Source organism: Amphiura filiformis, chromosome 13 (genome assembly GCF_039555335.1).
Source record: "Amphiura filiformis chromosome 13, Afil_fr2py, whole genome shotgun sequence".
Classification (NCBI taxonomy): domain Eukaryota; kingdom Metazoa; phylum Echinodermata; class Ophiuroidea; order Amphilepidida; family Amphiuridae; genus Amphiura; species Amphiura filiformis.
The window spans coordinates 38,871,465-39,015,643 of NC_092640.1; the positions used below are offsets into that span (position 1 = coordinate 38,871,465).

At 38.2% G+C, this 144,179-nt stretch overlaps 6 protein-coding genes across 8 annotated transcripts in view; 1 reads left to right on the forward strand and 5 right to left on the reverse strand.

Annotated features, from left to right (window-relative positions):
* Positions 1-913: 913 nt before the first annotated feature.
* Positions 914-19,490, reverse strand: LOC140168317 (prostaglandin reductase-3-like). The gene is made up of 13 exons (XM_072191679.1): positions 19,454-19,490; positions 15,073-15,210; positions 14,012-14,099; positions 12,528-12,626; positions 11,829-11,927; positions 11,365-11,404; positions 10,087-10,115; positions 9,685-9,759; positions 8,004-8,075; positions 7,074-7,135; positions 6,366-6,468; positions 4,357-4,542; positions 914-2,282 (listed from the first exon to the last, which is right to left on the reverse strand). Exons 2-13 carry the CDS (start codon positions 15,207-15,209, stop codon positions 2,196-2,198), a joined length of 1,077 nt encoding a protein of 358 aa, XP_072047780.1. The 5' UTR covers position 15,210; positions 19,454-19,490; the 3' UTR covers positions 914-2,195.
* Positions 19,491-19,819: 329 nt separating this feature from the next.
* Positions 19,820-43,760, forward strand: LOC140168318 (transmembrane protein 53-like). 2 transcript variants are annotated; one of them, XM_072191681.1, is made up of 2 exons: positions 19,820-20,039; positions 30,919-33,411. In XM_072191681.1, the coding sequence occupies exons 1-2, from the start codon at positions 19,965-19,967 to the stop codon at positions 31,816-31,818; spliced, it is 975 nt and encodes a 324-aa protein (XP_072047782.1). In that variant the 5' UTR covers positions 19,820-19,964; the 3' UTR covers positions 31,819-33,411. The 2 variants fall into 2 exon arrangements, with proteins under 2 accessions (XP_072047782.1, XP_072047781.1); XM_072191680.1 differs by lacking the exon at positions 30,919-33,411 and adding an exon at positions 40,131-43,760 and having other exon boundaries at positions 19,837-20,039.
* A 13,371-nt stretch (positions 43,761-57,131) lies between these two features.
* On the reverse strand, positions 57,132-79,909 carry LOC140168319 (sorting and assembly machinery component 50 homolog A-like). The gene is made up of 13 exons (XM_072191682.1): positions 79,796-79,909; positions 78,237-78,308; positions 74,542-74,731; positions 73,030-73,136; positions 70,882-71,015; positions 69,797-69,864; positions 68,884-68,919; positions 67,845-67,957; positions 65,237-65,395; positions 62,892-63,030; positions 61,642-61,788; positions 59,280-59,424; positions 57,132-58,237 (listed from the first exon to the last, which is right to left on the reverse strand). Exons 1-13 carry the CDS (start codon positions 79,814-79,816, stop codon positions 58,192-58,194), a joined length of 1,377 nt encoding a protein of 458 aa, XP_072047783.1. The 5' UTR covers positions 79,817-79,909; the 3' UTR covers positions 57,132-58,191.
* Positions 79,910-93,228: 13,319 nt separating this feature from the next.
* LOC140168323 (RNA-binding protein 1-like) lies at positions 93,229-108,682 on the reverse strand. Of its 2 annotated transcripts, XM_072191685.1 has the most exons (5): positions 108,640-108,682; positions 104,350-104,602; positions 99,997-100,263; positions 96,723-96,794; positions 93,229-95,680 (listed from the first exon to the last, which is right to left on the reverse strand). In XM_072191685.1, exons 2-5 carry the CDS (start codon positions 104,559-104,561, stop codon positions 95,662-95,664), a joined length of 570 nt encoding a protein of 189 aa, XP_072047786.1. In that variant the 5' UTR covers positions 104,562-104,602; positions 108,640-108,682; the 3' UTR covers positions 93,229-95,661. The 2 variants fall into 2 exon arrangements, with proteins under 2 accessions (XP_072047786.1, XP_072047787.1); XM_072191686.1 differs by lacking the exons at positions 93,229-95,680; positions 96,723-96,794 and adding an exon at positions 96,804-97,799.
* Positions 108,683-124,305: 15,623 nt separating this feature from the next.
* Positions 124,306-133,023, reverse strand: LOC140168320 (uncharacterized). The gene is made up of 5 exons (XM_072191683.1): positions 132,874-133,023; positions 130,295-130,566; positions 129,627-129,940; positions 127,108-127,173; positions 124,306-125,930 (listed from the first exon to the last, which is right to left on the reverse strand). The coding sequence occupies exons 2-5, from the start codon at positions 130,522-130,524 to the stop codon at positions 125,845-125,847; spliced, it is 696 nt and encodes a 231-aa protein (XP_072047784.1). The 5' UTR covers positions 130,525-130,566; positions 132,874-133,023; the 3' UTR covers positions 124,306-125,844.
* A 9,354-nt stretch (positions 133,024-142,377) lies between these two features.
* The window catches only part of LOC140168322 (uncharacterized), a 13,783-nt gene continuing 11,981 nt past the window's right edge, over positions 142,378-144,179 (reverse strand). Inside the window, exon 5 of the mRNA XM_072191684.1 lies at positions 142,378-144,179. This exon is cut by the window's right edge and continues 1,160 nt beyond it. The gene's annotated coding sequence lies outside the window, so the exon portion shown is untranslated.

Here is a 144,179-nt window from a genome sequence, read left to right on the forward strand (position 1 = left end):
TATTTCGCATTCAGCGCATTTCTGACTCGTTATTTCCCGCCAATTTACTAAGCTGTCTTGAGCCATGTGACTTTTTAGAGTTGAAAAGAGTGAAATAAATCAAGCAAAAATATGTGTAAATATTAACAAGTTGTATTTGATCAGTTTCAAGTGAAAGAATACATCTTAGTGTTGATAAATATCAAGAAATCTCAAATTCGGGCGTGGACGAATGTGTCTTCCATTACTCTGGCCTTAAGCTTGTTTGCATTGTTGAAAGGGACTCGATGATGTTTCACCATTTTTTCATCACCGTTTAACAACTCGCGTCCGGCGCGTCTGCATGGTTTACTTCACTTGGGAAGTAAATCACGCAGATGACGTGGACATATCTTTATTAAACGGTGATGAGCAACGGTGAAACATGATTGAATCCTTAAGGGTAGATGCGGTATTGTTGGTCGAAGCAGCCACAAAATCAATTTTTATTGTCTGAATCAATATATTATTGAAAAATAACACTTTGTTGTTTTGCAAAAGTTCATTCTTCAAATCATATACTTTGAAAACTTGCTTAATTTATTGTTGTTAATGAGTTATGTACATTTTACAAAAGTGTTGTTGTTTCAGCCCTCTTTACAACATAACTCAAGAACCACAGGACCTATAAAAGCATTTCTGTGATATTTGAATTCTTCTACACGTTCGCAAGGAAATGAGCAATGCAATTTTTGCCGAAGCTCACTACCATTCGCAAGATGTTGTGAACTACCAAATCGCAACACTTTAAAATAGTGTATTCCCTTAATTCAAATATGTCCGCAAATAGTGTAGAAACATCTCATGCAGCTGTCACATCACTCCCTCTAAGGCGAATACCCCAAGAACAAAATTCACAACAATTCAAAATTAATTGCTAAGTACTAAGGTCATACTTTCTTATCAATATATACATTTATTGTCCGATTATGACTTTCTTTATTACACTATAAAAATTTCAACAATTTCAGATACACTTTGTGTATCATATAATATCACATAATAATTCTTCCATGATTTGGGAGACACTGAAAATTGTGACACAAATTTGGACCCCTATGTTTCAACTTCTTACTTGCGAATGAGGCCAAAAAAATGATTTGTTTGCTTGTCCATTGATGACTTTTTTTTTCAAGTAACAAAAGTATAATGTGAAGTACTTGTTTGTATGTAAAACACTCACTGACCACAGAATTTCCACTTAAGACAAATTCAAGGTTAACCCTACCTTATGTCTGGCAGAATTAAAATTACTTTATTTCAATGATGTTTTACTTGTGTGGACGCTGAGGATGATATACGATAAATCGGAACCCTCAGCCAGGTATGAATGGACAGGAGAAACATGAAAGAAATAATATTGTACAACATTTCTATTATATTTTCTGTTTTCAGACAAAAAGTTCATGACTTTTTTTGGAAATTGTACAAAAAACAACTTCAAAAAGAAAAAGTTCTACGGTCGAGACTGTTGGTCGGACGAGGACAAGCAAACAACTTTTTTTTGGTCTAAGTTGTATACAAACTCTCCAAATGACCAGTCTTTCTAACTAATATCCCCAAAATCTCATCATGATTTTAATGTTCTGAAAAACAAAATTAGGGTTGGAAAATATACTTCTCATACAACTCGTATAATAATTAAAAATAGTATAATCGATTTTGATTTGATTCATTACAAAAACCTGTCAGCTTTTATCGAAGTACCCAAATTAACTTTAATTGAAATCTATGGGCTATTTATGTAGTGGCTATTGGTTAATCTGTAATTGTAAGTAAAATAGGCTTGGTACTCAGTACAAATGACCATACGTGGATGTGCTGTAAACATGGGTAGCATTTTTGGCCTTTTGTTATATCACTGACCCCTTTTTCTACGCCAATGTTGGTATATGGATGGGTCCCTTTTTTCCAAAATGTTCTCATTTTTTTTTTGGAAAACAGTCCAATTTTGCCTCACTAACTAAATTTCTTAAAATTTCCTTAAAAGTTTTGGGAAAAGTTGTAAAAATTAAAACAAATCATATTAAATTTGGCTGAAAATTTTGAATTTTGGTATATAGATGGGTCCAAGATTAGCATTTGATGGGTCCACTTTCAAATTCTCAGTGGCCCACCCCTACCCAAACCAAACTTGAGTACCCCCAGGTTTGGGAACAACTTCATAGCCATTCGATTTACAACTTAGCAGCTGTAGCAGCAGGGTGAGGACTGGGTGAAAGGTCAATGTAGATCTTGCCTTCACTCTTCCTGGAATAGAGGTACTGTGAACAGAAAAAGGAATCATGGTTAATGGTCAAATACATTTGTGATGTGATCAAGGAAAATGAGTTGGATGTCAGGAATATTGATTTTGAGATATAGCCAATGATAGTATTCAACTTCCTTTGTATTTTATTGTTCAGAGCAACCCTAACGTGACCATATATGTGACACGATCAAGGGAAATGAGTCGGATGTCGCTAATATTGATTGTGAGATATTGGCAAAGAAAGTGTTAAAATTCTTTTGTTTTATATATTGTTTTCAGGAATTGATAAATTGATGTAACTTCACAAAGAAATGGGGTTTTCAGTTTCTGAAAGCTCTAAAAATCCTCTTTAGAAACATGTGTAAAACTCATTTTCGACCAGGGCCGACATGTGACTCATTCCCCTTGATCATGTCACATATATGGAACTGTAGGTCTAATTTGAAGATCTGAGAATGGCTCATGTAATGAAATTGAAAGCTAAATTTTGATCTTCATCAACAGTGGACTCATTTAGCTTGATCGCACCACATTTTTTAAATAGCAGTGGCTCTGGAAGATTTTCAACAAGGGGAGGGACAGACAAAATGAAAGTTTGTTGACGACTTGTTCTGGGGGGTGCCTGGGAGGGGTTCTAAAAACTAAACTAAATTTTGGATTTATAAAGCGCCTTTCTCCAGATCTTAGAGGACTCGAAGTGCTGTAATTTTGCTGCAATGGTGAATCATCACAATAAGATCGCATCAACTAGGTTGCTGCCGAACGGCGCACACCTACCCGCATTTAGATTGTAACATCCACCAATTATCTGTGCAGCTCCCCAAATTCCATTGGGTGAAGGAAGTTCTTGATAACCAAACAACTAATCACCGATTTTTGCGATACAGGAGGAAACCGGAGATCCCGGAGAAAACCTGCGAGAAGCGAGCATGGAATCGGGATAAACCAAGTGCACATGAGTCCTTGGGCGCGCCGGGCTTGAACCCGGGACCTCAGTGGTGCAAAGCGAGGAATTACCGCTGCGCTAACTCACCCTCCTTTGGAATCGGAAAATTTAACAAAAATAGGTCAAAATGGCCTATAAATAAAGTCAGAAATAAAAAATAAAACAAAACTATGTCTGATAATTCTGTCAGTCAAACTCCAGCACTACCTCTGATTGGTTAATACTATATCACGTAACTAGGGTGGTGCCTTTGTTAGTTATGTGATACTAACCAATCACAGGCAGTGCAGAATTTAACTGACAGGATCATCTGATGCAAACTAGTTTCTGGCTTTTATAATAACATTTGTGTTATGCTTGTTAGTGATGAATGAAAAGTATTCCACACGTGATGGAAACATGAAAAATTATTTGATGTGCCTGTGTCAGGTGTGACAGGATCATGTGCCATTTGTTTTAAAATACATATCCAATTTCAGATGCAGGTTAAAATGTTAACATGGACACAACTGAGCAGAATCAGGTACCCACATTCTAGTGGTAAAGTCCAACATGAATATTATATAAAGTTAAAACCTGAGGTAGGGGGACACTTAACACAAATGACCATATGGGTATGATCCCCTGGAGAGACCCCTGTTTTTAGATAGCACAGCTCCCACAGATATCTGAATTTTTACCAAAACAGAGTGCTGAAAGACCCTTGATTTTGATCATTTCAGTTCTAAAAGACCCCTAAATTGCTCATTCCTCACAATTCTGTTTTTCAATCAGCCTTGATTTTGATCATTCGCTGCTCCAAATACCCCCCTTTTCCAGTACGGTGTTATCTGATCTCCCAAAGATAGACCACCTCAAAATTCCAAGGGGAGTACATCCACCAAATATTTACAATATTTACTCATCAAATTTTGTTCCAGACACTGCGGAGTAACATACTCCATTCTCAATAGTTGGAAATTTAATGAAGTGTCTGAATCAAACTTGGGTGAGTGCTGCAGACTTAATCCATGGGCTCATAAAAGCCTACACTACTAAGTTTTTCAGTTGTTAACCTAAACATTGATGAGGGCATCAGTCTACTAACTCAACCAATTTCCCAACTGAAGAACTCTATACTTCCCAAATTATTTGTACTTACATCAACTCCATCAAAGATTTCCTCTAAGCCTTTTAGTTGTCTCTTGGTGTGATTTTTTCCATTGTCTACTTGAACCTTGAGGGCGCCAGATGCCATGAGCGTGCCCAGTCTTGTTAGGGATTCTCCATATTTGTCAGCATAATGGAACATGAGAAAACCACATACCGAGGCAGACTTTTGTAAAAGCTTTAAAAAATAAAATTCAATATGAAATTTTATTTAAGTGAATATTCATGCTATGATAGGGATGATGACAACGGGCTGTTCCAGTTAAAATGCATACACCCCCTATGGAAGACATGACCTTAATCTTCCATATCGGGAATGTGAATTTTAAATGGGGTTGCCTGGATGGGTGATTCCATTTTGAAATCTACACCTCCTCTACGGGAGATTTAGGTCATATCTTCCATAGAGGGTATATGGATTTCAACTGGAATTTTGTTAATTTTGTTTCATTTTGAAGTAATAAAGATACAATTTCAATACATTTCTCAAAGTTAATTTACACAATAACTAAGTTTAACAGAAAACAACATCAAAAGCTGTAACTCTCTCAAAATGTAGTGATGTATAAATTCTAGTTCACTACAGCAAGGCCAAAAGACAGATAAACAGTCATAGCATCTCTTTCACAAGTGCTTGTTTTGGCTCTATTTCAAATTTGATTTTCGTATCAAATATGTCACTCATTTTGCTTATCAGGGCCGGATTTACCATTGGGCCATATGGGCCCGGGCCCGGGCCCAGGATAAATGGCATCTTCCTTTTTAGCGCGAAACACTAGAAATGCTTTGGTAAAATTGTGTGTGCTTCACATGCACTGGCTTTTATATAGCAAAATTCACTTTCATTTTGAGCTAAATTATAATGCTTCTGCCGTCACTGTCGATCTTATACGTAAACCAAAATTTGGTCACTTGAGTCCACATGCCTTACTCATGGTTGAGTTTGGGGGCCTCAAAATTTTAGCCTGGCCCAGGGCCCCCCAAAAGGTGAATCCAAACCTGTGCTAGATTGTATCAAATACACACAACACAAAAAGAGAGTCCTCACTTACATAACCCAATATGAATCTAAACCTACTCATATTATGACAATATGATTGACTACGGTCCAATTTTTACCACATAGCAACTAAAAGCCTAAATTGGCAAAGATTGATACCAGTTGGGTCATTTTCAGAAGTTGCAAATGTTGCTAGTGACGAACCCCTGTCGACTATCCCAGGTGCCTGGTTTATTCAATTGTTATTTGAAACATATGAATTCTCGCTATTCACAATAAAGAGCGCCGCCAGCGGTTTGCGATGTAATCGTGATGTATCATGGGAAAAGGTCGACATCCAAGTCCGGCATAATACGAATATTACCATGCTATTACATAGGAACATGTGACAATATTTTTTAGTTTGTCAAAATAAAGGTGTTACACGCGAATCGATACTCAATAATACTTAATAATGTGATTTGAAATGTGCACAATTAATTTTTCTCTATCGATTTGCGTGTAATACCGTTATATTGACAAACTAAAAAATTGTCATGTGTTCCTATGTAATAGCATGGTAATATTCAGATTATGTAGACTTGATGTCGACCTTTTCCCATGATACATCATGATTACATCGCAAACCGCTGGCGGCGCCCTTATTGTGAATAGCGAGAATTGTTACAATGCTTTACTACTGCATACAATGTACATGGGCATGATGCGATTAATATTACCTAGCAGTCATTTCAGGCTATGTTGTGGTCACGCTCTGCTATTCACCTCTACAGCTCTATCTGCTACTTTTTTAATTTACAATTTTTACAAATGAACCAAATTTCATATACTGGTATCAATCTTTGTCAATTTGGAGCTTTTGGTAGCAAATTTGGTATCAAACTGGAGTAAACAAGATTCTGCACACGACCATACCAATCAAATCGTCACAACATGTACAGGTTTTCATGACGTGTTACATAAGTGAGGAGTTTTTTGTGTGTTGTGGTTATTACACTAACCCTAGGAGCTAGAGTACTCCCAAAACCAGATGGATTGAAGCCTACATCACTTTGGTAACCAGAAATGTACCCAATGACTATCAAGCGACCCCTATTAGCTAATCTGAAAAACAAAGGGAAAAAATAATCAATTGAGTGAGAGCAACTGTCATACATATGGCATATATTGAAGGCACAGCGTAACACGTAAGACTTACAATTGACTTTAAAACAGGGACGCTGTTTAGGACTATGCAAACAGTAATAAATTCCAACTTTCACCATTTTACCACAGACGTACACAAATTATACACAATTTTTAAGACATTCAAACCATTACCGGACAGGGACTGATTTTGATGAGGTACAGGTGTGTTCTCGATATTTTTTAAAGAAAACAGTAAAATATCCTCAACAAATATCCTAAAGCAATGTACTTGCCAAGTATGTTGGTTGGTCAGGATAAATTTTCATTATACTATGCTTTTGTAAAATATTTATCAAATTAATTATTTAATTGTAATGGCTGTCACAAATAGTGAACCAAAATAACATTATTTAATTGATTGATGGGGGGAGGAGCAAAGGTTAAAATCAGGGATTCCATCCCTATCCCCACATACACAACCATTGGTCACACCATTGCCAAATGGTTAGTTTTGGGGCATCTCTAAGGCAGCAAAAATCCACATACCCCTGATGTATATACAATTATAAACAGTGACTTACGCTTTAACACAGGTTTCAAACATTTCACCTCCAACAGTCTCATACACAACATCAATCCCTTTCTGTGAAACAAATCATACACACATAATTCATAGTTGATATGAAGTGGTTAAATATGGTTCACAAGAAAAGAATTGTCAATAAATTGATAAGTGAATAATTCAAGTCCTCCAAATAGGATGCCTCCAAATTTGGGGCCTCCAAATAGAGGCCCCAAAACAAATCCACATTGCAGTTCATTTACACCCTAACAAATTTCTAAGGATAATTTGTTTGTAGAATATGGACCCATACCTTTGGTTAAGATATACCCATATTTTACATTCGCACAGTACCAAAAAAAAAGGAATTTGAGCTTTAAAATAGTTTAAGGACAGTGTTTTTAAGCATGTTTACAGTACACACAAGGCAAAGTAAAAATAAAAACATGTTTAATAGCATCCTGGTGTTTTGAAAAAGGCGCGGACGAAGCATCTGACCCTTGAATAATCATGTTCCATAATCATATTATAGATTGGTGAATAAACAAGTTCACTGGACCAGTGTCTGATCTGTGTTTCCTATTTTTTAAATGATATCTCTGAAACTTGTATTTTAATAAATAAAAAGTTTTAAAAAAGCACAGTGATTTATAGTGCGCTACGCACAGGCCCAATGCCTTATGTTGATTCACAAGCCTCAGCACACTTTACAGGTTTTTGCTGAAAACTATGGCCCACATCATTCCATAAACCATTAAGCAACAACACATCGACTTGCAGCTAAGAAGCACACACTCTAGACATTCCATAATAGGCCTTCGCAGCCAGGATCAGTTCCCCGAGTTTTGTACGGCTTACAACGAGACAATTAGCAGTAAGTTCCTTGTCCACAGAAATTTTAAGCTAACTCAATTTTTACATGATGATAGTGTTACTCACTATTACTCACAGGATATTCTTTGCGTAGTACATCAGCTAATTTCTCTTGGGTGTAATTGACAGGCCGATCACAACCTATACTCTACAGAAATATAAGAATGAAAATCAATCGTCAAAAATATTATATCTGAGTAGAAAAATACAACCACCTCCCTTTTAAGTATGTCGTTTGAAAAGGAGCACTTAATAATCTGGGTGCTCGGGTAGAGAAATGGATCCCTTTTTTGGGTAAAAATTTGTATAAATACCCAGCAAACACAAAACGTTTTCGACATCATTCGCAAAAGGTTATAAAAGGTTGTCAGTAAACGTTTAAATGTCGGGTTATATAAAGGGTATATTAAGAGTATAAAACGTTTTTATAACCTTAAAAAACATTTTCTGATAATCTACTGCTCAGCAAACAAAAATGTTTTACAGAAAACGTTTAAGGGGGTACTACACCCCTGGCAAATTTTGTGCCTATTTTTGCATTTTTCTAAAAAATTATAACACATTGATGACAAGTTAGATATGTATATTATAGGGGCAAGGAGTACAACTACTGTACTGAAAATTCAGCAACTCACAGCAAGTAGTTATTGATTTATTGATCAAATATTGGTTTTCCCTCATTTATGACTGTAACTCCACAACTGTTGTCTGTGCTGAAATAAAATTTCCAGTGCAGTAGTTGTAGTCCTTGCCCCTATAATATACATATCTTACTTGTCCCCAATGCGCTATAATTTTGGAGAAAACTGCAAAAATAGGCACAAAATTGGGTAGGGGTGTAGTACCCCCTTAAATGTCGGGTTATATAAAGGGTATAAAAACGTTTTAATAACATTCCAAAAACATTCTTGAAAACTTGATACAAAATATTCTGAACAGAATGTTATTTGGGGGTTGAAAAAATATTTTGCGAAAAATGTTTGCCCAAAATATTTTCATTAACATTTTAAAAACGTTTTCATGACCTTTATATAACCCGACATTTAAATGTTATTAAAAGGTTTTGAAAAAAACATTTTAAGAACATTTCTGTGTTTGCTGGGTTCAAATATTTTAACATAATGTTATTTAAGTATTGACACAATATTTGGCAAAAATGTTTGCAAAAATAGTTTACAATAACATTTTTTGAAAACATTTAAAATATTGTTGTAGTGTGTTTTCATACAAAAGCGTTTTAAAAGCGTTATCATGACCTTTATATAACCCGACATTTTAATGTTATTAAAACGTTTTACCTAAATCAAAAGCCAAAATATAACTTATTTAAAATGTTTTAAAAACGTTTTTGTGTTTGCTGGGTATGGGTTCATTTCTGAGGCACATCTCCTGACAACAAACTTGAGTACGCCAGGATTGAATGCATGGTGATGCTGAGAGCCTGACACCTAACTTAGATTTGTGTCGTTTTTTTTTCAAATTTCGGCAAAGATCAGCCATCTCCAATCCATACCAAGTTCTGTAAATAATGATCATGAGTGCCAGGGCAGCTCTCCGGATGCACTAAAAAAGTCTTCTGGTCCCTGTACACCTCCCATATGACCTTCCAACATTATAAATACCAGCAATTCCCCAGCCCTCCATTTAGTGACAGCCCTGGTCCAACAAAGAATTTGGGAGTAAAATTGCTCAGAGTACTCATGCATATACTTGTTTATTCTCATAAAGGAAAAGTTACAAATGAAAACATTCCTCACCTTAAGAAATTCCACTTTGGATTGAGTTGAACAGGTTCCTATCACATGACATCCAGCTAACTTGGCAAGTTGAACCTATACAAAGATAAATGGAATCATTAAAACAGCAGGAGGGGGGAGAAGAAAACACATGGCATGCTCTCATGTCCATGTAATGTGCATCATTTTCAATAATTCTAAAGACAAATGGCACAAACTCAAATGTGAATTATGCTTATGTGTTCATATAAAGAGATTTCAAAAATCTACAGACCACAACAATATTTAATACTTTTTGACTCAAAATTAACATGTGTTCATGTACCAACTATTAAATTTATGTGTAATGAAAATACATAGAATGATACTGGGGGAGGGGGCTTAAGTTAAACAGTGTACACTTTTGTATGATATTATACTTACTGCAAACTGGCCAGTGCCTCCTGCGGCAGCTGTTTGGAAAAAAAAAGATAATTGTGTTTTAATTGGTATAAAAGTAATCATTAAAGTAATATTATCTTGATTGACTATGAGTTTGTTACATCAGAGGATTCAGAAAAACCTGCAGTTCCTGACATATTATACATGGGTGGTCATCAATACCAATATGCTAAAAATCAAGGAAAGGGCTTCATGGTGCAGCCGAATCCTGCCTACATGTATGCCAGAGCTGACAACCAGCCGTTTTATATGGTGTATTTTTATCATTGAACTCAACCGTGCATTGTAAACTCTTAAAGCCATATTATAACATTTGCTGAGGAAGACGCTCTCACTGAATTTTTAAAATTCCTTTTTTTATACGATTAAATTGTACTTTATTAAACCAATATACCCTGCAAAAATCAAGACTCTAGGCGCTTCATTATTAGTCGAACGCATACACGATGTTCATAACACACAGTACGTACACGGCGTGCGGGACGGTGATATATACAACAAAGGGTCGTACCACAACATGACCGAAGGAGTAGTGCGTATTGGCGACATGTCGCTGGTAGTAAATTCAATTTTCTTTGCTTTGCCGTGTTGTTCGGCTCAAAAATAAAAGGGATATATCTGACAGTAAAAGCTAACATTTTATGGTAAAGAAATGCTAATCTATATTTTGTTTGAAAATGCTATAATATGGCTTTAAGTTTCACCTGGTTTTTAAGATGTAGTCTGTAATTGGTTATCTTTTTCATACTTTTAAGCTTGTATATCATTCTTATATTAATCATGCTTGTTTATTTGTTTTTGCTATGATGTATTTTTATGTACAGTGCTTAGGGGCCTCTGGGTATCAAACGCTATATTAAGGGCTATATCAAACGCTATATTATTAAGGGCACTGTGACTCAGTGGTATATGGCCTTGGACTCATAATCCGAGAGCTGCTCGACGTGCGTGGGCAAGGCGCTTTGCCTCGCTTGTGGCTTGCCTCACCTCACCCAGGTGCAATGGGAAGCTGTTAGGGTAGTCACAGTCGTTGTACTGATGAACCCTGCACCACTTGTAGGCTGCAAATGTGGTTCCGACATATTCTAATGACGGCGGAATAAATGTAAAGCGCTTTGAGGCTGTTTACGGCATAAAGCGCTATATAAATATCTACTCTTTTTATTTATTAAATGCTGCTTTATTACTCTGATCATAGTGGCCACAATCTAGGTACAAGTATTTGACGGATTATGTACAGAATTTGACTATCGTTTTTACCTGTAATTAAGACAGTTTCACCTTCCTTCATTCTCCCTACCTGTATCATGAAATAAAAAATGTCATACATTATAATGCAAAGTAGCAACAAGGTATGACGTCAGATTAGAAACGTTGTCAAGCTTTTGTCAGGTACGGCTCTGACCTCATCTGACACCGATGTGCCATAAAAATTTTCCCCATTTTCGACATGCCAAAATTTCTTTGCAAATTTTTGGGAACTTAAAGTCAGTAATGCATGGAACTGCATTCCTAAAAAATAGAAACAAAATGTGACTTTTTAATAGAAATCTGGTCCCACTACTAGGGGGTATAAAAACTATTCCCACTAGCTAGGGGTTATCTCCAGAAAACCCGGATCTAGCATGGGTACCCAGATACCACCACCCCCTTGAAAATGTCCTTATCCCTACATGTTGATTAAAAAATAAACAATTTGACAATCATTAGCAACATTTCCTTACCTCTCTCAAACTCAAATCTGCTGTCATTCCACTCACGAGGAGACTAAGGAATTCTGGGCGAATATCTGGTACTGGCATTGCATGGGTAGCTGGAAGGACCTACAATGTAGAATGAAAAATACAGTAATTTGGAAGATCATCAGCTAATTAATATACCAGCTTTGGTGTTTTTTGTTTTAAGTTATTCTTCACTGGATGATAAATAAAGACAACTATTTTTGTAGAAAAGTCTAAGATTCGAGCAAAGAGATTAGACGCAAAGAGAAGCAACTCTGTCATGTTTGCATGTCACTCATGGAGGACAAAATAGCGTACATGTACCTCCTGATTGTTTCATTGTGTGCCTGTGCAATTCAAAAGCTTTCAAAGAAGTTTCAGGGGCATATCCAGGGGAGTGCATGCAGAAGGTTTCAGGGAACGCTTGTGACCTCAGAGATCAATCCAAGATGCAAATAATAATTTGATATCAGGTTTTTCTCGACAAATGCAGGTGGTACACTATTTTGGTCTTCAATGTCTGACAAACAAAATTCTGCAGGGTGTATACACACCAGCGTTTACTCTACAAATTGGTGCACCAAATAAAGCATTTTTCCATCAACTCTTGGCTATTTATATTTACCTGTCGTATTTCTGCTGTGGCTCTAAAACTGAAGCTAAATGCCCTTCTTACTTGCTATAAACCATGGTACTACTTACTGAATACTCAGAGAAGGCACCAAATTTCATATACATCACCCCCTGGCCAACTCGTAAACTTTTCACATCTTTTCCAATGCCAACAATTTCTCCAATACCCTAGATGTAAGAAAATTAAAAACAACATTATTATGTGAGGTGATGCAAGACAGACACACACACCCCCACCCAGACACCCCGACAGTCAGGCACACCCCTATATACGTAGGGAACACAGATGACATATGATGGCAAATATACATATAAAATAAGATAGCCTTTATCTTGATACCAGTCCACGTCCCAAGTGGATGTTGTTTCCATTGTGAACATTAAGCATCTTCTTCATGCATCTTAAGGGTGGTGCAATAATTATGTGTACCCTGAAGTGAATTCTCAAAATGGTCTGCCAAATATCGCTTCCTCCCCCCCTTTGGCCGTGCCAAAAAATCTTTGCCCCCCCCCCTTTTGACGTGCCAAAAAATCTTTGCCCCCCCCCCCTTACACATGCAAGATTTTTGGGAACCCGAATTTAAAACCTTAAATTGTCTTATCATATAATGCGAGCGCAGCGAACAGGAAATTTTGCATATTTGAACGTGTTCCTAACGTTTTCCTACGCCTTTTTAGGGCGTAATATAGAAACGGTGCCCAAAATATCTGTGCCAAAAATTGCTTGCCCCCACCTTTCGACCTGCCAAAAATCGCTTGACCCCCCCTTTTGACCTGCCAAAAATGCTTGCCCCCCCTTTTGGCCTGCCAAAAATCTTTGCCCCCCTATAATTCACCCCGAGGTACACATAATTATTGCACCACCCCTTAAAGTCATTTGATAACCAGACACATACAGAGAGACAGACTGTAACACGGACACACACAATGACAGTGCCTAACAGATATAATCAGCCCTGTAGCCAGGATCTTTTGTGCAGAATCTTCCACACTACGCGTATACATTGCCCTTAAACATATTAAAGCAGACCTCAAAATACTTTTAAATTTTGGGGCTTATACTTTTGAAAAATATTGCCCCTGTAATTTAACTTGGGGGGCTACTTTCAGGATTGGGGGGGGATACCCTATCACCATGTACTTGGAGCCACAAGCTTTAAAATCGTTACCTTACACTTACAGGGGCTACTTTCTATTAATCACCCTCGTAATAATGAATTTTTGAGGGCTGTTTTGGCAGGCATTTTCAGGGGCAAATCGCCCTATCTTCTGTCTATTTTGAGTGCTTCCTTAAAGTTCCAAAGTCGGGGTTGGTAGGTCAATTTGCTATTGTTTTTTTGTTTTTTTCATATTCTGCCATGCAGACGATAAATTACAAAACTCTCACAAATAAAGTTTATATGGTTTTTCAAGCTCGTTTATATGTATATCAGACTTAAATACATTATAAATTATGAATTTTTGCATTGGGCAATAAAATTTATATTCTGCCTTCTAACATGCAATGATTTGATGTAGTTGCAATATACATGTTAGTTTTGTGTGTTTCTTACCTCAAGGCCAGCTCCAAACGGAGGTTTCTGTGTTGGGTTGTATCTCCCTGTTGAATGATTAATATCAGATGCATTGATGCCAACATATCTAAGCATGAAACAATATGGTACAGTACACAAATCAGCAATCACAGCATGAAATACTGTTTAAATGGAAGCCCGTCAGAGCAGTTCTTCTGGGGTGAAACCTGCCTGGTTATCAAATTAATCAATGACAAGGGTATCTGAATTTGTTTTTGTTGCCTTAGTAGGTATGGTCCCTTCAGTGCTAAAATAGTGTTACTCAACCCTCCCCCGGCCCATATATCCTGCATTCACAAATCAGTATCTCTTTAAAAAAAAACAAAGACTCTTTGAACTTCATTGTTTATCTTGGTCTCTAAATGTAACAATTATATGATATAGTAAAAAAAGCTAAATCATAAGAAAGTTCAAACAATGTATTAGATAATATATGGAAATAAATGCCTGGATGTATTATCATTTAAATATGATTTACGATTAAATAGCTGGTAGGAGGGAATTTGTATAATTTCCTGATGTACATTATACATTATACAACCAAACAAACAAATAAACAAATATAAGGGCATATTCCAAGACTATTTGGGTTGAAATTATATCTTAAACTTGAAATGTGTCATTTGGGGGATCAGATCATGACTCAATATAAAGTGGATTTAGATCTGGTTTCTTTTTCACATGGGGGGTAGGATGGAAAAAAAATTCTTCAAGTACATGTGTATAGTGAATCCACTCAATCCAGTACCTTTTGGCAACAGAGCAAGTTTATATGGTACAAAGAGCACACAATTATATTGTGAAATATGGTGCAAAAGTGGAACAAATTTGTATGTAGAGCGCAAAATTTGGCACATTCAACTGAAATGGCCAAATATAAAGATTAATTTGGTCAGAAACCCATATACAGGCATCGACATTGGGGAATGATTGTATGGACCATTCCCCCCGCCATTCCCCCTTCTCAAAATATTGGGGGCTTCATGTCCCCGTCACCTGTCCCAGGATCTATGCTTGTGATCTGGTTGCAGATGACTAACCTTGTTTTCACCAATACTTCACTAGGTCCAGGCTCTTCCATGGGAGCTGTCTGCATTTCAACAGCCTCCCTGAAGTTGGGTGACAATCTTGTTACCATCAGCCTCCGGAAGGTCTTGGGTAGAAGTCTGGCAGCCATCCTACAGAAAGTCAAAGGATTACTTATTATTTACAATGTAGGTCAAAGTTTGGTGTATCCCCCAGGGTGTATCCCTGTCCCGGAAGTCCCGGTGGCGAGTTACAGTAACACTATATGGCGAGTTAGAGTAACACTATGAAGTCCCGGTGGCGAGTTACAGCAACACTATGAAGTCCAGGTGGCGAGTTACAGTAACACTATGAAGTCCTGGTGGCGAGTTACAGTAACACTATGATGAAGTCCCAACAGTGAGTTAAAAATGTCACAGTGTATTTTTAAGTACTGTTTTTTTTTAAAGGAAGTCTCCGACAATCACAACATTGTGCCTTACATGTAAGAAAAATAATTATCATGCACACGAATCACGTGGTTGATAATTATTTTTCTAACATATAAGGCATAATGTTATGCTTGCCGGAGACTCCCTTAAAAGCTGCTAGTCCAAAATCAGCAAAATCAGTTTCCAATTTGCTTGAGTCCTCATTTATCATATATTTCTCTCGGGCTTGCAATGATCTTGGGAATTAATATATAGAGGCAGTGCTACTGTCGCCTGTGCATAGGCTACCCTCTTCTTCTAGTATAAATAAAATCAAAAAAAGTTATACTTAATAAAAGTCATAAAACTTTTTTAAACACTTTTTTTTAAAACTTTTTAAATTTTTAAACACAACACAAATGGGCACAACACATAATCAATCAATTGATTGATTACTCAACTATTTTATGTTCCATGAAAAATATAAACAAAATGTGATAAACAAGCAACCACTAATATAAAAGAAACCTAATCATATCTCACTGCTCTTGAAATAAAAAATCATACAAATACATTTTCATCAAGATCAGTGGCGGCCACTGTGTATTCTACTGACACTGAAATCCTTTTGTTTTTACCATCATAAACTACATGTAGTTAGGACATATTATATACCTCATATATAGATTCCTGTCATCTGATTGGTTAAAAGTGCAGTCATTGAATTAGCTATGCCCTCCTTTTTAACTATTCCCCGGGCAATAGTCTTTTTAAAAGACTATTCCCCGGGCATAGTCATTTTCACATCGCGTGGTGTGCATCCTGATCAAACTCTACGCGCGCGATAGCGTGTTCGCATGACGCACGCGGCGCCAACGCGCTACATGCCAGTTGCGGTGTCGCGATCAGTTCATAACGAAAAACTTTCTTTGTAAATTTTACCATGGCCTAAAATGAACAATAAAATAGGCCTTTTACCCAATCAGATGACAAAAATCTATATTAATACGGTATATAAAACAAATATTGACTGCATTATTCGGGTCATGGTTAAAATTATAGGCCCGCGGTGATCTCAAAACCATGCTATGGTATAGCATGGTTTTGAGATCACCTTGGGCCTATAATTTTAACCATGCCCCTCATAGCAGTCAATATTTGTATACTATACACACACAGAAAAAAAAAATCAAATTGTACATGTTTGTATGTGCCAAAGTCAAAACACATAATGCCTATATAATGCACATAATGTAAATTTGTACAGTATTAATGGTATTTGTAATAACTATTGATTGCAATATTTAAAAGCAAGGCTGATATCTAGTTATATGGTAAAGTATAATTATGGAACGGACATGAGTCAAAGAATACATTAATGGTATCAATTTTTTTAAATAATCAGTTTTTGAATTTTGACCAAAACTGCATTTTTGGTTTCGGGAAATTCACAACTCGCCACATGGACTTCACGGAAATTCACAACTCGCTGCGTGGACTTTCCAGAAATTCACAACTCGCTGTATGGACTTTCTGGAAATTCACAACTCGCCGCGTGGACTTTCGGAAATTCACAACTTCGCCGCCGACGTACTTCCCGGAAATTCACAACTTCGCCGCATGGACTTTCCGGAAAAACACTGCAGGGGATAACTCGCCATTTTAACTCGCCTTTTTCTAACTCGCCTATTTTTTAACTCGCCAATAACCTGTTATCCTGCCCACTGTAGTGTAAAGTGAGTCAACACAGACAGGACAATAATTGTTTTTAAAAGTTAATTTTTCATTACTTCCATGTCCAGGTATGCGCAGGTGATCGGCGACTGCGTAGAAGTGGCGAGGTTTCCTCCCCTTTTATGTGCTGACAACAAATGGGTCAACTGTCTAAGGCCTGTCTTGTTGTCAAGACCGCATTGATCAGCCAATCGGCGTAATTGTTTATTGACAGTACCTTTTATCATTTCCAGGGTTGTAGCTAGCCTTAGTGGTGATTTTTGCTCTTTTTATGATGAAGAAATCATTAAAAAAATAAATAACCAGTTCTTTTTGATTGGCTAATAAACTCCTCAACAAAAGTTTGGAAAGTTTTTTCAAGCATCTGTATCTCAAATTATTTGTGACATATTCATATCGTGTTGCATATCAATGGATAGCTACAATACTCCCCTTTACAACGATACCCCATTTGAAACAATGACATTTTTCACGGCTGAGTACACGCCTTGTGAATGTAGTGGGGTCTCAAAAAGAATTTGCCAAATTACCATTATTCTGTGCAGCAAGCTGCAATCCCATAACTTCACAATCTGGGACCTAAATGCAATCCTCCAAGATGACACCGCTCGCCCCACATAGCCACGGTAGTCAACGACTACCTTCAGAATATGGGAGTAGAGTCAAAATGGCCTGCCATCAGGCCAGACCCGGGGGCCAGACCTCAACCCGATTGAACACTTGTGGGACCAGCTTGATCGTGTTGTGCATCCCAGAGGAGCCCTAGTTCCAGTAACTGTAACTCGTCGTACCGTTGATTTCATGAAGTTTATGATAAAGACTGAAGTTTTGCTGGCAGGACTAAGAGAAGCCCATATGCAACCACATTGAATGACCTGCGACGAATCCTCGTTGAAGAATGGAATTCCATCCAACAGTAACGTGTAACCAGGTCGGTGAGCAGCATGAGGAGAAGGTGCATGACTATTGTGGCTGCCTGTGGTTTTTCCACCCGCTATTGAGGTTAGTGGCTAGCGTTGTTTGAGCACAGAATAATGGTCAATTTGGCAAATTCTGTTTGAGACCCCACTACATTCACATGGCGCGTACTCAGCCGCGAAAAATGTTATTGTTTCAAATGTGGTGTCATTGTAAAGGGGAGTATTGTAGCTATCCAGTGATATGCAACACGATATGAATATGTCACAAATAATTGGAGACACAGATGCTTGAAAAAACTTTCCAAACTTTTGTTGAGGAGTTTACTTTTCCCTAGTCCCAGTAACTGAGAACGTGACGACATTTACTTTTACATTGGGTATTATCTGATATGTCACCCGCTCATTTAACGTCCAAACTGATAGTCTCAGGTCCAAATGATTATGTCTGTGTTCGATTTTCCTAGTTACTAGGACTAACTTTTCCCATGACGTTATCCAGCATGTGCTGTTCGCATATCTGATTATTCAGCTCACTGGTAGGTATGTCCACATTGCTTATTATAGAGGGCGACGTTCAACTCAAAAAACTCAAAAGTTGCGACCACAGTCAATGGCTTAACTGTGTAATCCCCATAGGAAAATACAAAATTTTGAAATTTGGACACTAGAAACTTGGAGATGTAGTCTAAAAAGTGCTGGTGGTACTTTTTATTTTGAGTCACCAACCCTTAATAATTCTATAACCCCCACTAAATATTTTGAATGTTAAAAATTTTTTGGTCTCAAAATTCTATGACCCCCAGTACATATATATGCATATATTCATGACGCGCCACCCCCTTCCGAAGAAAATGACAGCCATCAATCAATAGCTATTTGGAACGGCGTGTACGTGGTCATTGGCCAATTGGCAGACTGTTTGTGTGGAGGGAGCGTAACCAAACTGGCTACATAGGAGACTACCGTCAGTGGTGGGCGGGCCGCCCGGCACCGCCCAATCGTAGTACAACCCTGATCATTTCTGTGTTTACATATCTGCCTTGCTTGGCGCAGCATTAACACAACCTCACATACACAGGACACAGGCGTAATTAAGAAAAAATTAACTTTATATATATTTATATTTCATGCTTATCTTTTCTATCTATAAAGTATATATGGACATGGTAATGGATGATTTATATACCGTACTGCAAATTTATTTTTTCATAGTGCATTGACTTGAGTGCAATGCAAACTGCAAACTGCAATCAGCCTGCACACTGCACTGCACTACTGCACTGCAGCTGCATCACTCATCTCATTTCTCTTTATTTATTTTATATATCTACCTTTTTTGTGTAGACACTGTAGTGTAATATAAGCTTATCTCAGACTCTCAGTAACCCTGTGCTCAGAATGACACTCAATGCACTGCACATTCACTCATTCAGCATGTTCAGCACACTGCACTATTTATTTTATGCTGCAATCTTGTCAGCTGATTCTGGTCACATGTTTTATGTTTATGAACCGGCAGGTCATTTGAGGTCAATCAATTACAAGTCCGTTGACCTTGAGAAAAAATAGTAAATTCCACCCAATTGGGTGTATTGATATACAAGGAAATTTACGTAATGTAAAAGTTTCATTCAATAGCTGGTTTGGGCGGAACAATGCCAGCGATTGGGTGCTTTTGTATCGGATGATTGGCAACGTTACGTAGCATGTGCACGACAGCGACGCGTGTTATCATTCGCCAGTATTTTTCAGTGCAAGAAGGACTGTTTCAGTTTTAGACCACTATATTTTAGAGAGATTTTTCATCCATTTTAGCTCCTGTAAAATAAAAGAAACATCATCATGATCCGTGCAGCAGCAGGAATGCACATGCGGCGACCAAGTCTTGCCAGCTTAGCGTCAAATGCATCGGCAGAGGTAATTTGATTGATCAAATTTTGATTTTTTTTAAATCAATATTTCTTCTTCTTTTTATATAAAAATGTATTGTTTTAAGAGAACTTATCTGAGAAATACAGATGCCATGGGAAAAAGGCGGAAGATGGGGGTCAGCAAATTTCAACCATATTTTGGCAATTTAATAAGTTTGGATAAGTGTTCATAATAATCAGTATGAAAAAATCTGATATGCCCCCTCCTGGGAAATATGGGACCCCTAAAATATGCCCCAAACACGTATTTCCCTGACTTGTAAAATGCCGTTTTATACCATTTTTGAAGAAATGTTTGGGACCTAAGACAAGTATCTATGAAAGTAAATTTTTCTACACACCATCTTTCATCCTTTATCTTTAATGAAAAAATATAAAACAATAAATGTTTATATTGGGATGTTCCATTTATGAACAGGGGTGAGGGCCTATATTTCACATTTTACAACTTTTGAAGAAAAGTGAAATATCACTCTACTTTGGCATTTTGGGTCAAGCTGGGAGAAAAAAATCCCAGGTCGACCAAAAATAGCGTATCACACACGATAGACCACCTAAGTTATCGTAAATCGGTTTCTCCCAGGTCGACCGTAAATTTTGGGTTGCCACATTCGGCCCGCAAACGCCAGGATTTTTAGCCAGGTCGACCCATGACAAGCATGCAAATAGCCCTACAAACGTGCCCCGACCCCCGGTGGGGTCACTCCCTGGCAGGGGGGACGCATAGGACCGTTACCACAAGTACAAATTACCCCCTTTTCCAGTCGATTTCAAGGACAAATCATGACATTTACCCCCTTTTTTACTCCAAAACAAGGACAAAATGGTACTCTGAAACACCCCTATTTTTTAGATTCCGAGGACACATTTGCAATTTTGACTCTATTTCAACATTTCAAGGAAGGGATTTTTAGGCCTATGAATGGTTTTTTTTCCAGTAATTAACAAGGGCATCACAGAATGCAAGTAGTACCCCTTGCATATAAATCAGAACCGAGAACAATATTGATCACGGGATGAGTACAAAGTAGGAAACCAAATGTATTCCTGTGAATTTTTTATCTGGCCATGGGATCAGGAGAAAAAATAAGAACCCCTTTTTCAATTTACGCAGACATTTGTGCAATAAAACACCCCTATTTTTCCAATTTCACAGACAATTTTTGTCCATGGACATGCCCTAAAAATGACCCCTTTTTCCTTGATTTTGGTAACGATCGTGCGGTCAGTATTGCAAGTTGAGTGACCCCACCGGGCCCCGACCATGTGATGAGTATAAACCATTGTACGGCATGATACATTCATAACTTTGTGCAAGTGCCGGTGTGACTTTTACGATATCAGTTTCAGTGTCTTGGCATCTAAATTAATTCAGTCATATGCCTACTTTCATTTTCGTATTTATTTAATAGAGTAGGCCCTATTCTTGTTTTAGTTTGCAAAATACAGAGGCAGATATAGTCCCGGGATATAGTCATACTTCCAAGTGTTCTACTTTCTTTAATTTGCGTCAACAGGCCTAAGCGGCTAGCGCTTAAGCTTACATCCAAGCCGGGCATCCAAGTTCGCATGGACGGTACTACGAGTCGACTCTCGATGTTTCAGACTTTACTTGTGAGAAAAGGAAAGTAATAAATTATGAGAAGAGCCTCAGAGGTCGCAAATAGGATCAAATAAAATAATCCAACAAAGAATCACCCTGCCGGACATAGCTAGGCCTACATGTTTTAAACTTATTATCCACCACGAATGGAGTGCCAATTTCTATTAGCCTAGGCTGTCTTTCTATCAACAAAGGTGGAATCTCCCAGCTTGACCAATTTGGCTCTACTTTGTGACGTCACTGTAGGAGTTCCTCAATCTTTCTCAAATTGCTCATTACAGGAGAGAACTTCTGTACATAGGTCATTTATATAATGCAATAAAAATCATGGAGACTTGTTTACTTTTCATAAAACACAAACGTGGATTTTCCCAATATGTGACATTGGAATTTATAATGATGATGTATACAACACCAACATCAAATGTAAGATCTTTTCACTGTAGCAGTCCATTTTCTTGAGCCAATAGTCAGTTATTGCATTGAGGAGTTAAGAAACACATTTAAGAATGCAAAAGTGCAGGGGTAGGTGTTTCTCTTTTACAGCATATTGGTAAAATCGCCAGTAGATAATGCCCGGGGGCACTCCAACTTTGGAGGTGACACGCATGTAGGGCTGTTAAGACCCCCTTTTCAGCAGCATCGCTGTCACCCAAAGACCCCATATTTTTTACTGAACACATGCTCTGTCACCCAAAGACCCCCTATTTTTCCATTTGATCTGTCACCCAAAGACCCTTACAAGTTGGATCAATTTGAACAGCAATTTTCATTTATCACTGATTTTGTTACTTATTTTGAAAAAACAATGAAATTTGAAGCCATTTAGAACTAGAAATTCGATTTTCGAGGTTTTTGTGGCGCTGTTTCAGCTCTCACCCAAAGATTCCATTTAAAAAAAGGTCATGTTCTCACCCAATGACCCCATATTTTTTACATTTTGCTCTCACCGAATGCTAAAAATCATGCTCTCACCCAATGACCCCATATTTTTTACATTTTGCTCTCACCGAATGCCCCTTAGTGCGAAAGTGCCAGCCCTACACCTATATCCATTTTTTTTAAGGTCAACCATGAATGATCCTAGCATTTAGGTCTAGGTCCGGGGACACTACAAAACTACAAAAATTTTTTTTTTTTTTTTTTTTTGCAATTTCAGTGGCCGTCCTAGGCAGTCCATTTTCGTGACAGGGCGTCCAAATGACGGCCGGACGGGTCTCTAGCTAAAGCCTTGTCACCGCCTACAGGTGTTGCCCTGTTGACAGTCAAAATGGTATAGTTTCTGTAATTTTCCATAATTTTTCGCCCTTTTTCATTGATAATTATTCTTGGCGCCCTTAAGTCACACCCTTTTTTTTCTTTAGTCTTTTGCCGCCTTTATCTTCCGCCGCCCTTCTTTTTTGCTGCCCCTGATTTAACCCGGGGCTCATGCCCCAAAGTCCCCCCAAAAAAATACGCACATGATGTGAACATGACCTTAAACATTTTACCCCCCGAATAGCCAGTATCAGGGGTAATAAATCAAGTCTCTTCCTGAACTTTTTGTTTTTTACACTGTCAGCAGCGGTAAGCTCCAACCAAGCCATGTGTATTAACCCTTGCACATCTACGGTGACAGTGGTGTGTTAAAATAAGATCAGGGAAAGAAAATTTATTATCCCAGATGCTGGCTATTTGGGAGTAAAATATTTAACGACTTCTCCACAATATGAGGTAAAATTTACAAAAAAAGTAATATAAATGGCTAGCGTGTCACAGGCACAATCTCAATCTGCTGCATAATAGGTCACATTTTTTAAGTTGGGACCCTATTGTGTCACATACACACATTTGACAAAAATTACATGTATTAGTGCTCTATGCCTAATAACTCGAAAAATAATTATCCAAAGTGTGCAAAAGTATACATTGTCGGAAACCTGAGATATTGAGGATTGCAAATATCTAATGATTTTTCCAGTATACAGGGTGACCTAGGAAATATACAGGGTGTAACAAAAGAAATATTACAATGTAATGCAATTTGTTGTATGCTTTCTAGTTCATACACAGTGTATTCAAATAAAAATTGAAGTCCATATTTGAGAAGCCAAAAGTAATGCCCATCCAGACATATATAATTTATAGAGGTTAATTAGTTGTATAACGGAATTACAGGGTGATCAAAATTTGTCTGATTTTTACATTAAAAAACTATAAATTCTGTTTAGTACAGGCATATGTGACAAAAATGTATGTTCTATTTGTTCAAATGAAATTCATGAACATATCTTCATGTCAGAAAGGAACAATTCATTTCAAAATGCCAGATTTGATTATACAGGGTGTTCAAAAAATGAAGAAAACAAATTTCGATGATTATGTAATTACCCACATTCACAATATTATTTATTGATCACAACATGTTATGCCTGGCAATAATTGCACTGACATCTTGTTAATAGTTTTACTGCTGATCTGTGAAAATCAACATAACAATTTGACAATCATATAGGGTGATAATTTGTAAGTCTTTATGCAGTTGCATGGCAAATGGCTCCTAAAACAATGTATGGTGTGGATATACTGTATAGTGGATAACACTAATAATTAATATAAAAGCTTTCAATTGTTTTTAAAAAAATCAAAGAACATGAATTAATAATAGCCTGGCTGCATTAAACCACTGCAGAGCTATTTCCCCCAATTATAATTCAAAATGGGTAATAATCGGCATTTTCGGGTGGTATTTGTAATCAGTGTCCGAAATAAGGAAAATATGGAGGTTGTCCCGAGGACAACTAAAGCATAATTTCTGCTTGTCCTCAAAACATTTTGGTTGTCCCCAAAATGTGTCATATTTAAGAGGTAAAATATAGTGGTTGTCCAGAGGATAAGTACATATCTCAATATGGTTATCCCCAGTGATTTTTGGACAAGAGGACAAGAGGATAAGTGCTTATTTCGAACACTGTTTGTAATATAGTGAGGCTCTAATTAATTAGTGATATTAATTAATTGGGAATTAAATTAACATTTATTTAGGTTGGGTTATTACAATAATGCTACTATCCAAATAAAATAATAAGTTAATGAACTAATATACACGCCGTTATTCATTTATATTGCCTATCCCATTGAAATACACAGTGCGCATCCTCACCCTCGCGCATCCTCACCCTCCTCCACCCCTGACCAATTATAATTAACAAGTTATAGTAATTAATGTAAACTTTCTTTATAATTTTATCTTACAGATATTATTAAAGCAATAAATTATCTTCCAAATGAGACTAAATATACTCAATTGTGATGTCTTGTTTGAGAAATATGAGCATTTGAATGGCAAATAAACGAAAAAATGTGACAAATCCACCCTTTTTAGGGTCCCAACTTAAAAAATGTGACCAATAGTGTCCTAGATATCATCAGTGCCATGTGGTCGCTGCTAAATTTCATCTCCGGTATCGGTACCAACGCGCATCAGATGATCTACTCGAAAGTTTTGTCCCCCCGCGTTTCGTCCCCATTATCATCAAGGTAAAACTTTTTGTTGCATCCCTAATCCCAGATGACAGCAACAACATTTTTCTGTGACCTATGACCTTTGGATTTTGGGCAGTTTGACCCCAAATCGACCAATTTTCTTCATTTTGAGCAATTTGTTGATGCAGTTGCCATTCCTTGGAAGAAAAAAGTAATATTCTTTTGAGGGTGCATTAAGCATGATGCAACAGGGTTATTTTTAAATCAGCACAGACGGAATTTTAGTACTGACCCCGGGTACTGACCCCCAACTAATTATGGAATAGTCCTGTTCTAAGCATTTATCCAAGACAATTTAGGTCCAATTTATTATGTAATAGTGTTGTTGATGTTTTTTTTACTTCTGATCCCGGGCTTCTGATAGGCTCCCTTTTCATCAAATTTCATTTTCAAGCTTGGAAAATCACCGAACTTGAGTTTAGCATGAAAATACCGCAATTTTGCACTTTTCTGAAAAAGAGCATAAAGTAAGATGTGCTCATTTTAAAATGGAAAGAGTCTCCACGATTTTTATTTGCTCAATTGTTTAACCTATATTTACTTTATCCAACAAGTAAATAACTTTGACAAAAATATTGAGGAACTCTCATAATCATCTTGCAAAATTGGCTTCAAAATTAGGATTTTTTACATTTACCGGTATATACAATTGCTGAAAAAGCCATTACTCCCCTCTCTGAAAATGGAACAACCCAAACGTTGTCCAAAGAATTTGTAATTGTTATGTCGAGACAAAATGTGTATATTACTTTGAAGTATAAATAAAATGTCTGCAGATCCGTGTTATTATGTGGTTCTAATCAAAAGGTTATTTTTAAATCAGCACAGACGGAATTTTAGTACTGACCCGGGGTATTGACCCCCAACTAATTATGGAATAGTCCTGTTCTAAAAGTTTATCGAAGACACTTATGGCCCCAATTTATTATGTAATAGCGTTGTTGATGCTGTTTACTTCTGATAGGCTTCCTTTTCATCAAATTCATTTTCAAGCTTGGAAAATCACTGAACCTGAGTTAAGCATGAAAATACCGCAATTTTGCACTTTTCTGAAAAAGAGCATAAAGTAAGATGTGCTCATTTTAAAATGGGAAAAGTCTCCACGATTTTTATTTGCTCAATTGTTTAACCTATATTTACTTTATCCAACAAGTAAATAACTTTGACAAAAATATTGAGGAACTCTCATAATCATCTTGCAAACTTGGCTTCAAAATTAGGATTTTTCACATCTATACAATTACTGAAAAGACCATTGCACCCCTCTCTGAAAATGGAGCAACCCAAACGTTGTCCAAAGAATTTTTAATTGTTATGTAGAGACAAAATGTGTATAATTACTGTGAAGTATAAATAAAATGTCTGCAGATGCGCGTTACTACGTGGTTCCAATCAAAAGTTAGTGCACATTTCAAAGTTTTTGTGTCTGAGAAGACCTTTCATGGGTGTCAATTTGAGGGGGGTCCAGTATCTCCAAGTGGGGGTCCTCAAAAATTTTTTATACAGCCACTGTAAATACTCATGGACACATGTTTGATTGACAAAATATGAACAAAATTTGCTGACCCCCATCTTCCACCTACCATCTGAGTCTATCGGATAAACTCTCTTAAGGGATCTAGAATGAGCGTTTATTGCGTTTTGACAGTATTTTTTGTGGGACATGAGACTGAGAGCACCTCAGACCTATCGAATTGCATTCTGAATATGAAGCATGTCTTTCTGATATCAAATAATTTTCATTTTTTAAAAATCATAATATAACACAAATTTTATGACAAATTATAAAAATTTGATATTTTTCAAATTTTTGATATGTAACAGTCCTCGAAGTAAATTATATAAATCTAATGATATATTCTTAAAGTGTATGTAGCTGGGAGGAAAAGCCGACGGTCAATTGAAAATTTTGACCTTTCATATTGAAGATATGGATTTTTTTCCCAAAAAGGCCTAATTTTTTTGGGTGTTTTTGGAAAAAAAATCCATATATTCAATACTGAAAGGTCAAAATTTTCAATTGATCGTCGGCTTTTCATCCCACCTACATACACTTTAAGTATAAATCATCAGATTTATAAAGTTTACTTTAGTACTGTTAAATATCAAAAATATCAATTTTAATGATTTGCCATAAAATGTGTATTAAATTGCAATTTCAAAAATCAAAATTATTTGATATCAGAAGGACATTCTTCGATTCAGAATGCAATTCGATATGTCTGATGTGCTCTAATGTCCCAAAATAAATACTGTCCAAACGTTCATACCCCAGCCCTTAAAAACCTATCGTAAATGGCAGCAAAGGCATTGAATGGCCAAAGGCAAGGCCCAGTGCAATGGAATTAACTAATAGTATAAATGGTACTATTAACATTCTATGAATAAGCTATGTGGTTTTTCATACCTTGCTCTCGAGAAGTCTAACTGCACTGCAAATTCAAATTCGCTTTCCGACAGCTTCCCCAGGCCGGGCCGGGATGGGAGCACCCTGGACCACATAAGTCCACATTCATGACATTCAAGGCCAGACTTGCTCGAGAAGTCTAGCCAAGAATTTGCTCACCGATAGCTTCACATTCTAGGCTAGAGACCATCCATTGTGCATTCAAAATCTAGTCGGATTTGCTGAAGCATGATCATGCAGGGTCAGAATTTCGTTTCACAGTGCGAGAATCAATCTTGATTCTTGCAGAATAAATTTGCGGGAATCATTTGGATTCTTGCAAATCAACTTCTGTGTAAACTGCAAAAGTTTGCGAGAATCAACTTTGATTCCCTGTTCATACATATGCGCTATATAACGGCGCGCGTGATTGGTCGAGAGCCGGGCATAAACAGCGTTTATGCCCGGTGGCCCGGATGTGCGATTGCAGTGGTAGGGAGAACGAACGAAATTCATGGTTTTTAATGACAGTGAATGATGTTTCTTGTTATTTTTTGTTAATATTTTGATGAAATATGAATCACAAAATGTTCTGGTATGTATGAACGGGCAAGCGCCCCTCGGGCATAAACAACCGCTTAGTCATGAAAATATATGAATGAACCCCTAAATTATCTGTTTACGATAATCTTTGCGAGAATCCATTCATGGATTCTCCCCGAAATTCTGACCCTGATGATGTCGTGTAACGCAATCATCCATGCAATGGAAGTTCAGAAGTACATGTAAACACAGCCGATCACGACAGGCATGACAGGCTATATCGCATCAAAAATGTTGCTAAAATTACAATCAGCAAAATTTTAGACTGTCCAAAATAGGCAAATCTTGCTCAAAAGATACAGTTGACTCATAGTCATACTCATGGAAATGACTTTCATCCAAATTTCAACATAAACATCTGGAATAAATAATCTCCGGTACAAAAAATTGCATCGCTGTATGACCGAAAAACAATAGCAACACACTCTAGCATTGAAATTTGAATGCAAAGCTATCATGTGAAATTTTGAAGCTAGAGTTCTCAAGTAAGCCAGATTGGCCGGCCTAGCCCTAGAACTGGCCTCAAAGTAGGCCTACTGTTTTTTACGTACATTATATTGTGTAAGACCAGAGCCGGGGACCAGAGCAGAGGCACTTTGAGTCTTTGAAAACTTTCTGTAACTTAAACATCTGTAGAATTATTCTGTGTACCGGTAATAAATGTATAAGAGAATAAAATTTGGCACTTTACAAATACACTGTTTCTCCTGAATTGTGATCTTATTTGAATGTGTCTCTTTGTAATTATGTGTACCCGTATACTGAAATAACTTTGGTCTTCGTGCATTGCTTTAAATTTTAAATGCAAACTTCTACATCTTAAAGGTGGGTAACCTGATTGAAAATCTCATGCCCAACTTTACCTCATCAAAATGCTGATTTTGGTATCAAAAAGCTCATATTTTTCTCATAAACATATTGAAATTTGGCGTTTGAATCGGTGTATTTCGAAGAAATCATCAAAAAACTGCGAATTAGTCAAAACTATGGTATACCATGTAGTTTTGACTAATTCGTCCATTTTTTGATGATATCTTGGGAAATACACTGAGTTGGAACTTCTAATTTCAATATGTGAGAAAAATAGGGCCTAGGCTTTCACTTGAAATCAATATATTACATGATCGTGATAATTATCATTAATAAAGATACTGTAGACTACCAATATCACACTGTTGAAATGTCGGTAATTCCATTAGGAATTAGTCACATTTACAATAAAAATTAACATTTTCTTTTTGCATGAGTGCTTGAGAGGGATGACATTTTATGTTATATACGTAAGTTTTAAGGGGTACTACACCTAGCCAATTTTTGCTTATTTTTAGTTTTTCTCAAAAATTATAGCGCATTAGTGACAAGTAAGATATGTATATTATAGGGGCAAGAACTACAACTACTGCACTGAAAATTCAGCAACTCAAGGCAAGTAGTTATTGATTTATCGATCAAATATTGGTTTTCCCTCATTTTTGACTGTAACTCCACAACTGTTGTCTGTGCTGAAATAAAATTTCCAGTGTAGCAGTTGTAGTCATTGCCCCTATACATATCTTACTTGTCACCAATGCTCTATAATTTTTGAGAAAAATGCAAAAATAGGCACCAAATTGGGCAGGGGTGTAGTACCCCTTAAAGAATTTGATTTTCCAAATATATCAGGTAACCTTCCTTTAAATTGTAATGATTGGTACTCATGGCCCCCTTGGAGATCAGTACCTGATACTGAAGGGGCTACCCTGGTTTTAAAAGAATAAAATAAATAGATAAATTTCTATAATAACTTATAACCAGTGTAAGCACTAAGCAAACAGCACTAACAGGTCTGTGACTGACTGGTCAACACGGCAACTAACTTGAAACAGTTACATGTAACACTTATCAATCATCATGTCAGTCGCAGCGACCAAGATTCAAATCGCTATCGCTGATGATCAAATGCTGGTAGCACTTGTGGAAACACTAATTAGTAATTACATACATGATGTAGTCTGGAAATTGTGTCACTCACAATTGACTCAAGGTCAACTGGTAGTGACACTTGATGATACAAATGTACTCGGCTTTGCAAAATACCTCTGATCCATGCTTCAATTTTCTAATAGAGTGAAATATAGATGCTAAGAAAGTCAGCACTATACTGGCAACAAATCCTGCTTTTTATCAATTTTTATGATAAATCAGCACTGTCATCTGGGCTCAATTTGTAACTAATTTTATACATCTTTAAAACTCGAAATAACGAACCAAGAACACAACTTTCTCTGTGCTCGCATTTCTTTGCAACAACTTCTTCCGGAGAGTAGGATTTAATCTTTTGCTTAAAGAAGTTCTTATAAGATTTACAGTTTACTTCTGTAAGGAAAATTTAAATCCTAGACCACTTGACGTCATTGTTTATCAACAAAGGCAAGGGACTGGTCTATCGATGTGCTTGAACGAACCGCTACACTGTTTGATGGCTTTCTTGTACTGAATGTAGTGAGCGATTTAAAATACATGTGCCCTGAGCAAACTGCGATGCCTACGCGCACTGGCAAAGAACAATGGAAATTGCCATAATTAGCGCGCATGCTGCCGTGCAATGACGTCACATGTCAAGTGGTCTATAGCTCATCTTGTTTACTGATAGAGTAGCAAGTAGTTTCATTTCAACTTCTTCCAGGGTGTTGGCATAGCATTAAAAGAATACTGGGACCTATGGACAGATTTGTAATTTTCAATTTTTTCTGTGTTTTTTGTGAACAGTTACCTTGGCAACCGGGCATTGTTCGCTTTTATGCAGCGGCTACCTCTGACGGACCAACAATTCCCGAAATCCGTATTGACGACAACCTTTCACTTCAGAAGTCGCCAAAGAATGTAGAGAGCAGCGGTGAAAAGCGCCCTCTTGTGTTGCTCCTCAGTTGGTTGGCTGCTAAGCAACGCCACCTCAGCAACTTCAGTCGTTTCTATTTAGACCAAGGTTGCGATGTGTTAACAATTAAGATAAAACCCATGCAAATTTTGCTGCCAAAATCAGGCTCCCAAGTTCTTGCCAAGAATGTCGTGCAATTTCTTCAACACACTGAGCAGCAGGATAAGCCCCTCCTTGTACACACATTCTCCGTCGGAGGGTATGTCTACAGCGAGATCTTACAAAGTATGCTTGATGCAGAAAAGGAGAAAGAAATCACAAGTCGCATCATAGGCCAGATTTTTGACAGCCCAGTGGATTTGGACAACATTCCAATCGGAATGTCAAAAGTACTGCTGAAAAATCAAACCATGCAAACAGGGTTACGAAAAAGTCTCGAAATGTACCAAAATCTGACTTTCAACATCGCAGGACAGCACCATCTACGCTGTTCACGGTTGTTCCACCACAATCCGGTCAAAGCGCCCTCGATTTTCTTCTATTCTGACGCAGATCCAATAACCTCGCCGCGTGCTGTCGAAAGAGCAATCGGTATGCTGAAAGAAGTCGGTCACGAATCCGTACAGGGTAAAGAGTTCAAGGGATCGCCACATGTGAGTCACATGTATAAGCACAGAGAAGAATATGTGAGCACTTTGAGGTTGTTTTTGGACCAGATTGATTACTTCAAGAAAGTGTCATCAGAGGAGAGCAGTGGTACTTCATCAGAGAAAACTGAAAGTGCAGTTTGACATTAAATCGATCATAATTGTACGCAATACAGTACATGTCAAATCAAATTTCTAAACTATAGTCTCAGTCTCTTGTATCAAGTTGAGAGTAACGCCATGTTGGATTTCGCAGTGACAGATTTGAATCGCATGCTAACTTAATCGCATGCTAACCCAGCAGGAGCTGGATGTATACACACACATGTTGAATGGTGATTGGTGATGCAACCATCCTGTGAACAGCACTGATTCGAATCTGCCACTTCGGAATCCAACATTGCATTATTCTCAACTTGACAAGAGATACCCTTTCTGTGAGACTGGGTAAAATCATACCAAAAAACGGGGTCTTTTTGTGAGACTGGGAAAAATCTGGGTCAAACTGTAACAGTTGATACAAAATTTTCAAAAAGTCATCAAAATTTTTTAAATGTGAAGAAAAATAATGACAACGGGGTCATTCGGTGAGAGATTATCAGAATGTTTCCCTGATTTTTTGAAAAAAGTGGGTTGTTTTGGTGACAGGAAAAACAAAAAAGGGGGTCATTGGGTGAGAGGGAGTTCAGTAAAACAAGAAAGGGGGTCATTGGGTGAGAGGTCGTTGAAAAATGGAGGTCAATGTTGCCACAGATCCCCATCACAAATTTTTAATGAGTGCTCACCCTGGGCAGGTGGCTTGCACACAGCTAAAAAAAAATCCTCAAAACTAATTCTGGTGTTGCCTACACATGTGTAAACTACATGTATAAACATTATTTTCCTTGCCAGTCCTGAAGGTTCCTAGCCACTGCCCCCAAATGGCAACCTATGAACTTGACTGATCACTAATACAAATTTGCTCCCACGAAATGAGCCTAAAGTCGCAAGTTGGGGGTTTCGAGACCTTCCAATTGTTGAGCTGCTGTCCTTTGTTTGATGACACCTGTAAAGTCAGTGATATGCCCTTTGTGAATGGGGACAAATTAGGCTCTGTATTCAATTATGTCCCCATTCATAAAGGACATTCCACTGACAAATCCTGGTGTCTTCAAGCAAAAAACATCAACTAAACAGTTGGAACACCTCAAAACTCACAACTTGTGACTTTAAGTCATTTCATGGGAGCAGGTCTCAAATTTGCCTGTTTGTGCAGAAACCAACTCCTGTATAAGTTTTAATATTGTACATGTGTATGTAATAATTGCTTTTTTTAGGAGGTTCAAATAATTTTAATTGATTATGATTTTTAACAAGTTATTGATTGTTCAGGATTAATGCGAACTCTTGAACATTTCCAAATAGGCACAACTGAACTTCCAATTCAAAACCTACCAGATAAGTAACTGCCGACTTTATAGGGGTGCTTTTGCAATTTTTGCCACCATGTGGCTTAGTGTATGTGTGTGCATGAGCGACTTATTTTTAGGATATCTTTATTTATATACTATAATTACTTTTTAATGTTGAGTTGCCCTTCTCAGGAAAATATCGAATTTTAATAGTCCAAGTAATAGTTTTAGTGTCAGAATTTTGCATAACAAAATTGTGACAAAGTTTTTAGCAATAATTATGTATAGCAATGACATATGAAGAGCTTTGTTTCAAAAGCCCTTACATCCACTTGCCCAATTTTGAGAACACATCAAAATATCATCAAAAAAATCACTGATATAAGGGGGTTTCAACAAAAGCAGTTTTTGGTGGGATGCCTGGGTAGGATGAGCATCCCACCAAAAACTGCTTTAGCTGCAAACCCCCATATATCAGTGATTTTTTTTTGATGATTTTTTGATGTGTTCTCAAAATTGGGCAGGTGGATGTAAGGGGTTTTGAAATAAAGCTCTTCATATGTGTTTGTGTGATTGCATAGCAATTTGGCTAGATTGTGTAGTAAGCAAATGCGATGCAATACCGTTATATTATGCCCTGTTTATAGTACTCTATATGGAGATCACTCATCAGTATAGTCTTAAAATTAGTATTTACATATTTATTTGCTAAAAGTATGTACGGTACAGTCTACTCTGTATGACCATAGATCCAGGATCTGTGGTATGACCAACAATCCGACTATTGCCGGTATATAACAAGTTATTATGTATACTTTAAACTTTTCTGAATCTAGCCTCTAAAAATGGCTGGCCCAACATTGAAATCACTCATACTTTTTCAATGTAGTCACTCTGACCAAGTGTAAGTGTGCGAGTGACTTATTTTATATGAAAATGTCAAATTTATATTCTCAGTTTCTGACTATTTTTTGTTGAGTTGCCCCTCCCTGTAAAATGTTATACAAAAATTGACTGCTATGAGGAACATGGTTAAAATTATATGCCTGCAGTGATCTCAACACCATGCTATGTTGAGATCACCGCAGGCCTATAATTTTAACCATGTCCCGAATATAAAGTTTTATATACTGAATGAATGTGGTAATAATGTGGATGTTGCGATTGCGCAGTTTGATCGGAATGCATGTGACTGACCGGGAATGCATGTGACTGACCGGTCAATAGTTCGTTTTCATGACTGGGCACAGTTCATTTTGAAGGAATAGCTAATTCAATGACTGACGGCACTTTCAACCAATCAGATTACATGAATCTAAGAGGTATTATATACCGGTATAAAAATGTTTATTATGCTGGGGTAGTTCAGAAAGAAAATCATGGGTACAGTATTTCACGTTTTGCATCCAAATAGTTTTGTTTATCACCTTGGTGTGGGTTACGTGTATGTATTCTTGCCATATATAATAATGTCTTTTGATACATATTGTGTAGTTCAATAGGATATTATATGAGTAAGTATGTATTTAAAATTAGTTTTTGTGCTTGGTCTACTAATGTGCTTTATGAGTGTCACAGCAAGGGCTTAGCCAGCCAGCCGTGTAGGGAGTGTTTTACACACCCAAATTTTTAAATACACACCCAGTTTTTGCCTACATGGCCTATACTTTGTACACAAATCTTAAATTTACACACCCAGTTTTTGGAATGTACACACTCAAACCTGCCTACCCTGTGTCACAGTAAATGAAGGCATGTCTGAAAGGAAAGTTGTGCTTTGGCTTACATTTTGTATGCTTCCAAAAAGCAAAACAAAAAAACTTTCCAGATAGACCATTATTGCAAATGGATACACAAAATAAAACAGAGCCTAAACTTAAAATGAGAAGTTTTCATTTTTATAGAATAATATTTTTTTAACATGTCCATATTTTAAAGAAAATGTGTATCTCAAAGCACATTGGGTTTAGAGGAAACTTTAAAAGTACATATCTGTACATGTATGTATCTTTGTAATAGCCTAGATTTATATTGTGTTGGAATCAAACTATAAAAGAATTTGTGGTCCATATTTTATGCAAAACTTTATTTTTTTCAAGTTGAGGCAATGATATATCCATCCACTCCACCGCGCTTGCTTTCAAATGTCTGCCTTTACATCATTTTCTTGAAGAATTTATTTTATAATCATGATATTTAAAATTGACCATTTTAATATTGTACAATTTTGTATAAAATAGTTGTCTAGAAGTAAATAATGGGAACATTTTGTAAGATAAAGGTATTGATGGTACTGTAATCTGTAATTGTATTTTTATGTCATGACATATACATGTGTAACACGTAACGTATTTAAATTTACTTGTTTTGTTTCATTTAAATTTGTAGTTTTGTAAAATTGTAAGAGACAGGGTGACGGGTCTAAATTTTTAAAGGAACATATTGTTTTTAACCTAAACCAAATGTAGTTATTTTTTGCATGACAAATGAATTCGGTTCATTTGGTTCCCTTGGCAAAGTGTATTTCAGAAAGGCCAGCATTTATGAAGACTCTAGATATCGTCAGCCTAAAAGATGCTAATTGCCAAAGTCATTTTTTGTAATTTTGAGAACAAAGTACAAAATGTGGTTCAAGCTTTAGTAGGCTGATGATATGTACACTGGGTTTCAGAGAAGAGCGGCACTCCCTTGCTTAGATTGACGCGAGCACACGTGGAGCTTTGTGTTCACTTCAAGGGCGCCGATCTGTGCCAACCAACAATTTGACGCACAATCGGTCTGTTGCTATGATTGTCAGACGATTGATTCAGCCAATCAGAGCCCCACTTCCGTGTTTACGCTCTGGACGCTCTCAAAATGTAAACAAGTGCCGTTCTTCTCTGGCAAAAACTGTAAGTTAACTATTGTGAATTCGTTGCATCTTGTAATCATGTCAAAATATTGTGTGAATATAACTAAAAAGTACTATTAAAAAAAGTACTTTTATATAGAATTGTGCCTTGCAATATAAAAAAAGAAAGAAAGAAAAAGATTTGGCACCCAACATGAAGTCATTGAGTAAAAAGACCCTAAAAGATGAGTCGGTCAGTGAGATTTGAATTTTTACTATGGTGGGTCATAACATTCCCAACAAGGGTCATTAGGTGACTGTTGGCTGCAAAACAACAATATGAAGTCATTGTGTGACACAAAAATAAAAATGGCAGTCATTGGGTGAGAGGGAGTTGAAAAAAGTATAGCTGTACACCCCTGTTATCATCATCAGTCGGCTGCGGAGCAGACAACTACAAGCTTTCTCCAACTATTGCGATCTTGGGCAAGCGAAACAATTTTGTTTGGCTGCAGCATCCCTTCAGTATCACCCCTGTCACCTGTTTTCAGTGACACCCCCACGATGCCTTTGAACCTGTAGAGATGCTAAATTCATAAATATGATGCATAGCATAAAACATGGTTAAATGTACCTTGGTGTAGTGTCATTGGTAAAATAAATGTTGGACAATGCTGAGTGTCAATCAGTAATTATTTTTGCCTCTTGGTGAATCTTGTGTTTATACTGTCTCTTGTTTTATGTTTATTAATTATGAGAAATTATTATCAATAAAAGATACATTGTCAAGAATTTGATGTTGTTTGCAATTTTCAAGGCCACTGGGCAAAGATAAAGAAGGGCTTCAAGGCCAACAAATGATAAAGAATGATAAAGTTGACAAAGATCTGGGGCACCAAGGCCAAAACTGAAAAAGGGCAGGCAATGGCCTTGGTGGCATCCCTAAAATTTGAGCCCTGGTTGTATGGAAACATAGTAGGGCAAGTTGAAAACCCCTTTCCCCTTGGAGATGTCAATTCTTTTGTGAATAAATATCTGTAAATGGAAATCTGATTACAAAAATTGACAAATCATGTGGCTCTTAACATGTAGTTAAAAATGTTTCAAACCAATCAATCTTCACCCTTGTCAGTACAGTTTTATAATCAGGGTTGTTGATTAAAAAAAAAAATTTAAATCACGATTTTTTTTTAGGGCTCTTTTGAAATTCCCTTACACAGGAAGGTGTGCGCCATCCTGCAGCTTTCCTGTGCTAGCCTTCTTTTGTTAAAATCCTGTGTGATTATAACACTGCAATTAGCCACTTACATTAGGAGCGCGCTTTCCTGACCGAGCTTTCCTAAGGCGCGCGCTTAGCGAGGGGAATTCTGCCTTCTTTCTGTGTGAAAACGTGGTACGGTATTTCGATTTGAGCCCTTGTTTAAATCGGGTTTTTTTTTTTTTTTATTCCAAGAAATGCTATTCAGTATCGAAGTTACGTAATGTTACTATGTCAACGGGATCACGCGCTTGAGTTATGAACCACGATCGAAACAATCACCACACAAAGTATATGGCACTTGAAGGCATATCAAAATAGCGTGATCCGGTAACCAAGAGAATTACGTAACCACTTCGATGCTGAATACCCCGTAATAAAGTAAAAATAGTACCAGTGGAATGCTAGTCATATGCACAATCCTACCAGGTATTTATAAAAAAAAATCAAAACATGTTTTTACATGTGAAAATTTCAAAGAAAAAATTTGGTAAAATCATGGGGAAAAGAAGATGAATTTTTAGCAATAGATAAAGTGACATCATAGAGGTATTTCAATTATATCCAAAAGTTGTAGAAACATTAGGAATGAAGTAAAACAGTTGATTTAAATCAGTGATTTAAAAAAAAATCAAGTGATTTAAATCGCGATTTAAATTTAAATTTAAATCAGTGTGATTGATTTAAATCAAACAACCCTGTTTATAATGAACGAAATAATTGAAAAGGCTTATCGATATGCTGACAGACAAACATATTAGAGTTTGAATTAATCGACTCTGGGTTTTGGACCCTCCCTCCCCATTCAGCCAAAATGAAGAAAATAAGCAGGCCTCTCATCCCTGTTTTTTGACACCAAAATTCTTGTTTGTATCAGTTTGTTTATCTGTTTGGTCCATATCAAAAATATTGGTTGGTTGGTTCCATTTAAAAAAAGTTGCAAATGTGACACTTACGTTAAACGTCTTTGAAATTTAACAGTCCTTGAAGTAAACTTTATCAATCTAGTGTTATGTAGCTGGGAGGAAAAGCTGACCATTGTATGTAAAATTTGACTTTTAGTATTTAGGATCTGAAAAGACCTGAAGTTTTTAGGTCTTTTGGGAAACTTCATATATCTTCAATACAAAAGGTCAAAATGTTCATATGATGGTCCGCTTTTCATCCCAACTGCCTACACTATAAGTACGTATGTAGCATTACATGTAGATGTTTAAAGTCTATCTAGTTTACTTCAAGGACTGTTAAATGCCAAAAATGTATATCACAAATTTCAAAAAAATTTAAATTACTTGATATCAGCCTCATATTCAAAATGCAATTTGGTGTGTCTGATGTGTTCTCAGGTCTCTCAACTGTGCAAAGGTGGGTGAACAAGCCGCTAGCCCTTAAAAGATAGCTGGTTCATAATCTTTTTCTTGAACCTGCAATTTCACATCATCTTTGTGCTAAGAGAGGTAATGATGGCAATTTTTGCAATACATGGTTCTAGATTTGTCCTCCAGAAGTCAATTTGACAGAAATTCCTTCCCCCAATAAAAAAGAGATTGATGGATTATGTCTATTGTTATATGCAATACTCCTATTACCTTGTGAGAAGGAATGTTAGGTACAAATTGACTTGCGGTGGAGAAACCCAGTATTCACTTTGAAATAACTGGAGGCAATTTTTCCAACAAAAGGTACATTGCTCTTGCCTGGTCATGAAGTTTTACTCAGGACCCAGAGGCATATTGTTGCAGAGGTATTTAAGTGCATTTGTGTCATGGACAAGACAGGAAAGTCCTCTTTTGATCTAGATGCACTAATTCCACGTTCGTCTTTTCACCACATGATCGTGGGTTAGAGTCTTGGCAGGTCTGAGTGACCTAAAGATATACATGAATTTACGCCTGAGCTGTGCGGTCTGTGATGAAGTTAGTAGCGGTGGTTCCTGGTGTAACGGTGTTCCTAATTAGCACCAGGCAGACCCACCCATTGGAAAGAGTTAGAAGTTAATAGAGGGAGAGCTCAAATATCACTAACAGTGGCGTACCGTGGCCGCCCCAACCCCGGGGGGCTGAAGAAGAAACAATTTGCCGCCCCTTCCTTAACAGCCCGAAAAGGTTGACCCAATTTTTTTCACGGTCGTTTGAAAAAGTGAAGAGCAAAAAAAAAAATAATAAAATAAAATAAAAATAATTAAAAAAAAAAAAAAGAAAGGATTTTAGGTGCTAGCGTCCTAGCAACCATTTTTCAAATTTTTTATGCTTTTTCCATTTTTGCACCCCTTTTTCTTTGATAATTGCTTTGCCACACCCTTCGCTTTTTTGCCGCCTTCTTCTTCTTCCGCCGCCCCTTCGCTTTTTGCCGCCTTACTTTTACTCCCGGGCTGGCGCCCAAAGCCCCCCAAATACACGCTGCATGACTAAGGTATAAGGGCATGAGTGTTTGTAGACCAGACGAGAAAGTCCTCTTTTGATCTATGCGCTCTTTTCATCACAGGATCATGGGTTGGTGTCTCAGCAGGACCCAGTGACATGAAGATAGCACAGGATACTTACACCTGATGGCTGGCTGGTTTGTGGCAATATGCAGGTTCAGCTTTCCTGCTTCTTTTGAACCTATTGTTTATGTATGACTGTAGGGCTCAAAATGCTTGGATTTGCTAGGGCTATTTTGATATTTTTTTATTTTTATATCTATGCAAAGCAGTCCTCCTGTGTACTTTCTGCCATGCCATTGGCAAATAATTTCCACTGGGCTATTGTAAAATTTGGGTGCTAATCACCCTTAGCCCTAGCTGTGTATTTTGAGCCCATCTCTACTTTGCTATTATGTTTATCATGTTTTAGTGTGGGATAATTTACACTATAATTTTCTGTTTTGAACTCTATTTTAAAACTATCCTGATCTAGCTTACCTCAGAATTCATATTTCTATGCAATATCTCTAAACCTATGTTTTTGTTATATTTTTATCATTTATGTGTATATAGTTACCATGGCAACCTGGATTTGTCCGCTTTTATGCATCACCAAGCAACGAGCCGCCAACCCCAGAAATAAAGATCTGCGAGAATCTGTCGCTACAGAAGTCACCAATTGAACAAGAGAGAGTAGGTGAAAAGCGCCCTCTTGTTTTACTACTCAGTTGGCTCGCTGCCAAGCAACGTCATCTCAGCAATTTTGCACAATTCTACTTAGACCAAGGCTGCGATGTTCTGACAGTTAAGGTTAAACCAATGCAGATATTGCTCCCCGAGACGGGAGCACAAGTCATCGCGCAGAATGTAGCCAACTTTGTTCAAAGCGACGAACAGTGTGAGAGACCCATTTTGGTGCACGGATTCTCTGTCGGTGCGTATGTCTACACCGAGATTTTAAGCAACATGCTGGCATTGCAAAAGGAAAACGAGATCACCGGTAGGATTATCGGCCAGATTTGGGACAGCCCTGTTGATGCGCACAACATCCCGAACGGAATCTCCAAAGCACTGCTCAAGAACAATATGATGCAGATTGGCGTCAAGAAAAGTTTGGATCTCTACACGAGCATGACCTACCGAATAGCAGGACAGCACCACCAAAGAGGCTCACGCTTGTTCCACTGCAACCCAGTGAAAGCGCCCTCTATGTTCTTCTACTCGGATAGCGATCCTATCAGCACGCCCGACAATTGCGGGAAAGTGATGGCATCGCTAAAGGAGATGGGCCACACATTTGTGCAAAGTAAAGAGTTCAAGAAATCCCTGCATGTCAGCCATATGTACAAACACAGGGAGGAGTATGTGAGCACATTACGCGGGTTCTTGAATCAGATTGACTATTTCAAGAAGGTGTCGGAGACTGATGGGGAAGCTGATATGGGTAGCTGTGTGGACACCGGGGAAACAGAGAAGCAGGAAAGTTCAGTTTGAAGCTACAGTGTGCAGGGGTGTGAGAGTTCAGATTAAAATCTGAATTCAGATTTTTTGATCTTGATTTTTGTCTCTTTTTCTGCACATCCTCTGCACAAAAGTATGGGAGCTTTCCAAATTTCAGACTTTTTCAGATTTTTTTATCTGTGGTCACTTACACCCCTGAGTGTGTGACTATAAAACAGTACATGGAAAGAAAACCGTTAGTATTATTCAAATGGTAGGTTTTAGGTCTGGTGATTTTTGCTCTGATGGGCTCACATTTCAAAGCCAAAAAAATTTGTTAGGTTGCCCATCCAAGACAAAAAATTGGAGGGACAGTAGGTTGATCCTTTTTTTTTTTTCCATGGGCTCTTCCTCGATTTTGAAAAGGCTAGTATTGGCAAATGCTTGATCAAATTATGGTAAAAAAATTTGTGTTTTTGGACTGAATTTAAATGGAAATACTTCTTGTTTTTAATCAAATATTCATAAATAAGAGTATTACAAATATAAAATGTCCTTGATACTGTCTAAATTTAAGGTTTCTTTTAAAAATAAAAAAGTAGTTGAAAAAAACCCGCCAAATACGACCCAACATTTGTAATTTTTTCGGTCGGGCTGACGGCAACCAATCTTATTTTTGGTGGCCTAATAAGGGACTTTCAGAGATTCATCCAGGATCAACAGATCTGTGTAAAGTTTCTGAACTCCTAAAAATGGTTGGTACATAAGGGAAATATTTTTCTGAAATTTCAGGACAAAAAAATTTCAAAAAAATACCAATGTTAGGGATTAGTAGAAATTGAACTTTTACTAAACATGTCAAACAAAGGTACCACTATGCAAATATAGTAAAAGGGACCTTTAACCAAGAAGAGGTCCAGAGCAAGATAGTTCAAGTTTATTGTGGCATAAGTTTGGTTCCAATGTATGAATTGCAATGTAAATTATTTTTGTAATAATGTGACCCATCATATCGAAACATTGAAATTGTCGGAAGCGCACATTTAAATGAACGGGTATAACTATTTTTAAAGAAAATAAGAATTCTATGCGACATCAGTAATGTGTGATGTCAGTAAGGCGTAAAAGTAGTGTTCTAAATTGGTTTTAAGAAATCAAAAAGTTCATATTTGAAGACTCATGTTTCAATGTGATGGGCCACATGATCAACATTTGATAAAATGTGTACTCTTTCATTTTCATCTCGACACATGAACACATACATGTACATTGCCAATGGATTTAAAGTACTATTTATTGTATAGTTTCTGTATCATTCCATCTAGTGACAACAAGTTAATATGACCGATATGTATGATTTGAAGTAGGCCCTGGAAAGATGAGATGCAGCAAAAATAGGGGACTTTGCAGGAAAGTACTTTTCAAGATATAGATTGCAATAGACTGAAAAAATAAGGAAAATAATAAGAAATTGGGATGCTTTTTCATAAAATATGAATGCCTTGATCAATTTAGCAAATGAGGTGTCATTTTAAAACTTGCAAAATGCTTACAAATCAGAAATAGGCCTACTGAACTCAAAGTTGACTTCACCTGCAAAGTCCCCCTCCCCTTTTCAGGTGCTGCATCACATGTTGCCTATTACCTTGCAATGATTCCAGGCATGTAATGGGTACATGAATCAAACTGGATTCTCACTTACACTGAAAGATGTGGAAGTCTTGATTCTTGGCAAATTACACAGTCGATTTATGCAAATGTTTGCGAGAATCGATTCGGTAAATCATGCCAAATTGCTATTCCTGCATTCATTTCTCGATCTTGTTATCAGAATTGAACGTCAAAATTGTACATATTAATATTATATATTATGTATGTTTGGAATAAATGATTAGTTCTAGTATTATTATAAGTATGTCAGCTAGTCGACTCTAAATATTAGAGAAATAGTAGTACTGTAGATTACTAATAATAGAATAGATTGTTGTACATATATTTGTATACCGTTTATCTTGTTCCTAGCAAAATGAAAGTTGTTGTGACCGGGGGGTGGGGCACATAAAAAAATGGTGGGTATGTTCGTTGGGAATGTTGAGGTGGTGGGTCTTTGGGAGCTGACTTTGTACCGGTAAAAGGGGGTCTTTTGGAGCTGCGAACAAAGAAGAATAGCTTCAGTACATGTATATAGCTGATTTGCAGAAATCCGTAAGTTCAAATTTTCGCATTTGTATGTATGTCTGTGCCAAACAATTGGACCAACTGTCACAAATCATATACTATGGTTCATGTCAAATTCAGCAGTGACATCAATTCATGCATTTTCACGGTTGCACCATAAGCGTGCAGACAAATTAAAAACTACCATACCCGTGTATGCACTATCTGCATGATTAAACTTATACGCATGGTTCAATACTGCGCACAGCGACATACGCACCTACGTCACTACCGAACTTGAGGCGAACCACAGTATAGGTGTCCAGCTTTACAATGTATAATAGGTATATTGTATCTCAGATGTGATGTGGTCTGCTCCAATGAGGCTAAAGTGCCAATTGTGAAGCAAAAATAGGACAACATTTCTACATATTTCAGGCCAGAGGTGTGTTGCAAATGGGGGCGCTAAGTGACTGCCTTTTCCATGTATGGAAACCTCGCTCGTAGGGGTGGTTATTAGGGTCAGAGATCTTCAAATGTTAAGGGGGTACTACACCCCTCGATAAATTTGTGTCTTTTTTTGAATTTTTCTCAAAAAGTAATAACACATTGCAGGGGTGTGATTTCTCCGGATTTTTCCGAATTTCCGGATTTTGGGATTAAAAAAATTCGATTTTCAAAAAAAAAAAAAAAAAAAATAATTTTTTATTTTTTTTTTTTCGCTTTTGGAGTGGCCCTGGACCAAGAGCTAAATGCTTAACAGAGATGTCACATTTCCGGAATTTTCAGTTTCCAGATATGAGAAAATCTCCAATTTTAAAATGAAAATTCCTTAGAACCCTGACTGGATGATTTATAGACACACTGTACTGTGCAAAAATGGTGATGCAATTTCTCATGTGTATGTGAATGATATGATACTGGAAGTATGTATTCACAGATAATAAATGTTTTTATACTATAAAGTGAAGTATTTTAACAGTTTCTCATTTTGCATTTTACCCCATGAAATTGCATCTCCAGTGGTGCTCAAGTGTGTAAAACCCTCTGGCTTTGGGGCTTCGCCCCTCAGCCTTCACGGGCGCTGCCCCTGACCCCACCAGAGGCCCTTAAGCGGGCCCCTGGACCCCGGCCGCAACAGGCGACAGCTCCGCCGCTTCGCCCCTCCGCTTCAGCAATTTCATTGCCTTGGGTTTTTTTTTAAAAAAGCACCAATCACACCCCTGACATTGGTAATAAAAGTTATGTATATTATAGGGGCAAGGAATCCAATTACTACACTGGAATTTCAGTGACCCAGGACAGGCGGTTCATTATTTATAATAAGAAATACATTTGTAAGGTACCGCTAGAATGTACCTCATTTCCTATCATATATACTGAACCGCTTGTCTTGAATCACTGAAATTTCAGTGCAGTAATTGCATTCCTTGCCCCAATAATATACATAACTTTTTTTACCAGTGTGTTATTATTTTTTGAAAAAAAAATGCAAAAACAGTCACAAATTTACCACAGGGGTGTAGTACCCCCTTAAGAGGCATGTAATTAACAATTTCAGTGATGGCATCAGTTGGTGATGATATCGCTTCGTTTTCAAAATAAATGCTTTGATACATTGACCTGGTTGGACCAGATCATATCATACTGTACAACAGTGAAAATATTCGGTGCTGTACGTATTGGACAAAACTTGTGTGAATATTTCAAATTTCATATTACTGTAGGGTATCCATGTATGAGCTTTTAAAGTTATTTATTGTTAATTGTGATCTTTACCAACGTTGAAAACTTTAAAATTCTGAGAAAACTCATTTTTTTAGGTTTACCTTTAAGGGGGGTACTACACCCATTGCATTTTTGTTTTGTTTTTCATTTTGTGAAGAAATGAGAAAAAAAATTGGATAAAGTGGTACCGTATGCAATATGAAACCCTGGGCAAACCAAACACTGCAAACCCAAAGTGTCTATATTTCAGCAAAACGTCTAGAATTGGTTTGGCAGTAACAATGAGGGATTAACTACTAAATATAGACACAGATTTAGACCACTATTTGGGCAGTATACCTCAAATGTAGTCTGATAAATAGACTCAATATTAGACACTAAGCCCAAAACAGCATTGGGTGCATTTTACACATGGGTGATTCTGGAATAAGAAGCAAACATGGGTATCATTATGGGCTCTTATAAATCAGTGAAAAGAAGCAATTTTCCAGTTCAGTGAATTGCTAACAAACAATAAGCAAGGATTTCAATGGTGTATGTTTACATGTAAATAGTATTATTTGAACAGTAATTTTAGACATATAGTTGTACAACAATCAACATTGAATAATAGTTAGTGATCTTCAGAAAAAGTCTACAACAAAACATTTGGGCTGGTAAATTGGGAGCTAGCAGTCCATGAATGTGTCTATAATTGTGTCCATAATTTTGTCCAGTATCAGTTAAAACAAAGGCTAATACCCTATTCATATCTAATCTCCAATACTAGACGTTTTGCTGAATTATAGACGTTCTGGGTTTGCAGTGAAAGTGGTACATCAGTTTCTCAATTCTTCACAAAATGCAAAAAAACAAAAAAACACAAAAAAAACACAAAAAATGCAATGGGTGTAGTATCTCCTTAAGGCCCATACCTAAATACCAATGTGCAGCTTTCCCCAGCTTGGGTGGGGAATCCCTCAATCCCCTCATTCAATGGGAGCTTAAGCATTATGGCTGCAACTTGGATGAGGAAGGCTGCTGTGCACTGGTAAATAGGAATGTGCCCTTTACAGTTGTATTTTAGTTTTTTCATCAGTCAATATTCATGTAATGAATCCTTTCAGTACAACTTAGCTTAATGATAACACATTGTATTTTCAAATGTGACATTGTATTTATAATTATTTAATTGTACATTGAGACTAGAACTTCCTAGAAATGTTAAATGCTTTTACATGTACATGTAAGCATTTAACACTTCTAGGAAGTTCTAGTCTCAAAATACACCGCAACTGTATTTTTTAAGGTAGGAGGTGTATGAAGGGGATATTATTTAAAAAGTTGTTTGCACCAGCTTACAGAGTCAACACTTCCGAAATACTAAATTTTTAATTTCTAAAGGAGAATTTAAATAGATTTTCACACAAACTTTGAAATAGCCAAATTTTAGCTCCTGAAAACTACTTGTTGGTTTTAAAAATTTCTTTTTTTTTTCCTACTTGAAATGTACTCAAATGTATGTATTTTATATTTTATTTCCTTATTCAACTCAAGAAAAATATTGAACTTTTTATTGGCAGAAATTCTGATTTATTCACTTGTGCTTTAAAAAACTGATCTATTTTCTTTGTCAAATCGCACACAATACTGAACTTAAAATGGCTAATTGTTTACTTTTCCCACTTTTTATTTTTGAGAATTTCATGTGTCCATACTATGATACTACTGAATGTGATATTGTATTTTAAAATGGTGCAACCATTTTTGTATATATTTTACTTCAGTAAAACCACCATTTCTTTTTCCAGAAACATTCTGGATATCTTTTTGAATACAAGTCATTTGTTATATGAAATCAATATTTGGAGGGCTCAGAACCACAAAGACATAACTCCAATGTAATATTTGTAAGTATTTTATTATTTTCAATCGGTGAATATTTATGGATCTTTTCAACTCAACTCTGCACGATGATTAAATAGAGCTGTAAATTTTACGAAAACGACAACTCATACCATGCCACACATTTTTCTAGCCTCATATTCAAGCAGTTTATCTATATTTGTTACTTGTACAATGTATTTGATATTATCATGTATGTGTTTGATGATTATACAGCAACTCTTAATGATAAATTTGTGAATATTCTCACTCTGAATATTTGTGAACATTCTCACTCTTACACAAAATGTAATATGTGTGAATATTCTCATTCTTGTGTAATATACATATTCTCATTCTTAATGATGGATTTAATTGTCATTTTTGTGATTACAATCAGTTTGAATCACAGCAGGGAACTACAGCTCCCCATCATGTCTCATTTCCAAATTTTATAAACAGTACAACAAAATTTTGTCTAATTAAAACAATTCACGTTTTCGGTAAATCCCATAAGCCTTTGTGGAATTGCGAGTAGATATCCAATGTTGTCACGCCAATGCGCCAGGGTTTTCTTTACGCTTAAAAGTGGGGTTTATTACCCCTTCAGCTACCCACTTTACCCCTTCAAATGCTCTTTACAATGTACATAATTATATGTTAGACATCATGGGTAAAAATTTTTTAGATATGGGGTTTTTTACCCCTTCAGGAAAAAGCTTAAAGAAAACACTGCAGTGTGCACATCGTTACGGCGAATTTCGCAGTTTTCAAATGTGTAGTAACGATGTTCACTAAACATCAGATGGCACATCTCAGATTTACCCGCAAGGGCTTATGGGATTTACCAAAAGGTGAATTACATGTATTTGTGCATGCGATTTGAGATAGCAGTTTTAGATGTATAACAACCACATGCAGAATTAGAGAAGGAGAACCGGAAATCCCTATACTGCCACATACATTTGTGCCATCAGCTATGGGGAGAAAATTTGGGATATTTGGGTCCGTCCTTGTTGACGGCGTGTGTTGAGACGAACTAAAAAAATTCTGCGTCTCATCTTTAGCATCTTGGAATTGTGTACAGGTCGCATCAATTGTGTCTGTCAAATGTGCCCGTAATGCGATGTCACGCTTGCATGACAACAAATGCCTCGTTCACATTCCGAGGGAAACAGAATACCCCCAATTGTAGCTCCATGATGGTATCAAGATGGCGGTCGAGTCCCGGTTCTCCTTCTCTAATTCTGTGATAACAACTGATCCTGTTCTAATTCTACAGGCATTTGCATAAAGCAATGTATAGTACAGGTCTGTTCTAGGCTCGGGTTCTAGGGCCATGTAGTGAATTTTTAAGCAATCCACCACAGGAATATGATTTATTGCTGTAGGTTTGAATATCAACGTCCAAGCTGATTATTTTGTGCAATTCAATTTTTCAGGAATTCTAAAGTTACAACTGACATTTATTGAAATTACATTTACCTCATGTAATGTAGCATATTTGAATTAAGAATACAACTGAATACATTATACCTGTAACAGAGTTATATCAGTTGCAGCAAAAAGTGCTTGATGCATTTGCAGAGCTTATTACAACATAAAGTTTGGTTTATTTTGCTACCATTGGTTTCACACACACTTTAATCTGATGATCGACACAATAAGTGTGCATGAAACCAATGGTAGCAAAAGAAGTCTTTATGTTATACCTAATGTATGTATATAATGCAGCATATTTGAATGAATCAAGACTGATGCAGCTGAAATTATGATGTATACATGTTATGTAGCATATTTGAATAAAATAAGATGACAGCTGATGAATGAGTTTGTATCGTGGTATGTTTTAGTACCAAATGAGATGAAATGATGTACACATTGCAGCAATAATGAAGTAAAATTGAGGGGATCAAAATTGAAGGTGATCTCAACTTCAGACCTTCAGAGCCATCCTGAGGTGACACAATCACTCAAGTCCTGTGACTGCACCTAGTGACAATGGCACCAGGGGCATATCCAGGTATTGAAAGGGGAGTGGTATGATCAAGACACTATTAGTTGTCCTCTGTTTGTTCATGCAATACGAAAAATATCACTGGTTTGAGGTCATATCACACGAGGGCGCAGACCAAGTGTGATACGGCTTCAAACCAGTGATATTTTTTGTATTGCATGAGCAGACAGGGGTAACAGATTTATCATTCAGAAGACATGAATTTACTCTATTATTGAATTTATTTGTTTGACCATATCTTGTTGTAACATGAATGTCAATAAAATCTGATTCTGATTGTGATATTGGCCTAAATAAATAAATAACACCACAATATTCTAAAATAATCCAAGTTTTACTCCAACCTCTCCCATGCATGCTTTTACAATGTCCTGTCATACGACTACCGCCTGACCATGCAATTCCGTGCACCATTGCCAGCACACGACGCACAGTTAGCGTGTGACGCGAGGCAACACGTAATTGCCGTCTCTACCTCATACGCAATTGGCACTGTTACAATACTCCACGAGTATGCAGACCCGTTGGTTGCCGGTGCTGATTAATATGGCTATATGTTGTACTGTAATTTATAAAAACTGAATGATAAAACAAATTATGCGGCTTGATTCGCTCACCTCTATAGTCCATATACCATCCTGAGTCAGTAAAGTTAACTTGAATTTTGAGATGTTCTCAAAAACGTTTATAATCAATTATGCTTGTTAGATTCCTTGCATTAATTCCTTTCTGAAAACGTATACTCTTATACTGGCACACTTTGCCTGTCTTTTGTTATACCCGCATGCGAAGCATGGACGGGTATATTGCCATTCTGTGGTTTCATCTCCTTCTCCTCCTCCTTCTCCTTCTTCTATCAAACACATCATTCTGTCAAGGCTAGCGCTAAAACTACAAGGGCCACAGGGCCCATATGTAGTACACTTATGGGCCCTACCCATGCAGATGTGCCTTTTGCCCATCTCGCCCCAGAGGTCAAGGTCACGGGCCCCAGGGGCCCAAATGTAAAAACACAAACTATGCCGTTTCTCATCAGATGAAGCAGCCTCAGGGCCCTAAGTTGGTACACTGATAGCCCCAGGGGTACTCTATATATACAAGTTTACATGAGCCCCATATGTCATATATTATGGGCCCCAGGGCCCCAAATGTTAAAATAAGGGGCAACAGATTGACAAGGCTAGCTCTAAAACTATAAGGGCACTAGGGCTCATATGTGGTACATGTATGAGCCCTAAGTTTTCAATGTGCCTTTTGCCCATTTTGGGCCCAGATGTTAAAGGCTAGGGGCCCCAGAGGCCCAAATGTTAAAACAAAGGGCCGCCATTTCTCAGCAAATAAAATAGTTACAGGGTTCAGATTTGGTACACTAATAGGTCTTAAGCATTATACTACTATATGTATATATGAGCCCCATGTGTCACATAATATGGGCCCCAGGGCCCCAAACGCTAAAACATAGAGCCGGCCGTTACTCTGTAAATAAAGCACCTACAATGCCCAGCTTGAGTCTACTGATAGAAGTAGAGAATCATACTTCAACATATGTACATGAGTCTCATAAATCAAATATTATGGGCCCCAGGGCCCCAAATGTTAAAACAAATGGCCGGCCGTTTCTCATCAAATAAAGCAGCTTTAGGGCTCACAGTTTGTACACAGATTGCACCTGAAAATTATATTGTTATATGTACATGTGAGCCCCATATATCACATTATATGGGCCCCAGGGCCCCAAACGCTAAATCATAGGGCCGGCCGTTACTCAGTAAATAAAGCAGCTACAGGGTTCAGATTTGATACACTAAACGGTCTTCAGAATTATATTGTTATATGTGTATATGAGCCCCATGTGTCACACAATATGGGCCTCAGGGCCCCAAACCCTAAAACATAGGGCCGGCCGTTACTTAGTAAATAAAGAAGCTACAATGCCCAGCTTTAGCCTACTGATAGAATTACAGAATTATACTTCAACATATGTACATGAGCCTCATAAGTCAAATACAATGGGCCCCAGGGCCCCAAATGTTAAAACAAAGGGCCAGCCGTTTCTCATCATATAAAGCAGCTTTAGGGCTCAGAGTTTGTACACAGATTGCACCTGAAAATTACATTGTTATATGTACATATGAGCCCCATATATCACGTAATATGGGCCCAGGGCCCCAAGCGCTAAAACATAGGGCCGGCCATTACTCAGTAAATAAAGCAGCTACAGTGCCCAGCTTGAGTCGCTTGATAGCACTAGAGAATTATACTTCAAGATATGTACATGGACCTCATAACTCAAATATAATGGGCCCCATGGCCCCAAATGTTAAAACAAAGGGCCGGCCGTTTCTCATCAAATAAAGCAGCTTCCGGGCTCAGAATTTGTACACAGATAGCACCTGAGAATTATATATATTGTTACTAACACCCCCCCCCCCACCCCACACACATAGAACTAAACAGACAGATCCGTATTATAATATAATAATTGTAAATACCAGCGTGAAGCGTTAAGGCTGTTCCAGTTAAATTACATATCCATTGGCTGTTCCATTTAATTTACATACTCCCTCTGAAATGGCCCCAAAATAGGCTGTTCCGTTTAATTTACATACTCCCTCTGGAATGGCTGTTCCATTTAATTTACATACTCCCTCTGGAATAGTTTTCCCTAATCATATTGCATAGCCTCACTGTGAATAAGAGAGACTGACAACAGCAACCTATGGAGAGTAAGAGAGACGCCTCCCTGGGAGGGCCTTTTACAATTTCTTTATTTTAAGTGCTACGACAGTGCAACCGACATTCAATTAAAGCTTGTGACTTGAACTTTCACTGTTTACACATTTTCTGCCCAATTGGGCGCTTTTTTACAATTTCTTTATTTTAAGTCCTCAGCAAATAAGGACTGTAAGTTTGGGTACACCGATAACATGCGGGTATAGCCGTATTTGTGTACAAATATATAGCCTTCTAGTTATATCTCTGCCCCCGCTCCCCCAATTCAATGTTGGACCAAGCCATGTTGTCAACAGGTCCGTGAGACCCTCCAACATTGAAAGGTGGGGAAGGGCGAGATATAGGGGGGAGTCTGTACTTCACATATATTGCATGCATGTTTCACTAGCCTCTCCCAATTTTGATAGGGCACGCATTTCCATTGTTTAGTGCCAGTCTGCCACATATTTTTTTCCTGGATTGTAATATACTTCTCATCATTACATTTAGATATTATATACAATAAAAAGCAATACCTAAATTACCGACTTGAGAAAGGTATACAGACTATACGAAAACAACTCTACAAATTAATACGATTCTATTGGTCATTCTGGTACCCTGTCTCGTAGTCGAAAAATTTTGACTAATGAAATGGGGGAGGGACAAAATCAAATCAAATTTTACTTGGGGGGCCGGGCCCCTGGATCTTCCCCGAGTACACCAAAATGAGGATATGTCATGATTTTAAGATAACTTAATTGAGGACTCATTAGATTGACCTTAGTACCTCAATCGATTAAGTGCTCAACTATGGTAGGAGAGGTTAGGAGTTCGAGCCCTAGCAGTGGTCAGTTTGCTCTTGTGAAAAATTGAGTTAGCTTGAAACTCAGGGAGCTGATCCTGGCTGCGGAGGTCTATTGTGGTATGTCTAAAGTTTGTTTGGCTTATAATTGGAGAATATTATTCGGGTTTTGTACTGCACTGCACGCATCAATAAAGTCCTAACTTAAGGTCTAGTAAATTCACATAAGCGTGTGACATTCACATATTATGCAATGCACAACTAGCTCAAGTATTGAGCTCAACTGTGTGCACACCATTCTACCGTAAAGATTCACCTAATGGCACACTTGGGCTCCTTTGCCTTATGGTAAATGTCATGGTGAAGTAGAGAGCTCATTCCTCTGAAATCCCAACAAGAATTAAGTTTCCGTGCTTTTATTTGCTGGTGGGTATTTTCCTTGAGGGTCGACTGTTAGGTTTTGCCTAAAATTCCATTTATGTCAAGTGATCCCATAGCGCCATTTGGCGAATCTTTACGGTATACCAACACATGATTTTTTCGGCAATTATAAGCCAAACAAACGTTAAGGCATGCTCTTCTAATACATGTTGAAATAGCTGCACATCCCCATACGCTGGCAAAGTTAGGTAATAATCGGATTAACTACCATATCAATAGGTGAAAACAATTTTTGAATATACCTCTGCATTGATCCATGTCATGCTGAAACTCGCACCTGTAAGATTAGTATCTTTGAAAAGACCGGTATTGTATTCAATCTACGATTGCAGATATCCACAGGTGATCAACCTGCTTGTAGTGCAGCCGCTGCAGCGAGATATATTCAAAATTGTTTTCACCTATTGCAGACCTGCCAACTGTCCCTCATTTTGAGGGACTGTCCCTCATTTGGGGTTTATCAAAGTGAAAATGTGGGACAGTCCTGTATTCTGAAAATTTCAGTGATGCTAAATTTAAATGAAAGAACAGCAGAAAATGATGAAAATGTCACTTTAAAATTTGCTATAGCATTCTCTTTAGTCTATTGTGGTAAATTCAGACCTGCAAAACCTTCCCTTAGTTCTGAAAGTATTGCACCTCAAGTCTTTGAATTTATCAGTATCTGGTTTGTGTACATGTACAAGGTTTTGGTCTCAATGTCCCTCATTCTGACTTCAGTAGGTTGGCAGGTCTGCTATTGCTATGGTAGTTATTCTGATTTATTACGTAACTTTGCCAGCGTATATTGTTATTGGTTTGTGTAATGATTTGGGGCTTCAGTGGTAACAACAATCTGTATTAAAAGTGGGCTGAAGCTTGTGGGTTTACACCCCTCTGTATAATTTTTACTCTGCGAGTCGATGATGTCTGCACATTTCATTGGGCCTAGCTTCAAATCCAGAGCATTTGCTGAAAGCAAAGACATACATACACATGCGTTTTAAAGATGCCTCATGTGTACACATGCGAAATAGCTGCTTCAACGCATTGATGTCACCGACTTCCTGTGAGTAAAAATTCATTGGAAGACCACTGAAAGATACTATTTTTTTTATGGTAAACCATCACCAAAAAGCTTGTATGGAGTGTTCCGCTGCTTCCAGTTAAAAACACAAGAAAGACAAAACTCTTGGATAAAATGATTCTTTTAATATCCACCTCATTACTGTGTTGTCAGTATCATCATGCTTTTACAACATTCTAATTGGATGGCAACATTTGTGATGCAATCAAGTGGTATAGCGCCGGCTCCCATTGAACACGAGCTAGCCCATGGCAGATGCTAATCAATTAAATTAAAACAACAAATATTCACCCTGTTACTCTTACTGATATGACAAAGGGACAGGCTTGAAAATCCAACCACCGGTCAACCCCACGGTTCTGCCACGCTAACAGCAGTCAACAGGCAGTTGACTTTTGAGGATATCTCTAACAAAAACTTGAAACAACACATTGTATGATCCACAATTCATACATACGCGGTATATAACAGCATGCGTGATTAGTCGACAGGCTTTCCGGTCGTAAACAAGCCGCGCCTGAACAGATAGTGCTCGCGAGTAGGATATACGCACATATGCATGCGAGATATTTACGCAAAGCGCGAGTGATGTACGCAATGTTCGTGCGCGTCCAAACACGACAGACTGAGCAAGCAAACGTTTTCTCACAATTAGCGATGGAAAAACTGGTAGTTTTTAGTCTAAAATAATGGTATTTTTAGCTGTAGAGGAAAATAACAGCACACAGAATGTTGCGTATGTATGAATGGCATCCATTCATATATTTTCATGACTAAATGTTGTTTATGCCCGAGGGCTTTAGTAATGAAAATATATGAATGAACCCCTAACTCACAAAATTGAAAATGTTTAATAATTGCTTCATCATGATTTGCATTGTTTGAAAGCAACCCGTAACTAAAAATCTCTTCTGAATTCAAAAATTTAAAGAACAAAATAATTGTATATTATGGCTATAATTTTCATGGTGTTATTTCAATTCCTTTTGATACAAAAGCAAACAATGTGCATTTTTGAAAGTGTGAACAAATAAATATTTTAACTTGATACACACTTTGGCTTACAAAATCCAAACCAATTCTTTCAGCTCTTATAATCATGATAATACACATAATCAATTGAAAAATAGTAGCTTTCTCCTGATACCACATTTTTACCACTTCCGACTAAGTCTGGTGTTAATGTGGTGATGAGGCTGTTGATCGGACCATGGGCCTTTAATGAAATAAAATCACAATATTGTAATTCCACATAAATTAAGTTTCACTTGTAAAAGTAATTAGTCCTACAATTCAGGTGCACATACCACAAAAATCTGCAATCAATCTTACGTTTGATACGGTTTTACATGAATGAATTACATGCAAGATCAATGTGTCTTTGAGAAATGGTTATAATTCAATTGGTCAATAAAATATACTGTGCAGCTATGATAACTTCACATAAATAAGGTTCAGTGCTCGAAATATGCCTAAATCTTTCAAAATCAGACCCTTGGGTTTAAATGGCATGCATCTTTTTCAATTTTCACAGGCCTAAACTCAAAATGTAAACTGATGTTACACTGGTCCACATTTTGTGACACTTTGTAAAAGTCTTAATCCCATGAGAACTACCTGCCCTTTGGCCAAAAAGAAGTTTTCATTATCAATTGGCCCAATCAGCAACATTGTTAGAATAATTTCACCACAGAGAAAAATATGGGTGAATTATTTCCAAAGCTCCAATCTGATTGGTGATTTAAGTGAAAATATCATATAAATATCATAAAATATCATTGGAAGTGTACGCAAATATTTGACTAGAGATGCAGCAGAAACTCTCACTCATGCTTTTGTGACATCAAGAATTGATGGAAATAATGCTCTCCTAAATGGTCTGCCAGATAAGCAACTTAATAGGCTCCAGAGACTACAAAACATGGCTGCACGCATCATAACTTACACCAAAAAGTCTGACCACATCACACCTGTGTTAGCCGACTTACATTGGTTACCTGTTAAACAACGAGTGTCTTTCAAAGTTTGTTTGATCTTGTTCAAATGCATGCATGGTCAGGCACCCTCTACTTGAGTGATCTAGTTGATGCTTTCACTCCGCTAAAGCTGGATTGAGATCAACGGACAGTGGACGCCTGCTGGAGCTTCAGACAAGAACCCTTTGGGGAGATAGATCCTTCCGAAGTTGGTGCACCTAAACTATGGAACACACTGCCTGTAGCACTAAGAACATGTGACAATATTGCAACTTTCAAATCTGGACTTAAGACCCATCTATACAATGAGGCATTCAAAGAGTGACTCTTTTAGTATTTGACTCTTTTTATTATGAACTGTGTCACCATGTTGATATATTTTTCTCAGATCTTTTGAACTTGTTGTGTCAAGCGCCATTGAGCGTCGTAAGGCGGATATGATACCGGCGCTATATTAAATCGTCATTATTATTATTATTATTATTATAATTGACCAATCAGAGGCTATAGATCGGCAGGTAGTGCTCAGGGGGTTAAGACTCACAATCAACAACAGCTAATGTCATGGATTGATGAACACAGCACCAAGTCTGTCTAGCCGACTTCAAAGTTTGATGGCAGCAGTTTTCACAGGCTTTTGGCATGAGGACTGATATTTTCACTTGCCTGTGAAATTTTTCACAATTTTGCATCATCTGAATTGGTGGGAATCAAGATATTCTAAAATGGTCATTCATTGCTTCTCTTGCAGCAAGCTTGGGCTAGTTTATAAAATGCCCAGGTGACCCATGGGCACTGCCATACCAAGACCACCATGTGAACAGGTGATAGACCACAACGGACACCATACGCAAACCAATTTTTCAGACAAATATCATCATCTTACTAATGAGTTGTATATATCTAAATTACACATTGGGAGATTATTAATTTTTCATGTCTTCAAGAACTAAATGTAATTTTTAACAGAAAATTTCTTAACAGAAACAATAACACAACAAAGTTGCAACAAACAAAAAAATTAGCTGCAAAATCTGGTCACACATGCTGCCTTTCCATTAAAATGTACAGGAAGACCTCGTGTTGTGCCACAGTATTTTTTCATGCTTCATGTCTAAAAGCTGTAATGTCAGCGCTTATGTGGGTATTATACATACTTGTTTTTATAAAAAACATATTAAGCTCAATGGTTTGAAAAATATGTCATCAATGCCTTGCCAACAAATAATGCATGACTTACATACCATTAAATCAAAATTACAACTGCTATTACAACTTACTTCAACAATGATTAAATCTCTGGTAAAAATAAATGTTTGTCTTTACATAATTAAAATTGGACTCCCATGTTTATGATTCACAATGAACTTGCACTTGATACAGATAACATACAACCTGTACCAAATAATTTGGCACCCATGCGTTTCCAACATCTATTGGAAAGACTGAACCTCAGTGGGTCAACTTGAAATGAATATTAGTACAGGAAAGTCTTTAGCCATTTTCAACTGAAGAGGCCCAAGCATTTTGAGACAGGTTGTTTACCAGCACATATTCACAATGCTGAAATGTCTATGGTTAAAATGAGTACATTTCTGCCCAAGTACTTAACCGGTCTGATTTTAAATGGCTGTGCTATGCTACACTACCATGTTTTTATAAGTATTGCTGCTGTCCTCTGCTGGTAAACTGCTGTGCAGCTACTTCATTGCTGAGTACCTGTGTGGGTACCCTACAGTACACACATCAGAATCATAATGCACATGCTGGTACTGGTATGGTTCTGCACTGTAGCTACAAAGTAGCTGGGCAGCAGTGTTCCCCTGGGATCAGCAGCAATAGGAATTTGGTAGTCATTTGGTAGTGTAGGATTAAGACATTACACATCATGTTGAGTGAACCCTGCTGCATCTGTATGTACAAGCTGTATTCAATTCTGCACAGCACATAGTACTCTATGACTAGAAGCTTGCCTTCAGTGCTCGAACCAACCAAGACTGCACATACAGGCTGATCAAAACATCAGCATCCTACATCTTTTTCCTTTACATGTTAATCTGCACAGCAGTAGATTGATGTTCATTGAGTTTTAACATCAGTAGACTCCAGTAATAATAAAAGTATTTGCTACCAGGTGCCTCAAAATGATCAGTACAAGTATATATCACAACATTTTCAAAGATATCCCAATATGTCCGTCCAAGATTTAACACTCAATGTCTGTTTCAACCTGAAAGAGTGGCAATGTTAGTATAGGATAAGACTCTGTCATTAACTTATTCTAGTCATATTGATGATCCAGTTAAACTGCAAGCTATAAGGTAAACATGGATGGGTACTGGTCATTTTGGGCAACCTGTGGACGGGTTTGCTGGGTTGTCTGTCATGCAGTCCACACATGTATCACTCCACATCATGGTTCAAAGTTCTCACAAGAAGTTCACTCCAACACCAAATTGTATTCCTGCATTCACACTGTAACAGAGAGAGGGAGAGATAAAAATTTGAATAAATTATGCTGCAATACGGCATTTTATAAACTAAAAAAATAAAATTACATGTTAGTGTAGCTTTGAACAAAAGTACAACAAAGGAAATAACAGATCTGGAATGACCCGGATTAAAATATTTTGTCTCATTATAAATAAATAAATAAAATAAATTTTGGATTTATAAAGCGCCTTTCTCCAGATCTTTGAGGACTCAAAGCGCTGTAATTTCGCTGCAATGGTGAATCATCACAATCAGATCGCATCAACTAGGTTGCTGCCGAACGGCGCACACCTATCCGCATTTAGATTGTAACATCCACCAATTATCTGTGCAGCTCCCCAAATTCCATTGGGTGAAGGAAGTTTTTGATAACCAAACAACTAATCACCGATTTTTGCGAAACAGGAGGAAACCGGAGATCCCGGAGAAAACCTGCGAGAGCGAGCATGGAATCGGGATAAACCAAGTGCACATGAGTCCTTGGGCCGCTACCGGGCTTGAACCCGGGACCTCAGTGGTGCAAAGCGAGGGAATTACCGCTGCGCTAACTCGCCCTCCCATCTCATTATCATCTGTGTATGTCGAAAGATTGGTATATAAATTGTTTATAAAGATGAATCCAACGAGCCAAGTCATGGTCAGGATTTGGTCGGCCATATTTGGTTCACCGCATGCACCAAACAGGTGTTGTGAGTGCCCAATTGGGGGGATTAAACCCACTTTTGTGTTGTAAACTGTCATCATTCTTTTGTCTATGTGTAACACGGGTGATAGACTGCAGTTTATAATACCCTTCAAGGCCGCATCATCTCACATTTTAGGTGAGATAGCTGGGTCCCTGTCGCGGCTATGGCTGCCATTGAGGAGTAGGAATGTGTGAAATTGGATTCGTCTATACATGCTTGGACCATATTTTGTACTTTTTCTGAAAACTACAAAAAATGACTTGGGCAATTATCGTAGCAGGCGGGGTAACAGTATACAGTAATTAAGATCAAGCTCTGTTTTCTACATCAACGCTTACCTATCAGTAGCCAAGGCAGTTTGGGGTATACAGTAATTTATTTCAAATCTTGCAAATCTACCGAGTCTCAGCACAATACCAGCACCATAGCTCCAGCGAAGAGTTTCACGGAGTTGATTGAAATGGTCTTGCATATTGTTCTCAGCTGTGAAAATAAAATAAATAAATGCAAATGTCAGTCGGGTGAATACACCCTACTTATTTATGAAGAGGGTACACTTACTTCTCTGGGAAATTTTCCATCCACGAAAACTGTTTAATCTAAGAGGTTCCGGGGCTTTTTACCCTCAACCCCCCAGCACTATCATTTGCAATCCCCAAACACTTTAGCAATCAAATCCTGTCCCAATTGTCACAACAAAATACCACTGATATAATAAGTACCCAAAATCTCATTTATAGACCCTATGCAATAAACCAACTGGAACGGAATAACTGATCGGATGAGTCATAAAAATATCGGACGAGCCAACGGCGAAGTTCGATATTTGTATGACTTAATCCGATATGTTATGGTATCATGCGAAATAAGCCATCCAATATTATCATTATTAGGCTTTCTTAACTCCTAATAACCCTGAAAAGATAATAATGATGTTGATCGGTTATTGGGTTGGAGTTGCACAGTGGATTAATGAATTTGCTTCCGCCCGGACAGCCAAACAAACAAAGAAACAAACAACCAGGCCAACCATTTGGATAATAATATACGCCCCACATGTACACATGTGTGGGGGCCAAAATTTGAAATGGCAACCATTTTGGCGGACAGTTCTAAAGATGCCAGAGGGACAGGTCTCCAGCTCCATTTCACAACCATTCATTTATTGTACATTATCATAGGGAATTCCACCTGGATGCCTCCTGGGGGACATAATTTTATTTAAATGAGGACACCTATCTGTCATGAGTGATGTCATATTGCATAGGGTCTATACACATACCGTATTGTTTGTAATAAACGCTCCCCCTCTAATAAACGCCCCCCTCCAATTTTTCTGTGAAAAATTGACAAAAATGCGAACATTTCCATGACATATCGTGTAGGTAAGCTTAAAACTTGCATCAGTCATGTCAGCCAAGATCGCTAAATTGAATGGACAAAACCTATTATGACTCAACTCCCATCCATTTCATTACCTAATTATGGTAGAATTTCACTAATTCCATGCACTTACAGGTGTAATTTTCTTGTATTCCCCACGAAAATATAATTTTCCGTGGGCGCCGCCATCTTGTATAGTGTGAATCCCTCCTTTTAATAGGAGCACCATCGGGAAATTGAACACGATTTTAAAGATTTTTTCACTGACAATTCATTTCCAATAAACGCCCCCCTTTTGGAAAAATGCAACGCCCCGGGGCGTTTATTACAAACAATACGGTACTTCAGTAGAATTTTTCATGTACAGTAGAAACTCGTTAATACGAGATCGCCGGGGTTGGCATGTTTAGCTTGTATTAAGCGAAGTTCGATTTTAAAAGTCAGGTACAAAATATGTGTCGGAAGACTGCATGTGTTTAAGCCTAAAGTCGGCTCAGTGGGCTGTACAAGCAAAACTTCACTGGTCGAGTCTGCATAGCCGCCTTTCATTATTTTATACTAGATTTGCAGCCTCCGAGCAATGTCACAGTTTGAAATTCCCTCAATCGGTATGATAGGCTAATAATTGTTTTTGATTTTCGGTAAGAGGCATTTTTCTCACAGCTTTCTGATGAAATTCGGATGATTTTCTCAAGCTGATTATCGTAAACAAATAAAACAATTATACGGCGATATCGGGATTTCCCCTACTTCCAGCAGTTAGTAAACATGCCTTGAAGGGTTTCCCACTTTCGATCCAAGGGCGGACTTCCGCGTTTGCGATTGGCTAGTCTGATATGTCGTCAGCAATAATTAGCCTTATATGGCAAAATTTCGTCATGACTTGATTTTATAACATCTAAAAATAGGAAAGGGAATCCTCATTTTCCGCTAAAGTGATGTCTCGAGCGAGTATTTTGTCAACTTCTCACATGATTTGCATCATAAATTTACCTTGGGAAATTAGCTCGTTTTATCCATCATAAAAATAATAGAAAACAAAAGCTTTGACTGACAGAAGGTGCTCGTATTATGCGGATTTCGTGTTATTTACCTCGTATTAAACAGTTTTTATTTTGTACAGTAAATAATAGGGGAAAATCGGGACCACAAGTTTCTGTTCGTAGTAAGCGGTTTCTCGCATTAAGCGATCTCGTATTAACGAGTTTCCACTGTATATGTACAATATACATGATCAATTGTTCAATTTTGCCATCTTTGGTCTGGTTGGTTCAGAGAGCACAACAAAATTGTTGTTGTTTAAACTAGAACACTCACCTAAATTCAGATTGCTTAAGTTACCAGCGTTGATAAAGAAGTGTGTACGAAATAGGTCGCCAAACCCTCCACGACCAGGTCTAAATGGTAAAGGTGTGTATAGATGTATACCAAAAGCACAGTATGCCTCACCACCAAGAGAATCTCCTGAAATAAGACAAAATCATGTAAGGTAAGATCATGTAAGCAGTCAAGTTAGCTCAATCGATAAGGCATTCGACTATGGTGCGAGAGGTTGCAGGTTCGAACCCTGGTGGTACCTATAGTACGCTCTCGTGGAAAAATTCCCCTGGACAAGGAACTTCCTGCTAATTGTCTCATTGTAACCCGTACGAAACTCGGAGAGCTGATCCTGGTTGCGAAGGTTATTTGTGGAATGTCTAGGGTGTGCGCTCTTGAAGCAGCAAAGTCCCTGAATTGATGTTTAATGGTTTAGGGAATGATGCGAGGCCGTAGTGGTCAGCGACAACCTGGAAAGTGTGCTGAGGCTTGTGGATCAACGTCTAGGCGTTGTGCCTGTACGTAGCGCACTATAAATCACTGTGGTTTTTTTTATGCATGGGCCTGGTGGTATTGCAGACATGGTGGTGCCGCCTATGCATTAGCATTAATGATATTTCATCATGGTCATTTCAAGAATGCATAGTTTGCTATCACAAATAATAGTAAAGGGTCTATCTGAGTAGATTTAAAAAATATGCTAGTTAAAATCGCTCTCCTAAACATGTTACACTGATTTTAATTGATAAACAGCCTACAACTATACTAGTATGTGAATGTCATATAGATGCAAGACTACAAAAGACTACAAATGACTTGCCAAGTTCACAGAGACAGGGCTATTCCAGTTGAAATCCATACACCCCTTCTGTAAAACATGACCTTAATCTCCCACACAAACAGATGCAGATTTCAAATGGAGTCACCCATTCAGGTAACCCTAATACGCGGATTTAGGGTTTCTCTACCGGAAGTCAATTTGTGCCGAAATTCCTTCCCACAATGCAATAAGCGCTTTGCATAACAATAGATACAGTTCGGAGGTTTTTATATTCTTTGTTATGCAATACACCGGTAGAGAAACCCTAAATCCGCGTATTGAAATTCATACTCCTTGCTTGGGAGATTAGGGTCATTCCAAAGGGGTGTATGGATTTCAACTGAAATAGTCCATATGAGGGCAGAAATAGAAATGAGGGCTACAGCTTTGAGCCATACCAATTGTATCCCATTTAATTAAATGGTACTACCTTGTGAGTATGGTCCTAGGCCTCTGAGATTAAACCCTCTGACTGATGTAGGTCCACCAAGGAAAAAACGATCCTGAATCAATGTTGGGCTCTCCTTCATGGATTTCATGACTCCACCTTGCAGGCATACAGATAGGACCTGTCAAAAATCAATAATAACAAAAGTAATCTTACAATTGTCATTCATGAATGGATTCACCCTAACAAGGAACATGCTTTTTTGCTATCGGAAGGCAGAGAAGGAACGAAAAAGGAGAGAAGATGAAGAAAGATTTCACTTGGCACCCTGGGAATTGACCCCGGGACCCCTCGGGTGCCACGCACACAATCACCGACCTCATGCCACAGGGGAGTCACTTGCCCGGCCAGCGACTTGGTGCCCATAAATGACTTAGGGTGATTGCGCAATGCCATCATGTGGAATGCATGCATGCGCAGTGGTTTTCCTTGTAAGATTTTTAGGTGTTAGGACTATTATATAGGCCTTATAATGGAAAATTTGTCTTAATTAACCCTAACAAGGAACATGCTTTTTTGCTATCGGAAGGCAGAGAAGGAACAAAAAAGGAGAGAAGATGAAGAAAGATTACTCGGCACCCCCGGGAATTGACCCCGGGACCCCTTATGCCACGTTTGCCCGGCCAGAGTGACTTGGTGCCCATAAATGACTTAGGGTGATTGCGCAATGCCATCACGTGGAATGCATATGTGATGCGATCAAGCAAAATCAGTCGGAACTCGGAAATATTAAATTTTCAGTTTCTTATAGGATAGTAAAAAGCATTTACAAAGCTGGATTTTGAAGAAAACCCCATTGAAATTGAACAACCAGTTCCAAAGATATGAGCAATTGATGAGTTTCCAAAACAAAAGGAAACAAAGGGGAATAGATCCTTTGTTTGGCTATATCTCAGAATCAATATTGCCGAGTTCCGACTGATTTTGCTTGATCGCGTCACATATATGCGCAGTGGTTTTCCTTGTAAGATTTTTAGGTGTTAAGGCTAATATGTTTATATCATGTTTTTTTATATTTTAAAGTTCTTTCTCTGTGGTGTAGCTGTTGTTACGTGTATGGTGGGTGATCTTTGAGAAGAATTTGGTTCTCCGACTATGTAAGCACTCCGAAACAATTCTAATGTCCGAGTATGAATCTGATTTGCCTTTCCAGCATGAAGCAACTTCGAATGATAAGTACTGATGAGATCCCACATTTTGTTTGTCAAAACCATCCTACATTTTGGTATCTATCAAAATTCTATCATATATGTGTACATCCATATCAAAACGATGCACTTGTCGGCTGCTACATGTGTCTCTTTTTGCATAATAGCTAGGAATAAATACCAGACTCATCTCAAGTGGAGGTCATTTCAAATCATCCCAAAGTCACATGATTTATGAATTCAGAGAACATTCCATAACCATGACTTGGGGATGATTTGAAGTGACCTCCACTTGAGATGAGTCTGGTATTTATTTCTAGCTATTATGTGAAATGAGACACATGTAGCAGCCGACAAGTGCATCGTTTTGATAATGGATGGACACATATGTTCTCTAGCTCAAACCCAACTATTTAACGGGATGGCAGAGTCCCATCATTTTGCGCCATCTGCAGGATGACTCATTTTGGCGGGCCCCCAGCAGAGCCTGAAAATCTATAAAAGGAGCATGGACCAGAGTTGAGATTCATTCAAGGTTTAACCCACCACAGAACCACACCTTTTTTACATACCAAGCATAATATAACCCGGGGTACTCAAGTTTGGTTTTGGTAGGGACGTGTCGCTGAGATTTTGGAAGTGGACTCTATATACCAATTTTTCAAGAAGAAATTTGGTCCCATTGATACACCAAAAGTCAAAATTTTCGGCCGAATTTAACCTAAATTGTCTTAGTTTTTACAAATTTTTCCAAAATTTTGGGAAAATTTTGACAATTTTGGCTAGATTAAGAAAAAATTGGGCTATTTTCTGAAAAAATTGAGAAAATTTTGAAAAAAGGACCCATTCATATACCAAAATAGGCTTTGAAAAAGGGGTCATCATTGATATACCAAAAGGCTGAAAATATTTATGCACGTCCCCCTCAGTATGGTCATTTGTACTGAGTACCCCGGGCATCATAATACCAGAACAAATATACAAATTGTGTGTGAGACTCTTATTTTCTAGTTATTTCTCTACCCGAGAACCCGACCATACTATAATAATAGATCAGACAGATTCCAAAGTGCATTGAAGGAGAGACAAACTGATTATGCTGTCTTTTTGTCTCAGTGCTTGAAATCAGGCAACCTAAAAGTGTCAGACTCACTCTAACAATGTGGCATGTAAACTCACCCAATCCCAGAATAGTGACTTATTTAGTTGCAACTCAGCTTCAGACTTCAAGAAGTTTACATCACCCCCTGTGTAGCCCGCTGCTTCCTGTGTTAGTTTGACGAGGTAACCTTTGACCGGCAAAATGGTTTCATTCCTTGTGTCCCGGGTGAAGATGTGCTGAGAGGGAAGAAGACAGAAAATTAGAGATTGATTCACTGAACTTTATGATGAAAAAAAAAGTGATGGGGCCATACCATAAAAACTTGATAGTTAGCATATGTGTAGTGATCAAGTAAAATGAATCGGATGTTGGGAATATTGATTTTGAGATATAATCAATAATAGTATTCAACTTCATTTGTATTTTATTGTTCTGAGCAACATTAAAATGGCCATATCTCTGGAACTGTAAGTCTAATTATGATGGTGTTTTCAACAAAATAAAGCTCTGAGAATGGCTCATATACTGAATTTGAAAACTGACTTGATTTTGATCGACATCAAGACTCATTTTGCTTGATAGCAGCACATTATGTGCTTACTATCGAGCGCTTTTGAAAACATAAAACATAAAAAGTCCGGCGCTTTACCAACTGAGCTAATGGGGTTGAGACGCACATTTGCAGGTTTACTTGTTCGTGTAACTATGTGTATCAATTTACTCAAAACTCTTTACACTTTTGTGGATGGGGCTCTTCATGTTTGCATGTTTTAAAAGCATTGGATAGTAAGCACATATGCTAACTATTGAGTTTTTACAGTATTTGTTGTAAGATACACAAAGTAAATGGGCTATTCCAGTTGTATTCCATACATCCCCTATGGAAGACATGACCTTAATCTTCTACAGTGAATTTCAAATGGGGTTACCTGAATGGGAGACTCCATTTAAATTCTACACCCCCTGTGTGAGAGATAAAGGTCACATCTTTCATAGCGGGTGTATGGATTTCAACTGTAATAGCACAATGAGGGACCAGATTTATAACTTTGTCATATAATCAAGATAAAGCTGTTCTCCTCATTCGTACTGGGGAACTCTCATCTTCATACAACTTGTCATCCCATTGGGCACTGCTGTTTTTCTTACAGTGCCCCTGATTGGTTAATTACATGATGAAATCATCTGGGTAACCTATCAATACAGACCTTTTAAGATCTCTTAAGGGATCTAAAATGAGCGTTTATTGCGTTTCGAAAGTAATTTTTGTGGCACATGAGAGCACCTCAGACCTATCGAATTGTATTCTAAATACGAAGCATGTCTTTCTGATATCAAATAATTTTCATTTTTTGAAAATCACAATAAAATACAAATTTTATGACAAATTATAAAAATTTGATATTTTTCGAATTTTTGATATATAACAGTCCTCGAAGTAAATTATATAAATCTAATGATATATTCTTAAAGTGTATGTAGTAGGGAGGAAAAGTCGACGGTCAATTGAAAATTTTGACCTTTCATATTGAAGATATGGATTTTTCCCCCAAAAGACCTATTTTTTTTTGTGTTTTGGGAAAAAAATCCATATCTTCAATTTGAAAGGTCAAAATTTTCAATTGATTGTCGGCTTTTCAACCCACCTACATCAGATTTATAAAGTTTACTTCAAGTACTGTTAAATATCAAAAATATCAATTTTAATGATTTGCCATAAAATGTGTATTAAATTGCGAATTTCAAAATTCAAAATTATTTGATATCAGAATGACATTCTTCGTATTCAGAATGCAATTCGATATGTCTGATGTGCTCTAATGTCCCAAAATAAATACTGTCCAAACGTTCATACCCCAGCCCTTAACAATTTTCAGTTTAATCCCCCTTCAGCCCTACTGACTATTTTTACCATATCTCTGATTGGCTCGATACATGATATAGTCATCTTTGTAACCAATCAAAATGGTTCTTAGAAACCAATAATTCGGCCAGTAGTGGCCATGGATCTTTTTTTTACAAAACTTCGCTAACTTACTTTCAACGATAATGAATTCAAAGAATGCTCACACTGCTCTCTAACCTCTAACAAAGCTGTTCATGCGATACGGCTAAGCTCTCTCCATATACATTCCCTTATGGTTTTACTCATTTACTATCAATAGAGGCCGTCAGCCTTTTCCGGGGGATCCGCCATCTTGTGGGTACTGCCGTTCTGCACGGTTATGCGTTAGACATTGCGCCCCGATTACGCGGGAGGCGCAGCGCGTGACGCCCCTCTTCAGTCAAGCGTCCACGCCGGTGATTTTAGCAACAAGGCACTCGCACTCCACAAGATGGCAGCGTTGACGCCACAATGACTACCTCTATTGTGGTTTTGAACAATCCCAAATACACCCTGACATTGAAAATATTCTTGCTTTATACTGTAGTGGATGTTCTATTCGCCCTCTTTTCACTAAGGTTCAGTACAGATTCATTGACCTTCATCAATAATATCAATGAAGTGATAACCACTCTCTGGTATCAAGCAACACTGTTATGATCAAAATACACAGCTCTCTCATCCCCCACCCCCAACTTAAACTGCCACTGTATTCCAAATATCACTCATCCAACAACTAAACTTGTCCGACGGCGAACCGTCGTAAAAGCCTATCCCACAATTTATCACTCTTCTCTTACCTTCACTGATGATTTCAATGAATGCCCACATTGCTCTCTGACATCAAATGAAGCTGTTCTTGTCATACAGGCAAGCTCCCTCCATACACCTTCCCATCTCACACTATGTTTCCCTAGAATACCGCCAAACTACAGGAAAAGTGGAATATAATAAGAGCAATGATTATGGTTACATGGTTTATGACTTTGGATAATTTCACTTTAACATACACTTTAAGTATAAATCATCAGATTTATAAAGTTTACTTCGAGTACTGTTAAATATCAAAAATATCAATTTTTAATCATTTGCCATAAAATGTGTATTGTCCTATGGACGCAATAAGTAGACCAAACACAACTATTGCCGGAGCTGGATCTTTACCATCCGAATCTTTTATTTCCTTTCATTTACACAGTTGATCAAGTGTCAACTGTGTTCTTTATACTTAATTTAATATCACATATCACCTCAGACAGCTATATCATCTGAGGTTCTTACATGTATATTACTTCAGATGTATCAGACAGCTACAACATCTGATAGACTGATACCTGTCCCATTCTCCAAACAGCATAATTTGGCTAGGACCTAACAATTACTCATTTAATATCATCACCTCAGACGGCTGTATTATCTGAGAGTATACACAGTTGACAGGAAATCAACTGTCTATATTATCTTCATACTTTTAATATCACTTCAGACAGCTATATCATCTGAGATTTTAAATAGATATAAATTCAAATTCATTAGCGCCTCAGACAGCTATATCATCTGGCTTATTCTTTAAAAGCAATATATATCAATCATTGAAATCATATATGTATCAGACAGCAATATCATCTGATACCCTTTTTACGCAATCAGACAGCTATATCATCTGATGCCATTTACGGTCCTGAAGTGAGACGACCCACTTCAAATCCTAAACAGCATAATTTGGCTTGGACCTAATCATTACTCATTTCCGGAATTAGGACAACCCAATTCAATTTCCAAACAGCCTAATTTGGAATTGACATTAAATATTAAGTATGTGAAAACATTCCCAATGACTTGCCCAAATGCAGCAATTTATCTCCATTTTTATTCATATATTGGACAAAATGGTAAAAAGCAAAAGAAACAATGCCATTTAATATCATATTTTTCATAAAGGGAGTGGTGGGTGGGTTTTAAAATTTTCCTGACCTCTTCGGATGGTATCAAAACAGCTTATGAATTTTCCCGGCAATAATTTCTGAGAAAACAGCCACACCCCCAGAACCGCTGCCTGTGATTGCTACTGGCACACGACTCGACACAAGGCATGGATGCACAACGGGTGTCGGCCTGATGTCACAACACGCATGGCTCCACCTTTTATTGATCTACAGGACAATGAAACCCTTTTCAACAAAAACCCAGGGCTTATTACGCCAATGATAATTTTGGTTTTGATTGAAGTTTGCTCAATCAAAACCCGATTACATTGCAAATTTCAAAAAATCAAAATTATTTGATATCAGAAGGACATTCTTCGTATTGAGAATCAATTTTTAATCATTTGCCATAAAATGTGTATTACATAGCTAATTTCAAAAATCAAAATTATTTGATATCAGAAGGACATTCTTCGTATTCAGAATGCAATTTGATATGTCTGATGTGCTCTAATGTCCCAAAATAAATACTGTCCAAACGCTCATACCCCACCCCTTAATATACTAAATCTGTTTGAAATTCATACTCCCCCTGTGGGAGACATTTCCAAAATCTTCCACAGGGGTACAATGTAGGGGTAGTGGATTTGCCCCTCTTGGTTGATCACACTGCAATCTCCTCATATAGATCAGCACACAAGATGGCAACAGAACAAAGCATGTTCATGTTGATTCCATGTATGCAGTCACTTCACAGACCTAGATGAGGATATTGCAAAGTCACATCACATAACGTGTATTCTTACCGCATAATCAGTGACGACCCTCTCTCTCTGTATCCCTGTAGGAACTTGGCAAATACTCGGCGGAGGACTTGAAACCGCTAACAATAAACCTAGAGGAATGCAATGTACACCAATATATTGTGTTATATGGTTTTACAGAATGTGTGCAAATTGGTCTTGTACCTCTGAAAACTTATCTGGGCCTACATCTTCCTTTACTTTACATTTCTTGGTGTACCTTTTATAAACACAACTTCAGTTGCAGTCTACAACATACACAGCCTAACCAGACAGCCAAGGACTGGACAGCTAAGGCATGGAAAGACCAATGGCTTCAGACTTCCTCACCACTCCAGCGCTTTGTCACAGACCCAACAGACACCATCCCAGGCTTCAATCTACCCAGGTCTGCTTGGACAAAATTAAACCGCCTGAGAAGTGGAGTTGGACTTCAATGCCAACCTGTTCCAATGGGGCTTAAAGGAAAGCCCAGCATGCGAGTGTGGTAGTGAGGAACAAACAGCCGACCACATCATCTCATCCTGTCATCTCCATAGACCACCGAATGGTATCTCCGGCCTGATTGAAGTCGATGAAGCCACCAGGGACTGGTTGATGCGTACATGGGCTTGAAATTTAATGTTTTGGCTTTTATATTTTGTTTCTTCCTGACATACGCAAGAAGAAGAAGAAGTTGCAGTCATTGTAAAGGGACAACCAGCATAATTCATGAGGGCTATTTTTGCATTTTCGAGGGAAATCACCCTTAGCCCCTTGTCTATTTTGAGCGCTGCTGCATAGATGCAGGCACATGACTTCACTGACGATTATGCCAGACCTTTGAAGGGGCTTCCACTTAAAATCCACACTACCCCTGTGAACGATTTATGAAAATATCTTCCACAGGGGGAGTACAAATTTCAAATGGAATTCCCACATTAAGCAGCTCTATTTGAAACTCACCTTCCCTCTGTAGAAGTTTCAGGTTGCATCTTTCTCAGAGGGTGTATGAAATTCAAATGGAGCTGCCTATCGTGTTATTCCATTTGAATTATATTCCCCTGTGGAAGATATTTCCAAAATCTTCCACAGGGGAATGTAGATTTCAAATGGAACAGCCAAATTACCTTTTATCCAGATTCTTTGAGAATGGTTTGGTGAAGGTGACATTGTAGCCTGTAGTATGTTTGCTTCCATGTGTGTACTCAGTAGCTAATGTCTCCACACGCCCAAAGATATTGGGCATACGCACACCGACGATCTGCAAAAAAAAAACCCATTTAATGTATTAGCAGTTGGATACAATCAAAGGAAGATTTAGAGGTTAAATTTAACCTCTACGATCTTATAATATAAAATTGGTTGATTTTTTTCTCAAACCTGATTTTGAGCATATTTGTAATCTTTACACCATGTCCCAACTTACATCGAAATGAAATCGGCCAAATTTGTTGTGTGTGTATGTATGTCAACAGAGCAGTTTTGACATAAAGTTGTATTCAGACATTAAGTCCCTCACAAAAATCCATGTTAAACTGACAAAATATAGCCAGTGGGGCTTCTTTCAGTTTCACTTGTTATTTCGGCAAAATGGTCAGAAATTTTTCTTGATAGTTACTACTGATATTATTATTTCAGCATTTCAGAGTAAAGAATAACAAAATTAAAATTTGAAGGAATTTGATTGAAATTGTTCATTATGGCTTTAATGACTCCTGTACATTTTAAGTATGATCATGTGACATAGTTCAAATGACACAAATAATAATATATCAGTTCTAAAAGGGGAGCAAACTGCGATGAAAATATCAGCAAGCCCAGCTTGAAATTCTTCTGACAACAAATTTAATGCTGATCATCACAGTTTGTATGAGTTGGGAAGCTAACCCTGGCTGTGTAGATTATCCTGGATTCAGGCTGAATTGGATACTGTTTGAGGGCGAGGTGGCCTAGTGGTCTAAGGCGCTGGACCATTAGGGAGAGTTGAGCGAGGGGGCCGTGGTTCGAAACCCCATCCTGCCCGATCCTTGTTGCTCACTCTAAATAGTTCCAATAGGTCAGAAATTTCACAATCATATTCCCTTTAAGTCTAGTAGAATATAATTGTGGTATTTCTCCTCGCTCATTCTACACAGTGGGTGCCCGGTGCCTCGTGGTTCGAAGGGTCACATAAAATGGCGGTTCCGTGTGTCAGGCGATTCAAACCTGAGCACGTAAAAAGTTGCAGGCCTTATCGAAAAGAGTAGGGGGATCATCCCCGGGCTTGTTACCTGCACCCTCCCTAGGTCCCAGGGCAGTTAGTAGTTGTGTGTACAGTATAATGGTAGTAGATTAGTTGTGTTCATGTAATGTTGTGAAATGGTGATATAGATAGATTTACACTGCTGAGCATGCAGTGGTGCGCCTGAAATAAGAGGCGGGATTTCCAGAATTGATTGATTGATTGATTGTGCCTGTACAGAGCAGCATTTGAACAGAATGATGCTGATTGGTTTATGGGTAAGGACAGAGAAAATGCAGTTAATGCCCGATGCGCAAAATCGCCGAAACGTATGCATTTTGAGTATAATCGTGCATTTTAGGTCGGACCGCGAATTTTCAGATTTTTCCAAAATAACCATTTTTCAAGAACTCATTTTCCAAAAAACCTGAAGTTTTCACTAAAATCAAAGAATCCATAAATAATGATCTGCAACACAATCCATGACAAAAAAAGTATAGAAAATAGGCCGTCGCAAAAAATTGCAAGAAATTATAAAAGAAAAAAGTAAAAAAAATTTAATATTGCTTATATTTGAACTTTTTAGTGGAGAAAAATCATGCATTTTGGTAAAAAATGTGCAAATTGCGCGTTTTCAAACACTGGCACACGCATTTTACTCTAAAAAATCACGCATTTTCCCTATGCTTATTTATGGGGTATCTTAGGGCAAAGTGATCACTACTCTCTGCGCACTAAAATGCTGCCATTATAAAAATCCATGTTTTATATTATGTTAGGCCAAAAAAAAATAATGGTTTGTCTCAAAGCTCACAAGTGGTTTGAAAACAAATGCGAAATGCAATTTTTTTTTTTTTTATTCCTGACTGTTTTCATGGTATTTGGAGAAAAAAATCTGAATTTCGCCGAATTTTTCTGGAAAAACTAAAAAAACTATAAAAAAATTCCGCATTTCTTTTTTTCCAAATCTCACGATTTTACAAATGCACGCTGAGCTTTGAGACAAACCTTTTTTTTTTTGCCTTATCAACCTGCTTTTGTTACGGCTACTTACCAAATTTCCCTCATTATTTCCTACTTGTGCATGTGTACTGCCAGTTATACGGCGAGATTCCTTCACATTAAATGTTATGTCAAAACCATCCGGATCATCTTGCTCACCTGGACAAAAGCACACATTTGATATTTGGTAAACAGTTTATATTGTCACACATTATACCATTGAGATAAAAAATATTTTTTATCTCGATGATTATATTATTCATAATGTCTTTTCTAATTAATAATTGAGCGGGGGGATTATGACGCTCGTAAACAGACCGTGCCCGAGTTTGATTGACAGATCATGTCTTTCTAATTCTGTCCTTGATTATAATCAGTGGCAAACTAGTTCTCTCTTTGATTAGGCAAAAAAAAATTGTATTCTGTAGCGTGCACGCATTTTGTTTTTGACTGCTTATTTTGCGCATTAGAATTTTTTTACTTACAAAGGAGAAAAAACAACAACAAAAAAAAAACCCTGAAAAATCGCAAAAGATAATATAAAACACTACTGAAGAAAACATTTACATACTACACAAATGAGCGTAGTGAAAAACTACTGGATAAAACATCACACATTTTTTTATAAAAATTATTAATACTTTTTTAATCTGCAGGTTAACAGGGGATCATAAACAATCTTGAATATGAAGAAATATGATTTTTTTTTTGGTTCGGAGAGACCCACTGTAAATTCCCATTCCAATTCACATTAAAAAGGGTTTCATTTCAAGGCATGGATTAAAAAAAATAAAAAAACGCATTTCGCATTTGACTTTTAAGACCTGCTACAGGAACAAACATGTTTTTTTTTGCTTTATAATCAGTGGTGGACAGTGAAGCAGGCACGTTTGTGAAGGTTGTCATTCATCCAGGTATAATCAAATATAAAATTAGACTCATTAAAACTATTCAACTGGACTCACGGTTTTGAGAGGCAACGGTTTCACACCTTATCCTAGGTGCATCTTCAGGCCGTCTGTTGGTCTGTCGGCAATTGGTCACTGATCAGTGGCGAGATGGTGTTGCCAGAGGAATATTGTCTATGCTATTGAATGCAAGGTCAACAATTGCCAGGACTTGTACATTGGTGAAACAAAACAGACCTTGGCTAAGCGTATGTACCAGCACAGACGTGCCAGCACCAGTTATGGGGATTCTGCAGTATATACGCATTTGGACACCACAAATCACACCTTCGACAACAAGGACGTTGTGATCTTAGACAGGGAGCGCCCAAGAAGTTTGGCTCTAAATCTACAACCTCTGGCAACACCATCTCGCCACTGGTCAGTGACCAATTGCTGACAGACCAACAGATGGCCTAAAGATGCACCTAGGATAAGGTGTGAAACCGTTGCCTCTCAAAACCGTGAGTCCAGTTGAATAGTTTTAACGAGTCTAATTTTATAAGTGAAGCAGGTAGATAATTAAAGGTATAACAGCCTCAGGTAGATAAAGGTATAACAAAAAATCAGATTACGGTATTAAATTAATTTTATGAATAACAAACTAAACTTGTTACCTTTGCTAGTGTCAATAAACACTCCAACTCCAGTGAATATCCCAAGTCTTTCTAGCTTCAGCTTAGCATTACCACTCTTCTCTATCACCTCCTTGAATGTCCCAGCCTTAAATACATCCTGTACTTGCGCTATAACTATGTCATCCTTGGTACGGGCGAGACCATCGATGTGAATGCGCTGAACTTTGGCCTGCTCGGATAAAGATTAATAGAATAAATATTGATCACTTGAAAAGTTACAAATATTGTTTGACTTTCGGTCTAAAGGGCCATGCATAAATACCAGTGCACAGCTTTCCCCAACTTGGCTAGGGAATCCCTCATTCAATAAGAGCATTGTACCTGCAGTAAGCTGTAGCTTAGCTGGGGAAGGCTGCACAATGGTAATAGGTATGGGCCCTAAGTGCAAGGGCACACTGAAAGTACAAAGTACATGTACAAAGTACAATGAATTTCTTATTTTTAAGGAGAACAGAAGAATGTGTCTTAAAGGTCCGTAACCCGATCGACAGCATCATCCCCCGATTTTTTTCATTGTTGATGAGGTTTTGGTATCACATAATAGATACTATTTTTCTCATTACTATCCTGAAATTTGACGCCCAAGTCGATGTATTTCCGGAGAAATCATGAAACACAGCGGTTTTTACAGGCTACCAGTTTGTAAATACTAAAAATTACTCCGGATTTCTGGGTAGGGAATTCTGAACGATCATCAGTCTCCTCAACAGCTACTTTGGTTTCACACATACACATTCTGTGAAAAAGCGAACCACACTAACTGCTGAGGAGACTGTGCGCCGTATTTAATTATAAAACTTCCACGCTTGCCGTAGTGGGCTATTTAGCTCAATTAGTTAGCGCGTTTGTTTTTACCCGAGAGGTACCCGGTTCAAAACCCGGTATCGGAAGGGTTTTTTTCTCTCCATTTTTAACCCAAACTTTTTTATATTCATTTGCAATGTACATATTGCAAGGGGAAATATATTTTGTTTCCTTTTTTTCTGAAACGGTACGAAAAAAACACATATTTTCCGTTCAATACGGGCCGGGCATTGTACGTCATACTAACGGGAATTGTTGTTGTTGCTTGCCTGCCCAGAATGCAATTCACGTATACCAAGGTATTGGATTGCAAATTTGGCTATTTATTCACATTTACGTTGAAAATGCTCTCGTAAGCAGCATAAAGGGGGCGATATTTGATATTATTATGTAATTTTAAAGACAATATATATCCAAAACCAATAGGGTTACCCCCCCTTTAACCACAGAATTAAAACCAGAGAATCTGGACTCAACGGTCATCTTGATACCCGCATGGAGCAAAAATTGGGCATATACAGACTATACAGTTTCACTGGGGATGTACTTGAGGCAATCATTGTCAGGTGAGTGCGACACCGCATACTCAACGCTTTTGAGAGACTCACTTGATGCGACCTGCAGTGCACACAATCGCTATTAAGCTTACAGACTTGGACATGGTTCAGTCAAGGGCCAGAATACCCCAATTTTCCCCTGTTAGCTGATAGCACTACTGTACGTAGTGGTATAGGGAGTTCAGGTTCTCTGGTTTTAATTCTGTGGTCTCAACTTGGGTTTGATGTTACACTATTTCTTCAAAGGATGTTTTTGTTAATAGGCAAAAGTCCATGGCCCTAGCTTGTGGCCCCTTTTGGGAAAACTCATTATAATTTAAGACCAAATTAAAAAGACTAGTTTGTGTATTACGTCCTGTCAACCAGACCAAAAATGCCTTACTGGTCAGTAACCAATCACGTCGCGCCTTTGCCCTGATGTCAGATGCACACATGACTTTTTAACTCAGTCTTCAATTACAATGTTTTTTCTTTTTCTTCTTTGGATGTCTTGTGCCAATGCTTGGAAGCACTGGACCAATCACACACCACATAGTCTTAGTAGGAACACTGATGCCAAATACAAACATGCAAGGGCATAGGTCAAGGATTTTCAATCATATTTGCTCAGCCCTCGAATTAACCCACGGCACCCATGGCATTTTGCCGTGATGTCCTCAAAATATGTCCTTTACCCAAGACAGTCACTTGCCGTGCCCTCTTTATGAAGTTGCCGTTGGTGCCCCAGCCCTGCCCCTTCATTATAAAATCATCTATCTCTGTTTGTGTGTGTTTGTTTTCTTCACTTTTGAGAAATTGCCTTGGTGCCCTTCTCAAATTTTCAACAGTTGCCATGATGCCCTCTTGAAATACATTTGTATTACAAACTGCAGTGCTGCCTGGCCTTTTCAGTGAAAATCCAAGGCAATTATCAACTTGCCTTAAAAAAGTTGCCGTGCCCCTTCAGATCCTTAATTCGAGGGCTGTATTTGCTCACATGCCACGGAGAGCCAAATTCATTTCAAATGCGACTATGCTATGTTGCTATGCACATGTGGAATTGTGGATATAGCCCCACTTTGCTGGAAAAAAATAATGTGTGTATATCCCCAGTAAGATAGTATGGAATCAGATGGATATTGTCTGATTCTGTACTATGCAATATGGTATCTCACCCCCCCCCATGTCTAACTAATGCCTAATTGTGCCCTCTAGGGGTTATGTATGGCAAAAGATCAAGAGGACAACTACGAACTGGATGCCACAGTAATGTGTTTTACCAAACACGAATATCTATGCCCGTGACCACACCTAACCCCCTTCCCCTATTCACAAATGAAAACTTGGTGAGCACCTCTAAAACACCACCGGACTAGCACACACTCTTTCTAATACCCTACCAAGCCTTCACTCTCTCTTATACCCCATCAGACCCTCGCTCTCTCTAAAACACCACCAGCCTGGACCACACTCTCTCTAATACCCCACGTCTTAAAGAACCACACCCCTTGTCCTATCATGACAACCTTTTGAGGTGGTCCAAGGAACCAAAATCAAAATGCCTACACATTCCCTTATATTTCTGGTAGTTTTTGTCTAGTGATGAGTTTCCTTGACATACGATTCAGACCTTTATCATAGCAAACACAGGTTTTAAAAGTTTACACATATTGCTCCCTGTAGCCTATGACCTTTGACCTCTGGGGTCGTGGCTACCATAGGTTACATTTAGGGGCCATGGGTCATCATTATACTAAGTATGAACCCTGATGGCGCTATATAGTTCTTGGGCTAGAGCTGTTTGAAATGTTACACATATTGCCCCCTGTAGCCCATGACCTTTGACCTATGGGGTCGAGGGTACCCTAGGAAATTTTTAGGGGTCATGGGCCATCATTATATTAAGTATGGGCCCGAGGCTACTTTAGTTCTTGAGCTAGAGGAGTGCAAAAAAGTGGTCTTACGGAGAAGGAGAAGAAGGCTAAGACGAAGGAGAAAACTAAACACAACAAATACAATATCTATGCCCTGTTGCACGGGCATAGATAAGGACTACATCAAGCAACTAATTGAGGATACTGGGCTAGAAAGGCAAGAAATTAGGAAATGCATGCAGAACATATTTGTGTGGAGAGCCATCAGCAGAGTCGACTAAACAATTCGAAAGCAAGTAAGCAAGCCCAATTAGCATACATTGTAAGAAAACTAGGGATCTGCAGAGGTATCCCCAGTTCATTGGGATGTTCAACATAAATAATGTAGCCCTGTTTCACACATCTTACAAATGACCCCCCCCCCCACATACACACATATTGTTTTCTTAGTTAATCTTACTTTAATGTTGCCACTGAAAGTTCTTGAGACAGTTCCTTCCTCTTCCTCCATTTGTGGACCTCCTCTTCTCTCCTGTTTATTAATTTCAAAAGTAAATTGATAAAACAAAATTATAATCATATTCAGTAGTAGCCCGAGGTACTCACACCTCCGTCACTACGATTTCCACTGTCCGAGGCTCCGAGGTCTGAGACTCCTGAGCCTATCTGGTCCAGGGTAAAATACCACATTTCTCATAAATACCGCTTCCTACCATTCCTCACGTGAAGATGAGACTTAAACAAAACCAGGGGTGTGATTGGTGCTTTTTGAAAAAAAAAACCTAAGGCAATGAAATTGCGAAGCGGAGCGAGCGAAGCGAGCGGAGCGAGCGGAGCTCTCGCCTGTTGCGGCCGGGGGTCCAGGGGCCCGCTTAATCCATGGATTCCCGTAAATGGATTCTCGTTGTACAATCTTGCTCGAGTCCAAAAGGTATCAGGGTCGGATCCAGGAATTTTTGATAAAGGGGCGCCTTTTGGTCGATTTACGAAAAAATGTGTTAAAGGGGTTACCCTCGAAAACTCAACGGTTTTGGCCCATTGTTTGCTGTTCATGGCGAATTTGTTCCTTTTTTAAATTTCTTACAATTTTTGTATTGTTAAGTTACCGGCGTCCTTCGCTAGTCAAAAAATAGAGGGGGCGCGCGCCGGCTGCGCCCCCCCCTAAATCCGCCCCTGGGTATTATATGTAGGTGTACGTAAAATGCATTCAAACAAACAACTAACAACTTAAACTAACAAAGTTAAGTTTTTAATATATGTGACATCATACTCTCACTTCCATATATATGTCATTGCTAGACATGATCACATTTTGAACATGTGAGGGCGGGCTTCATTAAGCTTACTTGTGCACCAAGATCCTGTCTTAACTGTGTAATCCAATAGGAAAATGAAGAAAATTTGGATTTTGACCTCAAAACTCCAATGTAGCATGATTTTTAAAATCTGCATTTGAATAATATTTGATACTATCAAGTAATGAAAGCCACATTTCATGAAACATTTATGAAAAGTTTTGTAAAATGGCCCTTCATGCTCAAAAATTTAGCCATAAAATACATACACACATGTTATGACATAGGAAGCCATTGATAATGCTGGGACACACTTTTTGGCCCATTTTGGGACATTCAGGCGAGCATACTTTTTCTCATAACATTGCCAATTATAGGCCTACATACATGATTGACCCCTCATTTTTTAAGTTAAATGATTCTCTTTTTAATGAAAGCAATTTTGGATGAATTTATTAAATTTCAAAATTTTATGAACATGCCTATCATTGCATCTTTGGCAACTTTTCCTTTATATTTTGCAGGCTTTGAGTTTTAAGGCATGTTGAACTTAAACGTAACATTTTTTAAGCTTTAAACCTGAAGCTTGAACAATCATGTTGAAGGAAGGAAGCTTACAAATGATTATGAAATTGAAAGCGCCTCAACTCACTCAAGATTTCGGGGTTTCTGTGTCCAGCTTATCCATACTTGTTTATTTTTATTAAGTAATAATAAATCATACCTTTGCATACACGGTTCCCATTGTCTCAAACCGTTTCTAATAGCCTGGTTATAATGTTGAAACAGGAGATCGGTCTCGCCAAATTCTCACCCACTGTAAGCTGCCATAGCAATTCATGACTCGTTGAATTGATCCCACTTTTTATTGGAGCACCACTGACATTGTGATGGTGCGGCCCAGGTGGTGTATGACGTGCATTCCCTAAATTCAGTAAATTTTCATCGTCAACCGTGTAATTGAATGGGATTATTTTGAAATTTTAAATAAAACGCTTGAAATATCACAAACAAATAGGCCTATGTTGATAAATATAAATATAAATACAAGCTAAAACCGTTGGGGTTCGATGGTGAACCCCACAAAACTAACCGAGTCAGATATGGAAAATGCCCGGTACGGCCGGGCGGTTTCACGAGTTGCCGGCTCGATCATGTCATCCGCCGCCTGGTGCGGCCGGGGGCACCACTGAAGACTAGCTACCGTGAAGATTGAAATCTATGCTTTTTTTTTATCAGTATAAACCGGCAGGGAATTCTTAGTATCTAAAATATATATCTAAAATGCTTAAATGTTGCTATCAACTCGGAAGATAGCACATAGGCCTATCAGACGTGTTACTGTCGCTGTGTACTGAGTCTGAAGATTATGTTACTGTTGCTGTCTACTGCAGATAGCACTCAGATGGTGTTACGGCTGATATTTCCTGAAGATCACATATCATATTGTGTTAGGCCTACTACTATCTAGGCCTAGGCCTCAGCTGCTCCTGTGCCCTTAGACTTGGCATTGATGCCGCAGCATCAAGTTTCAAAGCATTCTTCAGCACTTAAAATGGCATTGGGGCCTTTGCAAAGGATAAAATGGGTGCCCTTCAAAATTCCTAATTCGAGTCCTGGCACATATCAGATGGTGTTAGGACTACTGTTGCTACCGGTACCTGCTGAAGATAGCACTACGGTATCAGATGGTGTTACTGTTGCTAGGCCTATCTACTGAAGATATCACATAGGCCTATCATAGTGTTACTACTGCTATCTACTGAAGATGGCACATATCAGACGGTGTTACTGTTGCGATCTACCCGATACTGAAGATAGCACATTATCAGCTGATGCTATCTACTGCAGATAGCAAATATCAGAATGGTGTAACGGTTGCTATCTACTGAAGATAGCACATATCAGATGATGTTACTGTTGCTATCTACTGAAGATAGCACATATCATATGATATTACTGTTGCTATCTACTGAAGATAGCACATATCAGATGGTGTTACTGTTGCTATCTACTGAAGACAGCACATATCATAGGCCTATGATGTTACTGTTGCTATCTACTGAAGACAGCACATATCATATGATGTTACTGTTGCTATCTACTGAAGACAGCACATATCATATGATGTTACTGTTGCTATCTACTGAATATAGCACATATCAGATGGTGTTACTGTTGCTATCTACTGAAGACAGCACATATCATATGATGTTACTGTTGCTATCTACTGAAGACAGCACATATTATATGATATGATGTTACTGTTGCTATCTAGGCCTACTGAAGATAGCACATATCAGATGGTGTTACTGTTGCTATCTACTGAAGACAGCACATATCATTATGATGTTACTGTTGCTGTCTACTGAAGATAGCACATATCAGATGGGGTTATTATTGCTATCTACTGAAGATGGCACATAGGCCTATCAGATGGTGTTACTGTTGCTATCTACTGCATGAAGATAGCACACATCAGATGGTGTTACTGTTGCTGTAATACTGAAGATAGCACATTAGGCCTAATACCAGTATGTGCTATCTACTGAAGATAGCACATATCAGATGGTATTACTGATCTATCGAAGATAGCACATATGAGAATGGTCCTAATTTTGCTTTCTACTGAAGGTCAATGCACAATGCATACATTACCACACAACACACTAAGCAGGGCTGTACGGAAGAGGGCATGGTTTTTCCTACGGTACGACGGCATTTTGTAACCAACCAGATTCCTTTTTAGAGAGTAGAATCTGGCAAAGTATTTCTAGGAAATACCGTTTGAGCCAAGTCAATCGGACTTTCTATTATCAAGCGAGGGCCGTCTATAGCACGCTACTTTAATGACACGGGGTGCATGTCAGTGTATTTTGCCGTAAATCGAGTGAGATTTTGGGAATACCTTGTGGTGTTTAGTGCTCCTGTACGACGAGGTCTTTCATCAGTTTTCCTTGAAAATCGGGGAAAGTAAAGTTTAATATATACATGAGACAATTAAGAGTGAGCCAAGAAATAAAAGACTTTCCCTTTGTAATAATTGAAGTTGAAAGTGAAAAAAGACAATTTTCTCCCATTGCTTAACTGTGGGACCCCTTTTATTTGAGCAAAAGAGACTACTTTTCCATATGTCTACTGAAGATAGCACATATCAGATTGTGTTACTGTTGCTGTCTACTGAAGATATCACATGTCAGATGATGCTGACGATACCGTAGCACATATCATATTGTGTTACTACTGCTATCTACTGATAGCACATATCAGATGGTGTTACTGTGTACTGAAGAATGGATATCATATTGTTATTATTGCTATCTACTGAAGATAGCACATATCATATGGTGTTACTGTTGCTGTCTACTGAAGATAGCACATATCAGATGGTATTACTGATCTATCGAAGATAGCACATATGAGAATGGTCCTAATTTTGCTTTCTACTGAAGGTAGGCTCTACCACATACCTGATGCAGGGACGTAGCATGCAAGCGGGGGGACAGGGTGGACGAAGTCCATGGGCCCCGAGGGTTCAGGGGCCCGAGCACAAAAGCGAAAATTAAATAAGGACTGATAATGGGACGTATTTACCATTGGGCCAGTGTCCAGGGCCCCAAAAATTGCCCTATGCATCTTTCTTTTCACCCCAATAACAGCATGCTTTTTTAGCCAAAATAGGGCAAAATTGTACAATTTTCCTCTTTACGCGCATTCAAATAGCAAAATTCATGTTGATCTGGGGCCCAAATAGTCTGAAATTTAATTTTTTCGCATGCTTTGCGCGCAAATGTCATGGTAATATCGGAACAAAATATGTTAGTCCCCCTCTATGTTAAACCAAAACTTGGCCACTAACTTGAGTGCACATGCCTTCCTCGGCACAAGAGTTCGGGGCCTCAAAATTTTGCTCTGTCCCAGGGTCCCCATAAGGTAAATCCAGCCCTGATGCTCTTACTACGCCCCTGACCTGATGGTGTTACTGTACGTTGCTGTCTACTGAAGATAGCACATATCAGATGATGTTACTAGCACATATCATATGATGTTACTGTTGCTGTCTACTAAAGATAGCACATATCAGATGATGTTACTGTTGCTGTCTACTGAAGATAGCACATATCAGATGATGTTACTGTTGCTATCTACTGAAGATAGCACATATCATATGATGTTACTGTTGCTGTCTACTGAAGATAACACATATCAGATGATGTTACTGTTGCTGTCTACTGAAGATAGCACATATCAGATTGTGTTACTGTTGCTGTCTACTGAAGATATCACATGTCAGATGATGCTGACGATACCGTAGCACATATCATATTGTGTTACTACTGCTATCTACTGATAGCACATATCAGATGGTGTTACTGTGTACTGAAGATACCATATTGTTATTATTGCTATCTACTGAAGATCGCACATATCATATGGTGTTACTGTTGCTGTCTACTGAAGATAGCACATATCAGATGATGTTACTGTTGCTATCTACTGAAGATAGCACATATCATATGATGTTACTGTTGCTGTCTACTGAAGATAGCACATATCAGATGATGTTACTGTTGCTATCTACTGAAGATAGCACATATCATATGATGTTACTGTTGCTGTCTACTGAAGATAGCACATATCAGATGGTGTTACTGTTGCTATCTACTGAAGACAGCACATATCATATGATGTTACTGTTGCTATCTACTGAAGATAGCACATATCAGATGGTGTTACTGTTGCTATCTACTGAAGACAGCACATATCATATGATGTTACTGTTGCTATCTACTGAAGACAGCACATATCATATGATGTTACTGTTGCTATCTACTGAAGATAGCACATATCAGATGGTGTTACTGTTGCTATCTACTGAAGACAGCACATATCATATGATATGATGTTACTGTTGCTATCTACTGAAGATAGCACATATCATATGATGTTACTGTTGCTGTCTACTGAAGATAGCACATATCAGATGGGGTTATTATTGCTATCTACTGAAGATGGCACATATCAGATGGTGTTACTGTTGCTATCTACTGCATGAAGATAGCACACATCAGATGGTGTTACTGTTGCTGTAATACTGAAGATAGCACATTAGGCCTACCAGTATGTGCTATCTACTGAAGATAGCACATATCAGATGGTATTACTGATCTATCGAAGATAGCACATATGAGAATGGTCCTAATTTTGCTTTCTACTGAAGGTAGGCTCTACCACTTACCTGATGCAGGGACGTAGCATGCAAGCGGGGGGACAGGGTGGACGAAGTCCATGGGCCCCGAGGGTTCAGGGGCCCGAGCACAAAAGCGAAAATTAAATAAGGACTGATAATGGGACGTATTTACCATTGGGCCAGTGTCCAGGGCCCCAAAAATTGCCCTATGCATCTTTCTTTTCACCCAATAACAGCATGCTTTTTTAGCCAAAATAGGGCAAAATTGTACAATTTTCCTCTTTACGCGCATTCAAATAGCAAAATTCATGTTGATCTGGGGCCCAAATAGTCTGAAATTTAATTTTTTCGCATGCTTTGCGCACAAATGTCATGGTAACATCGGAACAAAATATGTTAGTCCCCTCTATGTTAAACCAAAACTTGGCCACTAACTTGAGTGCACATGCCTTCCTCGGCACAAGAGTTCGGGGCCTCAAAATTTTGCTCTGTCCCAGGGTCCCCATAAGGTAAATCCAGCCCTGATGCTCTTACTACGCCCCTGACCTGATGGTGTTACTGTACGTTGCTGTCTACTGAAGATAGCACATATCAGATGATGTTACTAGCACATATCATATGATGTTACTGTTGCTGTCTACTGAAGATAGCACATATCAGATGATTTTATTGTTGCTGTCTACTGAAGATAGCACATATCATATGATGTTACTGTTGCTGTCTACTAAAGATAGCACATATCAGATGATGTTACTGTTGCTGTCTACTGAAGATAGCACATATCAGATGATGTTACTGTTGCTATCTACTGAAGATAGCACATATCATATGATGTTACTGTTGCTGTCTACTGAAGATAGCACATATCAGATGATGTTACTGTTGCTGTCTACTGAAGATAGCACATATCAGATTGTGTTACTGTTGCTGTCTACTGAAGATATCACATGTCAGATGATGCTGACGATACCGTAGCACATATCATATTGTGTTACTACTGCTATCTACTGATAGCACATATCAGATGGTGTTACTGTGTACTGAAGATATCATATTGTTATTATTGCTATCTACTGAAGATAGCACATATCATATGGTGTTACTGTTGCTGTCTACTGAAGATAGCACATATCAGATGATGTTACTGTTGCTATCTACTGAAGATAGCACATATCATATGGTGTTACTGTTGCTGTCTACTGAAGATAGCACATATCAGATGATGTACTGTTGCTATCTACTGAAGATAGCACATATCATATGATGTTACTGTTGCTGTCTACTGAAGATAGCACATATCAGATGTTACTGTTGCTGTCTACTGAAGATAGCACACATCAGATTGTGTTACTGTTGCTGTCTACTGAAGATATCACATGTCAGATGATGCTGACGATACCGTAGCACATATCATATTGTGTTACTACTGATATCTACTGATAGCACATATCAGATGGTGTTACCGTGTACTGAAGATATCATATTGTTATTATTGCTATCTACTGAAGATAGCACATATCATATGGTGTTACTGTTGCTGTCTACTGAAGATAGCACATATCAGATGATGTTACTGTCTACTGAAGACAGCACATATCATATGATGTTACTGTTGCTATCTACTGAAGATAGCACATATCATATGATGTTACTGTTGCTGTCTACTGAAGATAGCACATATCAGATGTTACTGTTGCTGTCTACTGAAGATAGCACATATCAGATTGTGTTACTGTTGCTGTCTACTGAAGATATCACATGTCAGATGATGCTGACGATACCGTAGCACATATCATATTGTGTTACTACTGCTATCTACTGATAGCACATATCAGATGGTGTTACCGTGTACTGAAGATATCATATTGTTATTATTGCTATCTACTGAAGACAGCACATATCATATGATGTTACTGTTGCTGTCTACTGAAGATAGCACATATCAGATGATGTTACTGTTGCTATCTACTGAAGATAGCACATATCATATGATGTTACTGTTGCTGTCTACTGAAGATAGCACATATCAGATGATGTTACTGTTGGCATCTACTGAAGATAGCACATATCATATGATGTTACTGTTGCTGTCTACTGAAGATAGCACATATCAGATGATGTTACTGTTGCTGTCTACTGAAGATAGCACATATCAGATGATGTTACTGTTGCTGTCTACTGAAGATTATCAGATGGTGTTACTGTTGCTATCTACTGAAGATAGCACATATCATTTGATGTTACTGTTGCTGTCTACTGAAGATAGCACATATCAGATGATGTTACTGTTGCTGTCTACTGAAGATAGCACATATCAGATGATGTTACTGTTGCTGTCTACTGAAGATAGCACATATCAGATGATGTTACTGTTACTGTCTACTGAAGATAGCACATATCAGATGATGTTACTGTTGCTGTCTACTGAAGATAGCACATATCAGATGATGTTACTGTTGCTGTCTACTGAAGATAGCACATATCAGATGATGTTACTGTTGCTATCTACTGAAGATAGCACATATCAGATGATGTTACTGTTGCTGTCTACTGAAGATAGCACATATCAGATGATGTTACTGTTGCTGTCTACTGAAGATAGCACATATCAGATGATGTTACTGTTGCTGTCTACTGAAGATAGCACATATCAGATTGTGTTACTGTTGCTGTCTACTGAAGATAGCACATATCAGATGATGTTACTGTTGCTATCTACTGAAGATAGCACATATCAGATGATGTTACTGTTGCTGTCTACTGAAGATAGCACATATCAGATGATGTTACTGTTGCGGTCTACTGAAGATAGCACATATCAGATGATGTTAGTGTCTACTGAAGATAGCACATATCAGATTGTGTTACTGTTGCTGTCTACTGAAGATATCACATGTCAGATGATGCTGACGATACCGTAGCACATATCATATTGTGTTACTACTGCTATCTACTGATAGCACATATCAGATGGTGTTACTGTGTACTGAAGATATCATATTGTTATTATTGCTATCTACTGAAGATAGCACATATCATATGGTGTTACTGTTGCTGTCTACTGAAGATAGCACATATCAGATGGTATTACTGATCTATCGAAGATAGCACATATGAGAATGGTCCTAATTTTGCTTTCTACTGAAGGTAGGCTCTACCACTTACCTGATGCAGGGACGTAGCATGCAAGCGGGGGACAGGGTGGATTTGAGTCCATGGGCCCCAAGGGTTCAGGGCCCGAGCACAAAAGCGAAAATTAAATAAGGGCTGATAATGGGACGTATTTACCATTGGGCCCCAAAAATTGCCCTATGCATCTTTCTTTTCACCCCAATAACAGCATGTTTTTTTAGCCAAAATGTGGCAAAATTGTAAAATTTTCCTCTTTACGCGCATTCAAATAGCAAAATTCATGTTGATCTGGGGCCCAAATAGTCTGAAATTTAATCTATCTACTGAAGATAGCACATATCAGATGGTGATACTGTTGCTGTCTACTGAAGATAGCACATAGCAGATGGTGTTACTGTTGCTATCTACTGAAGATAGCACATATCAGATAGTGTTACTGTTGCCGTCTACTGAAGATAGCACATATCAGATGGTGTTACTGTTGCTGTCTACTGAAGATAGCACATATCAGATGGTGTTACTGTTGCTATGTACAAAAGATAGCACATATCATATGTTTCTGTTGCTGTCTACTGAAGATAACACATCAGATGGTGTTACTGTTGCTACACTCATAGAAATTGTTCGTTGGCATTACTCAGTAAGTTGATGTAAGTCGTTGCGTCAACTTAAGGGTTGACGAGGTATTGTTGGTCGAAGCAACCAAAAAAATCGATTGTCATTATCTAAATCAATATATTAGTCAAAAATAACACTTTGATGTTTTGCAAAAGTGCATTCTACAAATCATATACATCGAAAACGTGCTTAATTTATTATTGCTAATGAGTTATGTACGTTTTACAAAAGTGTTGTTGTTTCAGCCCTTTTTTCAACATAACACAAGAACCACAGGACCTACAAAAATATATCTGTGATATTTGGATTCTTCTCCAAGCTCGCTATGAATTGAGCAATGCAGATTTTGCCAAAGCTCACTGCCATTTGCAAGATGCTGTGAACTACCAAATCGCAACAATTTAAAATTGTTGCTAACCTTAAGTAATGCCAACGCGTACAATTTTGAGTAACGCTGACTCGATATCATTATGCTGGTCGCACTCATTTGCACTTACTTGTTGTTACAACTCAGAAAATGAAACTAGGTTAGCATAATTTTCTAGAGGTGTGCTATAGTATACAAAATTTTGCACTGATTACAAAAATAAATATTTGAATACTGCTAAATGTGCAGAAAATTATCCAATTACGTGAATTAAGTAACAAAGTACCAAATTGGAATAACTCAAAACAATAAGTACCAGTAACTTAATATGAACGAGTTACATCAACTTACATGTTGAGTTACAATAACTCAACTAATTGGTTCTTTGAACCTTGTTTATTTTTCTAAGTTCCCTGAACTTGAATTCAGAAGTTGGCATTACTTAAAAAGTTGACGCAACGACTTACATCAACTTTTTAAAGGGGCATTTCGTGATCCACAGCCTCATCCCCCACTTTTCTCAAAAAAAGTTGCGATTTTTATATCACTGGAAACCTCTGGCTACATAATGTTTATGTACAAAATATTTCTTGCAGATTAATTCGTTTTGCAAAGATATCGTGAAATTTGAATTTCGTTCTGGTGCACCAGAACGAAATTACAACACATTGTCTATGGAGCAGTGTAATACACATAATCATGCATAACTCGCAAACGCAAAATCGGAATCAACTGAAATTTTGGGAATAGGCTTTTTTCGTGGATATGTACTGAAAAATGTCATAAAAAGAGGATGCTAGGATCACAAAATCCTCCTTTACGTAATGCCAACAAAGTTGATTAGTTGACGGAACTTTTTGAGCATTTTTTAAGTTCGGATAACTAAAATGAATTTTGTTTTGGCAACTTTTACACTATTTTTGAGTTGTCCAAACTTAACCCTTTTGAATTGCGCCAACAAGGCGAACAAGTCATTTCTATGAGTGTAGCTAGTGAAGATAGTACATATCAGATTGTGTTACTGATCTATTGAAGATAGCACATATCAGAATGGTATTAATGTTGCTGTCTGCGATAGGTATCACATCTGGTGATGTTAATGCTGCTATCCGAAGAAGATAGCACATAATATGATTGTGTTATTGTTGCTATCTAATGAAGATAGCACCTCGGGTTGTGTTAATAGCTGTTAATGTTGCTACCTACTGAAGACAGCACATATCAGATGCTGTTGACACTGCAAGCACAATTGTCAGGTTATATAAAGGGCATAAAACATTTTAATAACGTTGCAAAAACATTTTAAAAGGTTGATGCAAAACTTAACATGTTAGTTGACAAAAAAATTGCAAAAAATGTTTTCAAAAAATATTTATACATTAACATTTTGACATTATTTAAAGTGTTGTTGTAGTGGGGTTTTTTATACAAAACGTTTTCATATCCTGTATAAAACCCAACATTTAAATGCTATTAAAACATTTTAAAAACATTTTTGTGTTTGCTGGGAATGTTGTGATCTAGGCCTAGCTATTGTTCAACCTTTGAATTACTATACTTTGTACCAGGGCCGCAGCAAGCGGGGCGGCCGCCCCACTTTTTGAGAAATTTGTTATGTTTTTCTTTATATCATTATTTAATTTGGGCATATATTTGTAATTTGGCCGCCCCACATTTGTGATGGCTGCCCCACATTTTTCAACCTTGCTACGGCCCTGCTTTGTACTGGACCAATGAATTGTGGTTTAGGAGTGTGACAAATAGATAGACATGCATATAATAGTGCACAGATACAAGTAAACCATCTAAAATTCAGCAAAGGATCCAAGTATATTTGTCAACTTTCACAAGAGCATAAATTTTCCTCATTCTTAACTAATAAAATAATAAACATGTAAATGAAAAGATGCATGGTATTTGAACAAGGTATAAAATTTGATAATGGGATTAAATATAGCAATAATTGGAATGTAATTTTGTTTTTCAATTTTAACGTTGCCACAGCATGTCTTTATTGATTTATGGGAGTTATTATCAGTCATCATAGCATGATACACCAGGAACATTCTTCAATGTCAAAACTGCAAATTAGACCCCGAGCCCCACTCCCCGGCTCAGTGGCCCCAGTACGCCCTGGATAACTGGTATGCCATTATGCAGACATAACACAGGCAGTATCTAATTTGCATAGTTGTAACATCAAACTTGATGTCTGATCGATCAGAGCATATCAGTTTATAATAATACATGTATGAGGACTTAGGGATTGCAACTAATACTTGATTGAAGAACTTACACAAGCCATAAACTTCCTTGAGAGATTTTATTTTGATTCAACATAAGAAATTATTACATCAATTTAACATCAAGACACAACCAACAAACTTATTTACTATAAAAAATTGTTTCACCTCAAGTTCGGTAGTGACGTATGTGCACATTTAGCTTGCCGCAGTATGGAATCCTGCACGTAAAGTTAAACGTGCAAAGCATAAACGCATGTGTAAGGACGGCTTGTCGGCACACTTGCCGTGCAACCGCAAACAATCCTTGACGTCATTACCGAACTTAAAGCGAACCAATGTATACATACATATTGAAACACATGTTACACCCAACAAAATAGTAGTCGACTTGTTCTCGTTTCAAACGGACAACCTATCTGTAAAAAAACTCAACACAAAACAATGGCACTTTGAAACAAAGATATGGCATTTCAAAAAAAGGTTTTTTTTATCAATTATGTCAGTTATTAAATGGACATTCAGAGATCTGCCAATACCAAACTACACTATATTCCCCACACATTTTTGCACTTTCAGATTCCTTGCAATAAGCTAAACACTATGGTCCGTATGCACAAAAGAGTTGGACCAGGTCTAAACTTAGACCTGGTCTGAGTGATATTTAGTCTCAGGATTAAGGACATTTTCTTTTACATTATTTAAGTTTTTTGGTATTTTTTTTTAACATTGCATTTTAATCTTTAGAATTTACTAGCTACTCTGGGAAGGAAATAATAGTAAAGGACCATTCCTGATGGAACTAAATTCCACTTAGACCCGGTCTAACTCTTTTGTACATACGGACCTATAGGTTCAGCCGAAATAACTTTTGTCCACCGATTCAATATCCGATACCAATTCTATAATATTGGCAGATATCCGATTGATATCATATTGCATCTTAATTGTGGTGACAATTTCGATTTACAATGTGGTTTTCCTTTTGCAGCTAATGATGAATGTCTATCAAATGCCTATCAAGAAACTTGCAAAAATTGGGTTTTTTTGGGCCCTTGCCGGATCTCTGAAAGTGCTTTTCACCAGTGTAAGTTGAAGGTGCTATAGTCCATTCACTATAAGATGGCACATGACTTTTGGAAAAGCACACAAGTCCCCAGGGGAGACAAAGACCAAATGGTATACAAAACATAAAATGTGTGGGTGCTTTAGTGAATGTTGAAACATCTTGAACATATCCTTTTTTGACATTGCAAATTTGTGCTTTTAAATTTCACTGTAGGTGTGTAAAACACCAAATTAATGTTATGTGAAAGTTAATGTTCTGTGAAAATGTCCACTTTTTACAGTACATGTGCAGACAGTAGTTGCTGTGCAACAAGCATGCCGACTGACATGCCTGGAAAAGATGTGGAATCCAGGAATTTCCTTCTCAGGGAAACTTAGGTAGAGGTCTCATTTAAGACAGACCATCATGATATGCTAATTAGGGTCATGGTCAGTGAACCCTGACCCTAATTACCATATCAAGATGGTCTGTCTTAAATGAGACATTTACCGAAACTTTGCACTCCCAAATATAGAAAATACATTAGAAATTGTGCAAAAATATTACTACTTTGGTTAAACATTTGAGCTGCTTTCCTGGAAAATAGACAGTTTATTTATGCCTGCCAATTGTACTCTGAACATGACATAGAACCTCCACTCTGATTTATAAACTTATTACCATATCATCGTCTGCATCACATACTGTCTCAAAAGGCTGCCTTGTGTGATTTTTATTATCACTGTTGTATTTTCATATTATTTTATATTTCAGATTGCTTCTTTCTTTTACAAATGGACATGGGATTGTAATATTACGATAATACCCGAAAACTAATCATATTAAGTTAATTTTACCGTGTATCTCAACACAATTAGATGACAATAATTAAAAAATCACACCAGGCAGCTTTGTGAAATACGACAGTATCTGATGCAGACAATATATTTATCCATTTCAGTTGTTCTACAGTATGCAAGTCAATAATTACCTATTTTACTGAACAGTGATAACACCTGTAATCAGACAATTCCATTCCTTATGAGAATAATGTGTACATGTATACATCTACTTATGTTTGCGTCAATTTCAAAATGAAATGACTGAAGGAAATCAACAATATTCAAGTCCTCATGATTTCAGTCACCGATAATACAGCTCATCAAAGTACCAATACACCATTTTAGATAATAATATGTACACCTCCCTCGCTTAGGGAACAAATCAAAAGATTCAAGTTCTACTAAAGGTAACTATAGTTTTTTGTTTCATAGCCGACCCAAACCTGTAAAGTGTGCTGAGGCTTGTGGATCAACGTCTATAAATTACTGCGTTTCTTCTGCCTCCAACAAAATTGGATGTGTCAAAATAATATCGGATGTAAATTATGTACAAGCATAGAAAATATAACCTACATTTTTACCCCCTTACTCCTTAACTAGTTTTATTCATAGGCCATCACTGATCTTTTGATTTGCTCCCTTACCGACTTGCCATTCATGAGGACCAAAATATTTTGAAATAAGTGCGGAAACAAAAAGACGTATGGGCCAAATATAAGGTTACAACTTACACAATTATCTATTCGTTCTACCTAACCACCTATTCCCATTAATAACGAGGATGTTGCCATATAAAAATTTGTCTACCACCACATACATTATACTTAAACATCTTTCTCACTTAGCAGATACACATACCAAACATATAGATTGTGTGAATACAGTCTCCTCCATTTAGCTTGTCACAAAAATCCACAATATCCTGTGGAAGGTATGAGAAATATCTTCCACAGGGGGAGTATGAATAAGAATTTAAAATGGAATTACCATTAACCAACTCTATTTGAAACTCACCCTCCCTCTGTGGAAGATTCAGATTGATCCATTTTCAGAGGGTGTATCACATTCAAATGGAGCTGCCAGCTGCCCAATGTTTTCAAATCCATTTGAAATTCATACTCCCTGCAGATATTTCTAACCTCTTCCACAGGTGGAATTTAAAAGTGAATATACCCAATGTACTCTGTGTAATGTCCTAATTGTGTCTAAAATTTACTAAATATATATGTAAGTACAAATAAAATATTTAAAAACAGTGTTCAGAAAGTGGATGTGCTAGATTGGACTGGACTTTTTCTTTCGGTCTAAACACAGTGAGTCTGTTACCTTCACGGCATTGAATAATGCCAAAACCCCTTTATACACTTGGGTGAGGACTTGAGGCACACATGTACATGGTGGTTGCACTACCCAAATATATTTAATATAGCGTTCTATTCTTGTGTATGGAGGCATTGTTTGAGGGTCAACCACAGAATTAAGACTACAGAACCAGGACTCCCTATATCTGCAAATCCAATTGCGCGGTCGGTATACGGGAAAAATTAGGGGTGGAAACAAACGAAAACAATTGTGCATGATAATCACACTATAATGCATTGCGTTGCTCCTCAGATGCAGTCCCACTTCGGAGACCCACTTTAAAGTGAGTTAGTTCGCTATTAGGGAATCTGCCAGGGACCCCGTTGAAAATATTTTCGATATAGGCTTTTTAAGCTTTTGTATGTATGCTTGCCTGGATTATCAATAAATCAAATCAAAATCAATCAAATCAGTGGGTTGCTCCATAAAGCATGTCTAGTATCGTGCACAAGCACCGATTAGTTGTGGGTGCATTTCAAGCAAAACATGAATATCCCCATTTTTTCCCTGAGTGTATCAAGATCGTGATTAAGTCTTGGTTTTCAGGTTTTAATTCTGTGGTGTGAACACACAAAAAGTTAACATTATCACACCCACTGGCCCTAGTGTGGATAGTACTGTACATATATCTTGGGTCTATTTACCTATTATTTTTCATCAATATGTACAAAGTACACGATTTGTTACAGATAAAGATCTAAGTGTGTTTTTACAAGGGGAAATTACGCTCTTATATCAGTTTTGTGATTAGGTTGGGACATGTCATACAGCAGGGGTGGCCAACTGCAGCCCACAGGCCTTGTGGTCTTCAATGATAATGATGTTCAATGCAGGCCACAAAGCCTATAGTTATCGAAAATAATGTAAAACACAATAAACATCAGATTGCCATAACAAATGTGTGGCCCATCAAACCACGCAATATAGTCCTCTGTCCCAAACCGTTGGCCGTCCCTGTCATATGCGACATGATCTGGTCCTTGGGGGCCATGGGCGGCAAATTTGAATTTGAGACTGAGGTAAAGTTAAAAATATGGAGTTAAAAAACAATAAAATACATAAGAAAATAACCATCAAAAAACTTCATAACTTTATAACCAAATATGCTAGGCCTTTGGTGTTTTCAGTAAATGATAGCCTATTGTATGTATAATGTACATGTAATAATAATTACAGTAACTCAATTTTCAAAAAGAGCCTCCTTTGGCCCCCATGGACACATATCTTGGGGTGCAGCATTCACACTTTTAACCTTGTAAAGGTTATAACAATTAACATTATGCTTTTGCCTTGCTTAAAATCAGGGGTGTGAGTGACCACAGATAAAAAAAAAGTCTGAACAAATTTGGAAAGCTCATATACGTTTGTACAGAGAAAGTGCAGAAAAGGAGATAAAAATCAAGATCAAAACGTCTGAATTCAGATTTTAAACTTACACCCCGGTAAAATGCGCTTCATTCAGACACTCGACCCAAGTGAATTTCAGAAGTTTTATGAACACTGAGTTGTACAAAATGCAAAATTTACACCCGTTTTGACATGATTGTCCTTTCAGTGAAAATTTGATACAGAAATATGTTGCATAACACCAAATCAGAAGGATGTCATTGTTCAATCACTTGCCAGTCTTAGTAAATAGATTTATTAAAATTTCAAATACAAATATACAATATTTTTCTAATTAAAAACAAATAAATTTCAGTTTCATCCACGGCATAGTTTCTCAAAGTTTGGACCACGTCTTGGTGTACTGTAGCATGAATGAATGGCGAGGAACTTCTTCATCTTTAGTCCTTTGGAGAAGGGCTGCAATGGAAAATAATAAGTATAAACAATCAGAGAAAAAGAAGTTTAACAGTTTATTACAAAATTCATTAATTTTTTCATTTGCAGGGTTTCTCAATAGGTGAATCACAGGCCAGATTCGACCCGGCTACAAACTGTGTGTTTCCACTGACTGGGCACATCATATTTCTTTCCGCGTAACACTCGCAAACCAATTAACCATTGACGGCGTCCTGTGTCATGCCCGTTGTATAATTATCGAACATGTGTCCACTGAGGGAAATACCGGTGTTACACATGATCTGCCTCTAGAGGTGGATCACGGTTGCCAGGTGTCCACACCGGATCACTACAAACCGATCTGTTTTCACTGAGCACATTAACATGTGACGCCAACACTCTAAACTCTAAGTGTAAGGTAAACATTATAGCAAAACAAGGTGCATTTGGCCATCGAACACAGATCTTTCAAATGAGTTTAGCTCTAATCACTATATCAGGGACCATGTATGGACCATGTATGAAGAAACTGGATACAGCTTCCACCCATTGTACCATGCGAGTTGCTGGTTTACAATTTATCCTCGGTTGAGCAAGCATGCATAAATCGATATACCCTGGTACGAATCCCAGCGCAGTTACAACATGGCGCATGGCTTGTATTGCACGATGTGGTGCCTCTCGATCCCATGCTTGCAATCCCACAGGATGTGATGATGCAATCACCGTAAGTGATAGGCACGCTTTCGCTGGCCCGGCCAGCGTACAACCAGTAGTTGCTAAGTGTTGGCAACCTAGTGGTTGGCATGCGAGGGGTCTCAGGTTCAAATCCCACCCAGAACAAACAAAGTCATTGTTTGTTTTCTCTGTATTCCTCCCTTCATTCCCTTCAAATCGCCAAAAAGCCCTTCGGGCGTTAGGGTTAAGGGAGGTTTGTTTTGTCACAATCGGGTATCGAACCATGTTGCACTGAACAGCAAATCAGTATGGGGAAGAAATGCATTGTGGGAAGTGTCAGATATCTTCTTTGCACCATCGCGCTCATTTTTTCTTCATCACTTACCTGCGACTTCTGCTTCGGCTGTCACGGTAGTTGCGTCTTGGCGAAATGGAGCGAGAACGGGACCTAGAACGGCTAGAAGGATGAGCAGAAAAACCAAATGAAATATGTTAATTTAGAAATATAAAGAGTTGCACGCTAAAATCATGTAAAAATGTCAATTTCTGGTTACAAGACCAAAGAAAATGGTTCTTCTACTCGAGCTCAGAAAAAGATCAACCTGCCAACTACTCGTGGTGTAATTATCCTAACAATGTTGCTGATTGGGCCAACTGATAATAAAAACTTCTTTTTGGCCAATCAGCAGGTAGTTCTCATGGGGTTAATATCACCTCCTTTTCATAACATCATATAAAAGCGCACTGACGGAGCGAAGACCGGGAAAACTTTCATTCGTTGTTGTTTCTTCTGCTATTTTTTAAAATCACAATTCATGGTGAGTGCTTTGCATTTTAGTCACACGTTTGAGTTGAATGATCAACCTACTCATGCACATTGAATTTACTGAATTGTGAAATTTGGGAATTTTTTCCTTCAAGGAAGCTATTTCTAAAATCAACCTGAAAATAATCTTTTTCTGTCACTGTCACACACTTACCCTGCTACATGTACATTTCTCTGTTAAAATACGAAACATGTAATCTCATAAACTGGCACGTGCTTTGACGGACGGTACGGGGCACTCCCACCATCTATGAAATGATGAACGTAAACCCGCCGAAAAGCAAACGCCAAGAAAAATATCTGAAAGCCTTGCCCTCTCATCACCGAAGGGTCGATGATCGAAAACCAACTTTGCAAAATGTGCACGCCTGACGGTGACTTTAGAAGCTTTTTGTAAGAAATTTGGTTTGGAAAGAGAGAGACGGACACCTGATGCTAGCTCCTCAGAGGGCGGAAGAAACTATAGCTTTGCACAACCCTGAAGCCACAGCTCTTGTGATCACATGCTAAACTTATGCTGATCACATGCTAGACATGTGATGCTATAATAGCACATGCTGAGTGCTGCCTGACTGATATGATATTGTAGGGAAGACCCGAGGAACATTACCGCAGACTTATCCAAAATCAAAGACCCTGAAAATTAGGAATAAAAACATATCGTGGTAATTGGGGAGTCGTAAAAAACAGTTTTGTATAAGCACCGCCGATAAATCGATAATAATCAATAAATCGATAATCCAATGTAATCGATATCGCTGATATCACTTTCTAAGTGTTACCCATATATTGGAAGTTGCCGATAATGAAAATAAAAAGTATCAAAAAATACTATAGTCACATGTCCTGATGCAGAATGCACACTTACTGATATCCGATTATCGTATCAAATTTGGTGATCATGTTATTTTTCTTCCATTTCATGAGTTTTTTTATGGAAATAAAACCCTTGGATCTTTTCATCAGAATTGTGCACTAGCAGCCTAATTTGCAAGTATTTTAATTTTTGAAGGTTTTTAGTGCCTGGAATTTTCAGATCACAAAAATTTGGAGGGGGGGGGGGAAATTGATAACTCAAAGTTTATTGATATTGAGTGACCGATATATTGATTTTCTCAATCCAGAAATCGACGGTACTTAACTTTGTATCCCTCTCAAAAAAAGTTTTGTATGCCTTTCAAAAAAATCTGTTTTGCACTTATGTGTTAACACTCAACATCTGGTTGTTGAGATAAGTCCCCTGGAATTGCTTTGTTTTGTAAAGCGGAAACTAAGAAAAAATGGAATAACAACATAAAGTACTCATCCCATTTATTAACTAAAATATAATACCAAGGGGTAAAATATGAATGGGCCATTTGTTGTGAAAAATATTTAGTTTTAATAATTAACATTTCATATTTGGTAGACAAGTTCATGCTTGATAATATTTCTACAATCCTAGAACAAAATCAAGAGAATGGGAAATAATAAGATTTGTTATGAAGTTTAACACAATATACTTCCTGGAGTTGACAGTTCCTACAGTGGGGATTTGGGGATTTAATCATTCACATTCAACACATCCACATTTTATATCTTGAGGGTCAGAGATGTAATAATACAGACAATTGCAAGCCATAGGGAGCGTAACGAACGGAGCGCAGAGGCTGGGGTCCCTTTTAGATACAAAATGTTTATCTTTTTATTTTATTTCAAAATCCCAAGGAAGATGCAAATTCAAAAGTTGCAGATTGCTCCATTGGAAGCCCTATTGATACAGAGTGTTCTCAAACAAGAGAACTGGTGCCATGCTTTCCATTGACTTGAACATGCAACTTTTAATTTTGTTCTTCCATTGGGTTTTCGATCAGCTTTTCTTACCGACTTCAGTAAATGTGGTCTTTAAATCAGAGCTAAAGGGACATAAATTGATAATACCGTAACCACCCGGGTATAAGCCCACCTTCGGCTATAAGCCCACTCCCTATTTTTCAAAGCATTCTGGGAACAAGGGTGCACTCAGGTATAAGCCCAGTACTTAGTTTTGGCCAAGTTCTTAAATCAAATCAACTTTGCTCTCATATTTAAGAACAGATATAAAAAATATCAGTTGATAATTAACATTCCACAATTTTAAGAAATTGACATAGAAGATAGAAATTACTGGTACATTGGGCATATACAAATGGGGTGATAGTTCTTATTTTTAAATTCAAGCACTAGCCCTTCCCCGGTTATAAGCCCACCCCCATTTTTGAAGTGAAATCTGCCATCTACGGGGGTGGGCTTATACCCGAGTGGTTACGGTAATCAATGAATCAACTATGCAATGATATCCAAATCCTTTCAATTAAAATCAGGTTTCTAAGACAGACTGCTTGGCTTGATCTTGGCTTGCTTCATGCACTTAATTTTTAAAGTTTAATCATAACCTGCAGGGGTGCAATTTCGTCAAATGTAACGAGAATCAAACTTGATTCTTGATTCTCCAAAACTCATCCAACGAGAATCAAGAGAATCTCAAGTAATTGCACTTTGTGTGGAATAGGCATGATTTTAGGAGAATCAATTGGGATTCTCACAAACTAATATTAGAAACAATTTTTGCGAGAATCAATTCTCTGACTCTTGCCGATTTGTAGCGCTGATGATCTGCATCCCTCCAAACACACATTACATTTCCTTTATCCTTTTTTATTCGTACCAACCACACGTAATGTGATCCTTATGTTCTTTGTCACCCAAATCCCTGCACACTGAACGATTCTGTGGAATGAATAAGCGGAAACCCTAGATATTTGAGTACCTTTGTCAGTAAGTAAATATACAACAATAAATATCAAACTTGTACCTTCTTCTGTATCTGCCACCACCAGAACCCCTTTGACCATCGCCAGGTCTGCGTCCATATTTACAGTCGCGTGCAAAATGTCCACGCTCCCCGCATGCGTAGCAGCTGTCGTTACGTCTGTCACGTGGCGGGCCTCTGCCGTATCCACCGCCACCACCATATCCGCCACCGCCGCCATATCCACCACCACCATAGCCGCCACCACCACCCCTGCTGCGGGAACGTCCACTAGCAATTTCAACTTTGACCTCTTTGCCGCAGACACGTCTGTATAGGAAAAGACACAACTGATTGTTAAACATTTTCCCTGAGCGGTAGAGGTCCATAATAGACAAATTATAGTAAAATTTTACATACAATAAGTCAGCCCTCGAATTAAGGATCTGAAGGGGCACGGCAACCTTTTTAGGGCAAGTTGATAATTGCCTTGGATTTTTACTGAAAAGGCAAGGCAGCACAGCAGTTTGTAATATTTCAAGAGGGCATCATGGCAACTATTGAAAATTTGAGAAGGGCACCAAGGCAATTTCTCAAAAGTGAAGAAAACACACACAAACATAGATAATAATGAGGGGGCAGGGCTGGGGCACCGACGGCACCTTCATTAGAGGGCACGACAAGTGACTGCCTTGGGTAAAGGACATATTTTGAAGGCATTACGGCAGTGGGGTTGGGCACCCACGGCAAAATGCCATGGGTGCCGTGGGTTAATTCGAAGGCTGCAATAAGTGTGATTGATCCTATGACTTTTTTTTTCAAATTTAACTTTTGAAGTGTGTCGTGTAGGGTAGGGTGCATCAAACGCCCCTCATGTCAACCATATTTTTTGTACCTAGTGTCAAACTGTGCCACTTAACTAGAAAATCATCCCCTCCAAATTTAAATTCAATCGGAGGTCGGGAAGGGGGTCCACCGTGAGCTTAAAGTTCGGACAGAGGCAACCAGTAAAAGTCCGGCCGGCAGCTTTTGAATTATATACAGTTATACATACATATTAATAGCTGCCTTTAGTGAATGTTTTTATAGTACCTCATATCTCAGACAATACTCAATAAAATGCAAATCCATTTGAACTAAGCAAAAAGGCAGCTATTTTCAGACATAATTTGAAGTCATAATAATAGCTGCCATGTGCACGTTTCTCTATTTACAGCCATTTCTGCATGGAAAATGGGTCCATCGCATGCTGCGAGCTTAAAGTTTGCATGATAGGTGCCTTTTACTTAAATGACAAATCAATCAGGCAGCTATTTAGTTTTCATTACTTAATACTGAACATCACTGTGGCTGCCATATGAATAACAATGTAATAAATGTACTTATCTAGCTATGTTGCTTATCAGTCCATGATATTGGTAAATTAGGTAACATCATTCAGTTTACGCTCTCTCAGATTAGGTGTCCGTTTTCTATCTTGCTCCACCACTTGCAAGACATTTTGATAATGTTCCTAACTCTAGGCAGCAGCTAGGAAATCTGCACTGAGTTTCACACCACGTTCTGCTGCATCATTTACCACATTGAGCTACATTGACGGCTCTAACATTGCTAAGTGATTGCAGATAAACTGAGGACTCGGGCCAAGTGTCAACATTGTCTGCTAGGAATTTGTCATTGATCTGCAGGATGTTCATAGTGAACCTTGCCTGCAAAATCAGCTAGGACGACTGTTGACCAAGTGATATTCTCAGGGTCAGGGAACTTTGGCTTTCCAAAGCCTGCGCCAAGCGAATATATGGCTTTAGTGCTGCTGCATCAGGTTTAAGTTCAAGTAGCCTTCTCGCTAAAGCTTGTCTCTATTGTACTGGTACCTTTCCACTGAAGAGAGCAAGCGGTACCATCTCTTCGGTGAGATACATGTACCACAGATGTCTGCTCAGGGCTTTGTGGGTTTGCGTGCACTTGTTGCAACACCGAAATTGATATCGGCATACTGCAGGAGGCGCTTGTACAACTGAAGATCATTCCATGGCGGGTCAAAAGCAACACTGCATGTTATCCAGCAGGAACTTTAGATTATTGTTGCAAATACAACAAATTCACATATCTTTGGTAGCTGGTGCTTTGTTGTCACAGTGCCTTGCGGAAGCTGTTCAATGTGATTCTGCATTAGAGAGATTTTGATACTAGGCCTATACAGCAGTTTGGACATACATGACTGCTTGAATGTAATTGATTGGCCCGAGTCCTTAGCTTTACTGCTATCGCTTAGCAATGTTAGAGCCGTCAATGTGGTAAATGATGCAGCAGAAAGTGTTTTGAATCTCATACAGATTTCCTAGCTACTGCCCAGAGTGAGGAACATAATCAAATGTCTTGCAAGTGGTGGAGCAAGATGGAAAACAGACACCTAATCTGTGTAAAGCATATTTTTTATGGCAGCCACAGTGATGTGCAGTATAAAGTAGGGTCATTATTTCTCAATTCACCCAATGGGAAACACCTCACCCCCTTCAAATTTGTTCAAAATTGGTATACAGAAGCGATTTTGGCTGGCAAGCTCAAATTTCAAATTTGAGCTTAATCGGACGTATGGTTTTCGCGCTATGCCCCGCCCATTTTTCGTGTTTTTGTCGAAAAATGGCGCGCCCTTCAATATTGTCGCGACCATATCTCCATAACTGTAGGTCCTACTGAGCTGAAATTGGTGTCATTATTTAGCTAATCTCTCAAAGAATCCAAATCTGCTATCATTTAGTATGTAGGAGTAAGAGAAAATTTGTGACCTTTTTTTCTGCACTTTGACCTTGAATTTGACCTTGTTGCCCACGTGACCGCGAGGCGAATTTGGGTTGGAATTATACCCCCATATGTTGTCTACAAAATATCAAAAAATTGGAGGGTAATATTTTTGTTTTTTTGCTAGAAGCTTTCTAAAACAAGCATGCAGGTGAAAACATATGTATTTAATGCATGTACATATAGGCCTATATACAATTGGCCTATATTATAATAGTATCATGTGTACAATATACTGAGCCTACATACAAAATTACAGTTTTTCAACCACATGCTTGCTTTATGAAAGCCTAGCAAGAAAACAAAAAATATTACCCCTCCAATTTTTTGATATTATGTAGACAACATATGAAGGTGTAATTCCAACGCAAATTCGCCTCGCGGTCACGTGGGCAACAAGGTCAAATTCAAGGTCAAAGTACAGAAAAAAAGGTCATATTTTTTCTCTTCCTCTAAATGATAGTAGATTTGGATTCTGTGAGAGATTAGCTAAAAAATGACACCAATTTCAGCTCAGTAGGACCACGGTTACGGAGATATGGTCGCATAAATATTGATAAAGGCCCATTTTTCACCGAAATCGCCAAAATGGGCAGGGCATAAGCCGAAACCGTGACGTCCGATTAAGCTAAAATTTGAAATTTGAGCTTTACCAGCCAAAATCACCCTGTATACCAATTTTGAACAAATTTGAAGGGGGTGAGGTGTAAAATCATATTTTTTTTGGGTGATTTGAGAAATAATGACCCAGTAATGAAAACTAAATAGCTGCCTGATTGATTTGTCATTTAGTTAAAGGCACCTATCAATCATACACAAACTTTAAGCTTGTAGCGCGTGATGGATCCATTTTCCATGTAGAAACAGCTGTAAATAGAGAAACATGCACATGGCAGCTATTATTATGACCTCAAATATGTCTGAAAATAGCTGCTTTTTTGCTTAGTTCAAATGGATTTGCATTTGATTGAGTATTGGCTGAGATATGAAGTACTTTAAAAACATTCACTAAAGGCAGCTATTAATGGGTGTGTATAACTGTATATATAATACAATAGCTGCCGGCCGGACTTTTATTGGTTGCCTCTGTCCGAACTTTAAGCTCACGGTGGACCCCCTTCCTGACCTCCGATTGAATTTAAATTTGGAGGGGATGATTTTCTAGTTAAGTGGCACAGTTTGACACTAGGTACAAAAAATATGGTTGACATGAGGGGCGTTTGATGCACCCTAGTGTAGGGGTCACTATAAAACAAAATTTGTGCAGAAACTCTGATCAAGGCCATTAAGCACAGGGTTGCCAATTGCCATACACACATTTTAGGGAGCACAATTAGGTGACTTTTGAGAAGAATTTAACTTTTTTGACAGTTTCCTATCTCATTGGTTGAGAAAAAAATTGAGTGACCTTTTGAGTTTTGACACTGGTGTCTGTGACTTTCAGTAGTTTCAAGTCCCATAGAAACTAGAACAACTGGGTGACTTTTGGATTTGGGCTGAAAATGTTGGCAACCCTGCATCAGCCCACCTATTGAAGTATTGGCCTACTGTAAATAGTAAGACTAGATTTCACTGTGCACTGAACCTTTTCAATTGAACAATGAAAATTCTTACGATCCATCCAGTGCTCGAACTGCATCTTTAGCGTCTCTGGCTTCTTCAAACTCGATGAAAGCAAAACCTGGTGGATTCCTTGCTACCCACACGCTCCTCAGGTCACCATAGCGATTGAAGGCATCTTCGAGTTCTTCTTTTCTTGCGTTGCTGGGGAGATCGCCTACGTACACCTTGCAGTCTCTGTCGTAGCTTCTAGACGAATAAGACATCTTGGAATTTGTTGTGTAAATGTGGTCCTTTCTAAATGATTCTGGGGTTTAAAAGAAAGAATAAGATTGAAAAGGTACATTTTAAACTGAAGTCTGGCCAATAATAAAGATGGCTGCCAAATATTTCTTCATGAAATACAGATTGCGATTTTTTTCCACATCACATTTGATTTCTATCGCCATCTATGGTTGCAGAGACTGTCTTTTGGAATTTACATGGAATGACGCAGGACTTTGTTTATTTACTACCATATTAATTTCGGCAATTACGTTCATGTTAAAATGTTATAGTACACAAATATTGAGCTGGGTCATTCCATGCCAACTCAGACAGGGGTGTACAATATACCTCATGGATTTTTTTTCTTGGTTTAGGTACCGGTAGTGATAGACATCAATGAGAAACGGAAAATTTGAGCCTCCAACTCCGTTTCGTTTTTCCACAGCATCAATTAGAAATTTAACAGGTGGGGGGGTCATCATGAAAAGTGTGACATTGTGTATTCCTCCTAAACTCCACCCCTTAGAACATTAAAATTCTCTACTCTGTGGTTTTCAGGGTGTATTTCAAATTTCAAAATCAAATCCATATACCGTACCATATCTTGCTTCTAATCTGAAACAAAGTTACAGGACCCTCAAAAAATGAAAATGTGAAAAATTTCATACATGAACCATACTTTAAATATTTTTAGTGTCCAATTTTGGGGAATTGGTACCGGCAAAATTAAGTACTAGTATATTTCATATCAAACCATCCTGAGCTCAATAAGCTATTCTGGGCTGACAATTTATTATAAAATTTCAGTTACATGTATAACTTGACCCCCCTGAAAATTACTGTCACCCATTGAGCACCAACTTTTACTTCAGGTATGTTTTAGATTGGTCCCAGATGAACTCTTATAGATTCCAGCTTGGTGCTAAAGCTCCTTGGTCGAACAACTTACAAGACCATACATATTACTAATGTATAGGAGTTGCAGATTTGCAATTTAAATGACAAAGTCCATAAATCCATAAATTTATACCTTACATGTATTACAGATGTATTGTATGGTCTTGTTTAACTAAGATGATGCGCCACAGCACAGCCCGTAGGGACAGGCACATCTGAGCGAGGGCGCTATTTATTTTACTTGATAATAAAGCCCTATGTAAATCTGTGCTATTTTGTGCCACTGAAAACACCATTTTTGGAGAAAATGATGAATAAAACCAAAATGAATCGTTTTCAGATGCTCTACATATATGTAGTTTGCATTGACAACAGATTCAATGCTAGCCTTTAGAAATCAGAATGCAACATTGACTTCACTTTTGAATATTTTTTTCTGTGAGATATGCCTTGGTGAAAATCACCGTTTTGGTCAAAAAAGGGGTCAGAAAGGGGCATTTTGGGGAAAAAAATTCTATTTTGACCCAAACTTCATCTTCTGACAAAAGGGAAACATGGTTTGACAAAACCTTTCATCCTTTTCACATAACAATTGCAGTTTACTTATTTGCTGGGAGAAAGCACTTTTTTGTTAGCGCTTGGCCTGGGAAAAATCATTGTTTTTGCATGTTAAGGCAAAATAAAAAATAAACATGTTTCACGTCCCCTCCGCTTCCTTTTTTTGAGGTTTCCTCAAATATATTTTTATTTTTTGAAATTCAGTTATAACTTTTCAAAAAATATGTCTTGGAAGTTGGAATGCTTTCTATAGCCTTGTTAAGGTACAAGAAACATTTTAGGAAGGTTTTGTGATCATTGGAGGGGTGTAACTCTCAGAACAACAAATAAAAAAGGGCCTCCTTCTTTTTCCACGAATTATTGTATACGCTAACTCAGCTCTAACTTCTAAGTATAGGTATTTACACCAATTTTGCGATAAAAATAGAAAATAAAAAGCCCCTCCTCCTCCTTTTTTTTCGAAAACCGGACGTGAAACATGTTTTATTTTTTACTTAGCCTAATAGAATTAATTTGAAATTTTTATGCCTGTCCCCCTAGCACAGGCGCAGACGCAGTTACATCATGGCAGCCGGCAGTACGAGGCGCAACCAATGAACAATGTGCAGTGCATATTGTTTTCACCGGGATTTGATTATTTTCACCAGCAGCATGACGTATATGTAGCTCCGCCCTTGCCTTGTTTGGCTTATAGCCTTCCAATGCACGCATGCATCAACATGAACCCAGGGCTGTCAACTTTTTGGAATTGCTTGGCGTGAGACTGAGGCGTACCCGGATTTGCGGACTCCAATGTTCATTTTGTACCATGATTATTTGAGCCACACGGCGCCGAGAATGTGAAAAGCGGGGGGTAGGAGCAACAAATTAATAATTATTCATGACGATCGTGAGATTTTACTCATTTTCCTTTTTTTTTGCGTGAGATTTACTACCTAGGGCTAGGCGTGAGTTTATACTACCTTGGCGTGAGACCGTGAGAAAATGACCCAATGCGTGAGACTCACGGCCAATGCGTGAGAGTTGACAGCTCTGACAGGGCCGTCGCTAGAGGGGGGGTATGGGGGTGTGACACCCCCCCATACACAATTTTGTCGGCAAAATGTGACTGTGGCAAAACCATGTTACTGTCGGCAAATCTAGTCAAAGGTATGTGTGATTGTCGGCAAATTGTGAGAGCCATATAACAGATTAATGTGTAAGGAAAATTGTGTGGTAACGTAATAGACATACTGTGAATGGTATTAGTAGTTACTAGTAAAAATTTTTATGAAAAATTTTGTGTCTCCTAGCCCTCCCCAGCCCCCCCCACTTTTTAGATTTCTCAGCGCCGTCCTGGCTAAAAAAAATTTGGGTCAACAAATTACAAAAAGTTTCCGTCGGCAAACCATACTGTACACCCCCCGAATCATATTGGTCTAGCGACGCCCCTGCTGACGAACCCAGCCAGCGCCAGGGTTGCCAAACCCGCGATTTGGTAGCCCAATTGGGCAACTTTTGAAGATTTTCCCAGCGACTTTTGACAATTTCCTGTCCCATAGAAACCAATTGCCAAAGAAAAAATTTGGGCGACTTTTCAACATTGGCTCCCGCGACTTCTGATCATTTCCTGCCTCATAGAAACCAATGGTAAAGAAAAAAATTGGGCGACTTTTTGATTAGGCCAAATAAAAAAATAAACATGTTTCACGTCCCCTCCCGCTTCCTTTTTTGAGGTTTCCTAAAATATATTTTTATTTTTTGAAATTCAGCTATAACTTTTCAAAAAAATATGTCTAGGAAGTTGGGATGCTTTCTATAGCCTTGTTAAGATACAAGAAACATTTTAGGAAGGTTTTGTGATCATTAGAGGGGGTGTAACTCCCAGATCAAAAAATAAAAAAGGGCCTCCTCCTTTTTCTAGCCATTATTGTATACGCTAAAACAGCTCTAAGTATAGGTATTTACACCAATTTTGCGATAAAAAATAGAAAATAAAAAGCCCCTCTTCCTCCTTTTTTTCGAAAACCCGGACGTGAAACATGTTTTATTTTTTACTTGGCCTTATTTGACCCGCGATTCGGGCTGAAATCTTTTGGCAACCCTGGCCAGCGCCTAGTCCGAATAATCAGACCCAGAACAAAATATTAATTTCTGACATGATCGTGTACTGGGTCTGAACTGTTTCCATATGAAATCTTGATGGCAAATTGGACAATAGAAGCACATGCAGCTTTTTAATCCCTATTCAGGTTACGTGAATCACGCTATTGTGGACCATCCTTCTGATACTTGAGTGTTTGGACAAGCGGAACGGTTTTTTGTCTACCTCTCTGTTTGTAAACAAACCAGGAGGTCGAAATCGTCCTCCTCGCCGAATACGAAAGTCAGCGTAATAGTACGGCACTGGCCAGCGCCAGGGGCCATGAACTGATTGACCATGAACATCAACATGAAAATGGAATTTAGTACCCGTGATTGTTTCCATTTTTCTCAAGTCTATCAAGCAACAGTTGCAACCTTACTCTCTTAAATTTAAAAGAAAACCAATGTGTACAGAGTGATACAGCTAAATAATGTCAATCCCAACACCTACTATGTTTAATTTTGAGTTTAAAACCTGCAATTATTGTTAGTACATACCTTACGATTTTACGTGTGAGCTGCTGTCTGAAGTAAAAATAATTAGTATCTTCTTACAAATCATGAACGCTAATTGCATCCACGTCTTTGGTTTTATTAACGGCATGAACGTTCTGTATGCGGGCGATCAAAGTTAGAACGAGACTACACCACATTTCGCCATATAGTCTCCACATGGAATAAGTATATAGAGCACGTAGTGCGATGGAATTGAAACTCCGTTCGTCGACGTGAGGCCAGGCGATCGTCACGCTTGCAGCATGTGGACGTAGATGGCAGCAGCATTTTTCTTTAATTAGCATATTCGTGACGTCATGTTAAAGTAAGTCTCCACAGCACTACGCATATTTTTTACGTAGCTTTTAGTACTATCGTGGTGGCAGCAGCATTTTTCTTTACTTTTCCAAAATGGCCCCGCCCGGGAGACGCCATTGGACGCCATGTTAGTGCAGGGTAATACACAGGGAAAGCCGACGCTGTCGCCACCTTTTTGTATTGCGCTAGCATATGAGTTGCAACGGCCTGGTCTCCACAGCAGCCAGTTTGGTTCCGCTCCCTCCACACAAACAGTCTGCCAATAGTCACGAACTGGTCCTTTTTGATTCGCTAACGGTTTTCTGCCGACGTCATCCAGTTTGACGTCAAACAAAGCTTTCAATTGGTCGATCGGCTAGACGGCTACTTTATTATTCATGAGCAAGTTTGACCCGCCATCTCGCCAGCTGCTCGCCAGCTGACTGAGGTCAATCAAGTTCCCGTATGTACAGCTCTACGGCGAGATTTGTGTAGCCAATCAGAAACGGCGTTATAAGTGGCCATTGGCAGACTGTTTGTGTGGAGGGAGCGTAACCAAACTGGCTGCGGAGGAGACTATTCGCCATAATGCATTCTAGAAACGCTTGCTGTTAGAATAAGAAACATTTTAATGCTAATTTATTGCACATTCTAGGGAAGCGTGGTTCCCTTTTAAAATAACCGAGTGAGAGGGTTTTCAAGAAAATATTTTTCCTGTCAAAACTGAAGCATCCTCTGTATAAAAGAAAATATGAATATTAACCGCACATCATATATAACGATTCGTGATACCCAATTGTGGCACATTTGATGTCGTTCATGAGGCAGAGAATTTTATTTCAATTATATACACACCAAAATATTTCTTTAATTGAGCGAGAATGGCGATAGAAAAAACGTTGAAAATTCCATGTATAAATGACATTAGACCCAACAAATGATTACTGTTTCGTTTTTATGGTAATCTAATCTTTTATTTCCTGAAATAAAATTATGGGTCTAATGTGGGTTAATTGTATAATTGATGAAAACATCGACGTGTATAAAAGAAGCTACAAGAAAAATGGTAGGCCACGCCACATTGATAATCTATGCTTTTAGTATACGGCTATGGCAAGCCAAGGGGGCCAAAAGCGTGGAACAGCTACGCGTAGCTTCTTTCTCGTTACGAGCAGCTGTTTGACCAGTCAAAATAGTCAAATTTAATCACGTGGTTGGGTCGTTAGCTGCGCGTAGTATAGTTATAGGTATCCTCTTTCACAATTATTATCTTGTAATTAATTTACGGAATTAGCATATAGATAACGAACAGGTAAAGGAGGCCAAATCACAGCACGTGTCAAGAGAACATGTTGCTAATGCCTGGCTAAAATGACACAAAGCATATTTATTTAGTGTTTCCAAGTTTACACCGTGTTTAATAGCAAGTAACTTTATACTCGTGCTGTATTTAGCGGTGCAGGGGATATGAAGGTCAAACAACAACTACTATACTGATGTAAAGCGCTGTGTAAAAAGATATTGCAGGAAAGCGATATCACATGCCACTGTGTAAATATGGAGAGAGTAAAATGGGTCATCATTTTTTTTTCGGAACGGGGGGTCCTAAATTTACAAAAGTCGGCGTCACTATTTCGGCATCAAAATGTTATGACCCCCGACTCCCACCACCGATACACCTTACCCCCTACACAGGCTAAAATTGTATTGAAATCAGTCGTTTTGAATACAATAAACACACTATCTGTAGTCATCTTGTGACTCCCTACATTTTGTCATTATCAATTTATGACCCCCCCCCCTTATTTTTCTTTCCAAAAAGTATGACCCCCTATATTTGGGATCCCTTCCGAAGAAAATGATAGCCCCTAAATATAGAACAATCATCATTCTGTTCAGATATTACTTAAATAGCACCTATACCATTTTTTTGCTGATATAGGCCTAGTCCTACTACAGATATTTTCATTTACAAAAATTAACAACGCAATATTTGTGAGAGAGGATGTTTACATCAGCTCCACGTGTTTAAAACCGCGAATCTGATTGGTTAATAAGCTGCACGTAACGAGAAAGAAGCTGCGCGTAGCTAGTCCCACGTTCTGAGCCGCTTAGCTTGCCATATACGGCGAGTTCGTAGCGCACGTGTGAATCAAAATCGATATAGGGTAGGTGCAGGTAATATGGGACAGCAGGTAATATGGGACACCTGTTTTCATTTTAACAAAAAAGTAGCTTAGAGAAGGTAAACACTTTAAGTTGATTTGTTAAGTGTTTAGAGACATCAATTGTGCTTCTAGAAATGCAGTTTTGGAGTCTGTGTATCAAACTCTTGGAAATCAATGCCAAAAAGAGTGAAATTGCCCAAAAAATTATGTCGTTTTTTTGGCCTGATATAAAATCAATGACGTCACATTTTATGATTGTTTATCCAAAAACTCTGGTACTGAGGGGGCATTTGTCATTTTTTATGATCTTTAGGTGATGGGTTAAGCTTATCAGCAGGTAAAATTCCACTGACAAGTGGCACTTTCCTTTTATAAATGATTATTTTCTCTGATTTTCAACTGAATGGGTGCAGGTAATATGGGACACATAGGAAATTGTGTGCATTGTCAATGCGAAAAGCAAAACTATTTAGAAAATTGAATTTTCTTGTAGAAATTTGCATTTAACATTCAAAATCATGTAACAAAAACGTTCTTAGAACAAAAGAGTGATTTTCTGAACTTTTTGATTTTCACCATAGAGATAACACAGTGTCCCATATTACCTGCACATGCAGGTAATATGGGACACTTGACGATGACGTCATTTTGACGTCATAGCGTCCAAACAAACATAAAAACAAGGTAACATTGCCTGTTTTATTAATCTTAAAGGACAGGTTGTTCATCATAACAATCTCTTGTGGGCATATCTTCTTTAGTTTTTATGCAAATAAGCTAAACGTCCTTAATGGTCCCATATTACCTGCAGGTACCCTACTATTGTCCCGACTATTGTGCGTGTAACGCCGTGTATAGCCTCATTTATAAAACACGTAGGCCTAGTTATCAACAATTGAGCGCTATTAATACACATTAATGTTTTTAAACAAATAAAATTCCAAAATATGTTACGTTTTCTGTCTTTGCTTGTCACTTGGTATGTTGAAGAAATGAAGTTGCGATTATATTTTTAAATTTTCATCATGACACCATCAAGTAGCCCTACTAGTATAGGGCCTTTTTTTTCTTTATTTTTTACACGCTATACTCGGAGACACGCTAAACCCCGAGAACTGCTTAACCCACTAACCGCTGTCCCCGAGATAAAAGGACAGCGATTAGTGGGTTGTGAGCTATCACTGGGTTTTTAGCAGTTCTCAGTTTATAGCATGGTGTCTCGGAGTATATAGTGTGTAAAAAAGAAAAAAAAGGCCCTATACTAGTAGGGCTACCATCAAGCCTGATAGCCGAGCGGTCTAAGGCGCTGGTGTTATGTCAATATCCGACGTATAGGAGTACATTATAGCGGCTGATTGCAGCGTGGGTTCGAACCCCGCCGGCGCCTCTGACAAAAGAAATTTCATTTATTTTTTTAAATTTCATATTATGTTAGGGAAATGTGACTGGGAGAATGTATGTATGGCGAAGAGTGGTGTGGAACGAGACTATAAAGTTGGCGTAGTTGCGTAGCCTCGTTTGCAAGTCGTGATATATCAGATAGACGGAAGAAGGATTTGTATCTGTGGCGTGATACATTGTGTAAGAGACAAACGCAAACTCTTTAGGGAGCAGTCTTGATTTACTCTTACCTGAGACAAGAGGTATATTCGTCTCAGCTCTTACGATCGCCAACGTGGGCAGCGAATAATGCCAGCGATTCAGGGAACCTCAAAAAATATTTGCCCAGGGATTCACCCCCCCCCCCTTTGACAATACCAAATTTCTTTGCTCCCAGTTTAGGGGCTGATGTGCAATAATTATGAGCGGCCCACACCGACACCGCCTGGCTAATAATTATTTGGTGCAGAAGGGACACTAAAATGAATACACGGGATCGATACACGTGAATTGCTATGCACGATTTTGATATCAGACGAAAATCTTCTGATACCGGGTTAGAAAATGATGAATATCTCCCGTCATGATTTTTTTCTCAAGAAACCAGATTTGGTCTCATAAACTTGGAAATACGTGTTGAACAGATATGATAGTCGCTAGAATGCGCTTTGAAAATTGGCCGTGCGCTTTGAACTCAAAATTTGACCATTTTATATTGCGTTGGTCCTGTTATGGACTACAGCGTGCAGCGTGTAGCTGCACTCACTGTAGGCAGTATAAAGTCGATGACCATTGACCTCAATGGGGTATACAAGCTTAATCACGCACAACCAAGATCGATTACCCGGCTATTGTGAGTAGCCTTAGTTATGTCCCTCGACTAATTATTAGTTTAAAAGAGCTTTAAAGGTTTGAACCAAATGGCTAATCGTGGCTGTGGATTTACCTACCATGGCGATTCCTGCCATGAAGATATAGGGTCGAAGACACTGTGCGGCCCACCAAAAATTGCTTTCCCCCTTCTCGGCCTGCCAAAAAATCTTTGCCCGCCCCCGGATATGCCAAGTTTATGGGATCCCAATTTGCAAACCTTAAAATGATCTAGGCCTATACATGTTGCGACTCGCATGCGAGCAGGAAAATTGGCATATTTAAGCATTTCCGTACGGTTTTCCTAAGCCTTTATAGAGCGTTTTATTTAAAAGGCGCCCCAAGAACAGGGCTGTCAACTCTCACGCATTGACTGTGAGTCTCACGCATTGGGTCACTTTCTCACGCCTAGGTAGTAAATCTCACGCAAAAAGCTGGAAAATGAGTAAAATCTCACGCATCATCATGAATAATTTATCGCTCTTACCCCCCCCGCTTTTAGCTGCTTTTCACATTCCCGAGCGCCGTGGCTCAAATAATCGTGGTACAAAATGAACATTGGAGTCGGCAAATCCCGGTACGCCTGTCTCACGCCAAGCAATTCCAAAAAGTTGACAGCCCTGCCCAAGAATGTGTGCCAAAAATCACTTGCCCCCCCTCTCGGCCCCGCCCCCCTTTTGGCTTGCCAAAACATTTTTGCCCCCCCCCCCAATTTTACCCTCCCCCAGGGTGCATAATTAATGCACAGCCCCTTTTATGCCAGATTTTTAAAGAATCGCATGTCTGGCAGAAAATGTACCACTTACCTTCCCGCTCACACTGAACCAGACTGTCCACCCCCCGGTCCATCCACTGGTCACCTGAGCGTGAATCCCACCCATAAATATTAGGGACCATTCACAAACACTTGTTGGGTGGCCTGATGCAAAAAAAATTAATCACAAAAAATTTCAGCCCCCCCCTTTTCATGTCTCAAAAATTTCAGGGCCCCCTATTTGACATGAAAATTATGGGTCAACCCCATACTATAGAAAAGCACTGGCCTAAACTCAATTTTCCTGGGAAAATTTGTGGTCAATTTTTTCAGGGCACCTGCTTAGGAGGGTCAAAACTTTGAAGGGCCCCTCCATTTTGCATCATGCCCCCAAAAAGTGTTTGTGAACGTTCCCTTAAAATATATCAAAATCCTTGGAAAGGGTAGGCCTACCCCAAAATGGTGGCGCATAGGGCGTACCAACCATGGAGAACCCCCACCCGAGTTTTTAATACCACAAAAACATGCAAAAAATTGGCTATAAAAAATTATGAGCCCCCAGGCCAGGGGGTAAAATTCCCAAGTTCCTATAAATGGGTGTGCCAAAATTTGTTTGTCCCCCACCCCCTCTCAGCCTGACAGCCTCTCGGCCTGCCAAAGAATTTTTGCCCCCCCCCTCAATTTTACCCTCATGTTTCTACAAGTTTGGGTGTAATATCAGTGATGCCCAAAAATCTGAAGATGCTAAAAATCAGTTGCCCTTTCCCTTTTGACATGCCAAAAAATATTTTTCCCCACTTGGCCTGCCAAAACCCCTTTGCCTGCCCCTATAATTCACCGCCCCTGCATAGGCATAGATCCCAGGGGGGATGGTCAGGGGTGGTGATCAATACAATCATCCCCCAATGTTTTTTTTTATTATTCCCTGTACTTCGGGGACTGGTGGAAAAAAAAAGACACAACAGAGATGTAAGCCACGGCCATTCCCAATGTTGACGCCTGTACAATGTGGGTTTCTGACCATATTAACCTTATATTTGGCCATTTTAGCCTCAAAATTACCCATTTTTGCACGCTTCACACACATGTATTCCACTTTTGCCAGTTATTATTCTGTCGCCAAAAGGTGCTGCATTCACTTCAAGAATTTTCCCAACCTCATCCCCCACCAATGTCAAAAAGAAATCTACCCACTGTACCCCTGGGGTAGGTCCTACACATAATTAGGCCTATAATTGCTCCTCCCCTTCCCCATCCCCACTACCTGGACCAAGATCTGGACCCCAGCTCTCCACACTGACCTCCATCTTTTACCCTGGAGCTCCAGGGCCCACCGCAGTGGCGTAGATTTCTTTTTGACATGGGGGGGGGTGATGGGGTTGTAAAAATGCAGCATCTTTTGGCCACAGAATACGTTTATGGTAAAAATGTGCACGAAGCGTGCGGAAAAGTTTGCCTAACTGATGAATATGGTGCAAAAGTGGAATAAATGCGCTCAAAGCGCATGGAAAATGGCCAAATATCAGGATAATTTTGTCAGAAACTCACATACAGGTGTCAACATAATTATAGATCAGAAATGATCAAAATTAAGGAAATAATGGGTTAAGCCACTAATTGCAACATAATCCATTTAATCACCAATTCACCATTCATTTCAGAAAAGCATATTAAATAATGTATCAAAAGTCCCAGAATTTAGAAGTTGGTCAAATCTTGTTAAAAACCATACCGAAAAAAACTCCATACTTAGCATATGTGCTTACTATCAAGCGCTTTTGAAAACATGAAATTTTACCAAAGTCCAATTTTTCCAACTGAGCTAATGAATGGGGTTGATAAACACATTTGCAGGTTTACAGGTTTGTATATAACTATGTGTATGGATGATTTGCTAAAAACCCTTTACACTTTGAATGGGGCATTTAATGTTTGCACGTTTTAAAAGGGCTCAATAGTAAGCACATATGCTAACTATCGAGTTTTTACGGTATCTATGTAAATTGCTCTTATTTATATAAGGATTCAGAATAGTTTGACCCCTCTCCTACAAACAGTTCTTAGAGTTCTAGGCAAAAATGTCAACATTTTGGGGTCCACAATAATTGAAAAATATTTTCATCCAATCGGTCTCAAATTGTTCCTTTGACAAAAATGAATCAAAATAAAAACAATTGCAATGTTTTTATGTAACATCATAAAACAGGTCAAGGTCAGCAGGGCTCAATGGATTTTGATCTTTATGGCCATGTCACCAAGGTAACTAGACCCTCCCTCGGGTCCGTGGAGAACGACTGGTAATGTAGATTACATAGCATTAAAAATATTGTTGCCTTGCGCATACCATGTCCCCAGACCGCGTACGCGTGCCAGATGAGCTCAATACCGTTCAGTTGTTTACAAGTGTCCCAAACTCGATCTCCAGCGCAGCGCATCACATCATTTGAATTGAAACTGGGGCGGGGCTATCATATAATTGACACCAGAATCACGGGCTTAGTTGAACGATTTTTTGGAAGTGAAATCTCTAACACTTCGGAACAGTCTCGGCGTGGGGAGCGGTCACTGAAATTTAGCGTTCAATATAGGAGGTGTGATTAGTGTAGTGGCATCAATTTGTGTAGAAAGAGGAATTGGTTTTGGGCGCTGTGAATTGGTTTTGGGCGCTGTGTATTTAGAATCGGGGTGGGTGAAGGACTATGGCATATTTTTATAGGCTATTATGTAGGCCTATCGTTCCATTATCCAGGCCGGACCGAACCGAGACTGTGGGACAGTCTACAAGGTAACTAGACCCTCCCTCGGGTCCGTGGAGAACGACTGGTAATGTAGATTACATAGCATTAAAAATCAACCCAATACACGGACCCTCCCAGTCTGTAGGCAATTTGACTTCCAGCTCCCACAAACTGCTGGAAGTTCACTTTTACGGATTTGGAGTCACGCAATCTTTCTATATACCACGTCCGTGTTCTTACTGCCTCACCGTTTGTGTAAGCAGTGGTGTAAGCGACTACAATTACCGACCAATCAATGCAGCTTGGCGGCGCGGCGATATTGGAAGAAGCTTCCCTTGATAAATAATGAGCAAACATTTGCAAACCGCACGCGCACATGTACGCATATGGACAATAGGACTAAATCAAGTCGAGTGGTTTATTTACATAACGCGTAATGTTGATCGAGTTTGACAGTGATACAGTGTCTTTACCATTTATTAGTGATTTGAAACTTTTAAGAATTGAGTAATTTTTCCGAGTAATTGAAATGCAAGATATTTTATTTTAGGCTGGGTTTTAGGTATGTTTTTTTACTGCTGAGAATTCTGTGCTGAATGTAATATGGGATCAGTTCCCGAAGGATTTGAAGGAAGTGGGATTGGAATTACATTTGACAAACAATATCAAAAACATTGAAAGAAAGTATATTCAAAATATCATGAATATTGATTTGTTTGTTTTTGTTTGTTTTTAATTCTTTTTTTTTTTTTTTTGTTATAGTGAGTCTTCGGTGAAGGAAAATTATACCCCCACCCCACCCCCAAAAGGGTACTCAACTATAAATCTAAAAATCATTTTTGAATAAAATTTCAAGCAAATTATGCCCATAAATCAGAATATTCTTTTACTTCATTTATAACAAAGTGAATCTTGCTATACTTTTGGCTTTTCATGGGGACGTAGAAGAAGGAAATTTGCACCCAAAAAAGAGTCAAGATTCTTCATTTTGTGGAGTTTCCTAAAATTCTATCTATGAATAAAAATTGTAAAAAAATCAATTATGTTTTTATTCTATAGTAACTACAGAAGTATCGTGATAAAATAAAGCAGGGGTGGCAGAAGAAGGGACGGCAAAAGAATTATTAAAAATAGACATGATAGAAAAAAAAAATAAAAACATTTGTGCCCGCTGAGAGAAAAAAGTTAACATTGCACGTATAGTAGGCCTATGCATAAAAAACATACAGTCGGGTCGATCGGAAGTAGGTCTTATAATAGGCCTGCAATTACTTTAGGCATTGCTTGAAGGCGGGTCCTCGTCCTAAAAGCATGTGAAAATTACTGCCGGCCCGCCAATATTCAGGGCCCGTCGCGCGTCGTCACATTTTGTGACCAAGTCAGTATTATTAAGACGGACTCTGTGCTGACTTTAACACCAATACATGCATGCTTTAATATTGTGAGTCTCAACTCTCAAGTCTTGTAAAGCAATGATTTAAATAGTGTAAAAATGATGCACCAAATGGCTTCAATTGGGCCTTCATTTTGAACATTATTTCACAACTTCTGAGGGGGAACATCCCCTCAAACACCCCCTGCGTAGTGGATAAACAAGTAGCCATTTTCGCTTCTGCTTTCAATATTTGCCAGACTTCAAACTAAAATTTTACACAAAATAGTGCCAAAATGGTCCACCATATCGCTTCAATTAGGTCTTCATTTTGCCAAAGTTTCTTACATCCCCCTCAGACACCCCCCTGTAGTGCACAAACAAGTAGCCATTTTTTGCTTTCGACACTTTCCAATTTATGTTAAACACAATTTATATAAGCTAATATGTAGGGAAAACGTGTCCATTAAATTAGCACGAAAGGCTTCATGGACCGCCCATTTCACAATTTTTTTCGGCTTTTCAAACTAAAATTGTACACTCTAGGCCTTTAGTGTCAAAATGGTCCACCAAATCGCTTCAATTAGGTCTTCATTATGCAAAAGTTTCTTACTTCTAAGGGGGAACATCCGCCCTCAGACACCCCTCTGCATTGTGGCCAAACATATAACCATTTCCGCTTCTGTTTGGAACATTTCCCAATTTTTGTTTAACACAATTCATAGGCCTACAATAATAGGGAAAACTTGTCCACAAAATTCGCGCAAAAGGTTTCATGGACCGCTCATTTCACAATTGTTTGGGCTTTTTCCAACTAAAATTTTACACTCTATAGTGTCAAAATGGTCCATCAAATCGCTTCAATTAGGTCTTCATTTTGCACAAATTTCTTACTCCTCAGGAGGAACATCCCCCCTCAGACACCCCCCCGGCCCCTGCGTTGTGGTCAAACAAATTACCATTTTTCGTTTCTGCTTTCGACATTTACCAATTTTTGTTTAACATGTTTAACACAATAAATTTACAGGAAAAACTTGTCCAAGAAATAAAAAAAATAAAAACCTGCGCGAAATGCCAAGAAGGTATGCCTACGATCCCCAAGGTGTCAAATGAAAACAAAGTCCCTCCCCGGCTGATGCAACATGGTTCAGCTATATAGTGACAACCGCTCTAGTAGGCCTATTTGGTATGTCGGCACACAGACGGCTAGCGGCTCGTTGGCAATCATTGACTCTTATACACCCCCTAATGAAAAAGGTCTGGCGACGCCCCTGTATCTATGAATAAAAATTGTAAGAAATTAATACATTTGGAGCTGGGGCAAACATTTTTTACTCAGTCGTCTCGAAGGGTGGGGCAAGCAATGTTACTTTTTCCAGCCGAGAAGGGGGGGGGGGGAAGCAAGCGATTTTTGTCACATATTCATGGGACGTCTTCAGTGCCGCCGAGAGCCATTACGGGCCCCGGGGGCAATGTGAACACACGGGACCCTTTGATCAGTGATGTGCAGGACTTCATAAACAGTGATAAGTATGTGTGTGTGTGGGGGGGGGGCAACAGTGGCGTGAGTGGTGAGGGACGGAGGTTGGTGTAAAATCCTTAAACATAATGTTGCAGCGGAGCAAAAGTAGCATGTTTAGCTGCCAATAAATCAAATATGAACATTGAAGGAGACAAATGGCAAAGCGCGCACAAATTTGCAATTCTAAAGTGGCATTTTGCTCCCAAATAAAGTTTCTCTTAACAACTTACACAGAAGTGCAAAAAAAATTGCCAATTTTAAGCCAATTTAAGCTAAAATGATCCAAGTATGAATCGTTAAGTTGGTCAAAATTTGCAATTTGAATTAGCGAGTTTTGCTCCCAGATTGGACTTATTGAAACCATAGGTATTGAAACAAACTCCGTGCGAAGCGCGGAAAAATTGCCAATTTTAAAGGTAAATGATCAAATAGGCCTAATAAACTGATGGGCACAATGCGGGCAAAGCGCGCGAAAATGTGCAATTAGTGTTCCCACGATTAAGCTGCACTCTCCTGATTTCTCAAAGATTTCATTATATCGAGGATGATCAAACAGAAAATCAAGTGAAATATTTATTAGAGGGTGTGCTTCAAAGGCTATCTTGGTTTTTTTTTTTAATGCACGTCTCTTTTCTTTTGCTTTTTTTTTTTTTTTACGGGCCCGCAATTTGTTTGATTTTTATGAGCCGTACGCGTAAGAAGAGCAAAGAAAACAGACCTTATAATGGACCCGTGCAAAGAAAAGACACCGTAGTGGGCCCGTAAAAAGCAAAGAAAAGATACCATAGGCCCGTAAAGGAAAGAAAAGAGACCTCAGTGAGTATGTAAGCAAAGAAAAGATACCTTAGTGCTCTGCGTGCTAGCCATGCGCTTCAATGGAAAAAGTTAAAAATCTAATTTTTGTATGTAGGTGGGATGAAAAGCCGACGATCAATTGAAAATTTTGACCTTTCGTATTGAAGATATGGATTTTTTTCCCAAAACACCAAAAAAAAATAGGTCTTTTTGGGGAAAAAATCCATGTCTTCAATATGAAAGGTCAAAATTTTTAATTGACCGTCGGCTTTTCCTCCCTGCTACATACACTTTAAGAATATGTCATTAGATTTATATAATTTACTTCGAGGACTGTTATATATCAAAAATTTGAAAAATATCAAATTTTTATAATTTGTCATAAAATTTGTATTATATTGTGATTTTCAAAAATGAAAATTATTTGATATCAGAAAGACATGCTTCGTATTCAGAATGCAATTCGATAGGTCTGAGGTGCTCTCATGTCCCACAAAAAATACTGTCGAAACGCAATAAACGCTCATTTTAGATCCCTTAAGTATAAATCATCAGATTTATAAAGTTTACTTCAAGTACCATGAGTACTGTTAAATATCAAAAATATCAATTTTTAATGATTTGCCATAAAATGTGTATTAAATTGAAAATTTAAAAAAATCAAAATTATTTGATATCAGAATGACATTTTTCGTATTCAGAATGCAATTCGATATGTCTGATGTGCTCTAATGTCCCAAAATAAATACTGTCCAAACGTTCATACCCCAGCCCTTAAGGAACCCATAAAAAGAAAAAAGAGACCTCAGAGGGCACGTAAAAAGCAAAGAAGAGATACCTTGGGCCTAATGGACAAGAAAAGAGACCTTTGGTGGCCCGTATATAGTAAAGCAAAGAAAATATGCCTTAATTACAAGGTATCTTTTCTTTACCATTTACGGGCCCCTGAGGTCCCTTATCTTTTCTTTTACTGCCACATAGTAAAGTATGTTTTCTTCACTTTTTACGGACCCGGGGTAACGCACCCCCCCACCCCCACCCCCCCACCCCTTGTCTGCGGCACTGGGCGTCTTTGAAACAAAATGCTATAAGACTTAGGAAAACAGCACGGAAAGCCCCGCTCGCTGCACTCGCAATATAGGTAGGTCCTATCTAGACCTTTTAAAATTTGCAAATTGGGATCCCACAAATTTGACATATGCAAACTGGAGGGGGGGGGCAAGTGATTTGTGGCAGGCCGGGAGGGCAAGAGATTGTTGGTACGCTATTTGGAAATCCCCCATAGCCCAGCTCATAATTATTGCACAGCCCCTGAAGTGAGGGAGATTGTCCAAAAAAAGGCCATAATACGGCTGCATAAATCGTTTTAGTACTTTGAGTATCCTGATATATTGGCTAAAATAAGAAATAAGAAATGCTGATCGACACATAGATAGGCCTAAAACTTTATCTTTTACCATACTTAGTGTATAAATTTATGCATAATGTTCATTAAACTTAGAGTAATTTTCTCGCATTTTTTAACACTAGCTTACGGCCTTTTCATGACAGATAAAACACGTTAATAGCCCTGAGAAACTGTAGAACTATGAGAAGAGAAAACGTGCAAACAAGACCTTCATGTTAACACTTTCTTTGCATAGTCTTTTTTTTAAATACATCCTTAAACATCATATTTTCAACTTGCTAAATAAAATCATCATGAATAGGATTTATTTATGCAGTGAACAGTGAACTTAATATTGTTGCCTTGCGCATACCATGTCCCCAGACCGCGTACGCGTGCCAGATGAGCTCAATACCGTTCAGTTGTTTACAAGTGTCCCAAACTCGATCTCCAGCGCAGCGCATCACATCATTTGAATTGAAACTGGGGCGGGGCTATCATATAATTGACACCAGAATCACGGGCTTAGTTGAACGATTTTTTGGAAGTGAAATCTCTAACACTTCGGAACAGTCTCGGCGTGGGGAGCGGTCACTGAAATTTAGCGTTCAATATAGGAGGTGTGATTAGTGTAGTGGCATCAATTTGTGTAGAAAGAGGAATTGGTTTTGGGCGCTGTGAATTGGTTTTGGGCGCTGTGTATTTAGAATCGGGGGGGGGGGTGAAGGACTATGGCATATTTTTATAGGCTATTATGTAGGCCTATCGTTCCATTATCCAGGCCGGACCGAACCGAGACTGTGGGACAGTCTACAAGGTAACAAACCAGCTGACCTAAGATTATGGCTAACTTATCTTTTTTTAAATGTTTTTGCAAGCGGAGCAATCTGAGACCATTTAGATTAAAATCAGAGAATTTGCCAATTTTATACCCTGTGGAATCACCAGATTTTGACATTTGACCTTTCCCCTATAACTCAAGTACTGTACATCAAGGACAGAACAAACTATATTTTTTCTGAACCCTTTTGTGTGAGCTTTTGGGAGATGGATGCATGTGAAATGAATTCTGTTGCAATTAGTGGTGGGAGATTGCATATTTTGACTGGCCATAATGTATAGCGATGTAATGCGACTGGGTTGCATGATTAGCCAAAGGACGACCCGCAGGTCTTGATGCGACTGGGTTGCATGATTAGCCAAAGGACGACCGCAGGTCTTAATGCGACTGGGTTGCATGATTAGCCAAAGGACGACCCGCAGGTCTTAATGCGACTGGGTTGCATAATTAGCCTAAGGACGACCCGCAGGTCTTGGGTCCTAAATCCACAAATACTCAATTGAAGAACTTGCACAACCAATAAAAGTTCCTTGAGCGCTCTAGCTTTTATTTATGTTTGAACATGTACATGTATAAGAAATTGGTAACATCACTTTTTTAACATCAACACACAACCATACTTAAATGGAATTATAAGTTCCACTCAACAATACCTGTAAAAAAATTGACTTTCAAAGAAAAAGTACAGAACAGCAAGAATAGAGTTTCTTCATGTCAATCATTATCTAATTTTAGTTAAGGTGGACACTACTAAAAAAGGATCGTAAATATTTACTGTATTAGCATTTTCCAAATTTTTTGTTCCACTACCGATAACTTTAACACTTTATAAATCGGATGAGCGTCTCTATTCATTCATTAAATGTTCTGGCAACAGATTTATTTGTACTGAAGTCCCGAGCGTTCTTTGTCACTGAAAACACTTTAGTAGTCGGCACCATGAGAACAGAAAACAATTTGGTATTGTCAGGTTTTTTTTTAGATCCTTTCAAATTTTTGTATTATACAATAGTGCCTCCACTCTGCACTTATTACTATCCATTTCAGTTTAGAGAATACAAGTCTGTTATTTTACACATTTTACTAAACAGTGACAGCATCTGAAAATTGATAATTCCATTTCTTTGGAGAATAATAATTATTTATAATCTTTGTGTCTTTGTAAATTTCAAAGTTAAGTTGCTTTATGCAAGCATCAATTTGAGGCTTGAACCTACCCACCTCAAGCCTCAGCATATTATCAATGTTGATTCAATGCCGATGATTGAGGTAAAACTCAATCATCAGCATCGAATCGATGTGTCGATGCTTGAGGTGGGTAGGTTCAAGCTTTAAATTGACACTTGCATAAAGAAATCAAAATTATTTGAGTCCTTACATACTTGCCTATCTGTAATACCAATTATCAATGTGGCAATACATCACTCTTCAGATAGTAATAATTTTGTACATTTCCTCACTTACTGAACGTATCACGCACGAGTACCAAAAACATTTATAAAACTAGTCCTGAAACAAACTGTTTACAACAAAGACGAAATAAAAATAGGCCCTGACGGCAAATACTAATATTTGGTTACAGCTGCGACACAAGTTCTATTCATATACCAACCGTTCCTCTGAAACGAGGAGGATGTTGCCGTATCAGTGTACCTTTTGTGCTATGCCAGTTGACAAATCCATACACTCGTAACACCCCCTATGAAAAAACAATAACCTTAATCTCCAAAACAGGGAGTGTAAATTTCAAATGGGGTTACCTACATGGGCGACTCCATTTGAAATCTATAGACTATACCTTCGGATTAAGGTCATGTCTTCCATACGGGGTGTATTGATTTCAACTCGAATAGCCCATTATACATTTATTTTATTCTACGGATAGTTTTATCAAGTGAATAGATAGTGAGAGTTATTTTCATGGCATGAAAGTTTTGAAACTAACTTCATTAGTGGCATTGTCTTTTTAAAGACAATGATTGTTTTAATACCCTTCAAACCATCCAATGCGCACACAGCCTTTTCTTAGGAGCTCACCATTACCAATGAATATAAATAGCAAATAAAATGAAAAAGTGTACATAAACTGTTACAATGAATGCTAGATTAAACACTATCTGTGACCATTCACATCAAAACATGGCATATTGTGATGTCTTTGAAAATATTTACGGTTTTGTTAGCTTGTTCACTTTAAAAATATTTATTTAAGCCTCGTACATCACTGTTGCACAATGTAGATTATATTTTATGTAACAAAACTGTATACTGCAAAGGAGAGTTGGGTTAGTTGGCACATCTGCATTTCTGACACAGCTATAGTTAATTTTATAATTTTTGTGAAATACTGACATACTTCATAAAATTAATACCGGTGTCAGAATCCCTTCAACAAAATTAACTACTGCATCTGAAAATATCCATGTTCCAACAAACTTCGGGGATTGGGCAACTGAACCAACTCTCCCCTACTTTTGTACAAATTTGCTATGTGCGTTTCTGACAACTTATGTCGTAATGTGACCCACACGTTCGCTTCTTTCAAAATACTTGCGAAATATGACAAAAAGTGTAATTCACCTGGTTTTAAAAATGAATCTCAATTTCCCCAATTTCATTTCACCAAATGCTTCACTATAGGGGGAGGGGGTATTTTACAAAAGATGACCAAAATATTTGAAAAGAACATTTACAAACTTTCAGAATGCATCATGTATGGAGAGGTTGCAATGCACTTTCTAAATGAAATACTTTTTTTTATATAACCTTGTACAGATGATAATATAACAAAAATGAACATTATGCTTTTGCCTCGCATAAATGTCTCGGCCCACAGTGAATCTCATTTAAGTTTGGTGGACATTAATACTGTTAATAACTAATAAACTACAAAACCCCAAAAAATATACACCCCCTGGTTTTGACATGATTTTTTTTTTGGTGAAAAATGATAACATAAATACTGTACATGAAACTAAATTAGGCAGATGTCATAGTTCTTTCACTTGTCAGTCTTAGTACATTGATTTTTGATTTCCAAATACAAACATTTTTTTTATAGTTTTTTTTTAGTTTTACAAACTTTCACCCACATTTAGCTTCACACAGTTTGGACCACGTCTTGTGTACTGAATGGCGATCAGCATCTTCTTTAGTCCTTTGGAGAAGGGCTGAAACATAAAATAAGAGGAATAATTAGAGACATGGGATTAATGGGAAACAATCAAGAGCTTTTCTACCAGGACTCAGTTTGATATAAAATTGGACCGATTGCGCCCGTATTTATTGGTTGAGCTATTTTAAAACTAATAGTGAGACCAATAAATATTGGGCGTAAAGCATCAGATTTTATCTTTATGTGTTGGATCCAATATTTTCACACACTTGGATTCATCAAAATTTAATAATGGGAAAAAGTGAGTCCTGGTCCTCCTGATTTTTTGATTTTTTTATTTCAAGACAAATCAAGGCATAAATAGCTGTTATCATTACGGTATAGCCGACAGGTTAGCCCCTAGACAGCTGTTAACCTACTTTTTCCCGTTTCTGGAATGTGAGGCAGGAGTGCATTCCATGTGCAGGCTGTCGATGGAACGAAGGACTTAAAGTTACCTCCCACAGTGAAGGATAGGGTGTATGTACTGGATAAATGTGTACATGCCTAAGTTGACATTGTGGGTTTCCATGTCCAGCCAAACTGATCACATGGGGAACTGATGTAGAGCTTACCCTAGTGCATTCATTGTCCTAGGACGGTATAATTAATTATGCAATACTTCCGTGCCATACCTGGCAATCTCTGGACAATTTTCCGTTTATCCAATGGCAAACTAGGTGAAAATCATGTTTATAAACTTGCGGTCATATATATGTGACCTGCTACCACGAAATGAGCGTGAAGTCACAAGTTATTAGTCTGTACCAGTGTAGATTTGAAACATCCTTATTGCTGGCTACTGACTCAATGTTCTTGGTTTGTTACGCACCTGTACAAGCCAGTATTATGTCCTTCTTGAATGGGCCATAATATTGGCTTGAACAGGTGCATGTGAAACACAGAGAACGCCAACGCAGCAGCCAGGACATCTCAAAACTACCAACTTGTGACTTTACGCTTATTTCATGGTAGCAGGTCACATATGCTTGATAAAATCTCAAAAAGTCAATTGTCCCATCATTCGGCATATTCTTCTCTTTCACCAAACATTTCCAGATTCACAGAATTAATTGCATGTTTGTTTGACATTTTCATGTTTTTGCGCGCTCTGAGTTACTCAGAAGATTTTGCGCCTTATAAGAACCACCCATGTATTATTATTACGATATCATTTTAAAAATAATACTAACCTGCGACTTCTGGTGTAGCGACGGTTGCGTCTCGGTGAGTTGGAGCGAGAACGGGACCTAGAACGGCTACAAAGAGGAGCAGATAAACCAAAATGAAACGTGTTAATTTAAAAATAACAACAGCTCCACAATAAATAGTAAGATGTGCACATACCATATCAAATGTCAATTTCTGGTGACAAGAACAAACGAAAATGGGTTTACTCGAGCTCAGAAAAAGATCCAACATGTCAACTATTTGTGTTGTTTTATCACCTCCTTTTCATAACATTATAATAGAGCAAACTAAATGGAGCAAAGACAAGGACAACCTATCCTTTCTTCTGCTTTAAAAATCTCTCGATGTGTGCTTTGCATTTTACTCGCACTTTGAGGCAACAGGTCAACCTACTCATGCACACAGATTTTACTAAATTGTTGTTTTTGGAAATTGATGTTTGGTCATATTCTTTTTTTTTTCTTCTGTTTTTCAAGGAAGCTACTTTTAAAATCAACCAGAAAATAACAACCTTATTGTGTCATTTTCACACACTTACCCTGCAAAATGAACATTTCTCTGTTAAAATACGAAACATGTGAACTCTTAAACTGGCACGTGCTTTGATAGACGGACGGTACAGGGCACTCCCACCATCAATGAAATGATGAACCGTAAACTCGCCGAAAACCAAACACCAAGAAATATATCTGAATGCCTTGCGCTCTCATCACCGAAGGGCGATGATCGAAAACCAACTTTGCAAAATGTGCACGCCTGATGGTGACTTTAGAAGCTTTTTGTAAGAAATTTGTGGTTTGGAAAGAGATAGACGGACACCTGACGCTAGGTCCTCATAGGGCAGAAGAAACTATAGCTATGCAAAACCTGAAGCCATGTGCAGGTCTTGTGATCACACAATGCTAAACTTATGATGATCACATGCTAGACACGTGACGCTATAATAGCACATGCTGACTGACTGATATGATATTGTAGGGAGAAGACCCGAGGAACATAACCGCAGACTTATCCAAAATCAAAGACCCTGAAAATTAGGAATAAAAACATTATTGTGGTAATTGGGAGTTGTAAAAACACTTTCTTCATAAGCCTTTTAAAAACCTGTTTTGCACTAAGGTGCTAAACACTCCAAATCTGGATGTTGGTATAAATCCCCTGGAAATATTTTGCTTTGTAATGAGGAGGAAACTATATTATTAAAAAAATTAAATCATGGAATAATTAACAACATAATGGCTACTGACCTGATACCCCATCATCCTATAATGCACAAAACTACATTGTACTCTGAGAGTTCATATGGAATCACATTAAGGCTATAAGGGCCATCAATATATCGACAATTTTTAATCAATATATCGACTATCCAAAATGATTGATATCACTTTCTGAAGAAAATCGATATATCCAAGTTATTAGATTGCTGAAAGTGCATATACAGTGTAGTTGACTAATATAACGGAATCACATTTATAGGCTATAAGGACCATCGATATGTATATGTATCGATAATAATCAATAAATCGACTCTCCAATAATATCAATATATCACTTTCTAAAGAAAACTAAAATCCAAGTTATTAGATTGCTGACAGCGCATACAGTGTAGTTAACTAATCACCTAATTCATATTTCTCAAAATACCTTTGTGTTGTGCATGATTAAAGGATGGGATATGGTCTGAAATTTGATGACATAATATGTATGTAGTGCAATAATTTTTGCTGTGCTAAATCTGACAGTGCAAGTGAATATTCCTGGCAATGAGAAGAACAAATTTGAATCAATATTGTTGATACATTTGAAACATTTTCTCTGGAAAAATAAATGTTTGGTCAGAGTTTCCCAACAATTGTAACTCAGACCCCACCCCCTCCCCCCCCACCAAAAAAATATTGCCAGGCTTCTACTTCAGATTACTGGCATTGCTTATCATGTAAAATAAATCACTTGAAAAGATAAAAAAACTGCAACTTGGTTATAGAAGGGGTGGCAATGGTGGATGCAATCACTGACCAATCAGAGGGAATTTGATACCTCTCATATAGGGAAGATTAAGCTGCTTTAGGAACCAATTCGAATCAATCTAGATACAGATTTCTTGAGTGCACAACAGCTACTCAGGGGTATATAAATTTAATAATTCCCTACTCTTTGCTTGGGATGGAAAAAATGGGAAGTTATGGAGGACGATAAAAGCCCTGAATTTAAAATATAAATTAAGGTATGGGAAAAAATAAGCCCTTCTGTAAAAGTAATAATATTTTTATACATAGTATGTATACCCTGTGGACAAGGTGCATGCAGCTAACATCCAAAACTTGTTAATTTAACATTGATAAGGTCTCTGGATCTGCTTGGCTTGGTAATGTACAAAGCATGTGCAACATATCCCCCAGACTGAATTACATAAAGTATATTTTCTATGGTTATAACAATCCCACAAAAGAAGTCCTGCATTTCCTTCAAGGTTTTAAACCAACATTAGATAAATGCACGAACACATATTAAGCTGTACCTTCTTCTGCTGCTGCTGTAACTGCTGCTGTATCTACCACCACCACCACCACCACCATTCCTTGAACCCTCTCCATCACCCGGTCCGCGTCCATGTTTACAGCCACGTGCAAAGTGTCCACGCTCTCCGCATGCGTAGCAACTCTCGTTCGTCTGTCACGCAGGGGCCTCGGCCGTATCCGCCGCCACCACCACCATAGCCACCCCCTCCCTAGCCGCCACCACCACCGTAGCCGCCGCCACCACCACGGCCGCCACCCCTTCGTCAGTCCACTGGCAATTTCAACTTTGACCTCTTTGCCACCGCAGAGACGTCTGTAGGAATGCAGATACAAAACAAAATTTGGGAATAAATAATGAATGTGTGACATTGAACAGTGATTTGGCTTTTAAAAAAATGTTTGATTGGCATATTTAAATTAGATTTGTACAAAACACTTGCATGCAAGCCCAAATTGAGATTTTTTCATGTATGTACTTATTAAAATGTTTCTTTTACTTGAAAATGACAAAAATATTTAAGTATCCACTCCTGCAATTTTTTCTTGATTAAAAAAATTACCCAATGTCACATTTTTAATGTTAAGTAGCCTAGGTCAGCACACTGATTGAAGTAAGACTAAATTTCACATGCACTGAACCTTCAATGAACAATGAAAATTTACTTACGTTCCATCCAGTTCTTTGACTGCATCTTTAGCATCTCTGGAGTCTTCAAATTCGATGAAAGCAAAACCTGGTGGATTCCTTGCTACCCAGACGCTCCTCAGACGACCATAGTGATTGAAGGCATCTTCAAGTTCTTCTTTCCTTGCATTTTCTGGGAGATCTCCTACGTACACCTTGCAGTCTCTGTCATAACCTCCTCCTCCTCCTCTACTACTAGACGAATAAGACATCTTGGAATTCTGTTGTGGTAATGTGGTCCTTTCTAAAAGATTCTAGAATTAAAAAAAAAGGCATCCAAAGATCTGGTGAGCACATATTTATTGGTCGAGCTATGAGTATTGGATGACGTAGTCAAGTCCCAATATTTTCAAACTCATAGCAAGACCAATACATGTAAATATTGGGCGTAAAGCAGTGTTCGAAATAAGCACTTATCCTCTTGTCCAAAAATCACTGGGGACAACCATATATTGAGCTTTGTACTTATCCCCTGGACAACTTCTATATTCTACCTTCAAAAGTATGACACATTTTGGGGACAACCAAAATGTATTGAGGACAAGCAGAATTCATGCTTTAGTTATCCTCTGTATATTGGATAACCTCCATATTTTCCTTATTTCTGCATGGCGTAAAGCATCCAATTTTATCGTAGATTACAAAATGCATGTGTTGGATCCAATATTTTAATTTTTCACAAATAGTACCTGCTCAAGGAATTTGAGCGATTTACAATGTACACACAGTATGGTTTGATTTTGGCAGGCATTTGAATGTTTGAATGTCCAATGGAATTGAGGTGCCACGGTCAATTTCTTGAGAATGTGTCACCTGTGAAAGGAGTGTGTGCATGTTTTATGCAAAGCGCCCTCATATTGTATGATCTTTTTTGGACATAAAATGGTCATTTTAAGAAAACGACAACTCCAATATTTATGCAACTTTCATAAATGGAATTCTAGACATCAATTTTATGCAAACCAACAACAAAAAATGAAAATATTGATTTTCAGCCCCCCCTCTCAATATACTTGTTTTGGCGGCACCTGTACTCATTTTTGGCTGATTTGGATCAGGAGATCATACCACATCAAATAAGCTAGTTCAAGTCATAAATTTCCACTCAGCAACAGCAGATCACCTCAGCAGAGCAGCCAATCAGAGACAAGTGCATTTCAACGCAGTTAATACACGGTGTATGCTAAAAAATACGCTCTCATCAAAGATTTACTGCAAACTATTATAAAATTTATAGTCAACAAGGATAGTAATTAGTATAGGAGAGAGCGGACTTGGGTTATTTCACTGGCAACTTCATGACTTGCAGCTCAAAAACAAAACATTCCAAGCACTTTTTTGACGTAAAAGAGCTGAATCGGTGATGCAAACTCCAAAACTTTCGCGCAGCACGAGCGCTTGAACTTGAAGTATGCTCGCTTTGACGGCGATTTACGCTCTCGCGTATCAAGCATTCTCAAGCGCAGGCCTTATATTAAGTATGCCTGGACCAGGAGCTAAAAAGAGCTCCTGTTCCCAAAGATGGCTCCTGGGTCCTATAGTTTACAGTGTAAAATATTGGACACACCAGGAGCTAAAACTGGGCAGCCATGGGGTAAAAAAAAAGCCTGGGTGCCTGCTTAATATTTATAAGCCTTGTTCAAGTGCGTTTGACAGTTTTTTACTGCTTGATGCTATTCTGCATTTATTCAAAATAGCGAGTTTCACAAAAAGTGTGATGTATTTTTCTTTTTAAAAAATCCCCTCATTTCACACATTCTTTGCCACTTTCCACTCATCTAATTGTCTTTTCATGTGATGGAAGTGATGCTGCTTTTAAGTTTTATGAAGGTATGTTTCTTGCTTCTTTAATAATTTTTAAATTGTTTTTTGAGACAAAAACTTCCTAGCAAAATAGCTGTTTTCACTTTCAGTTTCACAAAGGTTGTTTCGACCTTGATTTTTACCCCATGATTTCCCTCATTTATCGAAGCCCTGCCCTCCTTCCAATACAAAGTACCTTGACTTCAAAGTGTTTGGCAACTGTTTAACCTTGATGCAAAAGTAAACCTTGATGCAAACATAATAATTTAGCCCCTATTATAGTATATTATAGCGAGGGTGATCTAAAGGAAAAGATCACCATGATTTTATACATGATTGTATTTTTTAATATCACAATTCACATTCCTCAATTTTTTAAAAACTCAAAAGTCACATGACTATGAGTGCCAAAGCCTGTTTCATGTATTGACATAAATGCACACAATAAAAACCATTCTTGCATAAAATAATGAATAATGAAAAATCGGCGGCATGAGATTTGAAAAACGGCCGGACGCAAATCTGAAAATTTGATTCACATGGCCTATAATTATCATGGCATGTCCAACATGTGCAATGCTTTGTAGGCAAAAGTAATCGATATCGGCAACGCACGGACTTTTACGTTCATTCAACATTTTCAATATCATTTTTCCCAAGTCAATCGACACACAATTACAATCCCACTCTCTAAACTTTAAAAGTAAACAAATGTGTACAAAATACTGTAACTCAAAAACGTAAATTTCAATACTTACTATGTGTAATTTCTGGTTAAAAAGCCTGCGATTAGTGGGACGCAGGTTGTAAATTTCAGTGATGCTGCTCAAGTGAAATAATTAGTACCAGCCGTATAGATCGTGAACGCTACACGCGTGTTTGATAATGCTTTTACACACGTTATGAACGTTCCGTATGCGAGCGATCTTTAAAAGTTGGATTGAGATTATAAATTTGGCGTGGCCGTGTAGCCTCTTTTGTACATCGTGATGCTTCAATGGGCAGTACAATGGATTTGTGTTTGCTTTGTGGTATACTGTGAAAGAGACATATGCAAAATTTTAGGGGGCAATCTTTATTTATTTGAATAATGTGCTGAGCATTCATCTATGGTGCTGGCACTGCTGAGAGTGATGAATACAATTCAGCATCGAAGTGGTTACGTAATTCTCTTGGTTACCGGATCACGCTACTTTGGTATGCCTTCGAGTGCCATATACTTTATGTGGTGATCATTTCGATCGTGGTTCATTACTCTAGCGCGTGATCCCGTTGACATAGTAACATTACGTAACTTCGATACTGAATATTGGCAATATGTTTGTTATCTATAATAACATAAATTTTTTTAACAAAAAAATTGCAGATTTCAATGATGAAATTATGCAAATTAATATGCTAATTAGCTAATTAATTGGTATGGTGTTCCATCTACCCCTGCATTTACCCCACAACAGATCCACTTGACTATGGAACACGGTTGACTACCGGTATTATAACATGTTAATAATTTTTTTTTGCTTAAAGGAGGATTTCGTGATCCTATCATCCTCTTTTTATGACATTTTTCAGTACATATCCACGAAAAAAGCTTATTTCCAAAATTTCAGTTGATTCCGATTTTGCATTTGCGAGTTATGCATGATTATGTGTAGGCCTATTACTGCTCCATAGACATTAGACATGTGTTGTATTTGGCGATATTTTTGCTAAACGAATTAATCTGCAAGAAATATTTGGTACATAAACATTATATAGCCAGAGGTATCCAGTGGTGTAAAAATCTCAACTTTTTTTGGGAAAAGTGGGGGATGAGGCTGTGGATCACGAAATGCCCCTTTAAAATGGTTTATATAAATTATTATGAAATTATGACTATGTAGGCCTACTACCATGACTACAAATAACTAATTCATGGTATCATACTGCAGTTACTGTCCGTTTTCCTATACACAATACACAGTGCTCTTTCCCATTGACGCGTGACCTCTACAAATAGCCCTACGTTAAAAGTATGGGGATATGACTAGTTAACGTCGCTGTGTGAAAAATAACCGGCCAATATTAAAAGTACTCTTCTAAAGTTCTAGAAAATATAGTTTTTTAACATGTCCTAAATTTTTAGCTAATTTAGATGTTTGGAAATATATGCGTACTTTGGTGTTTTAGTTAATGTTATAGGTAGTTAACGTCGCTGTGTGAAAAATAACCGGCCAATATTAAAAGTACTCTTCTAAAATTCTAGACAATATAGTTTTGTAACATGTCCTAAATTTTTAGCTAGTTTAGGTGTTTGGAGAGGGTCGCACTTTTGTGTTTTAGGAAGGATATGTAAACGACAGATAACACCAAAAATATGAAGAAATTATTTCCAAACCGTGTTAAGTCAACAATCATTATGTTGCTCATTTTCAAGAATGCTGGTTTACAAAAAGCAGGCCATTGTCTCATTTCGTGAACAAAGGTACACATACCATTGTTTCCTTTCGTTTCCTTTATAATCGGTTACCCAACTGAAGCTATAATACCAGCTTTATTGCGATATCGCACATGAAAACAGACACATGTGCACCAGAGAAGATCCGATTTAAGAGTGAGCTGTTTCAATGAGTGTTATCTGCTAGCTTTTAATGGGGTTTAAGTCCTGCAAAGGTCGAGATGAATTCTACTGTAGACATGACTGCATCATGTACCATGTAGATTAGGCCCCTATTGATTTTATCAAAATCTGATAACCATTTTTACGTGGTATTTTCAATACCATGTTATAAAAAATCATGAACACAAAATTATTGTTAATTGTTATTCTTTTGTTCAGTCACATCGTCACAAAATATATGTTAAATAAAATATTCTGATGTCTTTTCAATGTAGATATATATAGTTATGAATATAGGCTCCTTGCAAGTAATGCCCCTTGTTCCAATTACCGATATCCCAATCCCATTAGGCCTCCCCAATTTGTTGGGGTACTGGAACACCCGCATGACCATGTATGTATTTGGCGTATTTGGACTGAGAACTAGCTTAATCTGTCAAGTTGTAGTACTAATACTATTATCTACTTTATTGAAACAAAAAAATCATATAGGGCCTATGGATAGGCCCTACCCTCCCGTGATATACCCCGGTATTAGTGTTCATTTTGATTAGGTATATTATCACTTTGAACAGGACCGTCGCTAGACCATTTTCTCGGGGGGGTCGAGAAATGTATTTTTGCTGGCACCTGGGCATGACAACATGATTGGCATTGCAACCACTAGCTCATCGGATTGAAGACACCCCTCCCACAACTGTAGCCAAGCTGTCCCAGAAATTCTTTACCAGGAAAAGCGCACGAAAAATTGCTAAAGTGCCATTTTAATGCTAAATTTCAAAGGGGGATATATGTAGCCTACCGAGTCACCGACGAGTCAGTGGCCAATTTCAAATCGTCCCACTGATCTGCTAAAAATACAGTTTACATGCTAAAATGAACAAAATTGAGGACAGCTGTTTCCTTATCGTGCCATAAGGAAGATGCATATGCCTTTTACAACTTTTGGTTAACTTTGTCCCGGTATTTTGATCCAGCTAACGAGTTTTATGTTTTTTCCAGGCATCAAAGGAGCTGCTAGCACTTTATGATTTAGGCCTTTAGAAAAGGATGGAATTATAACTCTTATTTTTAAGATTCGTGTTCAAGTAAAACTAACTACTCATAGAAAGTCTTTACCGAGATAAAGCGCGCGAAGCGCGCTGCACTAATTTGGCATTTTAATGGGCCAAAAATGGGGTTCATCATGGTCCTAGGAAAATGTAAATCGTAAATTTTGTCAGAACATTTCTGTCGACTGAACAGGGGAGGGGACTGCACCCCGGGGACTGCACATGGCTGCACATTAATCCATGCAGTGCTGGATTTACCTTTTTTGGGCCCTGTGGGCCCTGGGCCAGGGCAAAATACGGAGGCTCCCAATCTCACCGTGCGGAGGAAGGCATATGAACTCAAGTAGCCAAGTTTTGATTTATAAATAAGGCTTTAAGGGGGCCCGGGCATGCCTGATCCAGGGGGCAAGATCGACAGTGGCGGAGACGACCATATTTTATTCTGATTCACATGATTCAAGACATTTGCGCGCGAAGTGCGCAAAAAATTTGATATTTCAGACAATTTAAGCCCCCAAAATTCTGAAATTTTACCATATTTTGGCCCAAAACATGGTGTTTTGGGGCTATAAAAAAGGAACATGCACAGAACAATTTTGGAGGCCCTTTACCCGGGCCCATCTGGCCCAATGGTAGATGGTAAATCCAGCCCTGGTCCCATGGGTAATCTCCATTGGTGCTGATGAAGGGCGCAGTGCATAGGGGTGACGGGATGCGGACATATTTTTTGTCGATCTTGCAAAATCATTATTTCTTTGTCCACATCAGCTCAACGCGTCTGGTGAACATCATTGTATATATAGGGCCACAATATATACCGGCTCAAATTACGAACTTATTGTAGGCCTACTGTAGTTTTTATCCCCTGCCCCCTCGCTCTCTCATGTGATGTTATAGATCCACATCTCTCCCTCCCTTTCTCTCCCTCCCACCCATTCTCTAGCTCCTATTCCTTTCTCTCTTTTCCCTTTTTAGGGATCGCCAGGGGGAGGGGGTCGACATCAGTCGCACCCCCACACACCCATGGTTCATACGGCCCTGACTTTGAACCTGATCAAAATGAATAGTTTCCGTTTTAAAAGGGCATTTCGTGATCCACAGCCTTCCCCCCCTACTTTTCTCAAAAAAAGTTGAGATTTTTATACCACTGAAAACCTCTGGCTACATGTACCAAAAATTTCTTGCAGATTAATTCGTTGAGCAAAATTATCGTCAAATTTGAATTTCGTTCTGCATACCAGAACGAAATTACAACAGTGGCCTATATGCTATAGAGCAGTGTAAGACGCATAATCATGCATAACTCGCAAACGCAAAATCGGAATCAACTGAAATTTTGGGAATAAGCTTTTTTCGTGGATATCTACTGAAAAATGTCATAAAAAGAGGATGCTACGATCACGAAATCCTCCTTTAAGTAAGCCTAACTATTTAAATTGAAAAGATCTCCAGTATTTGACAAGATTATCCATTTCAATTTGAAAAGGTTCTATTATATCCCCCTCGGAGAAGACAAACTATTCAAGTTTCATTTTTGATATAAAGAACCTATTTATTTTGCACAAGAACCTATTTATTTTGCACAAGAACCTATTCATTTTTTTTTTTTTTGACATGAATAATCTTATCAAATTTGATGAGTTTCTTGTCATTTTGATGAGAATATCCGATTCAAGAGAAATAGGCATATGTTCATTTTGAAGAGAATCCCCATCCGAATAGTTTCCTTTGTCAAATTTGACAAGTTTCTATTCAAAAACGAATAGGACCTAGATCGTTTTAAGAGTGTTCTCTAGGGGGTTTATCCCTCAGAATCTCAGGCCTCATCCTTCATCACAGTTCCTCGAGCACTGCTGGAAAAGACCGAAAACTACTGACAATTATTTTTTTTTTTTAGGGGGGTCCATAGCTCCCTCATCATTTATACTCACATCCTCCTACATACTGAAGATAACATTATACCTACCTTGCTATCTACTGAAGATAGCTTTATACAAACCTTGATATCTACTGAAGATAGCTTGATACGCACACCTTATCTACTGAAGATAACTTTATACCCACACCTTGCTATCGTCTGAAGATAGCTTTATACCCCCACTTTAATTGCTATCTATACCAGGTCTACCGAAAATAGCTTTATACCAACACCTTGCTATCTACCGAGGATAGCTTTATGCTCACCTTGATATCTACTGAAGATAACTTTATACGCACACCTTGCTATCTACCGAAGATAGCTTTATACGCACACCTTTAATTGCTATCTACCGAATATAGCTTTATACGCACACCTTTAATTGCTATCTACCGAATATAGCTTTATACCAACACTTTGCTATCTACTGAAGATAGTTTTATGCTCACCTTGATATCTACTGAAGATAGCTTTATACGCACACCTTACAATATCTACTGAATATAACTTTATACCCCGACACCTTGCTATCTACTGACTGAAGATAGCTTTATACCCTCAATTTAATTGCTATCTACTGATGGTAGCGTTATACCCACACCTTGCTATCAACTGAAGATAGCTTTATATTTAACTTGATATCTACTGAAGATAACTTTATACCCACACCTTGATATCTACTGAAGATAGCTTTATACTAACATGCTGCTGCTACATACTGAAGCTGACTTTATACGCACACCTTGCTATCTACTGAAGATAGTTTTACACTCACATCCTGCTACATACTGAAGATAACTTTATACCCACACCTTGCTATCTACTGAATGAAGATAGCTTTATACCCACACCTTACTTTATCTACTCAAGATAACTATATACCCACACTTTGCTATCTACTGAAGATAGCTTTATACTCGCATCCTGCTACATATATCGCTTTATACCCACACCATGCGATATCTACTGAAGATTACTTTATCCCCACACCTTGCTATCTAGGCCTACTGAAGATAGCTTTATACCCTCAATTTAATTGCTATCCACTGAAGATAGCTTTGTTCCCCCCTCTTGCTACTTCTAGAGATAGTTTTTCTCCCACTCCTTGCTGTCTACTGATAACTTTATACCCACACCTTGCTATCTACTGAAGATAGCTTTACACCAACACCTTACTTTATCTACTCAAGATAATTATATACCCACACTTTGCTATCTACTGAAGATAGCTTTATACCATCGCTTTATACCCACACCTTGCCTTGCGATATCTACTGAAGATTACCTTATAGTATACCCACGTATATCCTTGCTATCTACTGGAGATAGTTTTATATCCTCAATTTAATTGCTATCTACTGAAGATAGCTTTATACTCAAACATTGCTATCTATCGAAGATAGCTTTATACCCACACCTTAATTTTGCTATATCTACTGACGATAACTTTGTACCCATGTACCTCAGTGCTATCTACTGAAGATAGCTATATACCCACACCTTAATTTTGATATATCTACTGAAGATAGATTTATACCCACACCTTGATATCTACTGAAGATAGCATTATACCCATACGATCTACTCATATATACACACCACTATATCTACTGAATATGCTAAAGATAGATAATCACACCTTGCTATCTACTGAACATAGCTTTATATTTATACACTTTGCTATCTACTGAAGATAGCTTTATACCCACACCTTGCCATATCTACTGAAGATTACATTATACCCACACCCTGCTATCTACTGAAGATAGCTTTATACCCCACTTTAATTGTATCTACCGAAAATAGCTTTATACTCCCACCTTGTTATCTACTGAAGAGAGATTTATAAGCTTTACTCACATCCTGCTACATATATCGCTTTATACCCACACCTTGCTATATCTACTGAAGATAACCTTATCCCCACACCTTGCTATCTACTGAAGATAACCTTATCCCCACACCTTGCTATATCTACTGAAGATAACCTTATCCCCACACCTTGCTATAGCTTTATACCCTCAATTTAATTACTATCTAGCTACCGAAGATAGCTTTATACTCACACCTTGCTATCTACTGAAGACTTCAGGAAATTTTGAAAGAAATGGACCAATCTCAGGAAATTTTTACTCTACCCTAGTGCAAAAGGATAGGGACAAGTGCATTTCCAGGATTTTGCCGTTTCTCAGGAAATTTTGACAACATCAAGTGGCATCTCTATCTCTGGGCGCATTAGTCCACTCAAACCCACCCATAGATATACAAAAAAATCTCTGAAAAGGTACCCCCAAACTGTGGCACGTCCCTGTATACCTTCAACCAGGAAGACCCCCCCCCCCCAATCTGTCATGTGTAAAAGGGGTGGGGGAAAAGATTAGCATCTCTGTGCGCCCAATTGACAGGCACATTTGGGCAAAAGTGCCCAAATTAGGTGATTTTTGTGACAAATTGGTATGGGTTGCAAAAACTAAGCTTAGAGAAAGTCAGCATCCAAAAGTTTGTGGCACATCCCCATACAATTTTATTTGAAGAACCCCCCCCCCCCTCGCAAGGGGGAACCAATTACCCTCTTCTTATGGCAAGCTGGAAATTTTGCAAAATTTGAACATTCTCATCCTGCTTTTCTACGCTATTTGATCTGACCTCAGTGGATATGGTGGGCTTGTCCATCCATGCTTTCTAAATATTAATACTATAATAGATGTTAGGTGCTACTATAGCTTATTATGAGCCGGGGGGTTCCAAATGGTGTGCCAAAAATCGCTTCCCCCTCTCGGCCTGCCAAAATCGCTTGCCCCCCCCCTGCCAACAAATCTTTGCCCCCCCCCTACATATGCCAAGTTTTTGGGATCCGAATTTGCTCATCTTAAATGGTTGTCCAGATATATGTTGCGAGTGCAGCGAGCATGAAAATTTGCACATTTAAGTGTTTCCGTACTGTTTCCTAGGCCTTTTTACAGTGTTTCATTTAAAATGCGCCCCATGAATATTATGCCAAAAATCGCTTGGCCCCCCACCCTTGGCTTGCCAAAAATGGCTTGCCCCCCTTTTTGGCTCACTCGCCAAAAATTTCTTGCCAAACCAATTGTACCCCCACCCATCAGGGCTCATAATTATTGCACAGCCCCTTAATTAAACAACTGATGGTCGGATTGAGTTTTCATGGCCAAAACAGGATAGTTCAGTCATCGACAAATGTGGGAGGTGGGTAACTCGATTGAAAACCTCATCCCCCCACTTTACCCCATCAAAATGCAGATTTTGGTATCAGGTGAAAGCTCATTTTTCTCATTAACTTACTATAGTCTGTCCAGATAGAAGTACAAAGTAAATAGACCTCGGAAACTGGAGGTATGAGAATAATTATTTCAGTGCAATGCTTCTTTGGTGCGCCAACTGCTGCGCGATTTGTGCACCACGCTCTTTAAGCGTCGCGTCGCACTTGTGTGTGACGCAAAGCATCGACCCCCGATGCCACCGATTTGGTTTGAACTTCTAAGTGGACAGACTGTAGTATTAGGCATTTCAAACTGGAAGTTTCAAAGAAATCATAAAACTGTCAAACCTAGACTCGACTGTAGTTTCCCACGTTTGAGACTAATTCAACAGTTTTTTTGATGATATCTTTGGAAATACACCAATTTCAATTTGGAACTCCTAATCTCAATATTTAATGAGAAAAAATAGGTTCTTTCATATGATATCAATTTATTACATGATCGTTATTGTCATTAATAAAAAACACTGCAGAATCTGAGAATCATATTGAATTTATTGCTTTTCAAGGAACACTTGCATTTTCTTTTTTTACACGAATGCTTGAAAAGGATGACTTTTTATGTAATATTTAAGTTATAAAGAATTTGATTTTCCAAATATATCGGGTCACCTTCCTTATAAAGAGCACCTTGGATTGGGGCAAATAGCCTTAAGACTAAGCCTTTTAAAAGACTAAGAAATTGCTGTAAACTCTTTTACGAGAGCTTACTTCCGCGATGTTGACAACGCAACACATATGGCATCAGAATTAATGTGATCAAGCATACATACTACGCTTCATAGGCGCCTTGTTTAACATCGCGGAAGCTCGCTCTCATTCAAGGTTTACAGCAAAATACAATAGGATAAAATCAACTGCTAAGTTTGTATGAATGCCACCACAGGTCTTATGATCTACTTCCACAAATACTAGTACCGTATTCATTCCAATAAGCGCCCATAACCCAATAAGCGCCCACCCAGGGAATACAGTGAAATTCGCTGTCGTAGTGCACGTTAGAATATGACCGTTGCTAGGCCAACTGGATCACGCTTTCTTTGTTACGAACCACTGATCGAAATGATCACAACACAAAGCCTATGGCATATCAAAATTCGGAACAGGTGTATGAGCCCAGCCTTGGGAGCAGTAACCGTTGGTTACTAACGTGCACTACGACAGCGAATAGCTTGAGGATTTGAAGTCCTGTGTAAACTTGCAATACATTTACTGCTTCAGAAAAGCTACTGGAATATCTTGGGACCCTATTATAACATAGGTAAATTTGTCTCTAATAACCGGCCCTTACAAAAAAATTAGGTAAACCAGGTAAAAAATAAGCGCTCACCCAAAATGGCTTTGTAAAGCGCCCTGGGCGCTTATTGGAATGAATACGGTACTCAATGGAAGAATTTACACAACCAATAAATATTTCCTTGAGAACTCAAGATTTTATTTGTTTGAACATGTAAAACACATTGATAACATCACTTTAAAAAACATCCAAGACATAACCACACTTACATGGAATTAGTAGTTACACTCAACAATATACATCTACTTGCTTCAGGCCTGTACGCAGCCTCCCCCAAAAAAAACCCTCCCCAAATTTGCAAAAGTACACAAAAAGTCCCAAATATCACAATTTGCGATTTTGTTTACGCTTTTTGGTTTAAAAAGCTCCAAATTTTGAGAAGCCCACTTTTCACAAAATTTCCCACCCCTCTTGAAAAAAGTCAATTTGTTCGAAATCAGCAACCCCCTCCCCCCCCCAAAAAAAATCCTGCGTACGGGCCTGACTTGCTTATATTTAGTAAGGACCTCACAACTGTAAAAATTGTCTTTCAATGTTGAACTGACACTAGGGAACGGGGACAAATTAAAAAAAAAATTCTCCATGTCAATCATTATTTCAGATGATGAGCAAATGCACTAGTTACGGACGGATTGCACGGAGCAGCTGGACAACTTAATACCATATCCATTTCAGTTTACACCACGGGATGAATAGTCATATTTTACCATTTTACTGAACAGTGATAGCTTCTGAAAATAGTCAAATCCATTCCTAAGAGAGAACAAATTATTACTTGTATCCCTTTGTTTCATTTTGTAAATGATCTGGCTAAAGAAATCAACAATATTTGTGTCTGAAAGATTTGAGTTGGTGTAGCACGGTTCACATCCTGTATTTACCGACCCATAATACAGTTTGTTTTTTTAAAGTAATAATTATGTACATTTCCTCACTTGCCAACGTATCATTCACAAGTACCAAAAACGTTTATAAAATAGTCCTGAAACAAATTGTTTGCCATTCAAATAACAACTAAATACAATTACAAATAGGCCAAACACAAAGATAATGAGGTTACGACACGGACACGGTATCAATTCATTCTATCTACCCACCTGTTCTGCTTGTACATGGGCTATTCCATTTGAAAACCAATACACCCTCTCTATGGAATGACCTTAATCTTCAACACAGAACACAGGGAGTGTGAATTTCAAATGGGGTTACCTGAATGGGCGACTCCATTTGAAATCTACACCCCCTGTGTGGGAGATTAAGGTCATGTCTTACATACGGGGTGTATGGATTTCAACTGGTATAACCCAATAAGGAGGATGTTGCTGTCACAAAAATTGTACAAAACATCTCTCTCAATTGACAAATGGGTATACCGAACAAATAAGATATATTGAGAATACTTGGAAGGTAATTCGCTCCTTGCATGGTCATCAAGTTTTGGGTAGAGCCTCTAACTGGCAACATACATGAATAGGAATTGAATCAGCAATACAAATTTATGTAACTTACAGTAGAGTTACACAATTCTTTCTTTCATGTCTGTTGCTAGTTTGAGGCTCCACCCAACATGGCGGAACCATGCAAGGGGTGAATACTCTCTCCGTCGTTTAATTCTTCAAACATTCCAACTTCCATGTCCGAGAGCTACGCAACCTATAATATACTTGGTACATGTCCTAATTTGTCTAATGTTTACCAAAGTTACACAAATTAAAAGAAAAAACAGTGTACATAAACGTTTTGGCTTTACACTATATTGATGAACCGAACTTTTTTTATCACTATTTGTAACCAATCAATAAACAAGCCCTGACAGAGCAGTTCTTCTGAGGTGAACCAAACCAGCCTGGTTATCAAATTAATCAGTGATAAGTTTATCTCAGAGATAACCTTGTCACTGATTAATTTGATAACCAGG

What these genes read in the sequence shown, in the direction of transcription:
- LOC140168317 (XM_072191679.1), bottom strand. Translation starts at nt 15,209, where the DNA reads ATGGCTGCCAGACTTCTACCCAAGACCTTCCGGAGGCTGATGGTAACA. An exon ending in TGAAACTGTCTTAATTACAG is followed by an intron (nt 10,116 to 11,364) that starts GTAAAAACGATA and finishes TTTTCCAAACAG; the next exon opens with CTGCCGCAGGAGGCACTGGC. An exon ending in GAGGCACTGGCCAGTTTGCA is followed by an intron (nt 9,760 to 10,086) that starts GTAAGTATAATA and finishes ATCTTTGTATAG; the next exon opens with GTTCAACTTGCCAAGTTAGC.
- LOC140168318 (XM_072191680.1), top strand. Translation starts at nt 19,965, where the DNA reads ATGATCCGTGCAGCAGCAGGAATGCACATGCGGCGACCAAGTCTTGCC. An exon ending in CGTCAAATGCATCGGCAGAG is followed by an intron (nt 20,040 to 40,130) that starts GTAATTTGATTG and finishes ATGTGTATATAG; the next exon opens with TTACCATGGCAACCTGGATT.
- LOC140168319 (XM_072191682.1), bottom strand. Translation starts at nt 79,816, where the DNA reads ATGGGAACCGTGTATGCAAAG. An exon ending in CATTGAAATCATCAGTGAAG is followed by an intron (nt 65,396 to 67,844) that starts GTAAGAGAAGAG and finishes CTTCCCTCTCAG; the next exon opens with CACATCTTCACCCGGGACAC. An exon ending in AGTCACTATTCTGGGATTGG is followed by an intron (nt 63,031 to 65,236) that starts GTGAGTTTACAT and finishes GATTTTTGACAG; the next exon opens with GTCCTATCTGTATGCCTGCA.
- LOC140168323 (XM_072191685.1), bottom strand. Translation starts at nt 104,561, where the DNA reads ATGTCTTATTCGTCTAGAAGCTACGACAGAGACTGCAAGGTGTACGTA. An exon ending in GTTCGAGCACTGGATGGATC is followed by an intron (nt 100,264 to 104,349) that starts GTAAGAATTTTC and finishes TTTCCTATACAG; the next exon opens with ACGTGTCTGCGGCAAAGAGG. An exon ending in GGTGGCAGATACAGAAGAAG is followed by an intron (nt 96,795 to 99,996) that starts GTACAAGTTTGA and finishes TCATCCTTCTAG; the next exon opens with CCGTTCTAGGTCCCGTTCTC.
- LOC140168320 (XM_072191683.1), bottom strand. Translation starts at nt 130,524, where the DNA reads ATGTCTTATTCGTCTAGTAGTAGAGGAGGAGGAGGAGGTTATGACAGA. An exon ending in GTCAAAGAACTGGATGGAAC is followed by an intron (nt 129,941 to 130,294) that starts GTAAGTAAATTT and finishes GCATTCCTACAG; the next exon opens with ACGTCTCTGCGGTGGCAAAG. An exon ending in CGCTACACCAGAAGTCGCAG is followed by an intron (nt 125,931 to 127,107) that starts GTTAGTATTATT and finishes TTTATGTTTCAG; the next exon opens with CCCTTCTCCAAAGGACTAAA.